This window comes from Hylobates moloch, unplaced genomic scaffold (genome assembly GCF_009828535.3).
Source record: "Hylobates moloch isolate HMO894 unplaced genomic scaffold, HMol_V3 SCAFFOLD_4, whole genome shotgun sequence".
In the NCBI taxonomy this organism is placed as follows: domain Eukaryota; kingdom Metazoa; phylum Chordata; class Mammalia; order Primates; family Hylobatidae; genus Hylobates; species Hylobates moloch.
The window spans coordinates 14,716,185-14,822,315 of NW_026652279.1; the positions used below are offsets into that span (position 1 = coordinate 14,716,185).

The 106,131-nt window shown below is 43.3% G+C and overlaps 1 protein-coding gene and 1 pseudogene across 1 annotated transcript; both read left to right on the forward strand.

Moving 5' to 3' along the window:
- The first annotated feature begins 2,342 nt into the window (after positions 1–2,342).
- On the forward strand, positions 2,343–92,234 carry GXYLT2 (glucoside xylosyltransferase 2). Its single transcript, XM_032149502.2, has 7 exons — positions 2,343–2,811; positions 23,634–23,826; positions 36,880–37,011; positions 70,258–70,509; positions 72,541–72,664; positions 82,734–82,906; positions 90,297–92,234. Exons 1-7 carry the CDS (start codon positions 2,537–2,539, stop codon positions 90,477–90,479), a joined length of 1,332 nt encoding a protein of 443 aa, XP_032005393.1. The 5' UTR covers positions 2,343–2,536; the 3' UTR covers positions 90,480–92,234.
- LOC116466492 (ferritin heavy chain-like) lies at positions 36,924–44,326 on the forward strand (annotated as a pseudogene).
- Positions 92,235–106,131: the final 13,897 nt, after the last annotated feature.

The following is a 106,131-nucleotide window of genomic DNA, read 5'->3' on the forward strand; positions in this document are numbered from 1 at the left end:
GCAAGGGATTTTTATATACTCATATATTCCAAAGTCAGCAACTCTCCTGTTGGTTCATTATTGAATGTGCTGTAAATGAAGTCTTTTGCAATTAAAATGAGATTTGACCACATCCAAAGAAAAAATTAGGGGATGTAGTTTTCCACCAATCAGAGCAATCCAAACAAATCCAAAAGTTGAGTTTGGACTCAGTGGAAGGAGGCAGATCAGGCTTTTTTTTTTTTTTTTTTTTTGTTCCCTTCAGTGAGGTTCAAGAAAACTGAGTCCTCTCTTTGGTCCATTATTCTTTGGTGTTTGAGGCTAAAACCCTGGCTATTAATCAAGTGTTACTTTGACTCACTTTGCCTTTGTTTATCCTTGTTGCATCTGTCCTCCTAGAGGTAGAAGGGAGGGGGCAAGACAGAGTTGGGAATGCCTGCTTCTCTGGGCCACATGTCAACATAGTGGTGGCCATTTCTAAACCTGAAAGATCTAAACATCATGCCTTAGCCTGGCCTAGTGTTTCTCAACAGGGTCCCACATTGGTCCAGGATAGTTTTCGTTGTTGGCATGTCCTGAGCATTGCAGGAGGTTTTGCATATGCTAGTAGAACCTGTCAGCCTTCCCACAATTCCAGATGCTTCCTAGTAGGATAGCACCTTCCCCCTCATCTTTGAGAACTAATGGATTCTTTGTGCTTACTCACCTACAACATGTCCCCCACACTGAACTTGCACCCTGCCATTTCCTAGATATCTGCTTGGCAAGAGCTTCCAAATTACTAAATATTCTCATCCCTAGAACTTTAAATACAATGGATTCTCAAGGAATTAAAATAAAATGCTAACATGAGAATAATTCAGAATATAACTGAATTTTAGATTATTTATAAAGCAACATGGAATCTTGTAGAAACTCAGGGACAGGCTGGGCGTGGTGGCTCACACCTGTAATCGCGGCACTTTGGGAGGACGAGACGGGTGGATCACTTGAGGTCAGGTGTTCAAGACCAGCCTGGCCAACTTGGTGAAACCCCGTCTCTACTAAATACACAAAAATCAGCCGGGTGTGGTGGCGCAGCCTGTAATCCCAGCTACTTGGGAGGCTGAGGCAGGAGAATGGCTTGAACCCGGGAGGCGGAGGCCATGGTGAGTTGAGATTGCATCATTGCACTCCCGCTTGGGCGACAGAGCGATCAAAAAAAAAAAAAAAAACTGAAAAACTCAGGGACGTTGTTATAACTTAACTAGTGTTCTTTGTTCTGTGGTGTGCTGAAAAGAGAGTTAATGGAGTCCTGGCTGTCAGTTCACCGTGAGTCATAAGAGGATGTGTCCTAATGTTTCAGATTTGTAACTGGGGATCCCCTGGAAGAATCGTCTGGAAATTACAATCTTCATCTGGCGATTGTAGCTGTTAAAATCTCCAAAGAAGCCATTCTTACATTGGGTTGTGAAATTATTACTCTATCTCAAATCTGTGCCAGAAAGAAAATAAAATATGTGTTTATGTATATATTATAAGCTATGTTTTATTGAACTAATCATTACAGAATTTTTATTGGGCACCGACTGTGAGCCAGGCACTGTGCTAGTTTCTTTGAAGGCATTATTTAATTTAATGCTCACAAAACGCCTCTGTAGTGAGCAGTATTGTCCTTCCCATTTTGCATGTAAGGAAGTTAAGGCTTAAGAAAGTTGTGCAGCTTCCTCAGGATCACCAAGCCAGTTAAGTGACAGTGTCAGATTTCAAATCCAAACTTTGAAATTCATTCTCTAATTTCTTCAGACTACATGGATCGGTTCGGTCCAGTCTAGCTGTCCCAAGTTCTACTTTGGCGTTTTGAGTCTGAAACCGCAACTACTAATCACGTGTTACTTTTACTAGCTTTGCCTATTATTGCATGTGTCCTTGTTGAATACGTCCTCCTCCAGGAAAAAGGGAGGTGGCAAGACAGAGGCGGCAATAGGGGTTTGTTTATTCACCAGATATTTATTGGGCACCACCACCCGAAGATCCCTGCACTGGGCAAACAGGACAGAGATGTTCCTGCCTGAAAGGATGTGTGGATAAGTGCACAAATGTGTGGATAGATGGATAAAATAAGGAGGAAACACATGGAATACATCAACAAATAAGTGAAACATGGCATGAGAGAATCAGCGGGAAGAGTGGATGGCATGGGTGGGCGAGTGAATGGGGAGGTGAACGAATGAATGAATGAATGAATGAAGTGGTTTTGAGTCTGAGCTACCAGAAGCCCGAGCGCCTGGCTGCGGGCGGGTGGGCGGAGGGGCGGCTACTCCACACAGTACGGTAGGCGCAGGCTGCTCCTCCTGTAGCCCGGCTCTCACCGCCTCCCCCTCCTCTCCTCCCTCTCTTCCTCCTCCGCCGTCGCCGTCGCCGCCGCCGCCGACCGCCCGCCGGCCGCCACGACCCCAGTCCCCGGCGGGCGGGCGGAGGAGGCAACCGCCGCGCGCTGCTGCACTCGTCCTGCCGCCGCCGCGATGCGCAGAGGGGCCGAGCCGCCTGGGGGCCGCCGCCGCCGCCGCGCCGCACCATGAAGCTCCGCAGCAAGGCGGCGGCGCTGCTCCTGCTCGCGCTGGCCGCGCTGCTGCTGGCGCTGCTGTCCCTGCGCGCTGGCCGCGCTGAGCCCCCAGCGCTGCCCGCGCGCCCCGCGTCCGCCCCGCAGCGCCACCCCGCGCCTGTCCCCGCGCGCTGGCCGGAGCCGGGCGCTCTCCCCGGGGCCAGCCCGGGAGTTCGGAGGCGCCGGCCCCCGCGTCCGCGCCCCCGAGCGGGCCGCCGGGGCGCTGCGAGACTGGAGAAGTTGGCGAGGTGAGTCGTGGCAACCCCAGAATCCCATCTGCGGACCCGTGTCTCGCTCCCTACACCCGTGCCAAGTCCAAGGGAGGCTTTGGGCTGGAGAGACAGACTTCCAAGTTTCACCCACGGGCTGCCCACTTCTGTTTCTTAGCCCGATAGAAAAGAAGACCCACCTTGGTGGAGTCCCCTTAACAGCTCAGTACTGATAATCACGTACATTTTTGAAGTGTCAAGGAAAGTGGTTTCGTACATTACATTTTTTAACTGTCAAGGCAAGGCGTATTTTTGCACTCTTGCAAACATGCACCCTTTGTTTAATTTGTCAAAAGCCATCACGATGCAAGAATGTTTTATCTAATTCTCATGTTTCACTGGAGAATTTTACCGAAACCTTAGATATGATTGAGTTGGAAAAGTTAGATGTTTACCAAGGACTCGCAGCCTCTCATTCAACCTCGAGTACCCCCATGCTTAGAACAGAAGAGACACTTGACCTAAGTTTATTAAAAAGAAGTTTTCTCCTTGAAAGGACTGATGCGTGGCACAGAAAAGACAGAGTGGGGGTTTCCAGATCCTCATTCTGTTTCAGGCTCAAGTGTGGTCAAAGGGTCCTCCTACAAGAAAAACATCTTAACCTTCGACCTTCTGTTTGATACTCTCTTTCCCTACACAAAACCTAACACGCGGAGGCTTTTCATCAGAGAGTTTTATCTTTGGCCTCAGGGTTGCTGGAACGCCCCGCAGGTTAGGGATTTGAGTTCATTTCCTTTGTTGTGGAGGGCTTTTCAACAATTCCCTTGTCTTGTAACGAGTCTGTTTCATCTGCCCTTTCAAAACTGTTGTTTCTAACTGCCATTGCAACGTCCTTGTTTGCTGGGCTCCTTAATTTCAACCTGAAAGTTGAAAAATTATTTTTGACCATAATGACTAAATCTCTTTGGTGCTTTTACTGTAACTAAAAGACACGAAACCTTAAGAAGTAGCTGTGTCAGCTTTTGTTTCCATTCTGCCTCAGTACAGATGGGTACTGACAAGTTTTAGGGGGAAAACACCCCAACAATCTGTCACTTTAAAGTACTTACAACACTTTACAGCCCTTTCTGGATGTATACAGTCTTTAAGGATATCTCTGTTAGGAAATTAATAGGATTTCCCCTCTTCTATACTGGAGTTTCTTATAATAGATTGATTAGGGTTTACCTGCAAGTTTAATATGATAGCTAAGTTTGATGGGACAACTGGTAAGATAATAATAACTGTCACCCTTAACGTCGCTAACCTATTGCCAGGGACAGTGCTAACCGCAGTAAATACAAATAGTCACAGTTAACACTTACATATACAACTACATAATCCACACCATAACCTCCCCCCACCCCCACCGCTTTTTTTTTTTTTTTTTTTTTTCTTGAGACAAAGTCTCGCTCTGTCGCCCAGGCTGGAGTGCAGTGCTGCGATCTCTGCTCACTGCAACCGCCGCCTCCCGGGTTCAAGCCTCCCAGATGCAAGTGATTCCTGTGCCTCAGCCTGCCAGGTAGCTGGCAAACAGGCGTGTGCCACCATGCCCAGCTAATTTTTGTATTTTTAGTAGAGAGGTGGAGTTTCACCATATTGGCCAGGAATTCCTGAGCCCAGTGATCCACCTGCCTCAGCCTCCCGGAGTGCTAGGATTACAGGCGTGAGCCACCACGCCCGGCCCACACCATAACCCTTTGATAGCAGTTCTCAAAGTATGAACTTCAGACCAGTGGCACCGGCATCATCTGGGAACTTGTTAGAAATGCAGATTCCTGGAACCCACCCCAGCCCTACAGAATCAGAAGCTTTGGGGGGTCAGCAACTGTGTTTTAACAAGTCCCTCCCATTGTTTCTCATGCACAACAAAGTTTGAGAACCTGCTCTGCAAAGTAAGCACGAATGGTATCCCCACTTTTCAGATGAGGAAAGTATTGCACAAGGGTTAGCAGTTTGTCCGAGGTTCACAGGTAACCTGGTAGAGAAGGATAAAGATCCAGGCAGTGTGGGCTCAGGTTGAGCACTTACCTGCTCTGCTGATGTCAGGCCGTAGACTTGCCTGAAATTCGTAATTTTACTGAGATGTGTTTTAAAGAAACACTATGGATTTTTGGATCTGTCTCATTCTTCAAGGTGTTGAGAACAGTGGCGCAGCATCTTTTTGTGTCTATCTGAACAAAGTGGCTCTGACTAGGAGGAGATCGTGAACAGAATCCAAATGGATGTTTTAGGGAAGGACTATTTCTATTTCCAGGAGCAACAGTACCCTTGAAGCCATTTTTCTTTTGAACTTATCTCTTAGATTATCATGGAAATCATGGCCAACACCATAGGAATAAAGAACATTTTAAAACTGGGGAAGGAGTAAAAAACAAAAGCCACAGGAAGTCTCAGGCTCAAATGCATAAACAGTTGACATTTTCTGGGACTTATTTATTGTTTCTCTTGCTACCTCGACAGAAATGGCAACAGAAGATTCTGAAGTTGTGAGGGAGCAGGAGGAAAGATCCCTGCTTGGTCTCCTTTATTGCTTTCCTAATTCTGCTTGGGTTAAATTTTTGTGGTTTAGGAGGAATTTCATTTAGGGAGGGAAGAGAAAGCCTCGTGTTTTCAGAAAACGAGTGCTTTAATCTCTTTACATGGCTAAAATCCAGAAGAGATGAAGGCTACGTGATCTTATTACTCTGGCCTGGGGAGGGTCAGGCTTGTGGTTGTAGTTAGCTGAGAGCCTGGAGTTGGATGTGACACAGTCCACCACCTGCTTACCATCCACAGCCTGTGCTGCCTCGCCTCCCACAGGGGGCTGCTGTAAGTGAAGTTCTGCCACGTCAACGCAGGAAACATAGCACTCTCCTTCCACATCTTGTTTTCATTTCACAGAAGTTTCCAAGGACTTGCCTCGTTAGTAGGCAGACCCTTCAATTTTATAACTAGTCATTTGTATGCAGTTTGCCCTGTGGTGGCCTCCTTCTCTGTAAATATAAAGCCAAGAGGTAAGTAAGGTCTGAGCTTTCCTGTCAAGGGAGGATTTGAAAACGGACACCATTCTGGAAGCAGCAGTCTCAGTGCACAAAAGAAATGAAATCTTCCTTCTATTTTGGCTTATTGGTGATTTATAGCTGGCTGAATTCCAAAAAGAGTCTGAGACGACGTATAGTAAAAGACACATATACAATAAGTCCATTGAAATGGTATAAAAAATGAAAAGTCATAAAGAGGAGGGGTAAATAAATACTGTTTGTCAAAAATTAACAGTACCTTTGTTAGTAGGATTAAGTGTTCAATTTAAGCCTGGCAGCCATTTCAAAAAGGGAACTATGATGGGCTGCCTCATTTTCACTGAATAAGAGGAAAGGTTTATCAAGAGAGATCTTTTTTTTTTTTTTTCATGGAACTGAATGATAAAATGAGAATTGTACTTGGGAATAGATTTTAGACATTAGAAGACTCTCTCTAGGTTGCTTCTGAAAACTCCTCCTTGAGCCTACATATGGAAAAGGAAGGTTAACTGCTAATCAGTGCAATAGAGAAGAGAATTTGGCATGTGGAGTCCAGCAAATTGGGTTCTAGTCCAAAGCCATTTCACCTTATTTTCTTCATCTGTGAAATGAACAAATTAATCCAAAAGTTGTCTAAGATATCTTCCAGCTCAGACATTTGATGATCCTGTGATGAGATCATCAAGTTTAGCAGCAAAATCCCAACACTGGCTATTGCATGGCCCTTTGTGCTCACTCTTGCAAAATCACTGTTTCTCATTTATCGGCTCCATCCTAGGGCTCTTACTGATTACTCAACCGCAACCCTGTCCTGAACTTTATTCTTTTTCTTCTGTGTTGGCCTGGATATTGCTGTTTCTCTTAAAATATGGCTTCTAAGGGATACTTAAGCTACCTCTAAGCCCTGTAGTTTTCCTCTGCCATTTTATTCCATAGTCATTCAGCAAATGTGATTGCACATTTACTCTGCCAGGCACTCCTGGTACAATGGTGAATGGAGTTGCTACCCTCCCAGAATTTGGGGATGAAGGAAAGGAGGCAATACAGAAACACAATTACACTTGGCAGCCTCCCCAGCTGCTCCAATGAAAGGAAGCATGTGTCTCATCAAGAGGCACCATTTCCTGCAGTTCCCTTTAGTGTCTGAGATAAGTCTTCTCAGAGTGTTCAAACCTGAAAAAAGGTCTCACTAAAAAGGGATGGTGTTCTGTAGCAAAATGCTTCATCTATGGCCATCCTATAATTAGCTAATAGCCCCAGAGCATATTAAAGGTGTCTGGATCTTGAGTACCGTCTATGATATTATGTAGTGTGAGTCTTGATTCTATCCACAATTCATTTTTGTTGATTGGTCCATGAATCTCCTGGATCACCCTCCACACCTACTCAGTCAGTAAGCCCTATTGGTTCTGTCTCAAAAATATATCCCCAGTTCCACCATTCCCACTCCATAGTTACTTACTGAGCTCCTAACCACCATCATTCCCTAGCTGGACACCTACAGGTGCCTACTCTCTGGTTTGTGTGGTTCCACTCTAGCGCCCTCTACATTCCATTTTCCTTACGGCCGCTTAAATAATCTGTAATAGGTAGGCTAGATGGGGTCCACCTATGTGCTGGTTAAAGCCCTCCAGTGAATGACTTCCTATTACACTAAGAATAACTTTAAGTTTGCCAGTGTGGCCTTTCAGCCCTTGCCTGATCTCAACCGCATTTAGTTTTCTGGCCTCCTCTCCTACCACTCCCCATTCACTTGCTCTGCTTCAGCCACACTGGGCTTCAAATACACCAAGCCCATTCCTGCTTCAGCAGCATGCATCTCTGTGTGCCGGAATGTTTGTGCACATCCTAGCACGGCTAGCTCCTCCATTTCTTTCAGGATTATGCTGAAATGTTTTCTCCTGAGAGGCGTCCTGCTAGCCGCTAAAGAACTCCTCTCCATCACTCTCTCCTTCCTTACCCTGTTTAGTCTTTTGTTTTTCACAGCACTCATTGTTTGAATATTGTATGTTATTTGCTCCTGCCCCCTCATGTACACTTAACAGTGATCTCCTTAAATCCCTGTTTCACTGACTCCTAAAACAGAGATGATCTCATAGCAGATATTCAATAAATACTTGTTGAATGAACTAATGAATGGGTGCAGGACCTGCCTGTGCCAGCCGTGTTCCAAGATTTACTTATAGTATTAAGTTCCTTATTATCTAATAATATTCAAAACAGTCCCATACCCTTTCGAAGAATAGGGAAGGTCTTTAATAGTAACACCATTAAAAGAGAGGGATGTTTTTCCTTTTAAATAGGTTTTATTTTATTATTTGGGTTTTTTTTTTTGAGATAGTGTCTAACTGTGTCACCCCAAGGGAGTGTCTAAGCCCACCATGATGATCCATGCCTTTCATAGTGTGAGCTTCTTGTATCCAGTACAAAGCCTGTCAATACATTCATTTCTCTGCCAACAGCTATTGGTCCACAGGTATGTCATATGACCCAAACTGGCCCAATCAGCCAGAAGGAAAGAACTTATTTTACATTATTAAACAAAAGACTCCATCTTCTAGATACAACCAAGAAAACAGCCCCAGCTGCCACCATGATCATAAGGGAATCACCTTTAGGATGAAGCCATCTGTTTGGGCAGTAGTAAAAGAAAATACAGGTCCTTGAGGACACCACTGAGTCCTAGAATCAAGGCATCCTGAGGTCTAACGTTTCTTGGGCCCTGTGTTGGAGTTGAGGGTTCTGTAATTGCATCCAAAATCATCTTAGCTGAACCAGATGGTTCTTTTAAATCAACATCTTGGGACTATTGATGGAGAGAAAGGGGAATAGTTGGGTGGGGGCACCCAGGAAGTGAGCATCCACCACACCCTAGAGCAGCCATGTGCACTTGACCTTATCAAAACCTACGGGTGACTTACCAGAGGTAGGTTCCTGAGCAAAATCAGACTTTTCTTAAGGATTTTTAAAAATTGGGATCAGAGACTATATGGTAAATGTACCTGATAGCAGTAGCTTGAGCATACCCTTAGAATGACCCTGCATGCCAGCCACACCTGAATGTGTGTTCCAACCTAGGGAATCCTGGAGTGGCCAACCCAGAGAGTCATTCTTATGTTCTATGAGGAACATCTGAGCCCTCGTCCTGCCCCGTGGAACACGGGCTATACAGGGGATTAAAGCCTGGAGTTTTGGGGTGCATGAAGATTGGCAGGTGGAGGTTGTTGAGGTGAGGGTGGCAAGTGAAAATGCTATAATATGTAAACTGCACACCTTTTGCAAACAGTTGTGGTTCTTCTGCCCAGCCCTTCCCCACTGGGCTGTGCAGTCATCTTGTCCAACCCACCGCCACTGGACTGTATGTAAGGTGGTCCTCCTGCCCAGCCCATTGCCACTGGACTCTCTCCCCTGTATGGAAGCCCCCAGTAAAACCCCAGGTCTCATTTGCTGGCTCTGGGTCTCTTCTTTAGCCTCTTCAACCTGGTGCTTTCCCCATTGAGGTTAATAGGGGTTTGGCACAACAGAGACCTAAGGGAACAGCGTAAGGGCAAACTGTTTCTAGTGGCTGAAGCTGTAAGTTATGCAACTCAGGGATTGCAACTGTATTTCTGCCAGTGGAGAAGGCTGTTCTGCAATAGGAGCTCATGGAAACCAAGATGATATGGAGAGATGAGAAGTGACGCAGAGCAACCCAGATGGGGTGGGGCGGGTTGGGGTTAGGTGGGCTGGTGGCGGAGCTGGGGCAGGGGGTAGCTCCCAACACTGTTCCCAAGGCCAGCTTCTTGCCTTTCACTGGCTGTGCTGTCTCAACCTTTTCTAGATTCTATGATGTAATGAGTTCCCCTTTTTTTCTTTTCTTTTTTTTTTTTTTTTTTTTTGAGATGGAGTCTCGCTCTGTCACCCAGGCTGGAGTGCAGTGGCGCAATCTCGGCTCACTGCAAGCTCCGCCTCCTGGGTTCACGCCATTCTCCTGCCTCAGCCTCTCCGAGGAGCTGGGACTACAGGCGCCCGCCACCACGCCTGGCTAATTTTTTGTATTTTTGGTAGAGACGGGGTTTCACCGTGGTCTCGATCTCCTGACCTCGTGATCCGCCCGCCTCGGCCTCCCAAAGTGCTGGGATTACAAGCGTGAGCCACCGCGCCCGGCGGAGTTCCCCCTTTTTTTCTTAATCTAGTTTGACTTGCATTTGTTACTTGCCACCAGAAGAGTCCTGACTATTTGAATATGTAGCACCTGCTTTTAACACATTTACTAAATTCAGTAAATACTGGCCATATTGACACGGTTCCTTTTAAAACTCACAGGTGAGAGTCTTTGGAAGATAATTTGAGAACAGATTTGTTTTCCTTAGGAATACTTCATTTATAATTCACTGTAAAAAAAAAAAAGACAAAATTTTATGTTATACATATTTTAGCACAATTTTACAAATAATAAAAAGAAAAGAGACTTCTGTTGAAGATAGAATCCATTTATTCATTTTATGTTTCCCTTAAATATTCCCCAGCATTTATTTCAGATTATGAAGTTCTGAAAAATCCTCTTGGAAAAAGAAGTTTTTTGACATGATAACTTTATTGGGAGTTGCTGATTTTGTGCAAGAAAAGAGTGACCTTGATATATTTCAAGTGACTTTTAGATGATCCCCTATCTCCTTTAGCAACATGAGAGACTAATCTCATATGGTACAATTTATAATCCAAGCTTTACATAAGACAATAGAGAATACATAATCCAAAATATGACTCTCTTTTATGAGTGAGAAAACTGAGACCCAAGAGGTGAAATAATAATGTTCATAAAGCACCTAGCACAGTAGTTCAGCTCATGGGATTCACCAAATGATTTGCTGTTCTGAGTACTATTATTATCCATCGTTGCATTGTTAGTTAGGAATTGAGCCATAACTAGACCCAGCTAAGTACCCGTGTGACTTTGAACAAGTCAGTCCTCAGCAAATTGTGGCTTTGTCAGAAATAAGCTCAGTGACAAAATGAGACAATGCAGGTAAAATGCTGACACCGAACATGCCACACCAGAAACTCCTGGCAAGTGTTAGCAAGGGCCAAGCTGCAGATTCAAGTCGGGGTCTGGTAGCTCATGCCTGTAATTCCAGCACTTTGGGAGGCTGAGGTAGGAGGATCGCTTGAGCCCAGGAGTTAGAGACCAATCTAAGCAACATAGTGAGACACCCATCTCTATTTAAGTTTTATATTTTTTAAAGAAGATGCAGATTCAAGCAGGCTTTTCTTGTGGGGGTAGGGATGACTTGAGGAAATTGAGACTCAGCTTCTTTATACAATAAAGGATACACCAATCTCCGTCTCCTGGTACTCATTAAAAGCTGAAGGAGTGTGGCCAGGCGCGGTGGCTCATGCCCGTAATCCCAGCACTTTGGGAGGCTGAGGCGGGTGGATTGCTTGAGGTCAGGAGTTCGAGACCAGCCTGGCCAACATGGTGAAACCTGGTCTCTACCAAAAATACAAAAATTAGCCGAGCATGGTGGCAGGCACCTGTAATCCCAGCTACTCTGGAGGCCAAGGCAAGAGAATTGCTTGAATCCGGGAGGCGGAGGTTGCAGTGAGCCAAGATTGCACCACTGCACTGCAGCCTGAGTGACAGAGTGAGAACTTGTCTCAAATTATTTAAAAAAAAAAAAAAAAAAAGGTTTACTAGCAGTTCAAATCCGGTTTGTAGTAAGGTAGAGTGTTGATACATAAAATAATATGCTTTTTGCTGCCCTGCCTAGCCTGGTTTTGGCATGGATATAACATATTTAGAGAAAAATGAAGGCTTCTGATGAATGTCATGTTAATACTTAATGATGATGATAGCTAATATTGAATGATGACTTAAAATTTGCCACATACCTTATTAAGCACTTCACTGCATTATTTCATTTAATCTTCATAATAACCTAGGAGGTAGGAACTCATATGGGATAGGGCAGAACTCTTTCAGTTGCACGTGATAGAATACCAGCTCATCCGTTTGTGTCGCTTAGTCATAAAAGGGGTTTTAACTGGTTTATAAAACTGGAAAGTGCAAAGAGCTAAAGCTTCAGTCACGGTGAAGCCAGGATTTCTAACCATCTTTCCTCCGTTTAGCTCTGCTTCCTTCTGTGTGGGCGATACTCTCAGGTAAGTTTTCTTTCTAACGATTCCCAATAGGTCTGGGGTGCAACCTCCTCTTGTAGTAGCCCCTAAGGGAAAAATTCCATCCAGCAAAAGTCCCAAGGCTGCCTCTGTTGACCTCACTTGAATAACATGTGTTTCCAATCACTGATGGTTACACGTGAAATGTGCTTACAGCTGGTGGGGTGAGGGGCAGCTCATTCATCCCCTCCAAGCCTCATGGACTGAGAACAGAAAAAGAGTGGTGTCCCCAAAATAAAATTAAGATGCTTTTACCAGAAAGTCCTAAAAACGGATGCCAGTAAGAAACCCCAAAACCCAAAGCAGATGTCCATTATCATCGGTATGCCCATTTTACAGATGAGGAAACTGAGGGCTAAAGGTGGTTAAAGCACTTGCCCAAGATAGGACAGTCAAGTGGCAGGCCTAGAATTTGAAGCCAGGTCCATGTGCTTTTAGAGCAAAATTGCTAACCAATATGCTGTAGCTGAGAACAAATCTCACAATTTGAACCTTTTGATAGCTTTCTAGAACCTCTGTAGTTTTTTGTAATTGTTCAGATTTGTAAGGAAAAAAACAAGGTATGAAAATGATCCTACTTCAAGTTTGAAAGTTTTTATATATTTACATATTTATATACACACACCCACATATATTGGGTATAACTCTGGAAGACAGTATACCAAAATTTTAACAGTAGTTATGAAATTGGAATTGAGTGCCCCTCAATTTTGCTAGTGGTATTTAAATTTTTTTCTATGATATATGCACTACTTGTATATGCATTAAGCAACTTAAAGTATATAAATTACCATAAAAATTAAAAATCCCTTGATGGCCTGAGGCTTAGGAAGCTGGAAATTAGTTGGGGAGACCATTTTTCTTTTTCCCCCTTCTAAGCTTTAAAGTCCTTCATGCTCTTTTTCAGGAAATGAGATAGAAATGCCCCTTTGCGGAATATATAATCCTCATCTAATTCTTCTCCCTCGTATGTCAAGAGCCATTTTTTCAAACTAGCGCTGCCGATTCATATTTTAAAATCTCAATAACATGTTAATTTGGAAAGAAGAAGGAGATGGAGAAATAGAGTCTCCTGTATATCAGGAACAATCATAAAGGAAAAAATGAAATGAGAATAGTCAGGTGCCTTCATAGAATTCTGGAGGGGGAATAAATCAACACAAATGTGAATAACCTCTGTGAATGGCAGATGGGTGGGTTAGGAAGGTAGAGTTGGCAAAGGTCTGTTGTGGATATCATTCCCTGCACACGAGCACCCGGGGAGGCATGGGAGACTGAAATCCAGTCCATGCCAGGAGCCCTGTGTAGGGGCTTCATCTGCTCAGAGAGGGCTCTTTTTCTTTTCTTTCTTTTTTTTTTTTCAGATGGAGTTTCACTCTTGTTGCCCAGGCTGGAGTGCAATGGTGCGATCTCAGCTCACTGCAACCTCCCCCTTCCAGGTTCAAGTGATTCTCCTGCCTAAGCCTCCTGAGTAGCTAGGACTACAGGCATGCGCCACCACGCCCGGCTAATTTCGTATTTTTAGTGGAGACAGGGTTACACCATGTTGGTCAGGCTGGTCTTGAACTCCCGACCTCAGGTGATCTGCCTGCCTTGGCCTCCCAAAGTGCTGGGATTACAGACATGAGCCGCCGTGACCGGCCAGAGAGGGCTCTTTTTCTAACTTACTTGTATGTGGTTCCAAATTCAACATAAAGATTAAAAGCATGGCCTCTTAAGTCCACCTCTCTGGGTTTGAATCCTTGCTGTGACACTTACTAGTTTTAAAGCTTATGTATGTGCACAGTGATATCTAAAAGCAAACACACACGTATACACATAGCTGTAATTACCAACTTTAGGCTCTGAACACCTCCCATGCGTTAGACCTAGACTTTGTTTAAGAATACAGCCTCATTTCAGATTTCGTGAGCCAAGCTAAATGTGTACTATTAATAATTAAATGCATTTATCAAATAATGTCATGAAGTCCCCCATGGAGTTTTTTGGCACTCTCTTGGCATTATTCATATAACACCATGACTTCAAGGCAAATGCCAACTCTTCTGTCTATCTTGAAAGATTTATGATATTTGATTTAACTTGAAACCATGGGTCATTAAAAGTGATTTAACTGTTAGCAAAGTCCTTAGTGTCATGTGTGGGTTCTGAGCGAAGAATCTAATCATGACGTCAAGGGAGAAAATTTTTGTCAGGGGATTCATGCTTTCCAAAGCCTGTGGTTTGCGGGGAACTTTAGTAGTGACTCTCAACTGCCAACACTTGACACGGCTATAATTATCCATCGCCGGATTCTTCTTCTAGGGGCCATATCAAGGTGTTGTTTCCGCTTCCTGAACTGCCACTCTCTCCTCATTTGCAGACTTTCTCCATGTTAAAATAGCAAAAACGCTTTCATCTTGCAAAATACTGCACTAGGGAGGGGGATATCACTAATCTATTCTTCCCATAAGGTAAGCATATTCAGCTTCTTAAAATTCATCTTCTACCATTTTCCCCCCACGTATTTCTGTTTCCTTCTGTAAGTAAAACTAGTTGCCAACAGCACGGGTTAGGGCTATATTTGAAAGAAGTGCGATTTTCCATCCAACTTACCCTGCCAGTCTGTATGGCAGCCTCAGGTTCACCTGAGTTGATTTAGCTTGACAGTTTAGGAGAAGCACTGATAAGAGAAATAGCAGGAGGTGGCAGAAAAGAGGGTCTGAGTAGAACCAATTACTCGCTTTAATAATTCAGTGTGTTTTGCAGTAATAGGCTACAAAGTAAATAGCACTACACATAAATGCCATATTTCATTATTTATACACTCCAGAAATTGAAGTTTAATTAAGTCGCCCGCTTGAGACTTTTAAGCGATTAAGGAGACGCTTGTCTCAGGCACCCTGGAGAGGAAGCATGGAAGTTGCTTCTCCCTCCGAGCCTTCTGCGTTATTCTGAATATCATTTTTCATTTGAGCGTGGGGAACACTTGAGCCAGGACAACTAGGGCAACGTTTTACAAACTTCACTCGTTCCCACATGGCATCACAATTCTTTTTTTTTTGAGACAGAGTTTCACTCTTGTTGCCCAGGCTGGAATGCAAATGGCGCAATCTCGGCTCACTGCAACCTCCACCTGCCCAGTTCAAGTGATTCTCCTCTCTCAGCCTTCCAAGTAGCTGGGATTACAAGCACCCGCAACCACACCCAGCTACTTTTTTTTGTATTTTTATTAGAGACCAGGTTTCACTGTGTTGGCCAGTCTGGTCTCAAAATCCTGACCTCAGGTGATCCACCCACCTCGGCCTCCCAAAGTGCTGGGAATACAGGCGTGAGCCACCACACCAGGCCCACAATTCTTATAATATTACTATACTACCATTACCTGCTTTAAAAATTTTTACAACGTCTATCCATGTTATAAATGTTAAGTGCATTGATGTATTTATTTAATAACAACTTTATTGCAGCTTAACTCAAGTACCTTTTAAAAGTATACGGTTTGGGCCAGGCATGGTGGCTCACGCCTGTAATCCCAGCGCTTTGGGAGGCCAAGGTGGGCGGATCACGAGGTCAGGAGTTCAAGACCAGCCTGGCCAACATGGTGAAACCCCGTCTCTACTAAAAATACAAAAAATTGGCTGGGTACGGTGGCTCACACCTGTCATCCAAGCACTTTGGGAGACTGAGGTGGGCAGATCACCTGAGTTCAGGAGTTCGAGACCAGCCTGATCAATATGGTGAAACCCCTTCTCTACTAAAAATACAAAAATTAGCCAGGCGTGGTGGCAGGTGCCTGTAGTCCCAACTCTTCAGGAGGCTGAGACAGGAGAATTGCTTGAACCTGGAAGGCGGAGGTTGCAGTGCCACTGTACTCCAGCCTGGGCAACAGTTCTAGACTCTGTCTCAAAAAAACAGAAAAAAAAATTAGCTGGGCGTGATGGCACATGCCTGTAATCTCAGATAGTCAGGAGGCTGAGGCAGGAGAATTGCTTGAACTGGGACCCGGGAGGCAGAGGTTGCAGTAAGCCAAGATCGCACCACTGCACTCCAGCCTGGGCTACAGAGCAAGACTCCGCATCAAAAAAAAAAAAAAAAGTATACTATTCGGTCATTTTTAGTTTATTCAAGTAATTGTGCCTCCATCATCACCACAGAATTTCAGAACATTTTCACATTTTCTTTTCTTTTCTTTTTTTTTGAGACAGAGTCTCGCTCTGTCGCCCATTCTGGAGTGCAGTGGCATGATCTCAGCTCACTGCAAGCTCCACCTCTCGGGTTCACGCCATTCTCCTGCCTCAGCCTCCCGAGTAGCTGGGAATACAGGTGCCCACCACCATGCCTAGCTAATTTTTTGTATTTTTAGTTCAGATGGGATTTCACCGTGTTAGCCAGGATGGTCTCGATCTCCTGACCTCGTGATCCGCCTGCCTCAGCCTCCCAAAGTGCTAGGATTACAGGCATGAGCCACCTCGCCTAGCCATTTTCACATTTTCATTACCCTAAAAAGAAACCCTGTACCCATTAAGCCATTAATCACTTCCCATTTGCCCCTCCCCCTAGTTCCTGACAACCATTAATCTACTTTTTTACTTTTTTTTCTTTTGAGACGGAGTCTTGCTGTGTCGCCCAGGCTGGAGTGCAGTGGTGCGATCTTGGGTCACTGCAACCTCCACCTCCTGGGTTCAAGCCATTCTTCTGCCTCAGCCGCATGAGTAGCAGGGATTACAGGCATGCACCACCACACCTAGCTAATTTGTATATTTTTAGTAGAGATGGGGTTTCTCCATGTTGGCCAGGCTGGTCTCAAACTACTGACCTCAAGTGATCCACCCGCCTCAGCCTCCCGAAGTGCTGGGATTACAGGGTTGAGCCACCGCACCTGGCATCATTAATCTACTTCCTGTCTCTGTGGCTTTGCCTATTTTGGACTTTTCATATATGTGGAATCATAAAATATGTGGCTTTTTACATTGTCATTACATTCACAGGTTTACTGTTTTCAAGATTCATTTATGTTGCAGCACGTGTCATATCATACTTGATTCCTTTTTATTGCCAAATACTGTTCCATTGTATGGATATACCACATTTGATGTATCAGTTTACCAGTTGATGGACATTTAAGTTGGACTTTTTGGCTATTGGGAATAATGCTGCTATTTGAACATTTGTGTACAACCTTTTATGTGGACACATGTTTTCAATTCCTGTAGGTATATAACTAGGAAAGGAACTTCTGGGTCATATGGTACCTTCTATATTTAACATTCTCAGGAACTACCAAACTGTTTTCCAAAGTGGCTGTACCAGTTTCTAATCCCCACAGCAATGTTTGAGGGTCCTAGTTTCTCCACATCCTAAGTACATTTATTTTTAAAAGAAACTTTGTATCAGAAAGCCAGAAATTGTCAGTAATAACATAAATAGAAGATAATTGTCAAATCAAACACTAAGAACACTAAATGTTGTCATTTTTAGCTTGGTATTCTTTCCTGCTGAAGGTTCCAGTGTCTTTTCAATTCAAAGGGAGGATTAGATAATATCAGAAAAGTGTTCAAGACATGTAAGCAGCAAGCTGAGCCGAGTGCAGTGGCTCATGCCTGTAATCCCACTACTTTGATAGGCCGAGGTGGGAGGATCATTTGAGCCCAGGAGTTCAGTCTGGGCAATATAGTGAGATTCCCATCTCTACAAAAAATAAAATAAAATAAAAAATACATAAATAAATAAGAAAGGCCAGGCGTGGTGGCTCATGCCTGTAATTCCAGGCATGGTGGCTCATGCCTGTAATCCCAGCAGTTTGGGAGGCCAAGGCAGGAGGATCATGAGGTCAGGAGTTCGAGACCAGCCTGGCCAAGATGGTGAAACCCCATCTCTACTAAAAATACAAAAATTAGCCAGGCGTGGTGGCTCACTCTTGTAATCCCAGCACTTTGGGAGGCCGAGGCGGGCGGATCACGAGGTCAGGAGATCGAGACCATGGTGAAACCCCGTCTCTACTAAAAAAAATACAAAAAATTCAGCCGGGCGTGGTGGCGGGCGCCTGTAGTCCCAGCTACTCGGAGAGGCTGAGGCAGGCGAATGGCGTGAACCCGGGAGGCGGAGCTTGCAGTGAGCCAAGATTGCGCCACTGCACCCCAGCCTGGGCGACAGAGCGAGACTCCGTTTCAAAAAAAAAAAAAATACAAAAATTAGCTGGGTTTGGTGGTGGGCACCTGTAATCCCAGCTACTTGGGAGGTTGAGGCAGGAGAATCGTTTGAACCTGGGAGGTAGAGTTGCAGTGAGCTGGGATCATGGCATTGCGCTCCAGCCTTTGCCACAGGGCGAGACTCCGTCTCAAAAAAACAAAACAAAAAAGAATAGGAAAATATTAAAATTCTTAAAAAGCATCAAGCTGAGACTTTATTGTTGTTGGTGTTGAAAAAGCACTGAAAATGGAATAGCTTTCTCACTGTGTGACTCAGTGTTATTTGCTGCATTGGAGTCTGAATGTTTACTAGCACCATCACCCCATTGGAATACATGGAATTAGGAGGCAGTAGGTCTTCCTCAAGACCATTTCCGCTTACATAGTACAAGTAATCCAGAGATGGCTAGGGTAGTGTTTGTTACGCTTTTTGTTTTCTTCTCATAGTCTGATGCTTTCCTTTAGAACTTGGGTAAATTTGAGCAACTATCAAAATTGCTACTTTCTTGAAAGAATAGTAGATACTAACCCAGTAATTCCATTTCTGGGAATGTAAGTCTTAAGGAAAGGAGGAGAGGTGAGATTTGAGCTCGGATCCCTGGTTCCTGACCATAGCTGAACTATGGGTGGTGTGTAGTACAAGTGTGTTAATATGCAGACTCCAGGGCCTCACCCAAGACCCATGGAATCGGAGTCTCTGTGGGTTGGGAGTCTGCAGAATAACAAACACTGCAGATGATTATGATGCATGGCCAGGCAGGGAATCCCCTGCCTTACATGGTGTTTGGCGTCTCTTCCAGCCACAAAACTGGAAGAATGGTCAGGATTTGGGTAAGGGTCATAGCAGTGAGCAACAAGGAGGGAATGGGTTCAGTGGGCATTTCAAAGGATGAATCAGGTGAGTGTGAGCAAGGCAGGAAGAGTCAAAGTTGATTAGAAACGTCTTTTTAGGACCTATGTTACAACTCTTATTTTGATTGCTAAGTTGTAACTTTGTTTCAAATTGGTTTAAGCAACAGGGAGTTTATTGGCTTAATAACTAAACGACCCAAGATTAGGGTCAGGTGCACCTAGATCCAAGTGGTATCACCAGAGATCTGCCCTGCCATCATCTGACTCTGCTTTTCCACTGTGATAAGTTGACTCCTGTTCAGGCTGTACCAGCATGGTTACCAGGCTCGTTGCCATCAGCCCCTGCCTTAGCAACAGGTCCTTAAAATTCCTGGACAGCAAATGTTCACTCCAGTCCCCTTTTATAAAGTAAAAATAAGAACGTTATTAACCATCAGTCACAGCAGTGCTAGAATTCCCTATCAGCCATTCCCTGCCCAATCCTAGTCATTCAAGGGGTTAAGAAGTCCTAGGTCCCTAGACTGCACTTCTCCCCTGGATCCTCACAATCTTGAGTGACATTTGAGAGTGCCATCAGTAGGAGCTGGTGAAAGGGACACCACGCCAGTGCCCTTAAACTTTATTATGCATTGTGACTGCACAATACTAACACTGATTACCTAAAGCCTGAGATTTTTCATGTAATGTGAGAAGTAATAGGGTGAGGCCAGCAAAGGTCTCCTTAAATCCCAACCACTGATAATTGAACTGGCACCAGGAGAGGTTTTATTTTTCTTTAGTACCTGTCACCAGACACTGTGAATGATTGTCGTCCCTAGCCCCTGCTTTTTGTACTGTGCAGACCCAAATCACTGAAGCCTGCAAAGAAGAGAAGAGGTGGCCTGCTGTCTTGCAGGACAGTGCGTGCTTTTTTTTAAATTAAATAAAAAAAAAAGTCAAATAGTTTGGGGCCACAAAAAATATAGATAATAACAAAATGAAGTGCCCACCACTTGGCTTAAGGAATAAGATTTTAATCAGAAATAACCACCATCCGGCCGGGCATGGTGGCTCACGCCTATAATCCCAGCACTTTGGGAGGCCGAGGTGGGCGGATCACTTGAGGCGAGGCGTTCGAGACCAGCCTGGCAAAACCCCATCTCTACTAAAGATGAAAAAAAAAGAAAAAAATTAACCAGGTGTGATGGCTTCCCACTTGTAGTCCCAGCTACTTGGGAGGCTGAGGCATGAGAATTGCTTGAGCCTGGGAGGTGGAGGTTGCAGTGAGCTGAAATTGGCACTACTGCACTCCAGCCTGGGCAACAGAGTGAGATTCTGTCTCAAAAAAAAAAAAAGAAGAAGGAAAGAAAAGAAAAAGAAAATAACCACTATCCTGCATTTGTTTTATTTGAGACAGAGTCTCACTCTCACTCAGGCTGGAGTGCAGTGGCACAATCTCAGCTCGTTGCAACCTCAGTCTCCCAGGTTCAAGCAATTCTCCTGCCTCAGCCTCCCAAGTAGCTGGGATTGCAGGCACACGCTACCACACCCAGCTAATTTTTGTATTTTTAGTAGAGACAAGGTTTCATCATGATGGCCAGGCTGGTCTCGAACTCCTGACCTCGAGTGATCTGCCCGCCTCGACCTCCCGCTGGAATTATAGGCATGAGCCACCCGCACTGGCCTGTTGTTTTTCATTCTCCTTGGCCTTATGTTGGTATATGCCAGTCTGGTTTATTTTTTTTCACTGCTATATGGTATTCACTTTAAAAACATAGCAAATATATTCACTTTTCTCCTTTGCATAGTCACTGAAGTTTATTTCCTATTTTTCATTTTCAATAAACAGGGCTGCTGTGAACATTCTTGCATAGGTCTTGTGCAAATGTGCAAGAGTTTCTTCAGGTTATATATGCAGGAGTTGGACTGTGGGGGTGGAGGGTATACATCCATTTTCACCTGTGCTATATGTTGCCAAATGTCTTTCCAAAGTGTTCAGTCCAACTTACACTGCCCTCACCAGCGCCTGAGCTGTTCCCTGCCCCATATCCCCATGAAAGCTCAATATGGTCCAGCTTCTATTTTACTTTGTAATTTTTGCCAATCTGAAAATAAAAATAAATCTCTTTATTATTTGGATTTGTACTTCCCTGATTACTAAGATTAAAACTTGTTACCCTTGCAGAAGCCCAATATGTAGAGCTAAGCTAGATGGAGTCGTTCTGTCTGGGGGCAAGTGAGGGTGTTCGTGTTTAAGTTACCTAAGTGATTGCCTTTATGGTGTTAGTCCATTTGAATCATATGCATATCCCTAAATATTGGGCATAATTTTAAGCAAATGAGTTTGCATTAAATCTCTTTCGTAGCGTATTTCAGCTAGTGTCTTGACTGATTTTTAGAAATTGACTGTCATTTTAGCATTGTCTTTAACATCTCCTTCACATCCCTTTACATGTGAATTGGGAGTTGGCTTAAATAGCAAACATGAAAACCCACCCATGAAGCCAAGGAAGAGACCAGGCCTGTGAGTCTTGCAGGCGGGGCTCCTCACATTCTTCAGGCAGATCCCTGATTTAGTGCCTTTGTTCTGCTGTCCCCTCTGCGTGGCATGCTCCTCCCTCTAGATGTACACATGGCTCGCTACCTTCCCTTGTGCAGGTCATTTGCAGAGTTCACCTTAGTTAGACCTTTTCCAACTTGGCACTCTCGGGAGTATACTGCCCCAGCCCGCCAGCCACTCCTGGTACCCCGATCCTGCTCCACTATGTATTCCCTTTGTAGTACTTATTACTGTCTAGCTTTCTGTATAAATTATTTAGTTACCATCCACTTTGGCTCTTACTTATTTTTCTGTTTCCCTTATTCCCTGCAGAATGTAACTTCTTCCAGTGCAGTCGTCTTTGTTTTGTTCACTGTCTTCCTAAAATAATGCCTACACGTAATAGTACTTAGTAAAGATTTGTTGATTAATAAATGGTCTGGAGTTAGCAAGCAAAAGAGGGCAGAGAAGAGCATTTCTGAAATAAAGAGAGACAGACAAAGTATGTGCCAAGACCTGGAGCCAACACAGCATGGTCACCTGCACTGGAAGTGAAACAGAATATGACTATGATTATGAATGGCCGTCTCTCCAGGTTGGGGTGCAGTTGTGAGAGATGTAAGTGGGAGCCATAGTCAGCAGCTTGGACTTGATCTTGGGGGCAGCAGGGAGCCCTTGCATGATTTTAATCAAGAGAATAACACAATCTTATTTGCATTTTAGAGAAACATCACCCTGGCACCAACCAGGAGAAAGCATAGGCTGGGGGTTAAAGATAAGATTGGAGACAGGTGGACCACCCAGAGGGCTGTCTCAGTGATCCAAGGGAAGGGAGATGGTGGCCTCAACAGATAATGGCAGGGAGAACGGAGAGAAGTGGACAATTTCCAGAGATACTTGGGATGTCTCTACTGTCTTTTCCTGTGATCCCCGAAGTAAGTGGAATCCAAGTAATTCTCTGCATCTGGTCTTAGCTGAGCCATGAGGCTGTGTTTCTACTAAGCATGCTCATAAGTAATCAAATTGGGAACCTTTCCAAAATCCTCCACCCACATCTTGGACTTTCCTCCTGGTGAAAGAAATCTGGAGCAAGACTGCCATTATTCAACCATGCAGTGAATAATGGAGCAGCAAGCTGATTGAACTCGAAGTTTTTGGAAGGAAGGTAGCATTTGACATCCAAGTTCCCCTGGTCTCCAAATCTTTTGTGCAAGTAAATTAGTTTCATTTGTCTCAGGGCACCTTTTCCAGGCCAACTTCTTCCAACTTGACTGCAAATGTTTCTCAGTGGTGTGTTTGAGGCTTGGCTGCATCCCTTCGTCTGGAACAAATCTTTTATTACTAGGAAATAGCTGGATGATGATTCTGGACCCTTGGACCCTATGCCTCTGTCAGCTGTTGACTCAGTATTTGATACCTTGATCATTTTCAGTTTAACCTACCCCCTCTCCTGCCTGTTTCTCATTAATGTGAATCTCATACTGGAAGATGAATTTCATACCCACCACCTCACCAGTATTGGTGAGACAGTCAGGATTAACACCTGTTTCTTCAAGACTCTCCTGAGATGTAGTCAGGGCGCATATGTTGTTTTCTTTGCTCACCTCCCAGACTTGCATGACTTGCTTTGGTCCAGTGGTCATGCATTCCACCCCAACCTAAAAACATCCAGATGATGGGAATATCATGTTGCTCGTTTCACATGGGAAAGCCACAACCCACACTCCTCTTGTTCAAGTTGCATTCAAATCTAATTTCCACGGCCTGTGCGAGTGGGAGCTCCACAGCCCTTGTGTCAGCTGTCGAAGTTTAGCAATACTATTTCCAAACATGGGCCAGTAGGCAGCCAGCAGGCACTAGACAGCTGAGTGCTGGCAGAAAAAGCCTCAGACACCTATAGCAGTCCAAACAGTGACTCATCCTGCTATTGCCAGGATAAATATGGGAATAAATGGTATTTTTCTCTAAGCAGGAAGAATTGTCAAAATGCTTATCACTTTATAAAATATAACAGATTGTGCCTGATCATGTTTTGAAATGTTCTAACCATTCACTCTCCGGTTTTTTGTTGTTTTTACTTTTTTGAGTTTAGTAATAGCTTTCACTTGTTTTCCTTCTTTCTAGGAGGCCTGGAGAACCCAGGAGTTTCCAAGCTGTGCCGCCACCCGAGCCCTGGATCCACCTGGCCGTGGTGGCCTGTGGCAATCGGCTGGAGGAGACGCTGGTCATGCTCAAATCAGCTGTGCTTTTTAGCCACAGGAAGATCCAATTCCACATCTTCACTGAAGACTCTCTGAAGCCTGAGTTTGATAAGCAGGTGAATTTGCAGAAATCATGGCACAGTGTTTACTGAGTACAAACAGACTACATTTTAGGAACTGCATATTCTGTTGACTAATGTATTTTGCCGCATGTTCAATTGTGTGACCTTGAACACTTGACTCTGAGCCTCACTTTTTGGTAATACAGGGATAATTATACCTACTTCATAGAGACATGGTGAGGATTGAATGAGGCCAGAGTCTCACTCTATTGCCCAGGCTAGAGTACAGTGGTGCAATCTCGGCTCACTGCAGCCTCAACCTTCCAGGCTCAAGTGATCCTCCCATCTTAGCCTCCCAAGTAGCTGGGACTACAGGCATGCACCACCATGCCTGGCTAATTTTTGTATATTTTTTAATAGAGACGGAATTTTGCCATGTTGCCCAGGTTGGGTTAAGCAGTCTACCCACCTTGGCCTCCCAAAGTGCTGAGGTTATAGGCGTATGCCACCGTGCCCAGCCCCTGTTTTTTCCTTTCCTTTTCTTTTCTTTTCTTTTTTTTTTTTTTTTTTTGAGATAGAGGCTCTCTCTTGCCCAGGCTGGAGTCCAGTGATGCGATCTTAGCTCATTGCACCCTCTGTCTCCTGGGTTCAAGCAATTCTTCTGCCTCAGCCTCCCAAGTAGCTGAGATTACAGGCCTAAGCCCCCATGCCTGGCTAATTTTTGTATTTTTAGTAGAGGCGGGGTCTCACCATGTTGCCTTGAGAGTTTTCTCTTGCTGTAAGTTCTCAAATGGTGGCAGAACGAGAAGCTGGTTTGCTTTGTGTCTACCAATTTGAGTCAACAGTGCTGTATCCTGTCACCAGGCTAGCGGCACTAATGGGAAATGCCCAAAAAAAGCATGTTGGGCAGAGAAAGGCTAATAATAGAAAGACGGAAAATGTGTTATGTTTGAGTAGGAAAAAAAAATCACCTTGACATCTTTACCACGAGAAACCATGGAGGAAATAGTCTTGGGGCTTTGGAATTGATTGGAAAATGCCTTGTAAAGGATCTGAATCAGGGGAAGGGTGAAGGAAAAAGGCTGAAACTCTATATAGTTAGCTCAGAGGCTGAAGTATAAGGGAAATGATAATGAGAATATATAGCATTTATTAAGGGCTTATGATTTATGAGTTCATCTCATTTAATCCTCATAATCTTCAAAGGTAACCTTTGAAGAAGGTAATTATTATGTCCCAATTTTACAGACTGAGATCATTGAGCTTAGAGAATTTTAGCGATTTGCTCGTCAGGGTTCAGGTCAAGTTTACTGTCTCACCCTTCCATGGAATTAATCGATATACCATACCACCTCCTGAACTAGTAGACAGAAGACTCAAATTCAAAACTCACCTCCACTTTGTACTTGCTATATGACCTTGGGTTAGTCTTTTGGCCTTTTCGAGCCTCAGTTTCCCCATCTGCAACTTGAGGCTAGCAGGTTTGCTAAAAGAGATGGTAGATCTGTAATATGGATAGGTCAGGTCAGGCTTCAGTAACAACTCCCCCAAAACTCAGACACTTTTCGTGTGCCTGCAGCTTGTCTCCCAGGGGACAGAGCCTCCATTCTGTATAGCCTCTTAGGTTTGGGATGGAAGTAGACTGAGGCTATTCATATGTTAGCTACACTTGCCAGAGCATTTGACATCTGTAGTTCGTGGGATGCCATGGCAGGAAAGAGACTAGAGAATCATACCCCGCCTTTCATTCCCTCAGTGTGGCAGCGACACAGGTCTTTCCATGCACGTTTAACTGGCCAGTGGTCACAAGCCCATCCAACTGCAGGGGGCTGAGAAGTGCTCTATGTGGTGGAACGAAGGGAAGCTGGCTCTGTGCAAACACTACTCATGTCTTGTACGGTATCTATCTACCCAGTACTTAGTGAGCACCTGCTGCATGCTAAAAAGCAAGGATGTGGGGATGGAGCAGAACAAAATACAGACTTGGACTTTAAAAGGGGAAGGGAAGGGCCAGGCATGGTGGCTCACACCTGCAATCCCAGCACTTTGCGAAGCCAAGGCGGGCGGATCACCTGAGGTCAGGAGTTCGAGACCAGCCTGGTCAACATAGTAAAACCCTGTCCCTACTAAAAATACAAAAATTAGCTGGATGTGGTGGAGTGCGCCATAGTCTCAGCTGCTGGAGAGGTTGAGGCAGGAGAATTGCTCAAACCTGGGAGGTGGAGTTGCAGTGAGCTGAGATTGTGCCATTGCACTCTAGCCTGGGTGACAGAGAAAGACTCTGTCTCAAAAAAAATAACAAAAGGGGGAAGGGAAGGAAGATGTATCCGTGTAACCATGTCTGTTTAGCAGGTTGTACTTTCCAAGGAGGCCCCCAGTGGTCCCACCTTCTGTTATTCACATGCTGGTATAATTCCCTCCTACACTGTCCCAGGGTCCTCTGTGTGACTAATAGGACAGGGCAGAAGGGATGGTATGTCACTTCTGAGATTAGGTGACAAAAGGCACTTCACCTTCCATCTCGGATCAGTGGGTCTGGGGGAAGCTAGCTACCACGTGAGAGTAGCCCTGTGGGGAGGCCTGCATGGTGAGGAACGGAGGACCCTTGCCAACACTTGTGTGTGAGCTGGGAGGAAGATCCTCCAACCCCTTCAAGCCTTCAGATGACCATAGTCCTGTAATCTCCTGAGAGGCCCTGAGACAGAACAACCCAGCTTGCACATTCTCAACCCGAAGAAACTGTGTAAAATCATAGATGTTTGTGGTTTTATTTACTTTTATTTTTATTTTTTTTGAGACAGGGTCTCACTCTGTTGCCCATTGCAGTGACACAGTCATAGCTTACTGCATCCTTGAACGCCTGGGCTCAAGCAATCCTCCTGCCTCAGTATCCCCTCCATGCCTGGCTAATAAAATTGTATATTATATATACTTAAATATATATAATATATGTTATGTGTGTGTGTATATATATATATATATATTTTTTTTTTTTTTTGAGTCAGCGTCTTGCTCTGTTGCCCAGGCTGGAGTGCAGTGGCATGATCTTAGCTCACAGCATTCTCTGTCTCCTAGATTCAAGAAGTTCTCATGCCTCAGCCTCCCAAGTAGCTGGGACTACAGGCCGTGTCACCACGCCTGGCTAATTTTTGTATTTTTAGTAGAGACAGGGTTTCGTCACGTTGGCCAGGCTTGTCTCGAACACCTCAAGTGATCTACCTGCCTTAGTCTCTCAAAGTGCTGGGATTACAGGCATGAGTCACTGTGCCCAGCACTGGCTAATATTTTATTTTTTGTAGAGATGGGGTCTCCCTATGTTGCCCAGGCTGGTTTTGAACTCCAGGCTCAAGTGATCCTCTTGCCTTGGCCTCCCAAAGTACTGGGATTATAGGCACATGCCACCATGCCTTGCCTGTCTGTGATTGTATGCTACTAAGTTTTGGGGTAATTTGCTATAAGGCAACAGTTAATATATTACATATATATGTACATACACATGTACATACATACACAAACATGTATGTATGTATGAAATACGTTATGCCAAATGTAATGCTATGTGACATAAAAAGAATACAGCTTCTGCCTGGCTCTTTGTGAGGATGGCTGCCCCTGAAAAGAACTGAGGCCTCCAGCCAACAGCCAGCCCCAACGTCTAGACATGTGAGTGAATAAGCTGTCAGAAGATTCCAGCCGCCAGCCTTCAAGGCTTCCAGCTAAGGCCCCAGACACTGTGGAGCAGAGTCAACCTGTCCCCTCCTCTGCCTTGTCTGAATTCCTGATCCATGAAATCCGTAAGCATAATAAATGATTGTTTTATACCACTAAGTTTTGGGGTAATTTTTTATGAGCTGTAGGAACTGGAACATTATAAATTAAGAGCTAAATTATATGGGAAAATTACTGCAGATACTTGTGAAGTTGTGCTAGGTGTTGAATTTTCCTGATGACTTTATCCCTTTGATGGTTCATTTCCTCAGGTTTTTATTAAACCAGTGAAGCTCATCTAATGAAGGAAATTATGACAGGGCGTTAAAAACTAGGCAGGGGATGGACATGATGGCTCACGCCTGTAATCCCAGGACTTTGGGAGGCCAAGGCCAGTGGATCACCTGAGGTCTGGAGTTCGAGACCAGCCTGGCCAACATGGCAAAACCCCGTCTCTACTAAAAATACAAAAATTAGCCAGGCGTGGTGGCATGTGCCTGTAGTCCCAGCTACCTGGGAGTCTGAGGCATGAGAATCACTTGAACCTGGGAGGTGGAGGTTGCAGTGAGCCAAGATTACACCACTGTACTCCAGCCTGGGTGACAGAGCAAGACTCTGTGTCAAAAAATAAATAAATAAAAATAATTTTTAGAAAAACTAGGCAGGGCGTATACTACCATCGCTTTCTTGTCCACGCAGGGATTATGTTGCCAGTTTAGATGCATACCGCCTTTGCCCTTATGTAAGCCACAGAATTTCTGTCAGCCTCAGTTTGTCATCTGTGTCATGGGGCAAATGATACCCTGCTTGTGGTGGTGAGGCCAAATCAGATAAAGAATTTTTTTTTTTTTTAATTCCACAAAGATTCTCTGGAACATCTCCTATATTTTGGGCACTTTGTTAGGTCTAAAGAAACAGAAGAGCCGTTTTGGTTCCTGCCAAGCCACTGGCACATGCTGAAGGGGTGGGCTCTGTCACTCTTCTCCAGGGCATTGTGGGCAACCCAGGGTTTTTTTTGGGATAACTTCTGGGAAGCTCAGGGCCACATATTTTTTACCTCAGAGTGAAAACAAAACAAAATGCCAGTACCATCATTCTCCGAAGGCTGCAGTATGGGCGAGTTCTGTATTTAATTAGACTTTTTAAAGTTGCATATGTGCAAGATGTCTGGTGGTATTTGCCGTCTACATGGTAGATACTTCATATTTTAAAGTTTCATTTATTTTCGTCATCTCCCAACAGAGAAGTGGGAGATGCCAGCCAGTTGGTTTCCTAGCCTTTTCTGGCAGCTCGGGATCAGGCATGTGGTTGAGATTCGGCTAAACTGTGCTACTGCCCAACTCAGAATCAGGAAGTAGTGGGCACACAAATAAGGAGGCTACCAATCCATTCTGGTGGTAGGGGCGGCCGGTATATATATGTTTGTGTATATATGTGTGTGTGTGTGTGTGTGTGTGTGCGTGCGTGCGCGTGCATGTATATGCGCATATGCGTGCACGTGTGTGTGTGTGTGTGTGTAAGGGGGTTGCGAGAAGAGAGCTGCTATGGGAAGAATTGTCATCAGGAGCTTTCGGTGCCTGGAGTCAGTGGGGCAAACTGTGGCACTCGTGGTGACAGTAGCTGGGGTTTCCTTACCAGACTGGCTTGTGGCAGGCTCTAACAGATTGAAAAGACACCGACGCCACAGAGCCTGGGTCTGGCTCAAGCTGGATCAGGGCATGACCCCTGAGTCTGGTTCTCCAGCCCTCCCGCTGGTCTTCTGAGCTACCTAATATCCTTTCATTAAATTCTTTTTGGCTTAAAGAGCCTGAATTGGGCCAGACGCAGTGGCTCACAGCTGTAATCCCAACACTTTGGGAGGCCAAGGCGGGCTAAGGTCAGGAGTTTGAGCCCGTTTCTACTAAAAATACAAAAGTTAGCTGGGCATGGTGGCAAACACCTGTAATCCCAGCTACTTAGGAGGCTGAGGCATGAGAATCGCTTGAACCCGGGAGTGGAGGTTGCATGAGCCAAGATGGCACCACTGCACTCTAGCCTGGGCAACAGAGTGAGACTCCATCTCAGAAAGAGCCTGAATTGGTTTTATTGTGTGCAACCTAGCATCCTGAGAGTAACACAAAGTAACTGAAACATGGTGAGGAGTTGTTGTTTTTCTTTCCTTTAAAGAAAGAAAAAAGAAAAGCACCAAAGGGCTGCTTTTAAATAGTACCACATGCTTTTAGAGGACAGGGACCATGCCTCTTTGTTACTCATTTCCTTTTTTTTTTTTGAGGATTTAGGAAAAATAGCCCAGAGAAAGAGATGATAAGGTATTCTTCAGTAATTTGAAGACATATACAATCGGAATTAGATTTCTTCCGTGTTGCTCTGCAGGACAAAACGAGGGGTGATGTGGGGGAGGTCTCAGGCAACTGGTTCTAATTCCATGCAAGGAGCCCTTTTTAAAGGTACTGGGGGAGCTGGGCGCGGGTGGCTCACGCCTGTAATCCCAACACTTTGGGAGGCCGAGGCGGGTGGATCACCTAAGGTCGGGAGTTCGAGACCAGCCTGGCCAGCATGGTGAAACCCCGTCTCTACTAAAAATACAAAAATTAGCCCATGTGGTGGCATGTGCCTGTAATCCCAGCTATTCAGGAGGCTGAGGCAGGAGAATTGCTTGAACCTGGGAGGCAGAGGTTGCAGTGAGCCAAGATTGCGCCACTGCACTCCAGCCTGGGTGACAGAGGGGGACACTGTCTCAAAAAAAAAAAAAGAGGTATTGGGTTTCTCATTACTGGAGGAGCAAGCTGAGGCTGGCCCAGCACTTTCAAGGACGTCCATGGAGGACCTGGGAAAGGTAAGGGCTGCCCTTCACTGTCACTGTGTGGTCCTTGTTGTGTTACCTTCGTGGTCATTATTAGAGGTTTCCTCCTTTTAGATGCATGGTCATTTGGCACCTCCCTGACTCCTCTGAAGTTGGGTGTGATTGTGTGACTTGCTTTGGCCAGTGAAATGTGGGTGACAGTGATGAGTGTCACTTTTAACATAAAATATGTCACTTCCTGGTGGAAACTTAAGATCTGGTGTGTGTTTTGCCACACTTCCTTCTCTTGCATCTGCATTCACTGATGTGAGTTGAGATGGAGCGTCCGTGAGTTTGGCCCCTGAGTGAGAATACTGAGCACAGCCCCTTGCCAGTCTGAAGATGTACAGGAGCAAGAAATAAACTTTAGGAAAAAAAAAAGAAAAGAAAAACCCCTTAAAATTAACTTTTTTGGGGGTAGGGTAGAGATGGGGTCTTGCTATATTGCCCAGGCTGGTCCCGAACTCCTGGTCTCAAGTGATCCTCCAACCTTGACCTCTCCAAGTGTTGAGTTTATAGGTATGAGCCACCACACCTGGCCATAAATTCTTGATAACTCTAGTTTATCCTGACTCATGCAACTGAGTTTGTTTGTTTTTGTTTTTGTTTTTGAGATAGAGTCTTGCTCTGTTGCCCAGGCTGGAGTGCAGTGGCACGAGCTCCACTCACTGCAACCTCCGCCTCCTGGGTTCGAGTGCTTCTCGTGCCTCAGCCCCCCTAGTAGCTGGGATTACAGGCATGCACTACCACACCCAGCTAATTTTGTATTTTTTAGTAGAGACGGGGGTTTCACCATGTTGGCCAGGCTGGTTTCGAACTCCTGACCTCGGCCTACCAAATTTTGGGATTACAGATGTGAGCCACCTCACCCAGCCACAATTGAGTTTTAACGGCTTCATTGTATCTAGTGTGTTATTGTAAGCCAGCCAAACCCTTGTGAAAGCAATGTAATGGATTTGAGATCCTAAAAGTCTTCTATTCTATAGCATTTGTAGATGCTCAAAAATATTTTTTATAACTGGAACGAATGAACATGCAAGAAAGGAGGAGTTACCTACTAAGGTAAAGGATGAGGTGGGTGGTTAGATTGACAAAGGTAGTTAAACCTTTCGGAAGATAGGATGCTAACGATCACAGTGGCAAGGATGTTTTTGTTTTTTTGAGACAGGGTCTCATGTTGTCATCCAGGTTGGAGTGCAGTGGTGCCATCACAGCTCACTGCAGCCCCAACCTCTCAGACTGTTAGAGGATGCCGAGAGCTAAGGGAGCCCGCAGACCATGTGAATTTCTCATTCTTTTTTGAGGGCTGATTTTGGGCTGTTGTGTAGCGGTACAGTTGTACTGGTATTTGTGCCCAGTATTTGTGCCAGTGTTCATTCTGACTGGTCAGTACTGTCATACTGAGAGTTTAGGCCTAGTGTCAGTTCTAATGGGTCTGTACAATTATACTGGGTAAATACTAGGTAATGCCTGGTGTGGGTTCTAATTGGTCAGTACCCTTCATATATCAAATGTCAAATACTTTGTCTGTCACTCTTTTCCTCATTCAGAATTTTAAAGTGTTTCCAATCATGTATTTCAAAAAATGTTTATATCCCAGCCTGGGCAACATGGCAAAACCTTGTCTCAGTAAAAAATAGAAAAATTAGCCAGGCATGATGGCATGCACCTGTGGTCCCAGCTACTTGGGAGGCTGAGGTGGGAGGATCACCTGGGCCCAGCGAGGTCAAGGCTGCAGTGAGCCATGATTGTGCCACTGTACTCCAGCCTGGGTGACAGAGTGAGGCCCCATCTCAAAAAAAAAAAAAGTTTATATGGTCATATAAACAATATATGTACATTGTAAAAACCAGCAAATTCATAAATAATAAATGGAAAAAAAACCCCATTACACTAATGCTCAGGGAGAACAGTTTTGGTGTATGTATATAATACTTATTTCCATTCCTTTTCTTTTCATATCACCATCAGAAATGGGATCTCTTTTACATCACTGACGCTTATATTACTGAGTTTCCTCTAAAGTGAGTTGACCAATGTTTCCTGGAAAACACCAGAGAGTAACTATTTTAGGCTTTGCAGGGTGTATGGTCTCTATCCCAACTACTCAATGTGCTATTTAGAGTAGAAGCAGCCACAAACAATATATAAACAAATGGGTGTGGCTGTGTTCTGGTAACATTTTACTTATGGGCACTGAGATTTGAATTTCATATAATTGTCACAAAATATTATTCTTGTTTTGATTTTTTAAAACTATTTTAGAATGCCAAGCCATTCTTGGCTTGTGTAGTCTTTGTGGCAGGCTAGATTTGGCTCTGGTACTACCATAATTTGCTGACCCCAGTTCTATGACATTATCACTAATGACTACATTGCATTCTGTTATATAGATAGACTCTGGAGCTTACTAAACCAAACCCTTCTTTAGATTGTTTCTAATTTTTTATTGTCACAAACAACACTAAAAGAAACAACCTTGTAATAAGTGTCCATTTTTGATATTTTTCGTTAGGAATAATTCTTAGAATTGTTGTAGCAATGGGAAGACATTAACTCAAAAAAATTGAGAAGTGTCAGGCGCGGTGGCTCATGCATGTAATCAGAGCACTTTGGGAGGACGAGGCGGGCAGATTGCCTGAGCTCAAGAGTTCAAGACCAGCCTGGGAAACATGGCGAAACCACATCTCTACTGAAAATACAAAAAAATTAGCTGGGCATAGTAGTGCATGCCTCTAATCCCAGCTACTTGGGAGGCTGAGGCACGAGAACTGCTTGAACCCGGGAGGCAGAGAGGGCAGTGAGCTGAGATCATGCCACTGCACTCCAGCTTGGGCGACAGAGCAAGGCTCTGTCTCAAAAAGAAAAAAAAAAATAAAGATACACAGATGGCAAACAAGCATATGAAAAGATGTTCAGTGTCATATGTGATTAGAGCATTGTAACTTAAGATAACAATGAAACACCACTACCCACCTATTTGAATGGCTAAAATCTAGAACCCTGACAACACCAAATGCTGGTGAGGATGTGGAGCAACAGGAACTCTCATTCATTGCTGATAAGAATGCAAAATCCTGCAACCACTTTGGAAGATGGTTTGGCAGTTTCTTAGGAAGCTGAATATAGGCTTACCATACAATGCAGGAATTGAACTCCTAAGTATTTCCCCAAATGAGTTGAAAACTTATGTCCACACAAAAACCTGTACACAGATGTTTGTAGCAGCTGTATTCACAATTTCCCAAAACTGGAAGCAACCAAGATAACCTTCAGCAGGTGAATGGATGAACAAATTGTGATACATTCATACCATAGCATACAGTATTATTAAATGATTTTTAAAAATGAGCTATCAAGCCACAAAAAGACATGTAGGAGACCTAAATGCATATTGCTAAATGAAAGAAGCCAGTCTGAAAAGGCAAGGTACTAAATGATTCTATCTATATCACATTCTGGAAAAGGTAACATGAAGAGACTATAAAAAGACCAGTAATGGGCTGGGCATGGTGGCTTACGCCTGTAATCCCAGCACTTGGAAGGCCAAAGCTTGTGGATCACCTGAGGTCGGGAGTTTGAGACCAGCCTGACGAACATGGTGAAACCCCGTCTCTACTAAAAATACAAAAAGTAGCTGGGTGTGGTGGCAGTCACCTATAATCCCAGCTACTCAGAAGGCTGAAGCAGGAGAATTGCTGGAACATGGGAGGCGGCGGTCGCAGTGAGCTAAGATTGTGCCATTGCACTCCAGTCTGGATGACAGCGCAAGACTCTGTCTCAAAAAAAAAAAAAAAAAAAAAGAAGAAGTTCAGGTGAGAGAGGGCAGGCAGGAATGTTGAAAAGTTGGAGCAGAGAGAATTTTTACGGTAGTGACGCTGTTCTGTATACTGTAATGATAGATACATGATGTGCATTTGCCAAAATGCATAGAAAGCATGTACAACAGAAAGAATTAACACTAATATAAACTGTGGACTTTAGTTAGTAATAGCATATTGATATTGACTTATCAGTTGTAACAAATATACCACATGAGTGCAAGATATAAATAACAGGGGAAACTGTAGGGCAGGGGAAAGAGAGAGGCTATCTGGAAACTCTGATTTCTGCTCAATTTTTCTTTTTTGTTGTTTGTTTTCATTGTTCTTGTTTTTACTTTTTTTATTTTTTATTTTATTTTTTTTATTTTTTGAGACAGAGTCTCACTCTGTCACCCAGGCTGGAGTGCAGTGGTCCAATCTTGGCTCACTGCAGCCTCTGCCTTCCGAGTTGATGTGATTCTCCTGCCTCAGCCTCCTGAGTAGCTGGGACTACAGGCGTGCCTCACCACTCCTGGCTAATTTTTGTATTTTTAGTAGAGATGGAGTTTCACCATGTTGGCCAGGCTGGTCTCGAACTCCTGACCTCAAGTGATACACCCGCCTTGGCCTCCCAAAGTCACGAGATTACAGGTGTCAGCCACCGCTCCTGGCCTCGTTTTTAATTTTTTTAAGAGGCAGGTCTTGTTATACTGCCCTGGCTGGTCTCAAATTCCTGGGCTTAAGCAATCTTCCTGCCTTGGCCTCCCAAAGTGTTAGGATTACAGGCGTGAGCCACCAACACCTGGCTAACTTTGTGTGAACATTAAACTGCTCTAAAATCTAAAAGTGTATTTTAAAAATTTTGTTATAAAATTCATATATACAAAGAAAGTAATATATACTCATTGTAAAAATTCTAAAGAATATGGAAATGTAGCCCGAGGAAATGAAACCACCATCACCAGCTATAGAGTGCCCACTTTTAATAATTTGGTGCATATCCATCTAGATTTTTCTTTACATATAAAATGTACGTGCATATATATGTGTATATATATATATATATATATATTTTTTTTTTAGTCAGAGTCTCGCTCTGTCCCTCAGTCTGGAATGCAGTGGCATGATCTCAGCTCACTGCAACCTCCACCTCTGCCTCCCGGATTCAAGTGATTCTCCTGCCTCAGCCTCCTGAAGTAGCTGGGATTACAGGCGCCCATCACCATGCCAGCTAGTTGTTGTATTTTTAGTAGAGACGGGGTTTTGCCATGTTGGCCAGGCTGATCTCAAACTCCTGACCTCAAGTGATCCACCCGCCTGGGCCTCCCAAAGTGCTGAGATTACAGGTGTGAGCCACCACGCCTGGCCTCATGCATATATTTTTTCCTGTAAGACAGAACCATTCATTCAGACAGTAGTGAAGAAATTTAAAAAAAAAAAGAACCATATTATAATTTTCTTGCACTTTGCTTTTTCCAAAACCCAACAATATGTTATAACCATTTTCCATGTCAGTACATATCTACATAACAGAATACAATGCAGTCATTAGTGACAATGATATAGAACTGAGGTCAGCAAACTATGGGAGTACAAGAGCCAAATCCAGCCTGCCACAAATAACACAAAAGACATGTACTTTATTCTAACTGTACATTGTTCTATTTTTCTTTTTTAATTTAATTTTATTTTTTGAGAGACAGTCTCGCTCTGTCACTTAGGCTGGAGTACTGTGGCACGATCTCACTGCAACCTCCGCCTCCCTGGTTCAAAGCAATTCTCATGTCTCAGCCTGTCGAGTAGCTGGGACTACAGGCATGTGCCACCATGCCCAGCTAATTTTTGTGTTTTTTAGTAGAGATGGGGTTTTGCTGTGTTGGCCAGGCTGGTCTCAAACTTCTGGCCTGAAGAGATCCACCCACTTCAGCCTCCCAGAGTGCTGGGATTACAGGCATGAGCCACTATCCCTGGTCTCTCTAACTGTACATTATTTTATTATATAGTTCTATCATACTTAATTGTCCCAATTCCTTATTATTGGACATTTTGATTGTTCCCAGGTTTGTTGGGTTTTTTTCCTCCTTCCAAGCTGCTAAGTTCTCAAGTTTTGTTATTACAAACTAGGTTGTGGTGTAGGCCGGGCGCGGTGGCTCACGCTTGTAATCCCAGCACTGTGGGAGGCCGAGGCGGGCGGATCACGAGGTCAGGAGATCGAGACCACAGTGAAACCCCGTCTCTACTAAAAAAATACAAAAAAATTAGCCGGGCGTAGTGGCGGGCGCCTGTAGTCCCAGCTGCTCGGAGAGGCTGAGGCAGGAGAATGGCGTGAACCCAGGAGGTGGAGCTTGCAGCGAGCCGAGATCACGCCACTGCACTCCAGCCTGGGCGACAGAGCGAGACTCCATCTCAGAAAAAAAAAAAAAGCTAGGTTGTGGTGAACGTCCTTGTACCTCTGTCTTTTGGGGTGTTGTTACCAGTTTCCAAGTTGCCCTTGTGGAAGTTTCTTCAAATCTATACTCTCCTCTGCAGTTTCTCAACACTGTTGCCAACTGTGAATGTTATTTTTAAAAATCTTAGCAACTTTAGTAGGAGCAAATACTCTTTTCATTTAATGAACGTTCATAGTGGTGATGAAGTTAGACTTTCTGTATAAGTTGCCTGAATAATTTCCATTTGACCATCCAGAAGCTTCGCAGGCATTTTCCATATTTCCTAGGGCGTAATCACCGTTCCCTTGCTTTCCATGTTTTTCAGTTACGCCAGTGGCCTGACTCATATACAAAGAAGTTTGAGCACAGAATCTACCCCATCACATTTTCTGTTGGAAACCCTCAGGAGTGGAAGAAATTGTTCAAACCCTGTGCTGCCCAGAGACTCTTTCTTCCGGTAGGAACACCTGTTTTTAATAAGTTGTAGCTTGCTCTGGGAAATAAGGTAAAATTAGCTGAGATGTGTGTAGAAACATTTAACTTAAAAGCTGAAAACCTGTGTCTCTTGGATTCTGGAGCTGATGCTCTAAGTCTGCAGCCTGTAGAGAGGATCCCTGTGTTCTGGAGGTTGTCGTACCGAAAGACTGAGGGGCTGTGAGCATTCAAATCCTGTCTTGGATCATTGGTCTTTGTGACTATGGTTCCATCATTTACTGGCCCCTGTGAACCTCATTAAATCCCCCAACTTTACTAACTTCAGTTTTATCCATAGGCTTGGCACATAGCTGGCCCTCAATAAATATTAGCTTTGATTATTGTTATTTCTCTTATAACAGTAACAGCTACTAGTTATGGCCATGCCAGGCTATCATTCCAAAAGGGTCCAGAATTTTGGTTTAGCCTTTCAGTTTAATGAATTTTTAAATTGCATGTTTTTGGTTGCTTTTTTAAAATCTTGAGGCCAACACAGTGGCTCACACCTATAATCCCAGTACTTTGGGAGGCCAAGGCAGGCGGATCACTTGAGCACAAGAGTTTGAGACGAGCCTGGGCGACATGGCAAAATCCCATCTCTACAAAAAATACAAAAATTAGGCGGGGTGTGGTGGCTTACGCCTATAATCCCAGCACTTTGGTAGGCTGAGGCAAGTGAATCACCTGAGGTCAGGAGTTCAAGACCAGCCTGGCCAACATGGTGAAAACCTGTCTCTACTAAAAATACAAAAATTAGCCAGGCTTGGTGGTATATGCCTGTAATCCCAGCTACTCAGGAGGCTGAGGCAAGAGAATCGCTTGAATCCAGGAGGCAGAGGTTGCAGTGAGCCAAGATGACACCACTGCACTCCAGCCTGGGCAACAAGAGCGAAATTCCATCTCAAAAAAAAGAAATTACCTGGGCATGGTGGCGCATGCCTGTAGTCCCAGCTACTTGGGAGGCTGAGGTGGGAGGATCATCTGAGCTCAACAGGTTGAGGCTGCAGTGAGCCATGATCGCACCATCACACTCCAGCCTACGTGACAGAGTGGGACTGTGTCTCAAAAAAGTAAATAAAGAAATAAAATTTTAAAAATCAAATAATAATAAAATAAAATATTCAATAGAAAAAAGATATATCAAAAGTAAGAATAATATTGCGCAGGGATAGCAACTTTGAATTGTCAGTTGCTGCCTTAATTTTTGTGAGGGATTCATGCCTTCAGTAGACATCTGTTGAGTGCCCACTAGGGTGCTGGGCCCTGGCTCAGTGATGGTGACATGGTAATAAGACAGCCATGGTCCTGTTTCCTTGAAGCTTGAGTCTAGCAGGGCCTTGAACAAATAATTAGAAGTATGACCAGTACTAAGAGGAGATAGTCTCATGGATATATGTAACATGGGGTTCCATCCTAGTCTGAGAGAGATCATAGAAGGTTCTCCCGAGGCAGTGGCATATTTTTTGTGGAGATGGGGTCTCACTATATTGCTCAGGCTGATCTTGAACTCCTGTGCTTAAGTGATCCTCTCGCCTTGGCCTCCCAAAGTAGTAGGATTACAGGTATGAGCCACTATGCCTGCCCAGCAGTGGCATTTATGCAGACACGAGTAAAGGAGAAGTAAGGGTTACTAGGTGACAAGGGCCTTGGGGGTTGTGAGAGAAAAGACGGTTCCAGGCAGATGGAACAGTATATACAAAGGCTCTAAGGTGGGAAGGGCCGTGTGTAAGAAAATAAAAGAAGGTCATAGTAACCAAAAAACAGAAAGTGAGATGAGAGTGAAGCAATCAGCAGAGACTGCAGCTTGCAGGCTCAGCAAGCCATCTAGAAGTGTCTGGTATTTGTCTTTTTTTTTTTTTTTAAGAGATAAGGTCACTCTCTGTTGCCCCTGCTGGAGTGCAGTGGTGCAGTCATGGCTCACTGCAGCCTCCAACTCCTGGGCTCAAGTGATCCTCCCACCTGAGCCTCACAAGTAGCTGGGACTACAGGTGTGAGCCACCATGCCTAGCTAATTTTTTAATTTTTTGTAGAGATGATGTCTTGCTATGTTGCCAGCCTGGTCTCATACCCCTCACATCCTCCTGGGCTCAAGCGGTCCTCTCACTTTGACCTCCCACAGTGCTGGAATTACAGACGTGAGCCACAGCACTCAGCCCAGTCTTTTTCTTAAGAGCAGTGGGAAGCCATTGGATGATTTTTTTGCAGCAAGTGGCATGTTCTAACTTGCGTTTTAAAGAAGACACTCTGGTTTATGGCAACGCAGACAGGGTTGGTGAAGCCAGTTCACTAACTTGGCTTGGGCTTTGATGGTTGCCTTAGAGATGGATAATGAACCTGTCTGAAACAGAATTTACCAAGCTTCATGATTGGCTGGTTGTAAGAGTTGAAGGGGGAGTGACATGAAAAGGATTTTACCAGGTTTTTTTTTTTAACCTGAACAACTGTTAAGGTTGATCCGTTTGAAATTGCCAATATTCAACCATTAATGACGTACAAAAAAGGCAATTTCTTATGGCTCAACCTAAGAAATAAATGGCAGGATCATTTAGGGTTAGAAAAGACAGGGAAAAGCAGTTTTGATAAAGGGGTCAAATGAGTTTAATTTGGGTCATATTTTGATTTTGAGGTGCCTTAGGATACTCAAGCAGAAGGAATCTTCACGTCGGTCTGGAAACACTAACTGGGGAGTAGCCCTTTTAGCATTTCCTACGCAGAGACCTGTGAGCAGAATAAACCCTGGATGAATTGTTGGCAGTGATCAGCTGCCCAAGCTCACTTGCTCAATACATCATCTATTTTTATTTTCCTTTTTTTTTTTTTTTTTTTTTTGGGACAGAGTCTCACTCTGTCACCCAGGCTGGAGTACAGTGGCACAATCTCGGCTCACTGCAACCTCCACCTCCTGGGTTCAAGCAATTCTCCTGCCTCAACCCCCCAGATAGCTGGGATTTCGGCGCATACCACCATGCCCCACTAATTTTTGTATTTTTAGTAGAGACAGGGTTTCACCATGTTGGTCAGGCTGATCTTGAACTCCTGACCTCAGGTGATCCGCCTGCCTCGGCCTCCCAAAGTGCTGGGATTACAGGCATGAGCCACTGTGCCTGGCTGCGTCTTCTATTCTTCACATGTCACAGACCTTTATACATATAGTGAGATAGGATTAATCGCATAAAAACTGGGATAAGAAAAGACTCCCTCCAATTGACATGAAAATCTCTAGGTTGGTGATATAAAAACTGAGTACTCTTTGAGGTGAGAGAAAATGTTAGGTTTCTGTTTCTTGTCTCCATTTTTGCAAAAAGTAAGTGTTAGAAAACCAAAGGTCATGTTGGGAAATGGTCTTCCCATTCTATCCAAAATATTAGCTATCCAGTGGAACTACATTTGAATTTTTGTTGACCTTGAATTGTGACTTTATTACCATTATTTAAAAAAAAAACAAATTCATCACCTAATGGCCTTAATTCTTTCCCAGCTAAGTAAGTGCTTGGTTTTGAATGACAAGTGGGTGCTGGCATTCCTTATCTGCTTCTGATGATGGAAACGAGCCCTCTTTAAAAATAGTAAAGAGAGATTGTGGTTGACAGGACATTTACCTTTTCCTAGTTGTATATCACAACAGCAGATTATGAACATGGCATTTTTGGGCATCAGTGAGATGTACTGATCTTGAGGGTAATTTGAAATAAAGTCTAGGTTGTGTTTTCCTTGGAATTCATCTCTATAAAACCATATCAGGTGTGCTGCCTCAGGAGCACAGAGAAAATGGAGATCCTAAAGTGCAGACATTCTATCAGGTAGTCAGTTGACGGAGGACCATGGTCCCACCCGTTTTCCAAGAGGCTGTCATCTACCCCGAACTGCGGAGGAGACCCTTTCTCAACTAAGATTTTACTATCTGAATAATATCAGAGCATAAGTCTTTGCAACTGAAGCCAATTAGATTCTCTAGTACTATTAGTGTGATTCAGATCCCACCAATTCAAAATTATGAACTCCGACAAATCAGTGGACATTTACTCCTCTACTTCTGTGAATAATGGTCCTATGACATGGGACCACTATGAATGCAAACTACACTGCAGATGGCTTGGTTAAGCGTTCTAAAATGCATATTTCTTTCAGGTAATTCAGAAGCTTAAAATATTTAAAACAATATGCCAATTACAAATAAATCAAATGTGTTCATTAAAATTGATTCTGGAATACTTTTCTCTTATTTTCTTAGTAAAGGCCAGAAATCCTTTACATCTGTAAGAGTAATTGAGTTGTATGAATTCACATCACCTTTCCCCCAACTAATTGGAAATAGTGAGATTTTATAATAGATCTGTACATTTTGCTACACGCTGTGCCTGTTTAATTATGAAGACTTCTCTCCTCAATAACTGTGATCCTCTGGGAATCCTAGAGATCCGTAAAACATGACAGACATCACTGGATTGCGGAATCTTTAGAGGCATTATTAGTAAGTGGTACCCAATATGGTAATTTGAGGTAGGGTAAGGTTCTATCCAGGGAGAAATGTTTTTGTTTTTGTTTTTACCAAGTTTTAATAAGCTCCAAGGTTATAATAAGGTCTGATGTCTTTTTTGCTCCCAACATTCACCATAGATAGCCATATTTAAGGAAGGAGTTAGAGAGGGTCTCACTCTGTTGCCCAGGCTAGAGTGCAGTGGTGCCATCATGGATCTCTACAGCGTCAACCTCCCGGGCTCAAGTGATCCTCCCACCTAGGCCTCCTGAGTAGCTGGGACCACAGGTACACACCACCCTGCCCAGCTAATTTTTAAAATTTTTGTAGAGACAAGAGTCTCACCATGTTGCCCAGGCTGGTCTCAAACTCCTGGGCTCAAGTGATCCTCCTTCCTCGGCCTCCTAAAGTCCTGGGATTACACATGTGAGCCACTGCACCTGGCCAAATTAGTTATAGCTTTAACCTTTAAATGTATTCTGAAAGTTTTCTGACTCCATATTTCCAAGAAACTTGTCCCACTCCTTAATATTTCAAAGGACTACCATGCCAAATAAAGATAAATCTTAGATTACCTAGCTTTTAGACATTGTAGTGAAAGCAACAACGTATAATCTTCTCTTTTCCACTTACGGCTTGTTAAAGAGACCTGTAACTGGTTCTAATGTTTTGAAATCTGCATGCTTACCAAATGATGTCTTCATGAGTTAGCTGTAGGCTAATGGAAAAGGGAAGCTTATCATACTTTTTAGAACTTTTTATAATTAAGGTCAGACCTCTATATTATTATTAATGTTACACCTCAGTATTTGCAATTAACATTGAGACATCCTTGCAACAAACCCTTTGGATATTAACAAATATTGACACACATATAGGAATATATTAAAAATCCTTATTAAGGGGAAAATCAATTAGAATCACCATAAATGATGTTTATACATTTTATCAAGCACCAAGAGGCCATAAATTATTTGGATGAGATTAGCTACCTAAATGATTACATGAAATGACCCTAGATACTAATTTTGTTGAACAAGCTTTCCACAGTACTTATCATTTACTCATACACTATTAAAAGTTTGACATTCAGGATATTAGCTACAACTCTTGGTTATATGTGAGAGAAACTCAACTCCAACTAGCAAAGAAGGAAATTAATTTATTGGCTTATCTAACTGCAAAGTCCACACTGTAGGGCTGATTCCAAGCACAGCTAGATCCAGAGGCTAACATAATGTCATCAGGACTCTGTCTCTCTCCTTCAGTCCCTTGCATGGCTACTCCATAAGCATAATGATTGTTCGAAGCAGCCTGAAATCCAAATTCTAGCAGCTTAGCAACTACGGCAGAAAAAGAGTATGGCAAGGTAGCAACTTCCAAAATGGTGACATTAGGAGCCCTGTGGAATTGCTCCCCAGTGAAACAAGCATAACTTGTGAAAATAATTTTTAAAATAACTATCTAAATACTTGGGAAATTGTCCTAAGGACCTAGGCAAATGAAGGAACATTTATTCAAGAAAATCTACTAAAACTTGGTAAGAAGAGTGAGAATCTGTGACATTTGAACCACAGCCTCCCTCATTCCCCCTTCCAGTTCAGTGCGATAAAAATTCACCTTTGGGTAGTTCATTCAAGAACAGGGATTCCTGTCTCTCCAGCTCCCAGTTGAGGAACATGGTATGTCCTTGGGAGGCACAGGCCATCGGCATTTCTCACTGCTGCTAGCTAGCTGTGTGTTGCAGAGCCTAAATTCCATGGAGGTGTGGCCTAGAAGCCAGGATATTTCTTAATTAAGAGGAGGCTTGCAGCTTCATGAGAACAGCAAGCTAAACCATAGGCCAGTTAGTTTACAAGGGAAAGCCAGAGGACAATGCAGGTAAAAAGTGCCCTCCTGGTGTCATAACAGACATCACAGACTGGCCTCAAAAATTCAAATGGTCCTTAATTTAATTGGATCAGACTGTGGGGGCAATTTGTGCTCCACTGAGGAAATAACTCCAAAAAAAAAAAAAAAAACCATGAAAAAAATAAATTAAAATGCTCTGTGAGGAAATACTCACTTTGCCAGACATTCTTTGCAGAGAGTCGTCGGGGTTTCCTGCTTCAACAGTGCTTGGACAGAACCCGGCGTTCGTCCCCCATTCCAGCCGGCCGCCCATAGCCAGTCGTCCGTCACCTCTTCACTGCGCCCTTGGTACCGCCCCAAGGCCCAGTGGCTCCAGTGCCACTCAGCCACCACCGCCTCTCCTTAGCCGCTGCCATGACGACCATGTCCACCTCGCAGTTGCGCCAGAACTACCACCAGGACTCAGAGGCTGCCATCAACTGCCAGATCAACCTGGAGCTCTATGCCTCCTATGTTTACCTGTCCATGTCTTACTACTTTGACCACGATGATGTGGCTTTGAAGAACTTTGCCAAATACTTTCTTTACCAATCTCATGAGGAGAGGGAACATGCCGAGAAACTGAGGAAGCTGCAGAACCAACGAGGTGGCCAAATCTTCCTTCAGGATATCAAGAAACCAGACTGTGACGACTGGGAGAGCGGGCTGAATGCGATGGAGTGTGCATTACATTTGGGAAAAAAAAAATATGAGTCAGTCACTACTGGAACTGCACAAACTGGCCACTGACAAAAATAACCCCCATTTGTGTGACTTCATTGAGACACATTACCTGAATGAGCAGGTGAAAGCCATCAAAGAATTGGGTGCCTGTGTGACCAACTTGTGCAAGATAGGAGCACCCAAATCTGGCTCAACAGAATATCTCTTTGACAAGCACACCCTGGGAGACAGTGATAACGAAAGCTAAACCTCAGGCTGATTTCCCCATAGCCATGGGGTGACTTCCCTGGTCACCAAGGCAGTGCATGCATGTTGGGGTTTCCTTTACTTTTTCTATAAGTTGTACCAAAACATCCACTTAAGTTCTTTGATTTGTACCATTCCTTCAAATAAAGAAATTTGGTACACCCCCCCCAAAAAAAAGAAAAAAGAAAATATTCACTTAATGCAAAATAAAGTAGAAAAGAAAGAATAGAGGAACAACAAAAATATGAGACATACAGAAAACAAAAAGCAAAATGGCAGACATAAATTCTGCTATATAAATAATAGCATTGAATGTGAATGGATTCAACAATCAAATAAAAATGCAGAGTTGCAGGCCAGGTGCAGTGGCTCATGCCTGTAATCCCAGCACTTTGGGAGGCCGGGGCAGGCGGATCACCTGAGGTCAGAAGTTCAAGACCAGCCTGGCCAACGTGATGAAATGCCATCTTTACTAAAAATAAAAATAAGCTGGGCGTGGTGGCGTGCACCTGTAATCCCAGCTGCTAGAGAGGCTGAGCCGGGAGAATCACTGGAACCCGGGAAGCAGAGGGTGCAGTGAGTTGAGATTGCGTCATTGCACTCTAGCTTGGGCAGAAAGGGTGAAACTCCATCTCAAAAAAACAAAACAAAACAAAAAACAGAGTTGCAGTTATAGTTGATAAAGAATGCAGTCGAACTGTGTGCTCTCTATAGGAGGTGGTTCATGCCTGTAATTCTAGCTGAGGCGGGCAGATCACTTGAGCTCAGGAGTTCAAGACCACCCTGGCCAACATGGTGAAACCTCATCTCTCCTAAAAATACAAAAATTAGCTGGGCGTGGTGGCATGTGCCTATAGTCCCAGCTACTCAGGAGACTGAGGCAGGAGAATTGCTTGAGCCTGGGAGGCGGAGATTGCAGTGAGCCAAGATCATGCCACTGCACTCCAGCCTGGGTAACAGGAGTGAAACCCTGTCTCAGAAAAAAAAAGATATAAATAAGCAATTAATCAACAGTAGTAGGAGATATAAGTGCCCCTCTTTTCTTTTTCTTTTTTTTTCTTTTTTTTTTTTTTTGTCACAGGGTTTCACTGTGTCACCCAGGCTAGAGTACCGTGGTATGATCATGGCTCACTGCAGCCTTGACCTCCCAGGCTCAGGTGATCCTCCCACCTCAGCCTGTCAAGTAGCTGGGACTACAGGTGTGTGCACCAACAAGCCCAACTAATTTTCATACTTCTTGTAGAGATGGGGTTTCACCCTGTTGCCCAGGCTGGTCTCGAACCCCTGGGCTCAAGTGATCCACCTGCCTCAGCCTCCCAAAGTGCTAGGATTACAGGCATGAGCCACTGCACCCAGCTGCCTTACTTTCAATAATGGATTGAAAAACTAGGCCGAATGTCAACACGGAAATAGAAGAACACTATAAACCAGCTGAACCAACAGACTTCTTTAGGACACTCCACCCAATACCAGTAGAATATGTCCTTGTGAGTGCACATGAAACTTTCTCCAGAATGGACCATATGTTGTACCATAAAAGAAGCTGTAAAAAACTTAAAAGGATTGAAGTTATACAGAGTATGTTCTCTGACCACAGTGGAATGGAATTAGAAGTCAATAACAGAAAGAAATTTGGGAAGTTAACAAAAATGTAGAAATTAAGTAACATACTTCTTTATTTTTTATTTTTTTATTCTTTTTTATTTTTGAGACGGAGTCTTGCACTGTCCCCAGGCTGGAGTGCAGTGGCTCGATCTTGGCTCACTGCAAGCTCCGCCTCCCAGGTTCACCCCCTATTCTCCTGCCTCAGCTTCCCGAGTAGCTGGGACTACAGGTGCCCATCACCACGCATGGCTAATTTTTTGTATTTTTAGTAGAGACAGGGTTTCACCATGTTAGCCAGGATGGTCTCGATCTCCTGACCGTGTGATCCACCCCCCTCGGCCTCCCAAAATGCTAGGATTACAGGCATGAGCCACCATGCCCGGCCTAAGTAACATACTTCTAAATAGCCAATGGCTTTAAGAGGAAACTACAAGGGAAACTACAATGAAAATGAAGATACAACACACCAGTTCTTATGGCAGACACCTAACACAGGGTTTAGAGGGAAATTTATAAACTTCAGCAGTACAAATGAGGGAAGGCCTCAAGTCAGTTGCCTAACCTTCCACTTTACAGCACGTCAGAAGAGCAAACTGAATCCAAGCAAGCAGAAGGATGGAAATAATAAAGATTCGACTGAAAATTAATGATACAGAGAAGAGAATAAACAGTAGAGGAGTGACACCAAAACTAAAAATTGGTACTTTGAAAAGATCAACAAAATTGACAAACCTTTAGGTAGACTGAGCTAGAAAACAAGGGAAGACTCAAACTACTAAAATCAGGAAGGAAAGAGGGAACATAACTACCAACATTACCAAAATAAAAGGATTATAATGCAATACTATGAATAATTGTATGTCAATAAATTAGGTAATTTAGATGAAATGGACAAATTTGAATTCTGTGGATTGTCTTTTGACTCTTTTTTTTTTTTTTTTTTTTTGGAGATGGAGTTTTCTGGAGTGCAATGGCACAATCTTGGCTCACAGCAACCTCTGCCTTCTGAGTTCAAGCAATTCTCCTGCCTCAGCCTCCCCAGTAGCTGTGATTACGGGTGCCCACCACCACGCCCAGCTAATTTTTTGTGTGTATTTTTGGTAGAGATGCGGTTTCACCATGTTGGCCAGGCTGGTCTCAAACTCCTAACCTCAGTTGATCCACCTGCCTCAGCCTCCCAAAGTGCTGGGATTACAGGCGTGAGCCACCACCGTACATGGCCCACTTTAATAGTGTCATTGGCAACACAAAAGTATTTAATTTTGTTTAATTCAAAGTTATCTATTTCCATTTTTGTTGTGCTTTTGGTGTCATATCTAAGAAACTATTGTCTAATCCAAAGTCGTGCTTATTTCTGAACCAATCATTATGTCCAGGAAGACAGGATACTCAGATTGGCTTGACTTGAATCACATTCTCCTCCATGGGCCACAGGGGCCAACAATATTTAAGCCACATGGATTGGGTTTTACCACAGGAGAGCGGCTCTTGTCAGGAGATGGAGGAAGATATGAAGGGGAGGGCAAACAATAAACATCTGTTTGACTTAACAATGAATAGTTATATAACATTTCTTCTCAGGCTTTCAGAGAGGTCCAGTTACTTTGTTAAGGTAAGGAATATGAGATAATATACAAAATGTGGCCTTTAGAAAATGTAATAGCCACAGTATTAGGAAGCATTTAATGGAGACAAATTAATTTGAGATATTATTATATAGAGACAATATGGTATAGTCGTTAAGACCCCAGGCTCTGGAAGCAGCCCAAATACGTTTAAATCTTGTTTCTACCACTTACCACTTTGTAACCAGAAGAAATAATTTCAACTTTCCTTGCCTCCATTTACTCATCTGTAAAAAGAGAGTAATAATATTGCCTATCTCATAGTGTTGTGAAAATTCAAATTAATTAATACATTTAACACCCTTTGAAACAATGCCTGGCACATAGGAAGTGTTAGATGCTATTTTTATTATTATACCTATTTTTTTAGGACTGATATGTAGCATGAAACTACTGAGATAGTTAATTCTCTTTCCAAAAAGGACTTTATCTTGATTAATAGCAACATCATTTTTTTTGGCCCAGTTGACCAAGCCATAACTAACCAAGAACAATCGTAAACATGTCCCAGCAGGGGACACTTCTATTATAACATCAGTCACATTGTAGGGAATTGTCTTTTTGACTGCAGCATAATTAGCATCATAGTATTAGATGCTAATAGTTGCAGTAGTTGCTAGTAAATGCTAATAGATGCAATAGTTCTACAACTGAAGAGTCATTATATTTCTTAAGAAGCCTAGTATAAGAATCATAACAATATATGTTGATTACTTACTGTAACATAATTCTTTGGTTGAAAGTGATCATGTATGATGTTGGCTATAGTAAGTACAAATATTAAGAAAAGAGAAAAATAAATGAACGTGATCACAATGGATTCAGGCTGAGTTAATCAGAAGAGAATTTGATTGAAAGGATGTTGGGGCTGGGCACAGTGGCTCGTACCTGTAATCCCAACACTTTAGAAGGCCAAGATGGGAAGATGACTTGAGCCCAGGAGTTCGAGACCAGCCCAAGCAACAAATGACACCCTGTCTCTACAAAGAATTAACCGGGTGTGGTGGCACAGGTCTGTAGTCCCAGCAGCTCGGGGGACTGAGCTTGGAGGATCACCTGAGCCCCAGGAGATCAAGGCTGCAGTTGAGCTGTGATGGCCCCACTGCACTCCAACTCGGGCAACAGAGTGAGATCCTGTCTCAAAAATTAAGAAGAATAATAATAAAGAAAGGAAAGGATGTTGGGAGTTCTCAGAATGAAAGAGGAGCTTAGCCAGCTGGGCTTGTGTTTGATTAAAGATGGCAAGGAAATTATTTGTATTTGTGTTCATTCTTTTCTAAAACTATACAAAAATTGATAGTTAATTTTAATTTAATTTTATTCGGTTTTTTTTTTTTTTTTTTTTTTGAGACAGGGTCTTGCTCTGTCACCCAGGCTAGAGTGTAGTGGTGTGATCACGGCTTACTGAAGCCTCAACCTGCTCCTGGGTTCAGGTGATCCTTCCATCTCAGCCTCTTTAGTAGCTGGGACTACAGGTGTGCACCACCATGCCAGGCTAATTTTTATATTTTTTTGTAGAGATAGGATCTTGCTATATTGCCCTGGCTGGTCTTAAACTCCTGGGCTCAAGCAGTCTGCCCGCGTCAGTCTCCCAAAGTGCTGGAATTATAGGCATGAGCCACCGTGCCTAGCTGATAATCAATTTTTTAAAATAGCATAAGTATATTCTAGGACAACCAGAATAGTATTTACCAACCTTAACTTGAGCCAGCTAAGTCTTTAACCAGCAGTGGGGAAAACGCAGAAGCAAATGATATATACGGCAAAAAGACCCCCAATGCCAATGAATTAGTGGCATCAACTGTCTGGAGATGGCAATGAAGATGAACCTAAAATCAGGAGATGTAGTTACATTTATGTTTGAAAAGTAGTTACGCCTCAGATTGCCTGTTTCATACTGTTTAACTTGGAATTTGATTCTCCCTTGGGTAAAATATTGGAAGTTTAGTTTCTAAAGAAAGTAAAACAGGGGGTCTCTGGACTAGGAGAATCCAGGCACAGTTAAGGATATTATGTTGAAAACATGAGATTCAGTAAAAAACTTAAACATGAATGTTAAGACCCCAGGCCTATTTCTACCATGTAGAGCCCAGAACCTTGCAAAGAAAATTACAGAGATTTGGAATCATGTCTATGGAGATTTAAGAACATTAACATGGGAAGATTCCCCATTAGAATGGCCCACCGGATCTTCCTCCAATGATGTGCATAGGTGACAGGCTTACTCCACCTACTTCCAAACAGCTGGAATATGAATAGAGATCCAGTGATTGCTAGACATTTGAAGAAACCCTCTAATAGGAAAGACAGGGTTCAAAACAAACAAAGGGAGCTTATCAACCTACAGAAAATCATATATGGAAGATGAATAAAAATTCTAAAGAAATTATTATTAGGATCCTAGAGGAATAAAATAAGACACAATATGTATTAAAGAAGCATGGGATTCTATGTCAAAAATGAAATATTTAGAGGATTAAAAAAACCTCTTGTACATTAAAAGTACAGCAGAAAGAAATAGAACTCAATAGAAGATTTGGGAAAATTGAGGAACTCTTTCTGAAAGTACAGCAAAAAACCAAAAACTAAATAGAAGGAGAATAGCAATAAAATGATCAGAAACTTGTAGGACTGGTCCAACATCTGAACAATAGAAGCTCTAGAAAGAAAAATCAGAGAACGCACAGGATAGGGAATCAACAGTGAAATTAATTCAAGAAAATTTCCCCGAACAAGCAGACATAGATTCCCAGATTGAAAGAATCCATCAGAAGGCATCACATATGATGGAAAAAACCATACCGTGTCAGGCATATTGACTGAACTTTCAGAACAACAAGTGAAATAGAAGATAATATTAGCTATCAGAAAGGGAAGAAAAGGTCACATTCCCCAAACCAGAAATCAGAAGGGCTTCAAACTCTTCAACAGTAGTGGGCAAAGTGCCAAAATATTGGAGCAATACCTTTAAAATTCATAGGGAACATTATTTTCAATCTAGAATTCTATACCCAACCAAACTACAAATTAAGTGTCTAGGTTGCAAGACATTTTCAGATGTGCACCGCTTCAAAATATTTACCTCCTGTGAGTCTTCTGTAATTCCTCCTGTGAGTCTAATGTACTCCACTGAAATGGAGTACGTTAAGAAAGATGAAGATATGAGATCCTAGAAGCAGGGAATACTACTCAAAGGGGGCGTGAAAGGAGTATCAGGGGAAAGGAGATGATAGCTGCACAGCATACTGGTTGGAGAAAATCAGGAAGCCGGCCGGGCGCGGTGGCTCACGCCTGTAATCCTAGCACTTTGGGAGGCCAAAATGGGTGGATCACGAGGTCAGGAGGTCAAGACCATCCTGGCTAACACAGTGAAACTCCATCTCTACTAAAAATACAAAAAATTAGCCAGGTGTGGTGGCACGCACCTGTAGTCCCAGCTATTCCGGAGGCTGAGGCAGGAGAATTGCTTGAACCCCGGAGACGGAGGTTGCAGTGAGCCAAGATCACGCCATTGCACTCCAGCCTGGGTGACAGGGCAAGACTCTGTCTCAAAAAAAAAAAAAAAAAAAAGAAAAAGAAGGGAAAATCAGGAAGTCGTGGAAGAAACTTTAATAAACACATAAAAAACTGGCCAGCACAGTGGCTCATGCCTGTAATCCCAGCACTTTGGGAGACTGAGGCAGATGAATCACTTCAGACCAGCCAGGCCAGCATGATGAAACTCTGTCTCTACTAAAAATACAAAAATTAGCCAAGTGTGGTGGACTATGCCTGTAGTCCCAGCTACTCGGGAGGCTGAGGCAAGAGAATCACCTGAACCCAGGAGGCAGAAGATGTAGTGAGCTGAGATCGCACCATTGCACTCCAGTCTGGGTGACAAAGTGAGACTCCATGTCAAAAAAAAAACAACAACAACAACAACAAAACGAAACGAATTAATAACAGCAAAAAGAGTCATTAATTCCAGGAAAAACACTTGTACAAAGAGGGAAAGTATTGCTACTCATTTTGTGGCTTCACTGGAAATAATGTTTTCATGCCCATCATAATACTGTATATTGATCTAAATGATATTTTGATATAATTGTATTGGTGAATGGGAAGGTATATGTGTGGGGTTGGGAATTTGTGTGAAAGAGAGCTAAAACCTATTCTTCCAGGGTAGGAAGTTAATAGATAAGGTATATTATTTAGACACACAGAGGTATATACCTACAGAATCAATTTAAATAGTTGTAATTGGTGGTTTTCTCTGGGAAGAAAATAGTAGAGAATATGGTGGAGGACATAGAGGAAGGACCATTTTTACTTCTTTGTCCATATGTCTGCCTACCTACCTATGTATATTATTTACTAAGTTTTGGTTAACTATTTGACTATTCTGAGTTTCCCCTAATTGTGAGGAATAACCACCAGTGACTCTCGAAACCAGTTTAGTGGATTATTATCAGCTTTTTTTTTTTTTAAGTGAAATATAATAGAATAAATATGCATTGCATTTAGTAAAAACAAGTATTCTTTTTGACATTTCTGTCATATTTATGTATGCATAAACTAGAATTGTGATGAAAATGCATTTTTTACTATGAGGTACAGTTGAAAATAGTGTAAGAAATGCTGCTTTAAAATATGTCTTCAGGACATAACACTGAAAAAAGAGGAATGTATGGTAGGTGGCCAGTGACCACCCAATGCCTACTGCACTTAACCCAGGCTGCGATCTTTAGGTTTGTGATTTCATTAACTCTTCCCCAACTCTTTGAGGAATATGCTCATTTGCATCCTCTTTACAAATGAGGAAACTGAAATTGAGGAAAACTAAATCCTTTTCCTGGGGTAAATCTTGGAGTCTGGATCGAAGCCCAAGATTCTCCTAAAGAATAGTCATTCTGCCTTACTTCTTAGAATATTAGTGACAGTGTTTTCTCCTCTACTTGTAGAAGACATTCCTAAAGTGTTCCCAAAATACCTCCTTAGGAAAATTCCCCTGAACCTTCCATTCTTTAACTGTTAAATGGGTAAAGAAAAAAGAAATAGAACATATGTCTTTGCTCAGACTCGCCAGTTTAGTGAGGTGCTTGTATTTATAATTGCTCCCCATCCCTGCTTTAGTTTTCCATATCCTACCATCTTCAAAGTTGGAATACTACACACTTTACTCGTTTATTTTTTGGCTTTTCTCAGGAGCACGTAAGCCCTCTCAGGGCAAGGATCTTTAATCTTGGCCAGGCACGGTGGCTCGTGCCTACTGTCCCAGCATTTTGGGAGGCAGAGGTGGGAGGATGCTTGAGGCCAGGAGTTCAAGACTGGCCTGGGCAACACAGTGAGATCCTCTCTACAAAAACTTAATTTAAAAAAAAGAAAAAAATGTAAAAGGTCTTTGATCTTCTGCACCTACAGAAATATCTGGTACATACTAACAGAAGGCACTCTGTAAAACTGTTTTGATGGATGAATGGGTGGAAGGAAAGATGGATGTATAGATGGATAGGGGGATGGACAATGGATGGAAAGACGGACAAATGGATGGATGGTCTTATAAAAAGGGCTTGAACCACTGCTTCAAAAAGTGACAGAGAGGATTTAAACGTATAACTTATAAAAGTGCCGAGCCCTGAACCCAGTGTCTACTCAGTAAATGTTGGCTATATTAGAGTCTCAAATGTAAGAAAAGGGAAAAGCTTCTTTGAAAATCAGTCTAATTTGAGTGAAGAGGTACAGTTCCTTGTGATCCAATGATCCTGTTTTCAGCAACACATTCTCTGGGGAGGCACCATCTGACTAAGAAACTAGACTCTGCTTTAAATGACAGTTGCCATGGCTAACGGAATGTCTACAGCCAACAAGGAAAGATACTGTGTGCTTGCTGGCTGGGATTGCAACACCTGATAAGAGGAGGAAGCAAGCCAAAAGCAAGCATGGAAGCAGATGGAAGATCTTAGAGAGCCATTATCTCAGAACATGCCGGAGAAACCAGATACTTTAAGTTACGCAAGGCCTATGGAAAACATCCTGCATGCAGTTCTAACAGTTGGCCACACAGCTGAAATGATGAAATCAAAGACCAAACACAAATTTAATGAGCCAGAATTTTAGAAGAACCATCTTGAACAAAGCCATCATTGCTTTGCTCAACTCAGAAGCAATCAGAATCTTGTTTGCAAAGACTAAACTGATCAGAAGAGGCTACTTCATTGATTGGCGCATGCCTGAATGCAGCCATGACATTGGTACACCCTGCTCTTTGTTAGAACGTTACAAAAATGAATATGTAACTTATATGTAATTCCACAAGGGGGCACAGTAGAAACAAAAATAAAAATTGATAGGCTTTAATTTTCTCCTGTGCCACCCCATTTTAAGGTAATAATTTAACAAAATGAACAATCTTAAAATCTCAGATTAAAACAGTGTGGAACACTACTTAAGAATGCATATTTATTTTATTACAATCTCCCAATTATGTATATATTTTAAAACAGAAAAGATCATGACCAGCCTGGCCAACACGGCGAAACCCTGTCACTACTAAAAATACAAAAACTAGCCAGGCGTGGTGGCGCCCAGCTACCTGGGAGGCTGAGGCAGGAGAATTATTTGAACCCAGGAGGCAGAGGTTGCAGTGAGCCGAGATCACACCACTGCACTCCAGCCTGGGTGACACAGCAAGACTCTCAACAACAACAACAACAACAAAACAGAGAAGAAAGCATTATACAGCAACATTATTTTCCAAGTATTCATTATTCTCTCCACTATCTTAAACTATTTCAAGAATATCAAAGAGGATACTTGAGAATATGCAGCATCAAACAGAATGTTCTTTGTTGTCTGCGCACGTAAAATTAAAGGGAAGTATCCCAAAGTAGACAGTTAGAAAGTATGGCGTGTATAGTATGATTCTATAGGTAGTCTTTTCTTTTTTTCTTTTTTTTTTTTTTTTAACATGGGTCTCAGTCTGTCGCACAGGCTGGAGTGCAGTGGTGCTATCACGGCTCACTGCAGTCTCAACTTCCCCAGGCTCAGATGGTTCTCTCACCTCAGCCTCCTGAGTAGCTGAGACTACAGGCATGCACCACCACACCCGGCTAATTTTTGTATTTTTTGTAGAGACGAGGTTTTGCCATGTTGCCCAGGCTACTCTTGAACTCCTAGGCTCAAGCAATCCACTCCGCCTGCCTTGGCCTCCCAGAGTGCTAGGGTTACAGACTTGAGCCACTGCACTCAGCCAGTATTTTTTAAATGCAAAAAAACGGCCAGGCGCTGTGGCTCACACCTTTATTCCCAGCTACTTGGGAGGCTGAGGCAGGAGGACTGCCTAAGCCCAGGAGGTGGAGGGTGCAATGAGCCATGATTGTGTCATTGTACTCCAGCCTGGGTGACAGAACAAGACTTTATCTCAAAAAAAGTAAATAAAATGAAAATGCAAAAATGTATGTGTTTGTGTGTGTTTATAAACATTTACACATAGAACCATTTATTCAGTAATATTTATTGAGCCTCAATTATGTGACTGGCCCTAGAAATATGACTGTGAATAAGATATCCAAATATCCTAATCTCATGGAGCTTATATCCAAGTCAGAAAAGAATGACAAAAAACAAGTAAATTCGTTAATTTCAGGCAGCAATAAGAATTACAGAAAAAAGAGTTTAAAGAGTGATGGATTGATTGAGTTGAGATCTGACTCTCTGGCCATTTGAAGATCCCATGGAACAGTCTGGGATGAGGTTCACTGTTAATGTTGGTTAATTCTGAAGAGAGAGGGGGTTGGTTATGGGGGTTTGGAGTGGTGGCGTGGTGAGGACAGGGACAGGTAAAGAGCAACTTGAACTTACTCTGTTGATTGCTGAATTGTTTGTATGTTTTTACAACACACATGCATGAATTTGTGTATTGTGGAATTCAGACAACTTGTGTTTTTTTGTTTGTTTGTTTGTTTTCTGAGACAGGGTCTCCCGCTGTCACCCAGGCTAGAGCGCAGTGGTGCAATCATGGCTCATTGCAGCCTCCACCTCCTGGGCTCAAGGGACCCTCCTGTCTCAGCCTCCCGAGTAGCTGGAATTACCCACCCAAACTACCACACCTAATTTTTTAATTTTTTGTAGAGATTGGATCTGTATGTTGCCCAGGCTGGTCTTGAACTCCTGGCCTCAAGCAATACTCCCACCTCGGTCTCCCAAAGTGCTGGGATTACAGGCATGAGCCACCGCACTGGCCCAATTTTTAAAAATAGTAAACCAGTAAGAAAGAGAAAAAAGACAAAGAGCATCAGAGCTTTAGGTAATGTATGCAAGCTCTCTGTTCACATTTGCAAAGACATTCGCATGCACCAGAAGTACAGAGCCATGAAGGTACAGGCCTTTTTCTGACCATGTGTTCTGGGTCTGCATGTATTTACAATTAAGGCAAAAAATAAAGGTGGCAATGATAATAGAGAAAAGTTATTATATTATCCCGTTTACTCATCTCCCTGCTACATGTGTCCCTTTTCTCCTGTTACCACTCCTGCATTTTTGGTTTTTGAATGCTATTCTCATCGGATGGATTCTGGCCCAGAATCTTCCTAGAGTCCCTGTTGCAGAGTCAAGTTCATGCCTCTGGGCCTGGTGTTCAGGGCACTTTGCATTCTGAGTTTACGTACTAACTTTCAGCATTATTCCAAGCCATGAATTTCCCATTCCAGCCGCTCTAGCGTGTGTCACTCTTTCCTAGATGCTGTGCACATTACCCTCTGCCACACTGTTGCCTGGAGACAATAACCTGGCCATTCTACTCCCCTACCTCCAGCCTCACTTATTAAAATCACACCTAGTTCTTCAAAACTTAGCCCAACACCCTAGTAATGTAAGCTCAGAATTCTCTTTGCCTTTAACAAATTATTTCTCACAGGCAGACACACACACGCATGCACACACGCACGCACAGTCCTGAGATCAGTGTCAATGTGGACTCATATTTTTTTAAATAAATATATAGGTACAGATAAGTAAAGAAGTAATTATGGATACTCAACACCTGTGAAAAAAGGAAAAGATAAAGATAAGAAAAAGAAGTAATTATGGATATGTATGTATACATGGGTTTGTATACATACATGTATTTCCTAGCTCTGTCCACTGTTAGGAGGCTAGAAGCAGTGACACCTGAGTAGTGGTGAACACACCTAGCACCTAGATATTGATTGCTGAATTCCATCCTCCAGAGGAACCCAGGGCTCCTGGGAGAACTGTTCATTCCTGGCTGAAGGCAGGGAAAATCCCTGGAGTTAACCTTATGGTGCCAGAAAGTAAGGATGTGCTAAAAAATATTTTTTAATAATAAAAATAATTTTTAAAAGGAGGGGGCTCATATTGGAAGGGGTAGGAGCCAACCTGAAAGAGCTCGAAATGACTTGAGCTGGAACAACTTGAGCAACAAAATAGATAATGATAGTATTTAATTATAACACTTAAAATAATTTTTCGTAAGTCCATACTAATCTAAATAAATAACTGAATTTAAAAAATAGATACATAACTGAATAAATAAATAAATAAATAAATGGAGAAAAATCACACCTCTTCCTTATAGAAAATTCCAGTTAATACATGTGGAAACAATGAGGGAAATAGAAAATCCTTGTTAGAGCAACATAGTAATAATTACTGCAGGTAAGATCTACCTGTGAATGCCAAAATTAAGGAGTGAAAGTTTAACCAGAAACATGATATTTGTGTGATTTTTAAAGTATCTCCTCCAAAACATTTAGTAAAGAAAAAGGGGAAATCCTTAGTTTACTGCAGAGAATATTGTCAGACTCCACCTTTGCCAAGCAATCAAGACTGATATCACTTGGCCCGGCCAGCATCGTATATGCCCAGGCGTGTTTCACCACCGTTATTCCCAAGAAAGCATAACCTCAGTCTAAACATGAGAAAACATCAGACACCCAAATTGAGGGACTTTGTTCTAAATAACCGGCCAGTGCTTTTCAAAGCTGTCCAGGTTATGAAAAAACAAGGAAAGGCTGAGAAATTGTTACAGATTGGAGGAGACTAAGGAGATGTGACAAATAAATTCAATGTTTGAATCTTGGAACTGAAAAAGGAGATTTGTGGAAAAACTGGTGACATCTGAATAAGTTCTTTAGTTTAGTTAATAGTGTTTATACCAGGCTTAATTTCTTAGATTTGATTACTGTTCTCTTGTTACCTAAGATGTTAACACAAGAGAAAGCTGAGTGAAGAATATATGGGAACTCTCTGAACTTTTTATACCTCTTCTGTAAATTTAAAATGATCTCACAATAAAAAATTTAAAAACACAGCCGGACGCAGTGGGTGAAAATCAGCACAGTCAAGCAGCTTTGACAACACATTTTACCCAAAGATATGTGTGTTTGTGTGTGTTTCAGAAATGATGGATGCTTCAGAAAGGAAAAGGGGGAAAAAGGAGGACAGGGACCTGATATAATTACAGAAATTAGGTATTATCTTGGAATAACTTCTCAAAATGTATTTGGCTTAGGGAAGTGAAAATTTACAAAGATAAAAATGGGTGAATAAATACAATAGAGTACACATAAAGCAATCTTTAACTGAAAAAATGCAGTAATGATATCTGTATTTCTCTTTTTCCTTTTTTTTTTTTTTTTGTTTTTTTTGTATTTTTTTTGAGATAAGGTCTCCCCCTGTTGCACAGGCTGGTGTGCAGTGGCATGAACGTGGCTCACTCTAGACTTGATCTCCTGGGCTCAAGTGATCCTCCCTCCTCAGCCTCCCGAGTAGCTGGGACCACAGGCACGCCCCACCACGCCTGGCTAACTTTTTGTTTTTTTGTAGAGATGGGGTTTCACCATGTTGCCCAGGCTGGTCTGGAACTCCTGGCCTCAAGTGATCCTCCTGCCTTGGCCTCCCAAAGTGCTGGGATTACAGGCGTGATTATAGCAGCCAGCCTCTTTTTCCTTTTCTTTATTGTGATAAATAGAAATCACATAAAATGTACCATTTTAACCATATCTAAGTGTCCAGTTCTGTGGCATTAAGGACAGACACACTGTTAGGCTAAAATGTTTGCATCTTTCCGAACTGAAAGTAGTGTCTGTGTTGCTTGCACCTTTCCATTGAGAGCATCATTTTTTTTTTTTAAAGGTGGAGTCTTGCTTTGTTGCCCAGACTGGTCTCAAACTCCTGGGCTCAAGCTGTCCTCCCATTTTGGCCTTCCAAAGTGCTGGGATTACAGGTGTGAGCCACCATGCATAGCGGGGAGCATCATTTCTTTAGTTATAAATTGATTTTTTATACATCAAGACTGTGACTTTCTGATTCTGTATAGATTAATAGTTGATATTTTCATTATATTGAAGTCTTTTTGTTTGTTTGTTTAAAGACAGGGTCTCTTTCTGTCACCCAGGCTGGAGTGCAGTAGTGTGATCATAGTTCACTGCAGCCTCAACCTCCTGGGTTCAGGCAATCCTCCTGCCTCAGCCTCCCAAGTAGCTAGGACCACAGGCACATGTCACCACACCTGGATCTTTTTTTTTTTCTTTCTTTTTTGAGACTCTCTGGCTCTGTTGCACAGGCTGGAGTGCAGTGACACAATCTCAGTTCACTGCAACCTCCAACTCCCAGGTTCAAGCGATTCTCCTGCTTCAGCCTCCCGAGTAGCTGGGATTACAGGCATGTGCCACCATGCCCAGCTAATTTTTGTATTTTTAGTGGAGATGGGGTTTCACCATCTTGGCCAGGCTGGTCTTGAACTCTTAACCTCGAGTGATCCGCCCGCCTCAGTCTCCAAAAGTGCTGGGAGTACACCGCACCCGGCCCCAGCTGTTTGTTTTTTATGTATGTAGGTGATCTCTTGGCACAAAAAGAGTGTTTCTCTTTTTCTTCTGAAACTGTTCTTTGCTCTTCTCTGTTTCCACCTCCTGATTTAATCCTCTTTAATATTTCTTCTCTCTCCTGATTATCAGCAGGCTCATTTTCTAAAGATTCCCTCTCTGAAATTCACTTCTGCTTGAATCTGAATGACAACTTTGTCTTTGCTTCTATTCTTTTCCTCCCCTAGCTCCCTTTCTAGCCCTTTAGTTTGTAGGGCATTTTTGAAATGCATGAGAGGTAAGGAAGTGGAATGATGTGCATAGCAGCCTAGCTGTCTTGTCAACAGAAGCCTAGAGGGTGACGTCCCAGACATGCAAGCAAAAGCAGGATATTCCTGTGATTGGCAGTGCAGTGGTTTCCCTTCATGAACTTGAGTCTTCTGCATTTCATGTGTTCACAGATCTTCTCATCACTTAGAACCTAAGCCTGTCCTTCTCTTCTACAATCAGCCTCGAAGCATATTTAAAATTACAGTGGTTATCCATCCTGGCTAACATGGTGAAACCCTGTCTCTACTAAAACTACAAAAAAAAAAAAAAAAAAATTAGCCTGGCATGGTGGCAGGCGCCTATAGTCCCTGCTACTTGGGAGGCTGAGGCAGGAGAATGGCGTGAACCCGGGAGGCGGAGCTAGCAGTGAGCTGAGATCACGCCACTGCACTCCAGCCTGGGCGACTGAGCAAGACTCCATCTCAAAAAATAAAAAAAATAAAATAAAATAAAATATAATATAATTACAGTGGTTCTGAGCGAGCTCAACAGTTGAATTCCTTAGCTTGTGTAAATATTTATTGGATGCCTAGCATATATTATGCCAGGCATGGGCCAGGCACACAGACTTTAAGATGGATGTTACCTAGATACGGAAGGTCCCAGCCCTCAAGGGGTTTCTGTTCTAGTTAGAGGAGGCAAGCAACAAATGAGAAAATAATTTAACCAAAGGCCATTGACTGTGAGACATGACACAAGGAAGGAAGTCGGGTGGTATGATGAAGAGAAAATGCAAGGAAGGAAGGGGGAGCCCTCTGGGAAAACCTGTCTAAGAAGGGATGAGTCAGACCTGAGTGTTCAAGAATAACGAGTGAAATGCTCTGCCTGGCATTTGGGAAGCATTTGGTGACACTTCACCAGCAGGTCTGGGAAGTTGCTTATCATAAACAGGAGGAGCTCCATGGGGCTTTACCTTCAGACTCAGGGAAAGAGGGCAGAATGTGCAGTGACTGCTAATTCACCTACATCAGCAGATATGATTGGGAAGCATTAATTTTCACACTAATCACAGTTTTAATACTGTGATTAGTATTAAATCAATGTAGGCAATGATCAAAAACAAGAGTTCACAAACCTGGAAACTGACTAAAGCATCAGGGGCAGCACATGTATTTCATAATCAATAAAGATGCCATTTCTTTTGGCTGGGCATGGTGGCTCACACCTGTAATACCAGCACTTTTGGAGGCCAGGATGGGATGGTTGCTTGAGCTCAGGAGTTTGAGATCAATCCGGGCAACACAGCAAGACCTTGTCTCTACAAAAAAATTTTGAAATTAGCTAGGCATGGTGATACATGCCTGCGGTCCCAGCTACTCGAGAGGCTGAGATGGGAGGGTCACTTGAACCCAGGAAGTTGAGGCTGCAGTGAGCCATGATTGTGACACTGCACTCCAGCCTAGGTGACAGAGCAAGACCCTGTCTGAAAAAAAAAAAAAAAAAAAGGATGTCATTTTTAAGTGCATTTGAGGGCTTTATCATCTTCATGAACTTAGGAAATGAAGTGAGAGAGAAGACATCCCAGTCGTAGAGAAGACTAAGCCATTCCAGAAGGCATGTCTTATTCAGGCTGCAAGAACACAAGACCATAAGTTAGGTAGCTTATAAACAACAGAAATTTACTTCTCAGTTCCAGAGGCTGGGAAGTCTAAGATAAAGGCACCAAAAGATTGATTCAGCATCTGTCTGGTGAGGACCTGCTTCCTGATTCATAGATGGTGCCTTCTCACCGTGTCCTCCTGTGGTGGAAGGGGTGAGAGAGCGCTCCGAGGCCTCCTTTATAAGGGTGCTAATCCTATTCGTGAGGGCTCCACCCTTATAACCTTATCACCTTTTAGGACTCTACCTCTTAATCCCATCACCTTGTGGGTTAGGGTTTTAACATATGAACTTGGGGGAAACATAAACATTTAGTCCATGATAAGATGATTCCTTTGTTAAATTAGAAATGTATAGCTTTAATTTTGTTTTTATTTGTTTAAGAGACAGGTCTCCATCTGTTGCCTAGGCCTCTGTGCAGTGGTGTGATCATAACTCACTGAAGCTTCAAACTCCAGGGCTCAACCGATATCCCACTTCAGCCTCCCAAGTAGCTAGGACTACAGGTGCACACTACCACGCCCAGCTACTTTATTATTGCTATTACTATTGTTACTATTATTGCAGAGATGAGGCCTTGCTACATGGCCCAGGCTGTTTTCAAACTCCTGGCCTCAAGCGATCCTCCCACCTCCTGCTCCCAAAGTGCCCGGTGAGCTACCACACCTGGCCTATTATTTCAATTTTGTGTTTTCTTTCTGACAGAGGGGACTTAAATATTTGTTTCTATCTAAGCAAAGACAAAGATAGAAACAAATATTTAAGAGCATCTCAGATAGAGAAGACCCTGGCTGTAGACGGGGAGAGAATTAGGAGCTCCTTGGCTTTCTATTAGGTTTATTTAGCTCCCTATCCACTGCTGACTTTGACAGTAATAGAGCAATAATGAAAGGTTTAAGGCCCTGGAGCCAAAAAAAAAAACCAAAAAATGGATTGTGCTACGCGGTGGAGGAACATTGGTGACAGCCGACTAAGTTGGAGAGGTAGACGGCGTGTGTATATCCTATGGAGCCTTTCATAGACTATGGTACAGGTGTGACTATTTGAAATGCAGTGAAGGCTGGGCACGGTGGCTCACGCCTGTAATCCCAGCACTTTGGGAGGTGGAGATGAGTGGATCACTTGAGGTCGGGAGTTCTAGACCAGCCTAGCCAACATGGTGAAACCTCACCTCTACTAAAAATGCAAACAAGTAGCCAAGCGTGGTGGTGGGCGCCTGTGTTCCCAGGTACTCGGGAAGCTGAGGCAGGAGAATCGCTTGAACCCAGGAGGCGGAGGTTGCAGTGAGCCAAGGTCACACCATTGCACTTCCAGCCTGGGCGACAGGAGCAAAACTCCGTCTCTAAAAAAAAGAAAGAAATGCAGTGAAAGGCCTTGGAGGGGTTTGAGGATGAAAGTAGGATCATCTATTGTAGGTTTTTGTTTTTGTTTCAAAGCCCTCTGGATGTTGCATAACGATATAAGGATCAACCCATCAGGAAGGCGTAACCATCTCAAATGAGTGTACACCTAATAACAAAGCTTCCAGTTCCACGAAGCAAAAACATTCCTAGACAAATAGAGAAAAAGATAAATTCACAGAGTTGGAGATTCCAACATTCCTCTTTTAATAACTAACTATCATTAGTGGGAAAATGAATAATGATTCCCTAATTATACCTGTTGATATAAATGAATTTGCAGTAACTCCACATTTCTCCATCCCTTTTTCTTTGTGTCTGGATGTAAAGCTCCATGGAGCTCGTGAAAACCAGTGAGGATATAGAAGACCTTGACAACACTATCAACCAAGTGACCTCATCAACAGCTATAGCATTTATGGACTACTCCACCCAGCAACTGCAGCATAAACTTTTTTTATCAAATGTACAGGGAACATTCACCAAGATAGGCCACATCCTGGGCCATAAAATAAGTCTCAGTCAATTCGAAAAGATGGCAATCCTGCAGTGTGCTCCCTGACTACAAAGGAGTTAACTTAGAAGTGGATAACAAAAAGATATCTGGAAAATTCCAAATATTTGGAAATTAAACAAGACACTTGTACAGAACTGATGGGTTGAAGAACAAGTCACAATGGAAATTAAAAATCCCAGGCCGGGCGCAGTGGCTCATGCCTGTAATCCCAGCACTTTGGGAGGCCGAGGCGGGTGGATCACAAGGTCAGGAGATCAAGACCATCCTGGCCAACATGGTGAAACCCCGTCTCTACTGAAAATACAAAAATTAGCTGGGCGTGGTGGTGGGCGCCTGTAATCCCAGCTACTTGGGAGGCTGAGGCAGGAGAATGGCTTGAATCCGGGAGGCGGAGGTTGTAGTGAGCCAAGATCACGCCACTGCACTCCAGCCTGGCGACAGCAAGATTCTGTCTAAAAAAAAAAAAAAAAAAAAAAATCCCTTTCACTGCTCTGTGAGGAGTAGATTGGAGGGGGCAGGTGCAGACACAGGGAGCCCAGGGAACAGAACTTTATAGAATTCTAGGAGAACTGTCATGGTGCCTTGGACTTCGGGTGAGGAAGCAGAGAAGGAGAGAAATGGACAGACTCAGACATTTTGGAGGTAGAGCTTATGTGACTTGCTGAGGATTGGATGTGGGCAGCATGGGTAGGCGAGGAAGCAAGGATGACCTAGAGGTGTCTGGGTCAAGTCATTGAACATATCTCCCTGTTGCTCTGAGGATTAAGTCCAAATTTGTCAACACAGTTCCTGATCGGGCACCTGCTCACTTGGACAGTCTGATCTCTCGCCCCTCCTCCCACTGTAAACTCCAGCCCCGGAGCAACTGGCACTTCTCCCTTTGCCATGCCCTCTCTTTTCACATGCTTTTCCATGTTTGCCCTGCTCTCCACTTATTCATGTCTTAGCTTAGATGTCCCTTCTGCTGGGAAGCTTTCCTTACTTTTCCTCCAGCCCGGCTTAGGGACTCTGCTTTCTGCTTCTGTGCGAACCTTCTCATCATCACTTTGCTTTGCACCTTTTCTGTCTCCCCCATTAAAGCTCCTGTGAACAGGGAATATGTATCATTCTTTCTTTTTCTTTTTTTTTTTTTGAGATGGAGTCTTGCTCCGTCACCAGGCTGGAGTGCTGTGGGGCGATCTCGGCTGACTGCAACCTCCACCTCCCGGGTTCAGGCGATTCTCCTGCCTCAGCCTCCAGAGTAGCTGAGACCACAGGCACGCAACACCACGCCCAGCCAACTTTTTTTGTATTTTTAGTACAGACGGGGCCTCACCACGTTGGCCAGGATGGTCTTGATGTCTTGACCTCGTGATCCTCCCGCCTTAGCCTCCCGAAGTGCTGGGACTACAGGCGTGAGCCACAGTGCCCGGCCTCATTCTTTCATTACTACTACTACCATAGCCAGTTGCTGGTTACCTGGGCTGTGAGTTAGGAAACCTAGCCCTCATGAGAGTGGGATGAGAATAAGATCACATAGCATTTATTGAGTCCTTGCTGTGTGTGTGCCAGGGGCTTCACACACATCTCATTTAATCATCCTGGCAGCATTATGAAATGGGTTATCCCATTTACAGGAAGAGGAAACTGAGACTTAGAAGGCTTAAGCAGGCCAGGCATGGTGGCTTATGCCTGTAATCCCAGCACTTTGGGAGGCCAAGGCAGGAGGATAATTTGAGCCCAGGAGTTCAAGACCAAACTGGCAACAAACCAAGAGCCTGTCTCTACAAAAAAAACCAAAAAAATAAGCGGCTGGGCACAGTGGCTTACACCTGTAATCCCAGGACTTTGGGAGGCTGAGGTGGGCGGATCACTTGAAGTCAGGAGTTCGAGACCAGCCTGGCCAACATGGTGAAACCTCATCTCTAGTAAAAATACAAAAATTAGCAGGCCAGGTGCGGTGACTCACGCCTGTAATCCCAGCTACTCCAGAGGTTGAGGCAGGAGAATCGCTTGAATCCAGGAGGCAGAGGTTGCAGTGAGCCGAGATCACGCCATTGCACTCCAGCCCAGGCGACACTGTGAGACTTCATCTCAAAAAAAGAAAAGAAAAGAAAAAATTAGCTGGCCATGGTAACTCATGCCTGTGGTCCCAGCTACACAGGAGTCTGATATGAGAGGGTCACTTGAGCCTAGGAGATCAAGGTTCAGTGAGCTATGATTGCACCACTGTACTCCAACCTGGGTGACAGAGTGAAACCCTGTCTAAAAAAAAAAAAATGGGCCAAAAGAGCTTGTTCAAGATCACATAGTTAATGGTGGAAATGGAATTTGAACGTAGGTAGTCAGATTTCAAACCTAAAAGTTTTAACCACCAAGTCATACTGTCAAATTCAGACTAGAATTACAACCAATTGAAAATGAATTTGAAGGTGTACTGGTGAGCCCCTGATCATCTTGCTGCCCATGGCCAGGCTTTGGCTCACACTTGGTGCAGATGGCTGAGCAGGGTACACTGGAGGTGGGTTTCCAGGTTAGGGTAGTGCATGGAGCAGGAACAGGAAGATCCATTGCATTATAGCCAGCAGCATCGGGTACAGAGTGCTATTGTGTGCTGCCTTTTAACCCCACCCCTTACTCTAAAAAAACAAAGGCCTCATTGCTAGTGCTGGCTAATTTCCATAAAGGAATTAGAATGGCTAATTTTATATCCTTTCGGTAAATATCCCACATCCCATTATAACATGGCCAACAATGATCCTCTTCAAATTAATACTAGCAGTAATTGCTGCAGAATTAGCCTCCAGAGATGCAATGTTATCAAAAAGTGATTTTTTTTTTTTTTTGGTCTTTTGTTTTTTCAGATAAAGAGTAAAAAGTCCTTATGTACTTATTTTCAGTCAAGGTACTGAGTGGATCATATTAGGAAGGTTCAAAAACTTCATCGCGCTGCTTGACTCTGACTACATAAAAGGCTTTTTGTGGTTGACACATGTTTTGAAGTGCTGTGAGCATTGATGCGAATGGTAACTAATTATACTTGACATTTAAAAGCGAAAACACAGAGACTTCTTACAAAACCACTATTTATTGAGTACTTACTATGTGCCAGCCACTGTACTGAGTACTTTGTGGGTTTCTTTTCACTGCAACCTTGTAACAACCTGGGTGGGTGGTAGACTGAGGAACTTGTCTGAAGTCACGAGGGTAGTACCTCAGGCTGCCAAGACTTGAACTCAGGAATACCTGACTCACGATGCTTAAGTGCTGTTTTCTCACATTTCTCTGAGATGTACCCTTAGGGCTACTTTTGTGTGTTCCTTTGAAATATGATCTACATACCAAAATGAGCATGCTGAAACTTTACATGCTTAGTTTCAGAAGCAGTCAATATACAGAATTCTTCCTAATTTTGAAGTTAGAATCTTCGAATTCTGTTTTTTTGGTTTTTTTTGTTGTTGTTGTTTTGTTTTGTTTTGTTTTGTTTTGTTTTGTTTTGTTTTGTTTGTTTTTGAGACAGAGTCTTACTCTGTCTCCCAGGCTGCAGTGCAGTGGCACGATCTCAGCTCACTGTAACCTCTGCCTCCCGGGTTCAAGGGATTTTCCTGCCTCAGCCTCCTGAAATTACAGGCACGTGACACCATGCCCAGCTTTTTTTTTTTTTTTTTTTTTTTGAGACAGAGTCTCACTCTGTCACCCAGGCTGGAGTGCAGTGCCATCATTTCGGCTCACTGCAACCCTCACTTCCCAGGCTCAAGCAATTCTTGTACCTCAGCCTCTCGAGTATCTGGAATTACCGGCACACACCACAACCCCCGGCTGATTTTTGTATTTTTAGTAGAGACGGGGTTTCAGCATATTGGCCAGGCTGGTCTCAAACTCCTGACCTAAAGTGATCTGCCTGCCTCAGCCTCCCAGGCACCGTGCCTGGCTTAGAATCTTCAAATTCTTAAAATGGATGTTAAGATAATCTTCATTTATGAAATGGTAGATGATCAGTATTTTTAATTTCATTTTACTGGTTTGTAACATCCATTCCTCTAGTAGATGAAGAACAAAAGATAAATCCTGTGGCTAATTCTGTGGCCTTCAGAATTACTCAAGTCTGAAATTCCTTTGATACTTGTATCATGTAGCACCCATGTTCATCAATTTTAAATATTGGGGATCCCAGTGGCATGTTATACTAGTCTGCTTTGGCTGCCGTAACAAAATACAAGACTGGGTGGCTGAAACAACAGAAATTTGTTTTCTCACGGCTCTGGAGGCTGGAAGTCTGAGATCAGGGTGTCAGTATGGTCAGGTTGTGGTGATGGAGCCTCTTCCTGGCTTGCAAATGGCCACCTTCTCCCTCTGTCCTCACATGGCAGAGAGAGAGAGAGCGCACTCTCTGGTGTCTCTTCTTATAAGGGCACTGATCCCATCTCGAGGGCCCTATCCTTCTGACCTCAGCTAAACCCAATTATCTCCCAAAGGCCCCTTTCCAAAAGCCATCACATTGTGGGTTAGGACTTCAACATATGAATGTTGGGGACACAGACATTCAGTCCATAAGTGTTATGGTGTTGGGATGATGTTAGGCCAACGATCCAGGAAGATTCAAATCCTTCCTTGGTTAAGCTACCCCAAAGTTTGGGGAACAATGGCAAAACAAAGCAAATAATGCTACTACTAACTAAGGCTTTGAAGTCTCAAATCACTCAGCAAAGCTCTGTAAAGCTAAGCAGTTCGCACAGGAGAACTAATTTACCTAAGGTGGCTTGAATCATCCAAGCAGAGGTTAGCAAACCACAGCCTGTGAGCCAGAAGTGGCTTTTACATTTCAAATGGTTGAAAAATCAAAAGAAGGATATTTTGTGATATCTGAAAATTATATGAAATTCAAACTTCTGTGTCCTGAAATAAACTTTTATTAGGACACACAGCCACTCTCTTATTATTATTATTATCGTTATTATTATTATCATTATTATTATTATTTTGAGACAGAGTCTCTCTCTGTCGCACAGGCTGGAGTGCAGTGGTGTGATCTTGGCTCACTGCAACCTCTGCCTCCCAGGTTCAAGCAATCCTCCCACCTTAGCTCCCTGAGTAGCTGGGACTATAGACGCATGCCACCATGCCTGGCTAATTTTTCTATTTTTGATAAAGGTGGGGTTCACCATTTGCCCAGGCTGGTCTTGAACTCCTGGGCTTAAGCTATCTGCCCGCCTCGACCTCCCAAAATGCTAGGATTGAAATTAGAATCTTCAAATTCTGTTGTTTTGAAGAAACTGCGCCCGGCCCACTCTCATTGTTTATCTGTTATCAATGGCTGCTTTCATGTTAGAACAGCAGATTTGAGGAGTTGCAACAGAGCCTGAAATATTTACTATCTGGCCCTTTAGAGGAAAAAGGTTGCCGCATGCTGATATACAAACAAAGCTAGCCGGTGACTTGCATTGCCTAATCCCAAGACCAAATCTTAGCTAAAAATACATTTTAGGCGGGTCACAGTGACTCACACGTGTGATCCCAGCACTTTGGGAGGCCAAGGTGGGAGGATCACTTGAGTCTAGGAGTTTTAAGACCAGCCCAGACAACATAACAACACCTCGTCTCCACAAATAATTTAAAAAGCCAAGCGTGGTGGTGCGTAGCTGTGGTCCTAGCTACTCGGGAGGCTGAGGTGGGAGGACCACTTGAGTCCAGGAGATTGAGAGTGCAGTGAGCCAAGAGCATGCCACCGCACTGCAACCTGGACAACAGAGCAAGACCCTCATCTGCAAACTATATATTTTTTTAAATTTTTTATTTTGAAATGGAGTCTCGCTCTGTTGCCAGGCTGGAGTGTAGTGGTGATATCTTGGTTCACTGCAACCTCCGCCCCCCCGGGTTCAAGCGGTTCTTCTGCCTCAGCCTCCTGAGTAGGTGGGATTACAGGCACGCACCACCACGCCCAGCTAATTTTTGTATTTTTAGTAGAGACGGGGTTTCACCATGTTGGCCAGGATGGTCTCGATCTCTTGACCTCGTGATCCGCCTGCCTTGGCCTCCCAAAGTGCTGGAATTATAGGCATGAGCCACTGCTCCCGGCCTGTGTCTCTGTGTGTGTGTGTGTGTGTGTGTGTGTGTGTGTGTGTGTATGCATGTGTGTGTGTGTGTATTTATATTTATATGTGTTTTAAAAGATGCAGGGCCCCCCATTAACACTAGAAGAAATGGATCCAGAGACAGAGAGTGTTTACCCCCAAGGCTTGGTATGAGCTGCTTTAGAGATTGTTCACTTCAGGTTGCAGTCAGCCGAGATCAGGCCACTTCTCTCCAGCCTGGGCGACAGAGTGAGACTCCATCTCAAAAATAAATAAATAAATAAATAAATAGAGATTGTCCACTTCAAGTTTTCTAATGCCACACTGGATGTTCCAAGGAAAACCTAAGAGAGAAAAACAAGTGGCCTTATTGGAAGATGGAAGAAGTGAGAGCCACAGTAATTTGCTGATGTTTTTATTTTTTTTTTTTTGAGACGGAGTCTCGCTCTGTCGCCCAGGCTGGAGTGCAGTGGCGCAATCTCGGCTCACTGCAAGCTCCGCCTCCTGGGTTCACGCCATTCTCCTGCCTCAGCCTCTCCGAGTAGCTGGGACTACAGGCGCCCGCCACCACGCCCGGCTAATTTTTTTGTATTTTTAGTAGAGACGGGGTTTCACCGTGGTCTCGATCTCCTGACCTCGTGATCCGCCCGCCTCGGCCTCCCAAAGTGCTGGGATTACAAGCGTGAGCCACCGCGCCCGGCCTGATGTTTTTATTTTTTTGTAAGTTCAACCCTTATCAAATGTAGTCCAGGGTCCCAGAATTGGGCTAATCCAGACGAAGATTTATCTTCTTTTAAGTCTCTACCTCTTGATCGACACTCATTCCTCAAGTCAAAGGAGAAGGAAGGAATGGAAGCTAAGAGTGGTACCTTTCCAGAATTTGGTATGAATCAACAAAAGTTGGTAGCATTATTTACCTACCAGGCTACTTCCTTTGTTTCTGACCTGTTTTTGTTTTGTTTTCTTCCCTCCTCTCCCCTTTACGCCCACTCCTTACACACAAAGGTGATTTTAAAGGATGTGGACTCACTTCTCTACGTGGACACGGATGTTCTCTTCCTGAGACCTGTCGATGACATCTGGAAGCTTCTGAGGCTGTTTAATTCCACCCAGCTTGCAGCCATGGCCCCTGAGCACGAAATCCCCAAGATTGGCTGGTACAGCCGCTTTGCTAGGCATCCTTTCTATGGCTCTGCAGGAGTTAATTCAGGAGTCATGTTAATGAATTTAACTCGGATAAGAAGTACCCAGTTCAAGGTAAACGAGTGCTTTAAAATTCCTTGTGACTGGGAGTTGGTCTTATCAACAGTGGCATTCCCAGAGTGTCAATATGCTGATTTTGGAAATTGGGTGGCCTATAGGTGAGGATAAAAGGAACCAGAGAAAAGTATTTAGAAAATTACAGAATATGTGTTTATTCAGGAAAAGCTCAGATGGCAATGGAATTTAAAGCTTCAGCGAAGTTACCATTCAGGAATACAATGTTGCATTTCTGAATTCCATAACGTTTGAACTCTTCATACCCAATGCTTCAAAGACTATGTAAAATTTCTTCAAATTACCCTAGGGATATATTTATATAAGTCCATGACAATATTTGTATAAGGATGTTCATGATCTCATCTTTTATCCTAGCAAAGAACTGGAAAGAACCTAAAAGAACATCAGTACAGAACTAGTCAAAAAAAAAATTATCCTCCTGGCCAGGGGTGGTAGCTCACACTTGTAATCCAAGCACTTTGGAAGACCAAGGCAGGTGGATCACTTGAGGCCAGGAGTTTGAGACCAGCATGACCAACATGGCAAAACCCTGTCTCTACTAAAAACACAAAAATTAGCCAGGAATAATGGTGCACAGCTGTAGTCCCAGCTATTCAGGAGGCTAAGGCAGGAGAATCGTGTGAACCCGGACAGCAGAGGTTGCAGTGAGCCAAGATCATGCCGCTGTACTCCAGCCTGGTGACAGAGACTGTGATTATTTGTATGCCTTAGAAATTTCCAGAAGAGTTAATGGGGCATGGTGGCACGTGGCTGTAGTCTCAGCTACTTGGGAGGCTGAGATGGGAGGATCACTTGAGCCCAGGAGGTCGAGGCTACATTAAAGCCACTGCACTTCACCCTAAACAACAGAGTGAGACCCTGTCTCTAAAAAAAGAAAGAAAGAAAGAAAAAGAAATGTCCAGTAGAATACCTAAGAGACCATTAATTGTTAATTGTGGATGCTTCTGGGGCAAGTGGGAATGGGATATGGAAGAAGAATATTTTTACTTTTTTATTTATATTTTTGTATGCTGTTTGAATAATTCAGTCTGTGAATATATTACTTTTATTTTAAAAGTAAATCATTGTTTAAGATGAGGAAAGGTGTTTTTCTTTAAGATACCTGAACTCTGTTATCTGTATTTTGTTCCTTCACCTCACAGTGAGGAAATAAGCCTAAGAAAGATGTTCACCTAAGAAAGGTGAAGTAGAGTAGAGCATCCTGAAGTAGAGACTGCCATTCAGAAAGACTTTGCCTCTTTCTTAGGTGTGGTGACTCACGCCTGTAATCCCAGCACTTTGGGAGGGAGGTGGGTCACTTGAGGTCAGGAGTTTGACAACAGCCTGGCCAACAGGGGGAAACCGCATCTCTACTGAAAATACAAAAAGTTAGCCCGGCGTCATGGCGTGCACCCATAGTCTCAGCTACTTGGGAGGCTGAGGCACGAGAATCGCTTGAACCCAGGAGGTGGAGGTTGCAGTAAGCCAAGATCGTGCCACTGCACTCCAGCCTGGGCGACAGAGCGAGACTCCGTCTCAAAACAAAAACAAAAACAAAAACAGGAAGGAAGGAAGGAAGGAAGGAAGGGAGGGAGGGAGGGAGGGAGAGAGGGAGAAGGAGGGAGGGAGAGAGGGAGAAGGAGGGAGGGAGAGAGGGAGAGGGAGGGAGGAAGGGAGGGAAGAGAAGAAAGTAAGGAGTTCAATTCCAGGAAGGAAGGGAGGGAGGGGAAAGGAGGGAGGGAAAAGAAGAAAGGAAGGGGTTCAATTCCAGGCATGGTTTTCTGAGTAGAAACCATAGGTTCAACTATCAGTCCCTGGTCCATCTAGTATCCGTGTGTACAGCTGACAAAAGCGATGCAATCAACAGCCCAAATTTTCCCTTTGTTCTGTGACCTGAGAATAGCAGGACCCCTCCTGTATTTGTTTCCCTCCTCTGAAGAGAAGAAAACCAGTCCCTTTACATTGTTTCTCAGTGGACAAAATGTATTTGCTTTGCTTCAGCTGTTCTGATGGTTTTCTTTTTTCCAGAACAGCATGATTCCAACAGGCCTGGCTTGGGAGGACATGTTGTACCCTCTGTACCAGAAGTACAAGAATGCCATCACGTGGGGAGACCAAGATTTATTAAATATTATTTTTTATTTCAATCCAGGTAGGTTATCTTTGGAGAATGCCTTTTGTGTAGGAGTACACTCAGCACGCCCCACGGAGCACATTCCATGCCCGAGTTGCTATTGACTAGGCTTGAATTGTGCACAGAGGAGCCTGTGTTCCCCAGTGAAGTTTGCCCTTTCATCCGCCCCCCTGGGTATCTGATGGAGGCGGGGCCTTGCACTACTGACACAAAAGGCCAAATGTTGAAACTTCCAACACTGGACTCATTTTTAGAGGGTATCTTTTAGATTTTGCTATACCATTCTTCTAAGAAGTGCAGTTAAAATTGATGTGAGGCGCGAAACTAAATGGAAATATATAATCTAGGCAGGAGACCCTGTAGCCTGAACAATTGCTAGATTGAAGGGAATTGATTCTCAGGGTCCTTGGAGTTCAGGAACATATTCAGGGTCAAAACATCCTAGAAAAAGAACTCAGATCCCTAAATCCCTTTTGCTTTTCATCTGGGGCAAAAGAAATTCTTTTTATATTGTTAGGTGGATGATTTGGTGGGGTAGAGGGAAAAAGGGAGATGAAAATTTCTGGTCTGTGTGTTTATATTTATACGCAAAGCTAATAAAATTCTTTTTTCCTCTTCCTTGTTAAAACTTTATTCTTATTAAAAATTGAAACTCCTGGTCACAGTGGCTCACACCTGTAATCCCAGCACTTTGGGAGGCCGAGTTGGGCAGATCACTTGAGGTCCAGAGTTTGAGACCAGCCTACCCAACATGGTGAAACCCCGTCTCTACTAAAAATACAAAAAAATTAGCCAGATGTGGTGGTAGGCGCCTGTAATCCCAGCTACTGGGAGGCTGAGGCAGGAGAATCACTTGAACCCGGGAGGTGAAGGTTGCAGTGAGCCAAGATTGCTCCACTGCACTCCAGCCTGGGCAACAGAGCGAGACTCTGTCTCAAAAAAAAAAAAAAAAAATTAAAACTATGTTTTCTTCTTGAGAGAGATCTTTGGGCAAAAAAAGCAAACCTTACCCTACCCTTTTCAGGCCTTTCCTTTTGATTTAAAAATCCTGAAGTAGAGACTGCTGTTCAGAAAGACTTTGCCTATGTTTGTTTGTATGTCACCCTTGGAACACATACTGTGTACCTTTTTAAAAAAAATTCTGGAATAAAAATCAATTTCATATGTCTTTGGATCAAAAAGGATCAAATCCTCGAAAAGAAAAAAAAGCAGGTTGATACAGAGTTTCTTGGAAAGATTCCCAATACTAATTTAGTAGAGGAAAGGGGAATGTCTTAGCTGTTCACTTGTGGCTTTTTTTTTTTTTTTGAGACAGAGTCTGGCTCTGTCGCCCAGGCTGGAGTGCAGTGGCACGATCTCAGCTCACTGCAATCTCTGCCTCCTGGGTTCCAGCAATTCTTCTGCCTCAGCCTCCCAGGTAGCGGAGATTACAGGAGCGTGCCCCTATGCCTGGCTGATTTTTGTATTTTTAGTAGAGACGGGGTTTCCCCATGTTGGCCAGGCTGGTCTCGAAATCCTGACCTCAGGTGATCTGCCCACCTCCTCCTCCCAAAGTGCTGGGATTGAAGGCATCAACCACGGTGCTCAGGCTTTTTTTTCTTTTTTTCCTTTTTTCTTAATGAGATGAAGTCTCACTCTGTCTCGCAGGCTGGTGTGCAGTGGTGCAATTATGGCTCACTGTAGCCTTGACCTCCTGGGCTCAAGTGATCCTCCCACCTCAGCCTCCCAAGTAGCTGGGACTACAGGTGTGCATCACCACACCCAGCTTTTTTTTTTTTTTTTTTTGAGAAGGAGTCTTGCTCTGTCACCTAGGCTGGAGTGCAGTGGCATGATCTCGGCTCACTGCAACTTCTGCCTCCCAGGTTTAAGCAATTCTCCTGCCTCAGCCTCCCAAGTAGCTGGGATTACAGGCACCCAACACCATACCCAACTAATTTTTGTATATTTAGTAGAGACAGTATTTCACCATGTTGGCCAGGCCGGTCTCAAACTCCTGACCTCATGTGATCCACCTGCCTCGGCCTCCGAAAGTGTTGGGATTACAGGCATCAGCCACTGCGCCTGGCCAAATTTTTTAAATTTTTTATAGAGATTGTGAGACAGTCTCATTATGTTGCCCAAGGTCATCTGGAACTCCTGCGCTCAAGCAATCTTCCTGCTTCGGCCTCCCAAAGTGCTGGGATTTCAGGCGTGAGTAACCAGGCCCAGCCTCTTAGGGCATGCTTTAATCCATTTCACTGTGACAGTAGGTCTGCATCTCTTCCTTTTTCTTCTTAGGTAGGTTTCATCTTTTTTTTTTTTTTTCTTGAGATGGAATCTGGCTCTGTCACCCAGGCTGGAGTGCAATGGCACCATCTTGTCTCACTGCAATGTCTGCCCCCCAGGTTCAAGCAATTCTTCTATCTCAGCCTCCCAAGTAGCTGGGACTACAGGCATGCGCCATCACCCCTGGCTAATTTTTGTGCTTTTAGTAGAGACAGGGTTTCGCCATGTTGGCCAGGCTGGTCTTGAACTCCTGTCCTCAGGTGATCCACCCTCCTCGGCCTCCTAAAATGCTGGGATTATAGGCATGAGCCACCTGGTTTTGTGTTTGTTTGTTTGTTTGTTTGTTTTGAGACGGAGTCTCGCTCTGTCACCCAGGCTGGAGTGTGGTAGCACGATCTCGGCTCACTGCAACCTGTGCCTCCTGGGTTCAAGCGATTCTTCTGCCTCAGTCTCCCGAGCAGCTGGGATTACAGGCACCTGCCACCACACCCAGCTAATTTTTGTAATTTTTGTATTACAGGCATCTGCCACCATGCCCGGGTAATTTTTTGAACCCCCTGGTGGATCACTTGAGGGATTACAGGCGTGAGCCACCACACCCGGCCCTTTTCTTTAAATACTGCATTTTCCTCTCTGTCATGTGGCCGAAACGATCTAATTTAAGTCTCCCTGTCCATATTCCCAAACTGAGGAATCCAAAAGATTCACACAGTTGCCTCCCCAGTTCCTCTTAGCCTGTTGCTGATTATTTGAGGATGTGATTAGTGAGTAAATAAATAATACCCGAAGGCAGTCGTAAGCAGCTTTGCAATTAAACAGGAGTCCCTTGTCTTTAATTGGGGCTGAAACCAGAGGAGTTTAATTGCTTCTTCACTCTCCATCTGAGATCCATTGAGTAAAACAGGATATTGGAAAATAATCGTGACGTTGTTCTAAATCCTGGTTCTGCACAGTATCAAGTAAATAACCAAGTTTCCTGGTTTTAGATGAGTGATTGTTAGGTTAACTCCCTGATGGTTCCTGGTACAGCCTGCATTTGATCTTCCTATTTCATACTTTACCCAGGTACTTGATTAAACATGGGATCTTTGAACTGAGATCCAGCAGCATCCGTCACCTTGTAAGGTTTCTCTGCATGTATATTGATTGCATAGGACTTTCCACAAACCAGAACAAACTGTATTTGAAAAAAAGATTGGTCACCTTTATCCATGGAAAGGAGAGAGGGAGATAGTATTGGCCATGGCATAGCAGACAAACATGTTTATTGTTATGGCTCTTCAGGTTGCCATGGGTGAACCAATGCACATAGAACATGTAGCACACATCAGGAATGTTGTCATTATTATAGTGTCTTGTATCTGATAACACTGCTTTGTAAAATGTGTTTAAAAGTCATTAGCTAGAAAGTGTTTTTAAAACTCTTGCTATAATTAGATAGTAAATGCCTGTGGGTACTTAACTGCAGTGCTGGGTAATAGACTGACTTGAGATAGCGGAAACCCGTGGGGGCATGCAGGACAGTTCACAGGACATTTCCTGGCAGGTGAGCCAAGGCAGCTTCATCGAGGGGTGGAAAACTCAGTTCACACCCTTAAAGGTGAGTCTGAGTCAAGAGCAGAGTTCTATGGAAGGGGTAAATCTGACAGGAACCAAAAGAGAATTCTATATAGGAAGATGTGTTTAGATGAATGCACTTAGGTTTCAGGGAACACAGCTCCACTCTGGCCAGCTAAGTGAGGGCAGATATTGTAAGAGGCCAGGGGCAGTCTCATGACCACATGAGTCAGGTCAAGCCAGGCTTCATGAGAACTGGCCTTGGGAAGTTGCCAAGGACCAAAGTAGTGTCTTCATCTCTCCGAGGCCTCATGGTTTCTGTGATCTTTGCTTCTCTCCATGCCAGTCTGATTCTATTCTGTCTCTCAGACAACATTCTCTGTTTGCCCATGGCCCAACCTGATTGTCAACCCCAAGTGAATACATCTTCACAAGTCCAAATCAATGATGATGGATCTCCTCTGTTTCCTAATTCGAATTCTTAGCAAAAAAAATAAATAAATAAAAGAGAGAGAGAGAGAGAGAGAGAGAGAGAGACTAGTCCAGCCCAGCTGCGACTGAATTCTCTTTAATTTGGGAGACCACCCTTGATCAGGCTCTAGAAGGGCAAAGTCATGTGGCATTTTCCTCTCTCAAACGTGACCACATAGGTCTGCTCCTTCTCCAAGGGCAATTTCTAGAAAACTGAGATGTGTGAGACGTGGGTAGAGAAGAAAATGAAACCAGCCAAGTATAAATGATCAGACAGGGCATCGGGCTAGAGTAGAGGCAGAATTCTGCCTGAGGGGAGAGAGAAGAGCTGAAATGCCCGTGGAGTACACGTAGATTGTGAGTTGAGTGTGTGATACTAGGGAGGCAGGAGGAGTTCATGGGAACCCGAAGGAGCAGGACTCACTCACATGGGACAAGTCTCTTCAATGGCTCCAGGAGGGCCTTATTCTCATCCTGCCTGGGGTCACTGGAGCCCTGTCCTTGAGCGTGCAACCACATTGTATATTCACCACACCAAAGCACCTAGCAACAGGCAGTTATGAGTGCTGCATTGTGGGGTTGACAAGCCCAGTTATTTCATATTGGGACTGTTCTAGGAAACTGGTAACAAATCACTGTTTCAGCAGTCTGGGAAGTTCATGAGCCCTGATGTAAAACACAAGAGAAAAGGGTAAAAATTGTATGGTCTGTGTGAGAAGGGGTTGTGTCAACTTTGTGTCTTTCACAGTGCAAGGCTCAGTGCTTTAAATGGAGTTGGTGTTCAGAAGTGTTGTTTGGTTGAATGAATGGAATTAAGAGAAGGGAGTGAAGGGGCAAAGTATTAATAAATGGAAGAGAAAGAGCCACAGCAAGGAAAATGAGAGAAAAGAGAAGTTCGGGAGGGAAAGGAGATAGAAAGCTGCAGAAAGGGAAAAGATGCATTTGGTGCAAGGAGGTATAAGTTTCATTTCATTCATTCATTCAGCCACTAGTTTTTGAGCACTATGTGCCAGCCACAGGGCTAGGTCCCAGGAATATGGCAACAGACAAGTTAAACAAAGTTACTGGTTTCATGAAACCTACCTTTTGTTAGAGGAGGTAGAAGGTAGACTCCTAAAGAATAACTAGTTGTTCAAAATCACAAATTGTGATAAATGAGATGGAGGAAACAAATGAGGGGTTGAGAGAGAGACCCTCAAGGCTGGCGAGAGAAGAGCTTCCTCAGATTGTGTGATCAGAAAAGTCTTCTCAAAAAACTTAATTGCCTTTTTTGGAACAAGGAGCATTCTGAAATAAGGAAAAAGAGAATGCTGGGAAAGCTCAGTTCCAGTATGGGACGTTAAAAAAAAAAAAAAACTATTAACAGTGCAGTTAAACAGCCTCCGTTCTATTCATACAGAGTATTAAGCGAAGCCAGGTGCGGGAGCTCATGCCTGTAATCCCAACACTTTAGGAGGCTGAGCAGGGAGTATTGCTTGAGGCCAGGAGTCCAAGACCAGCCTGGGCAATGTGGCAAGACCCCATCTCTACTAAAAAATAAAAATATATAAAAAATAAAAATAAAAGTGTAGCAAGCCTATATTACCATGAAGTTAAAAAGATCAGGCATAAACTAGTTCATAATCTTAGAGATCCCAAGAGTGTGAAATAATCAGAAATACAAGGAGAGGAGTAGGCTGGGCACAGTGGCTGACACCTGTAATCCCAGCACTGGGAGGCCGAGGCGGGCAGATCACCTGAGGTCGGGAGTTTTTTGTTTTTTTTTTTTTTTTGAGACAGTCTCACCCTGTTGCCCAGGCTGGAGTGCAGTGGCACAATCTTGGCTCAATGCAGCCTCCACATCCTGGGCTCAAGTGATTCTCCTGCCTCAGCCTCCTGAGTAGCTGGGATTACAGGTGCGTACCACCATGCCCGGCTAATTTTTTTTTTTTTTTTGAGACAGAGTTTCACTGTTGTTGCCCAGGCTGAAGTGCAATGGCACGATCTTGGCTCACCGCAACCTCTGCCTCGCAGATCCAAGCAATTTTCCTGCCTCATCCTCCCAAGTAGCTGCGATTACAGTCATGTGCCACCACGCCCCGCTAATTTATTTGTATTTTTAGTAGAGACGGGGTTTCTCCATGTTGGTCAGGCTGGTCTCGAACTCCCGACCTCAGGAGATCTACCTGCCTTGGCCTCCCAAAGTGCTGGGATTACAGGCGTGAGCCACCACACCCGGACAAATTTTTTAATTTTGTAGAGACAGAGTCTCGCTGTGTTGCCCAGGCTGGTTTCAAACTCCTGAGCTCAAGCAATCCTCCCACCTTGGCCTCCCAAAGTGCTGGGATTATAGGCGTGAGCCACCATGCCCAGCCTTGGCTTCTCTTTACTGCTGTTAAATCGAGGTGAAATGTTTTTCTAACTTACCACAATTATAGAGCTAGATGGGGGTAGAAGCCAGATTTGTACCTCTGTACTTCTGATTCCAGAGTCTTTGCCCTTTCTATTTGTTTTCTGCCTTCTATTCCCTCTCACTGGGCTCAGTCCTCTAAGGAGGTTGCAAAGACAGAAAAGGTTTCTCTCTTTTTTTTTTTTTTTTGAGACAGAGTCTTGCTTGGTCGTTCAGGCTGGAGTGCAGTGGTGCTATCTCAGCTCACCACAACCTCCATCTCCCGGGTTCAAGCAATTCTCCTGCCTCAGCCTCCCAAGTAGCTGGGACTACAGGCACACGCCATCATGCCTGGCTAATTTTTGTATTTTTAGTAGAGGTGGGCGTTTCCCCATGTTGGCCAGGCTGGTCTCGAACTCCTGACCTCGTGATCCGTCCGCCTTGGCCTCCCAAAGTGCTGGGATTACAGGTGTGAGCCATCGCACCCAGCCGAGAAAAGATTTCTTTTTGTAGTAAGAGCCCTAAACTACTTGGAAAGAGGCAAAAACTCTCATCACTAATCTAAACTCCATGAACGCAGGGACTGGATTTTTCTATTATTTGTCCACAGTGCACACAGCAGACACTCAACAAATATTCATTGATTCAATCAATCAGTGTATTTACAAAAACAGTCAAGCACAGTTTTTTTCAACTGGAAACTTTAGAAGGTGCTTAAACAGGACAATGTAAATGCTTGGATGAGCATCATTAATGAGTGATGTGACCCATTGGGTGACAAAAGGAAGCAGTTGGGTGTGGCCAGGCACAGTTCAAAAGCACTTTTAGATATTTTCCTTTATTTAATCCTCATATCCAACCTCTGCATTAAATTGCAGAAAGGTCAGGCAGCTAATAGAGGAGTTGTGATTCAAATCTATATAGGGTGACTTGAGGATGGTCACTACTCCGTCCCACTTAGGTACTATGTATGTGCAAATGTTCAGGTAAATGCAAGTAAGGGAATGTCATGGTGGAATGGAGTTCTCCTGAGAAAAGAGAAATGTCACAGTGTGTTATGAGCAATTAGGAATTTGATAAAGGATGCCTGAATGTCACTGTCCTATAAAAGACTGAGCCATGGAAACATACACAGCCTGCCAGACGGGATGTGTGACAATCACTTCATTATTTGCTTTCCATCTTGAAGCTTTCTGTAAGTAATCACTAAGCAATGATTTTTTCCATGAGACAGGAATGCCATCAACCCAATGAACAAGCACATCTTGAAGTTGCTTTTCCAATGGTGGTGGTGTTACTGATTTGCTGTAATCCTCTCTTGTGCTCTCTCACAGGGCCTTTCTCATGATCAGCAACACACATTTGCAGAGAGCTTTGATCCATACTCCTCTGCCCCCAACCCTGAGAAGCATCAAGCTGAGAAGCCAGGAAGCTAGGGGGTCGTGAATTTATTGCTAATTGTATAATTCTGGTCACCAAGAGGAAACTTGCTGAATCCAATAGGATTAGGGCAGAGTTTCTCAACGTCATCACTATTGCTATTGTTGGGGACCGTCCCGTTGATTATAGGATGTTCAGAGCACCCACTAGATGCCAGTAGCAGCCTCCCCCATGTATAACAGTCAACAGTGTCTCCCTCCAAATATTGCCAAATGGCCCTGGGGTAGAGGAGTGGGGAGGGGGCAAAGTTGCCCCTGGTTGAGAACCAACCAGGGTTTAGAGATACAAACACCCCTGTGTACATATGTGCACATATGGCCGTGGTGCATATAGTTACCTTGGCACAGAGCTTTTTTTTCTTTGCTTTTTGCTTTGGGGTTTTTCTCTTTCCTGTTGTAGGTGGGGTTTTTTTTGTTGTTGTTGGTTTTTGTTTTTGAGATGGAGTCTCACTCCGTCACCCAGGCTGGAGTGCAGTGGTGTGATCTCAGCTCACTGCAACCTCTGCCTTCCGGGTTCTAGATTCTCGTGCCTCAGCCTCCTGAGTATCTGGGATTACAGGCTCCTGCCTCCATGCCTGGCTAATGTTTGTATTTGTAGTAGAGACAGGGTTTTATCATGTTGGTCAGGCTGGTCTCGAACTCCTGACCTCAAGTTATCCACCAATCTCAGCCTTCCAAAGTGCTGGGATTACAGGTGTGAGCTACTGTACCCAGCCGAAAGTGGGGGTTTTTGCTGGTTTTTTTTTTTCTTTTGTTTTTTGTTTGTTCTTAATCTGAAGCAGAATCTTTACTTTAATCTTGACTCCTCTTTTTTAGCTCTGTCCATTTTATAAAACCTTTCCAAAGAGTTGATTACAACTGCTAACACTATTTTTGACATGTTTTTGTGTGTATCTTTTTTTTTTTGATGCAGGATCTCACTCCGTCACAGGCTAGAGTGCAGTGGCATGATCATAGCTCACTGTAACCTCTAACTCCTGGGCTCAAGGAATCCTCCCATCTCAGCCTCCCAGTAACTTCAAGTATGCCACCATGCCTGGCTAATTTATTTTTGTAATTTTTTTGGTTTGTTTGTTTTTTTTGTTTTGAGACAGAGTCTCATTTTGTTGCTCAGGGTGGAGTGTAGTGGTGTGATCTTGGATCACTGCAACCTCTGCCACCTCCTGGCTATTCTCCCGCCTCAGCCTCCCAAGTAGGTAGGATTACAGGTGTGTGCCACCATGGCTGGCTAATTTTTGTATTTTTAGTAGAGACAGGTTTCGCCATGTTGGCCAGGCTGATCTCAAACTCCTGACCTCAGGTGATTTGCATGCCTTGGCCTCCCAAAGTGCTGGGATTACAGGCGTGAGCCACCATGCCTGGCCCAGCTGCTAATTTTTAAAATTTGTGTAGAGACAGGGGTCTCGCTATGTTGCCCAAGCTGGTCTCAAACTCCTGACCTCGAGTGATCCTTCCACCTTGGCCTCCCAAACGCTGGGATTACAGGTGTGAGCTGCCACACCCAGCCAGTGCAACTGCTAACATTATTGAACCACTACTGTCTGTTTGATACCCTGCTAAGCATTTTACATGTATGTTTAAAGTTTAATCATCAAAATAAGATAGAGGTTGTATTATTCCCATTTACAGATGAGAAAACAGAAGTACAGGAAGTTAAGTGACTAGACATGGATTTCAGTGGTTTTGAGTGAGAGAGTTGATATTTGGACCCAGGCTGCCTGATGCCTGTGTTTGCTTTCTTATTTAAGATGCAATACTCTCTTCTTTTTTTAGATGAAATCTACATCATCACTGTGTGCTGCTTCAATTCTTGATCTCAGAATTTTGACAAATGCGGCAAAATTTGATCTATGAGTAAAAAATCACACTCCTGTACTTTGAAATTACATGCTTGTGTACAGTTAGTGGAAACAGTTTAATCGCGGGACATGTGCATGAGAGCTGGCACTCACTGTGGACATATATGTCTTTCTCTTTTTACCACCAGAGTGTCTCTATGTATTCCCCTGCCAGTGGAACTACCGTCCTGATCACTGCATGTACGGAAGCAACTGCAGAGAGGCTGAGCATGAAGGTGTGTCTGTTCTGCATGGAAACCGAGGCGTCTACCATGACGATAAGCAACCAACGTTTAGAGCGCTCTATGAAGCAGTACGGGATGTAAGTGTGCCCTTGCTTCTGTTAGCAGATGTGCTTATCCGCATGAAGCAATATCGGCGCTTTAGTCACCTGTCCCTTCGAAGGCCAAATATTCCCAAAGCATAGAGTTATACCAGTTATTCCCAACCTCAGTCACGCTGTGTCACTATATCCTCTTGCCACCTTGTACTATGTCATATCTACTTGACTTATTTCCACGTACACCATTCATTATCTTTTACTTAACTAAATTTACTTTAGGAGGAAATTTCTGTTTTTTGTTTTTGTTTTTTGAGATGGAGTCTTGCTGTGTTACCCAGGCTGGAGTGCAGTGGTGGGATCTTGGCTTACTGCAACCTCCACCTCCTGGGTTCAAGTGATTTTCCTGCCTCAGCCTCCCAAGTAGCTGGGACTACAGGCACGTGCCACCATGCCTGGCAAATTTTTGTATTTTTAGTAGAGATGGGGTTTCACCATGTTGGCCGGGCTGGTCTCGAACTCCTGACCTCAAGTGATCCACTCGCCTCAGCCTCCCAAAATGTTGGGATTACGGGTGTGAGCCACCTACATTAGGAGGAAATTTCATGTCACAAAGACAACTTCTTTGCCTTTTGCCATAGTGGAAGGTAACACATAGGATCAAGATTAGACAATAAAAAGAATATGATATTATTCAGTTCTAGCTAAATACGTTGCCTAGTTGCCAGGTCCAATCTGTTACTCAATCGGGGTCAAGGTGTTGAGTTAGGACAAGGAGCCAAACTAAAAGTAACAATCAAGCCTTTATTTGCTTAACTGCAGAAGTGCATGCAAGCAGCAGAAAGAGGCCCTGACTCCCCAGTCTTCCATTTTTCCCCACCAAAGGGTACAAGATAAGAGTCAAGTACATACAGCACAGATGGCAGGAACCTTCTCACTGCCAAGGGGCACTGAAGAAAAGGTTCTTGGCTGGGTGTAGTGGCTCACGCCTGTAATCCCAGCACTTTGGGAGGCCAAGGCGGGTGGATCACGAGGTCAGGAGTTCGAGACCAACCTGGCCAATATGGTGAAACCCTGTCTCTACTAAAAATACAAAAATTAGGCTTGGCGCAGTGGCTCATGCCTGTAATCCCAGCACTTTGGGAGGCCAAGGTGGACAGATCATGAGGTCAGGAGATCGAGACTTTCCTAACATGGTGAAATCCTGTCTCTACTAAAAAATACAAAAAAAAAATTTTTTGTGGTGGCGGGCGCCTGTAGTCCCAGCTACTCGGGAGGCTGAGGCAGGAGAATGGCGTGAACCCAGGAGGCGGAGCTTGCAGGGAACTGAGATGGCACCATTGCACTCCAGTCTGGGCTGGAGAGCAAGACTCCATCTCAAAAAAAAAAAAAAAAAAAAAAGAGGGTTCTTGCCTCTTTATGGACTCGAGGGCTAGGGATGGGAAAAGAGAGGAGAAAATACGGTAGGAATGCAGGTATGTGTATGAACATGGCTGTCTGGAGCCCTTTATGCAACTTTCTCAAGAAAACTGCAACATAGTAAGACCCCATCTGTACAAAAAATTCAAAAAATAAGGGAAGCCTCATGCCTGTAATCTCGGTGACTTGGGAGGCTGAGGCAGGAGGATCACTTGACCCAGGAGTTCAAGGCTGCAGTGAGCTATGATTGCACCACTTCACTCCAGCTTGGGCAACAGAGCCAGACCCTGTCTCAAAAAAAAAAAAATTTCGTGACACAAGAAAACTATATGAAATTCAAATGTCAGCACTGGTAAATAAAGTCATATTGGGAACCATTGATACCTGTTCATTTATGTATTGTCATTTTTCTTTTGATGGAGATGGGATCTTGCTTTGTTGCCCAGGCTGATTTCAAACTCCTGGCCTCAAGTGATCTTCCCATCCCAGCCTCACAAAGTGCTAGGACTACAGGTCTGAGCCATCATGCCTGGCCGTTTATGTATTATCTATGGCTATGTTGGCACAGGATGATTAGTTGTGACAAAGGACATATGGTCTACAAAGTCTAAAATATTTACCATCTACTACTTTACAGAAAAAGTTTGCCAACCCCTGACATAAAACATGTAGAATTTATTAGACTTTGTTGTTAAAGATCAGATTCTCTCAGTTTCATGAACAGGCTTTGGTAGAAGTGAGGTAGGGGGTAAATCCTGTAACATAGTAACATTTTTTTGTGTATGAAAATGTGCATTTGCAAAAAAAAATAATAAAACATTTAAGGCCCAGCACAGTGGCTCATGCCTGTAATCCCAGCACTTTAAGAGGCTAAGAAGTGAGAGGATTGCTCCTAAGAGGAGTTTGAGGTCAGCACAGCCAACATAGTGAGACCCCATCTCTATAAAAAATAAAATCGGCCTGTTGTGGTGGTTTATGCCTGTAATCCTAGCACATTGGGAGGCTGAGATAGGCAGATCACTTGAGGTTAGGAATTCAAGACCAGCCTGGCCAACATGGTAAAACCCCATCTCTACTAAAAATACAAAAATTAGCCGAGTATGGTGGTGCACGCCTTTAATCCCAGCTATTCAGGTAGGCAGATCACTTGAGGTTAGGAATTCAAGACCAGCCTGGCCAACATGGTAAAACCCCATCTCTACTAAAAATACAAAAATACAAAAGTTAGCTGGGTATGGTGGTGCACGCCTATAATCCTCAGCTAGGCTGAGACAGGAGAATTGCTTGAACCTGGGAGGTGGAGGTTGCAGTGAGTCTTGATTGCACTACTGCACTCCAGCCTGGGTGACAGAGTGACACTCCATCTCAAAAAAACCAATTAATTAATTAATTAAATAGGCCCAGTACAGTACCTCATGCCTATAATCCCAGCACTTTGGAGGCTGAGGCGAGGAGTTCAAGACCAGCCTGGGCAACATAGTAAGACCCTGTCTCAGAAAAGACAAATTAAAAAAAAGAAAATAAATGAAAAAAAGAAAGTATGCATTTGCTAGGGGGAGTCCTGGAGAATTCCAACTCTGAAATTCCCAGAGTTGGCTGAGCGTGGTGGCTCACGTCTGTAATCCCAGCACTTTGGGAGGCCGAGGTGGGTGGATCACCTGAGGTCAGGAGTTCGAGACCAGCCTGACCAACATGGAGAAACCCTCTCTCTACTAAAAATATAAAATTAGCCGGGCGTCGTGGTGCATGCCTGTAATCCCAGCTACTCGGGTGGCTGAGGCAGGAGAATCACTTGAACCGAGGAAGCAGAGGTTGCAGTGAGCCGAGATCATGCCATGGCACTCCAGCCTGGGCAACAAGAGTGAAATTCCATCTCAAAAAAAGAAAAAGGAAATTCCTAGAGTTGACTTCTGTACAGGGAAAGTGTTTAGCGTGCATCCAAGCTTTTTCTTCTGCATTTCCTGCTGTTTGGTTTTCAAAGGCTGCGTGATTTAATTACGCAGAAAATTTGTTCTGTGCTTAATGATATCCTCACATTTAAATATTCAAACGCTGACTCCAGGGGCAAACTCATTCAGGAGTACAAGCAGAAGTTAAATAAGTACACAGCAGCCATGTGTCTATCAGAGCCACTCTTGGGTTTCTTTTGTGATCTGTCACCCCTGGTTTGGAGTTGAGCAGTTGTGGTTCTTGAGTTACAACTCATCTTGTTTGTTTTCTGGGGGATCAGAAAGAGGGCTGAACAACTTTGTTTCATAAATGATTCTGCTTAGTACACTCCATGATTTTCCTCAGTTGGGCCTAAAAATACAGTTTTCATTCAGGCATTTCAATCAGAAAAATCACTAACCCTGACCCAAAATGTGAGTAAATATAAAGAGACTCCATCATAAAAGCTGTATTTCCCCATTCTCTACAATGCTGTGAACCATTGTGTAGTGGGTCAGAGCTTGGCTTTGGGCCTGGACAGACGGGTTCAAACCCCAATTTTGCCACTTTCTGGTGATTTGCCATTAACTGTGCCCTTACCTCACTGGGCCTCAGATTTTCATCTGTCAAGCGTAGATAATAAGATTATCTACCTTAAACAAGTGTTATGAAAATTCAACGAAATGATAGTCTTTACACTTTTAGTACAGAGCTTGACTTACAGTTTGTGCAATAATTAGAAGTTGTTTTGGCCAGGTGCGGTGGCTCACGCCTGTACAGCACTTTGGGAGGCTGAGGCAGGTGGATCACTTGAGGTCAGGAGTTCGAGACCAGCCTGGCCAAAGTGGCGAAACCCTGTCTCTACTAAAAACATGAAAATTAGCCGGGCCTGGTGGCTCATGCCTGTAATCCCAGCTACTTGGGAGGCTGAGGTTGGAGAATGGCTTGAAACCGGGAGGCAGAGGTTACAGCAAGCCAGGATCGTGCCACTGCACTCCAGCGTGGGCGACAGAGTGACACTCCATCTGAAAAAAAAAAAAGATATAAAGAAGTTGTTTTGATGATAACGATTTCACACTTTCTCTAGCTTTTTCACATTTCTCTCTCTCTTCTTGCTTATAAACATTTTCTCTATATATATTTTTTTCTTTTTCTCCCTTCATCTGTCTCTGAAAATATTATCTCTCTTTCTCTCTATTTCTCTCTCTGTTTCAGGTGCTCATAGACATCCTAACCTGTGTCGTACGTGTTTGTGTGAAAGGGCAGTGCAGCCTCCCCACAAGAAGGCATCTATCAGATAGACATTTTTGCAGTAATTCTCTTGACAATCATTTATGAAGCATCTATTTTATGCAGGAACAATTCTAGTTTCTAGGAATTTGGAAGGTAATAAGATAAAGCCCTAGTCTTTAAGAAGCATATATTCTGAGCTGGGTGCAGTGGGTCACGCCTGTAATCCCAGCACTTTGGGAGACTGAGGCAGGTGGATCACCTGAGGTCATGAGTTCAAGACCAGCGTGGCCAATATGGTGAAACCCCGTCTCTACTAAAAATACAAAAATAAGCCAGGCGCGGTGGCAGGCACCTGTAATCCCAGCTACTCAGGAGGCTGAGGCAGGAGAATTGCTTGAACCCAGGAGGCGGAAGTTGCAGTGAGCCGAGATTGCACCACTGCACTCCAGCCTGGGTGACAGAGCAAGACTGTCTTGGAAAAAAAATAAATAAATAAAAAATTTTTAAAAAGCATATATTCTGGTGGGGGAAGCCAGACAATACTCATTGAGAAAAAGAAAGAAGGAAAAATTGAGCCTGGGCAACATAGTGAGATGTGTCTCTACAAAAATTAAAAAAAAAAAAAAAAAAAAATTAGCCTGGTGGCACATGCCCATAGTCCCAGCTACTGGGCAGGGAGGGGCTGGGGCTGGGGTGGGAAGATCCCTTGAGCTTAGGAGGCCAAGGCTACAGTGAGCCAGGATGGCACCACTGTACTCCAGCCAGAGCAAGACTTTGCCTCTTTAGGAAAAAAAATAATAACAACTGGGCATCGTGGCAAGTGCCTGTGGTCCCAGCTAATTGTGAGGCTGAGATGGAGGATCACTTGAGCTCAGGAGTTCAAGGCTGCAGTGAGCCGTGATTGCCCCTCTGCACTCCAGCCTGGGTGACACAGCAAGACTCTATCTCAAAAAAAAAAAAAAAGAAAAAAAAGAAAAAAAAAATCCTCTGAGATAGTGAAAGGACTTCAAAAGGTGTCAAAAGAGTGGGCTGATGGGTCCAAAGTCCCGGGCTGGAGAGGAGTGTTCTACTAGCTGGGGGGAGGGGCACCAGGAAGGCTGCTTGTAAGTCCTAGACTTATCAGATGGAGGCAGCCCAGGGGAAATCTGGGGAAAATCCCGTGAAACAGAAGGAATAACCAAGGGAAAGTCCCGGAGGCGGGAATGAATTTGGTGTGCTGGAAAGACAGGAATGGCCAGATAAGAGGAGAGAGGAGGAACTGAGAGGGGAGAGTTTCCAGGTCACCTTGAACCTTTAGAACAAGGGAGGAGTTGGAATCTCATTCTAATGGCAGTGGAAAGCCCCTTCAGGAAAGTGATAGGCTCTGATTTATGATTTAAAAATATCACCTTGGTAACGTGGTGGAAGGGATGCAAGAGTGAAAACACAAAGGCTATTTATTTGTGAGACTAATCGCAGCCACCTGGATGAGCAATGGGGCCAGCGTGGGCTTGCGTGGTGGCAGGAAAATGGGAAGAAGTGGCCATATTTGGGATATGTTGTTGAGACAGAGTTTACAGGACTTGCTGATGAACTGGATGAGGGTTGTCGGGTGAAAGAGAGGAATTGAGGGTGATTCCAAGGTTTTGACCTATCCTGTTCCCATTACTGGGGCTACAGTGGTGAAAAGGACAGATTCAGGACTGGCCTCAAGGGGTTTATCAATGGTTTAAATTTCATGATTAAAGAAAAAGTATCCCAAACCTGGTCTGGAAGAGAACCTTCTTGCATTACATAATACATAATCTCCTTCCGAGAAGAAATTGGCATCTCTGATAAACCTGTGTAAGCAGTATTTCTGATTAATTTTAAAGGATTAATTAACATTTGTTCTAGGAAACCAGACACCCACCTCTCCTGTTAGGCAAGAGTGTACTGATCTTTAACCATTCTTCTTTTCATTTCTCGCTAGTCTTTCCATATAAAATGTCCTGAACAAGAGTGGATCTTTGGCTTGATCTACTACCAGCCTTTTCCCTTTCAACAAGATTGTAATAAAACTTTGACACATGTGCATAACTAAGTGGTCTGAAAGATTTATTTTGGGATATACTGCTCATAGATGTATTCCATGGAAAAAACAAAAGAATTTTTAAAAATGACAGTGATGATCTCAAAGGCCCAATATTAAGAGGGAAGTAAACAACCACTAATATTTGGTACCTGAATTATCAAAATATGGTCTATTGCCAATAAATTTTACTAGTAATTGTTAAACCCTGAACTTCACGAGATTGCCATAGACATACCCTAAAGTTTCTTCATTAAGATTAAGGGCAAAAAAGATGAAGAATTCATTGTTTTGTTGTAGTAGATTTCAAGTGAGTATCTTGAGCCTTGCTTCTACTCAGCATAAACATGCTATGATATATGGACTTTCCTGTCCTTAGACAGGCATCATTTTTAGATTGTAAGACCCTTAAGGACCCCAATTTTTTTTTTTAATTTTATTACTATTCTTTTTTAATGAGATGGGGTCTTGCCATGTTGCTCAGGCTGGTCTCAAACTCCTGGGCTCAAGTGGTCCTCCCACCTCGGCCTCTCAAAGTGCTGGGGTTACAGGTGTAAGCCACCATGCCTGGCCTTTTTCTTTTTAAAGAGGTAAAGAAACTGAGGTTCAGAGAGTTTAAATGATTACCTGGGGTTGCACAGCTGAGACAAGATTTTAAGTTAGATCCTCAAAGGTCTTTTCACTTGTCCAAACCTGTGCCTGTGGGCTTATCGTAATTCCTGTGTCATTTCTTAGTAAAAATGATCTGCATTTAAAATGGCATTTCCGTTACTAAATAAACTTTTTTTTGTCATCTTTCAGTTTCCCTTTCAAGACAATCTCTTTCAATCCATGTATTATCCCCTTCAGCTGAAGTTTTTGGAGACTGTGCACACTTTATGTGGACGAATCCCGCAAGTTTTTCTGAAGCAAATTGAGAAAACAATGAAAAGGGCTTATGAGAAACACGTCATCATCCATGTTGGCCCCAACCAGATGCACTGAATATTTTGTCTTGTTGCAAGTCAATTAGGCGTCTTGTGACCAAGGAAATATTAATCTCTAAGCTGCCTGGGTCTTTTTGTGTGAATATTTAATGGTGCTCCATGACTGTTGAGTTTTAAAAACCTCGTTAAATTTTGCCAAATCAGTTGCCCCCAAAAGGGAGTATGCTTTTCCTTATTTTTTTTCTAAAATGCTATTTATCTCTAAGAAAAAAAAAAAAGACTATTATGCATTTAACATTGTTTAAGCAGGTTGAGCTAGCTGTGAAAACAGCTTTTGTGCGCCTTCCAATTCCTAAACGTCTGAGACCATTTCAGTGGCACCTGAGGTGTTATATTGATCTAGCATTCCTGAGACTCTTTCTGTGCAACTGACTCCCCCACACCTGTGTTATAAAAGTAATACACACTTGTGAAACAGACAGACACACTTGTAGAGCATATGGGTCAAGGGCTCAACATCAAGATTAGATTAGCCATAATCCTATTGACCAGTGGAAAAGATTGTTTCCATTTTAAAGCAGTTCCTTACAACCTTTTTTCTCTACTTTTGCATTTTCCACTCTAACATACATCTAAAACAGGTAATCTCAGTAAAAGCTGGATTTTTTGCTGAGATTTTTATGTGGGAGACTAAAATATTAGATGAGATGATTATGTGTACAGAATTTTATTTAAAATACATCCAAGAGAAGCATTCAGATACTTGGGCAGTGTTAAAGGATGAAGCATATATCTGGGGGTATTTCTTCTTCTTTTTCTTTCTTTTTTTTTTTTTTTTTTTTTTTTTTTTGAGACGGAATCTCACTCTATAGCCCAGGCTGGAGTGCAGTGGCACGATCTCGGCTGACTGCAACTTCCACCTCCCGGGTTCAAGTGATTCTTATGCCTCAGCCTTCCCAGTAGCTGGGATTACAAGTGTACACCACCACACCTGGCTAATTTTTGTATTTTTAGTAGAGACACGGTTTTACCATGTTGGCCAGGCTGGTCTTGATCTCCTGACCTCAAGTGATTTGCCTGCCTCAGCCTTCCAAAGTGCTGGCATTACAAGTGTGAGCCACTGCACCCAGCCAATCTGGGAGTATTTCTAAAGAAAAAAATGGTTTCGATTTGTGGAGGACTAAATAATAATACATTTCTATGCAACAATAGCTTCTGAGAGGAAATTCAGGAATTTTTGTGTTTACCACAGACAAAAACATTTGATATGTTAATCATCAGTAGCTGTGGTCATCTCTCTTTCTTAAACTCTTGGGCAATGGGTGGAAATCAGAGACCAACTTCAAATTTAATGTGTAAAAAACAAATAGTTCAGCTGCTTCTATTGGTAAGAAAATTCAACTTCCTACCAGCCTTAGAAAGTTCTCTTTAAACAATTTCTTTCCCCCTAGGGTTACCCAGCTGGTCCATACAGGTTTTATCACCTCACTGCAAGGAGGAAGTTGAATATTCTGTTCCCTACGGGGATCTGGCTTAATCCCTAGCTGCTCATATAGTTGGTATCAGCATAGCAATATTTTGCATCATGCTTTATTTTTCTCAAATGACTATTGCATAAATGATCTTGATATTTGCAACAGCCTAGTGGATTCAGTAGGGTCCTGAATCATCTCTATAAGGTAAACAAGGAAATTGTAACACAAAGAAATAAACATATTGAATATAATTGCTATTCTGTAAGACATACAGTCTGTGTAAGATGCATCTTATTTACAGAGACATTTTTGAAAATTAAAATATTAAATATCTTTTTTATATAGAGACAATGATCTGAAAGTATAAAATGAAAAATGTTGTCTTGTTGATGTAAATATGCTATCCTTATATATATTAGAATCCAATGAGATGTCATGGGTACAATATTAGCAAAAAAAGTCAGTCTTACCCTGAAAAAAAAAATAGATATGAAAATCTCAGCACTACACAGAAATGTTTAGATGTCAATCAGTTTTGGTATGCAGCATTATTATAGCAGTAACAAATTTAAATCTAAAATTTTAGGGTAATACTTTCCTTCTGATCAGTTGCCCTGTGGTTATTTTTGTTAAGGAAACTACCGATATGATGGGAAACTCTTATTTTTGCTGTTATATTTTGTTTCCTTATTTCACTACTAGAGGTGACATCATTATTTTGTAACTTTAATACTAGGCTTTCCATTTGTGGTATGGACACATATGATATGGAGCAATTTTTGAATTGTCTTTCGCATAAGGGAAATTGCATCTTATATACTCATAAATTGGGTTTTAGTGAAAGAGCCAGGATGGAACATAATTTCCTAACTTCCATCCCAGTTTCCTTTCTACTTGTTCAGAATGGCCAGTGAAACACACAAATGGCACTCAGATTTGTTGATGGCTCACAAACTCAAAGAGGTTCCTTCCCTCCTTTGGTAAGTCCCACAAAAACATCTACTGTAAAGACTTGAAATACAATGCCTTTCTTTTTTATGAGAGCCAAGTTTACCCACAACTCTCAACTACCGGTACTGGTCTGACTGTGCAGAAAAGGGTTGCCCACAAAGGTCAATGATATCACCCTAGAACATTCTAGAATGATGAATTTTGAGAATGTGAAACCTTAGAACCTCGTGTGGTTGTGTGCATTGGAATTCCTGTGCTGTATCCTGAAATTTTAGCTGAATTTGGCAGAGAATTTAGAGAAAATTTGCTTTTGTAATCCTTGCTGCCTGAAAGTGCTAATTATTGTCCATAGCTAGGATATTACCATGCAGCAATATTTTCTCTGCCTTTGATAATTCCCAGCAAATTACTACGTTAACCACCTTTGAAATCCAGGAGCCACAAATTTTAATTCAGTGGCCTGCTAAAACATTCACTCTCTGTTCTAAAGTTTGCCAAAGGTGGTGCTGCCCCATATGCCACATTGAATACTGGGAAGGGCCAGGCGCAGTGGCTCACGCCTGTAATCCCAGCAATTTGGGAGGCCGAGGTGGGCGGATCACGAGGTTAGGAGATCAAGACCATCCTGCGAAACACGGTGAAACCCAGTATCTACTAAAAATACAAAAAATTAGCCGGGCGTGGTGGCGCTTGTGGTCCCAGCTACTCGGGAGGCTGAGGCAGGAGAATGGCGTGAACCCGGGAGGCGGAGCTTGCAGGGATCCGAGATTGCGCCCCTGCACTCCGGCCTGGGCGACAGAGCGAGACTCCGTCTCAAAAAAAAAAAAAAAAAAAAAAAATACTGGGAAGAAGGTGGGCCAGTTCTCTCCTCTCCTCCTGCCCTGCCTTTTCTCTCTTCCCTGTCTTTTCTTCTTTACTCATTTCTTTTTAATTTCTGTTTAATGCATATAACTATGGAGTTCCATTAGAGAAGGAAAGAGCACATTCTGATAGCAAAAGGTGACAGTATTTTTATATGCATCGAGATTGACGTTTTTCAACAGCAGTGTCACTGGAAATGCTGACAATATTTTTCTTGCTGAGTGTTTCTCCAATATAAATCTCAGTAATCATGGCTTACATTGAAAATTCTAATAGTTAAACAATTAACTGGCTAGAAAAGCAATTTAAGTTTTTCTTCAACTTCCAAAATGGCAATTTAGCACTTTGGATACAAAGCTCCAAGCTTTACTATTTATGGGATATGTCTAGTTCATATTCAGTGCTTCCATTGCAAATTATTGCAACTTTTACCAAATTTGGTATTGAAATGGGTATTTATGTGGACTCAGACGTTTAAGAGTATTTCTTTTACATGCAGTTACGGTGTTCATGAGCAAAAACAATCAAATAAACCAAATCATACAAAACATTATTATTTACAGTGATTGAAAACAAAAGATTGATCCAATAACAATCACTCCAGCCCAGCCTGAAAGCAGGACATTCGTACAAATTTAGATTTATGTATAAATATTATCTGATATTTATACTTTATTATCTGATATTTATACATATAAAAGATAAATTACATGTGTTTGATAAACCAACATGAACATGATTTCATCACTGAAATCAGAAATATGTTCAGTTCTATGATAGCACAAATCATATTCCCTCTCTTTCTTTCTTTCTTTTTTTTTTTATTTTTTTTGAGATGGAGTCTCGCTCTGTCGCCCAGGCTGGAGTGCAGTGGCACGATCTTGGCTCACTGCAAGCTCCACCTCCCGGGTTCACGCCATTCTCCTGCCTCAGCCTCCCGAGTAGCTGGGACCACAGGCGCCACCACACTCAGATAATTTTTTGTATTTTTAGTAGAGAAGGGGTTTCACTGTGTTAGCCAGGATGGTCTTGATCTCCTGACCTCGTCATCCGCCCGCCTCGGCCTCCCAAAGTGCTGGGATTACAGGCGTGAGCCACCGCGCCCGGCCTCTTTTCTTTCTTTCTTTTTCTTTTTCTTTCTTTTTTATTCTTGCTCTCTTGCTCTCTCTTTCTCTTTCTCTCTCTCTTTCCCTCCCTCCCTCCCTCCCTCGCTCTCTCTCTGTCTCTTTCTTTCTTTCCTAATCAAGCTAACACAGGACATATTCTCTCTTTTTTTTTCTTTTTTTGAGACGGAGTCTCCATCTGTCACCTAGGCTGGAGTGCAGTGGCACAATCACAGCTCACTGCAGCCTCCGCCTCCCAGGTTCAAACGATTCTCATGCCTCAGTCTTCCGAGTAGCTGGGACTCCAGGTGTGCACCACCATGCCCAGCTAATTTTTGAATGTTTAGTAGAGATGGGGTTTCACCATGTTGGCCAGGCTGGTCTCGAACTCCTGAGCTCAAGTGATCCACCTGCCTTGGCCTCCTAAAGTGCTGGGATTACAGGCATGAGCCACTGTGCCCAGCTGACATATTCTCACTTAATAGAATTATAGAGAAATTTTTCATGTTTTTCTTTTTCTCTCCCACTTTTTCATATTCCTCTTTTTCATTTTTGCCTTTCCGTTTCTGTCTATGATGTAAGCTTCTGAGTAGAACCGAGAAGCTTGGCTTTAGTGGTAGAATGACAGAACTTAGGGATCCCTTGCAGGCTAGAACGAAGTTCTAACCCTTAGGCCAAATCTTTATGTTAAGAGTTTTCCAGAATTTTTTTAAAAATATAAATCAACAGAACACACACACACACACATACACACACACAGACACACTGCCTTTAAAAGGAGGAGCCAATATTTGTTGTACCTGTGAACTGAGGAATTATAGATAAACCTTAGGTCAAATCATTTCACAATTGCATTGGTGGTATTGAAAACTGATGAGATTTCTCTGACAAAGAAAGAGCTTTGTCCTAGTTTTTGTTCTTCATAGGTCAAAACTGGAAATATTCTCTTGTCTGCAAGATAAAGTGTTTGTGCTTGTATCACCATATGCACGAACATGTAAGAATCAGACACAATTTCTGCTTCATCAGTTTCACATGTTCATTTTGTCACTGAAAAAATGCATCCACTGTTTATAGCTCCCAAGGAGACCCCAAATTCATTTTTTTTTCTTTTGAGATGGAGTCTTGCTCTTGTTGCCCAGGCTGGAGAGCAGTAGCGCGATCTCAGCTCACTGCAACCCCCGCCTCCTGAGTTCAAGTGATTCTCCTGCCTCAGCCTCCCCAGTAGCTGGGATTTACAGGTGCCCGCTACCATGCCTGGCTAATTTTTGTGTTTTTAGTAGAGACAGGATTTCACCATGTTGACCAGGCAGGTCTCAAACTCCTGACCTCAGGTGATCCACCCACCTTGGCCTCCCAAAGTGCTGGGATTACAGGAGTAAGCCACCGCGCCTGGCCCTGTATTCATTTTTTATGTTGGAAAACATTTTTTTGTAATTTTTCTTTGCAAAGAAATGAGCATAAAAAAGAAGACTCCAAGGAAAAGAAATTATTACGGCAAATTAAAAGGGACACGGTACTATGATTTAATTACTGTCTTGTCTTTTTAAAATGTCATCTCTTGTTTTACCCTTTTTTTTAAATAAAAGCTTTAAAAACACGTCTTTGGGTAATATTTTGGAGGTATGTTTCTTTTATATAAGATTTCAAGTTTAAACATTTACAATAAGTAATAATATTTAAATTCTTATAACAAGTAATGAAATACTTGGTTTAGTAATTAGCTTAGTCTATTTTTAAAAATCATTAAAATTTGCTTTGTTTTTAAAAATGCCATACTACAAATAATGTTACTTGGTTTTAATGGTGTTTTGTGTTTAAGATAGAATAAACAGAGTTTGAAGAATGTAAAAATTAGTTATCTATGTTCCTACATTTTATTTAACAAAATTGAGCCTAACTTGCTAGCTACTACACACATCAAAAGTAACTGACTAAGCCAGATGCCGTGGCTCATGCCTGTAATCCCAAACTTTGGGAGACTGAGGCTGGAGAATTGCTTGAGGCCAGGAGTTCAAGACCAACCTGAGCAACAAAGCAAGCCCCCATCTCTCAAGAAAAAAATCTTTTTTTTTAATTAGGTGGGTGTGGTGGTGCACACCTGTAGTCCAGCTGCTCAGAAAACTGAGGTGGGAGGATCATGAGCCAGGGGAGTCAAGGCTGCAGTGAGCCATGATCATACCACTACATTCCAGCCTGTGCAACAGAGTGAGACCCTGTCTAAAAAAAAAAAAAAGGTCAGGCACGGTGGCCCATGCCTGTAATCCCAGCACTTTGGGAGGCTGATGCAAGCAGATCGCAAGGTCAGGAGTTCGAGACCAGCATGCCCAACATGGTGAAACCATGTTTAGTCTATACTAAAAATACAAAAATTAGCCAGGCGTGGTAGTAGGCGCTTGTAATCCTAGCTACTCGGGAGGCTGAAGCAGGAGAATTGCTTGAACCCAGAAGGTGGAGGTTGCAGTGAGCCAAGACTGCACCACTGCACTCCAGCCTGGGCGACAGAGCAAGACTCCATCTCAAAAAACAAACAAACAAAAAACGTTCTATATTCAGACAAACTTGGACTCAAATCCTAGCTTATAAATTATTAGTGGTGTAACCTTGTAGAAGTAGCTTAACCTCTCTGTGTCTTAAACAACAGACATTAACATATCTACCTTATAAGGGTTATCGTGACGAGATATAAAAATAAGACTTTTAGCATAATGCTAATTCAAATCACTTGGTAATTTTAAAAGCATGCTTTATGATCACGTCTACATTGTTATTGTAGAAAAGTAAAGTCTGGGTGCATTTGAGTAAAACATGAGGCCGGGCACACTGGCTCATGCTTGTAATCCTAGCACCTTGGGAGATCGAGGCAGGTGGATCACTTCAGCTCAGGAGTTCAAGACCAGCCTGGGCAACGTGGCAAAACCCCGTCTCTACCGAAAATACAAAAAATTAGCTGGACATGGTGGCACGCGCCTACAGTCCCAGCTACTTCGGGGGACTGATCATTTGAGCCCAGGAGGTTGAGGCTGCAGTGAGCCCTTTCTCAAAAACAATAAATAAATCAAAACATGAAATTTCAGAATATTAAAAATATCTTATTTGTGCTCCCTGCCTCCACTAAATAAATGGCTAATAGATTTTTTTAAATATCAGATTTAAGGAATGACAATTTACCAGTCTACCATGGTGTCCTATGTTTACTTACTCGGGGGGTCATATGCAGAAGTTCTGCCTTCCTTATCTTTTTAGAGGAACTTAGCTAGAAAAGCGTGACTGTCTGGCTGCACTTTACGATTCTCACTGCAATCCTGTTTCTGTTTGCTTCCTAATCAAGTCCTTTAGTTGGAACACAGCTCAAAAGCAGCCTCACCCTCTTTCATCACAATCTCCTAATATTTCTCTTCCTTCTCCTTCTTCATTGTTCCATTAAGTCATAAATGTCACTAACACCTCCTCCCTGCCTTATCCCGGAAACCTGGGCATGATCCTTGTCTCTTTCCTCCCCCTGGTTTTACATTATTGTCATCACTAAATCATTACTTCGCCACTAAACCACCTCCCAGTACCAATTACTGTGGTAAGTTAAAGCCCTTTGAATTTCCAGTGACAGCAAACACAGCTCAAACTAGCACAGGAAAGAAGAGAATGGACTATGTCTACCTCCTGAATATTAACGGAGTCAGCTTCCTCTTTTTATCTTTACTGCTATCTCTGCTCAGAACCCTTTGAGTCCCTGTCATCTCCAGCCTGCATTGTGCCCTATGTCTCTCTTCTCTCTCTACGTTCACTCTGGTTTCCTCTAAATCATAACCCACCCCTACCCCATATTCCCGTTTGCTCTTAGGATAATGGCTAAGCTCCTTTCCAAATGTCTCAGAGGCCAGGCATAGTGGCTCACGCCTGTAATCCCAGCACTTTGGGAAACCAAGGCAGGTGGATCATCTGAGGTCAGGAGTTCGAGACCAGCCTGGCCAACACGGTGAAACCCCATCTCTACTAAAAATACAAAAATTAGCCAGGCATGGTGGTGCACACCTGTAGTCCCAGCTACTCAGGAGGCTGAGACAGGAGAATCACTTGAACCCGGGAGATGGAGGCTGCAGTGAGCCAAGATTGTGCCACTGCACTCCAGCCTGGGCGACAGGGTGAGACTGTCTCAAAAACAAAAGAAAAACAAAACAAATGTCTCAGAAAGTTCCTGTACAATCCATCTCCTATCTCCCTATTCTCATCTTGAGTTACTCTCCCCCACTACACTAATTTCCGTTTATGCTGGTTTGTTTTCTCTTTAAGTATACAAGCTTTTTTCCTCCCACAGGGGTTTTGTATGTACCTGGAATCCTACACCTTGCCTCGCAACTTCCTTTCACCTGGCAAATTTCCACTATCCTTCAGGTCTGAATTTAAATGCCGTTTCCTCATGGAAGCCTCCTCTTATTATGCCATATAAGGGCAGGTCCTTGTTTTATATTGACTCATATCACCCTGCCCTTTTTATTTGCATTATCTATTATAACACTAACAATACTGATTTGTATTAAAATACTAGTTTATTGAATACCTGCCCCGGTAGACACATAGTTCCTTGAGGGTATGGGCCTTGCTGATCCTGTTCTCTGCTCTGTGCCCATCATCAACTCAATGGCTAACAGATTTCTCGTGCTCAAAAAATATTTGAGGGCCGGGTGTGGTGGCTCACGCCTGTTATCCCAGCACTTTGGGAGGCCAAGGCAGGCAATCACCTGAGGTCAGGAGTTTGAGACTAGTCTGGCTAACATGGCAAAACCCCGCCTCTACTAAAAATACAACAATTAGGCCAGGCGCAGTGGCTAATGTCTACAATCCCAGCACTTTGGGAGGCCGAGGCGGGCGGATCATGAGGTCAGGAGATCGAGATCATCCTGGCTAACACAGTGAAACCCCGTCTCTACTAAAAATATAAAAAAAATTAGCCAGGCATGGTGGCACGTGCCTGTAATCCCAGCTACTCAGGAGGCCGAGGCGGGAGTATCGCTTGAACCAGGGAGGCAGAGGTTGCAGTGAGCCGAGATTGTGCTATTGCACTCCAGCCTGAGTGACAAGAACGACAAGGGACAAAAAGTTTTTTTTTTTTTTTTGAGACGGAGTCTCGCTCTGTCACCCAGGCTGGAGTGCAGTGGCGCGATCTCAGCTCACTGCAAGCTCCGCCTCCCGGGTTCACGTCATTCTCCTGCCTCAGCCTCTCCGAGTAGCTGCGACTACAGGCGCCCGCCACCACGCCCAGCTAATTCTTTTGCATTTTTAGTAGAGACAGGGTTTCACTGTGGTCTCGATCTTCTGATCTCGTGATCCGCCCGCCTCGGCCTCCCAAAGTGCTGGGATTACAAGCGTGAGCCACCGCGCCCGGCCAAAAAAAAACTTTAAGGAGTAAATAAATGAAGTTATTCATCTGCATCATGAATTGGGACCAATTCCTATTGGCAAAGCTTCACAATACCCTGTATTGATTTTGAGTGTTCTCAGAAACTACTTTTCCTGTAAATGTTGGTGCTGGACTATAATAACCCATCCTGTAAAGTCGAAGCCAGGCATGGTGGCTCACACCTGTAATCCCAGCACTGTGGGAGTGAAACTCCATCTCTACTAAAAATACAAAAATTAGCCGGGCATGGTGGTGCACACCTGTAGTCCTAGCTACTTGGGAAGCTGATGTGGGAGAATTGCTTGAACCAGGAAGTGGAGGCTGCAGTGAGCTGAGATCGCACCGTTGCACTCCAGCTTGGGCAACAGAGCGAGACTCTGTCTTACATAAATAAATAAATAAATAAAGTTTCATTCAGTGGAAGTATGTTGAGGCCAGGTGCACTACAGCCTGGGCAACCGAGTGAGACTCTGTCTCAAATAAATAAATAAATAAAGTCTCAGTCAGTGAAAGTATATTGAGGCCAGGTGTAGTGCCTGATGCCTGTAATCCCAGCCCTTTGGGAGGCTAGGCAGGAGGATCATGAGGCCAGGAGTTCAAGACCAGCCTGCGCAACACGGCAAGACCCCATCTCAAAAAAAAAAAAAAAAAAAAAAAAACTTCAATTTGCTGGGAGTGATGGCGCATGCTTGTAGTCCTAGGTACTTGGGAGGCTGAGTCAGGAGGATCACTTGAACCCAGGAGGTCAAGGCTGTAATGAGCTATAATTGTACCACTATACTCCAGCCTTGGTGAGAGAACAAGACCTTGTCCCTGAAAAAAAAAGAATGTATTGATTGAGTCAGTTTATTTACTTATTTATAAAATGACATGGTTAGGTCAGATGAGGTTAAAGTTCCTTTTTGTGTAAATGCTCTCTATTTCCATAATCTGTTTTTTATAGCTCTATAATAGATATTTGTGGGATTTTGGCTGCCTGGAAACCACCCCACTCCTGGTACCAATTTCTTTAGTCATTAAAACTCTTTAAATTGTAAGTGACAGCAAACATAACTCAAACTAGTACAGAGAGAAAAAAAGGTCTTGTGTAAGTGATAAATCCAGAAATTTATATTAAAAGGCTCTATATTAAAAGGCTCCAAAGATGCCAAGGGAAATGTATCATTTTAACAATGCTTTTTTCATTAATATTTTATTGAAAACCACACATCCTTCTAGGATTCCAGCCATAAAATTTTCATGTCATTTTAATAGAATCATTCCATCTTTGGAAAAATACCTTGTCTCCATGTTCAGATGAAAAATGGTATTGCCAACCTGGGTCAAAATATCAAGAAAATTGTTCTCCTGGGGTTTAACTTAAGAAAACTATATTATACCTTTTTCCCCTTATTGAAAACTATCATTAACCATATAAACCCCTCGTACCAGAAACAATTCAATAATCTAAAATGAATGAGTGATTTGGGAGGGGGTGCTTCCTTATCATAAATTTGATCTGTTAGACAAGAGTACTTCAACAATTCCTCAGTTCCACAGTCCCCATAGACTCCCAGAGGTGACAGTCAAAATCATAAATGTTGATGTATCCCCCATACTTATATAGGCTCTGTGTCATGTATATGCATATAGGCTGTAACCATAAAGAGACACCTGGGAACACCTATGCCTGTCTCATTACGGAGCACTTAGAGTTTATCAAAACAATAGCATTTCTTTTTTCAGGATTGCTATTCTGGGTCAAGTGACAATGCAAGTCTAAATATCATATTAGGAAATTGAATTCTTCTAAATTATTGTTATTAGAAAAGATTGCAAGCAGCAAGGCGCAGAGGCTGATGCCTGTATCCATCCCAGCACTCCGGGAGGCCAAAGTGGGTGAATCACCTGAGGTCAGAAGTTTAAGAACAGCCTGGCCAACATGGCAGAATGCCAGTCTCTACTAAAATTACAAAAAAAAAAAAAATAGCCAGAAGTGATGGCGGGCACCTGTAATCTCAGCTACTCAGGAGGCTGAGGCAGGAGAATTGCTTGAACCCAGGAGGTGGAGGTTGCAGTGAGCCGAGATCACGCCACTGCACACCAGCCTGGCCTGGGTGACAGAGCGAAACTCCATCTCAAAAAAAAAAAAAGAAAAGAAAAAGAAAAGAGAAGATTGCAAGCACACAGTTGAAAAAAAGGTAAAAGGACTGATACTAGCTTTTTTTTTTTTTGAGATGGAGTCTCGCTCTGTCGCCCAGGCTGGAGTGCAGTGGTGCGATCTCGGCTCACTGCAAGCTCCGCCTCCTGGGTTCACGCCATTCTCCTGCCTCAGCCTCTCCGAGTAGCTGGGACTACAGGCGCCTGCCACTGCGCCCAGCTAATTTTTTTGTATTTTTAGTAGAGACATGGTTTCACCGTGTTAGCCAGGATGGTCTCAATCTCCTGACCTCGTGATCCGCCTGCCTCGGCCTCCCAAAGGGCTGGGATTACAGGCTTGAGCCACCGTGCCCGGCCGATACTAGCTTTTAAAAAAAAATTAAATGTTTAAAACTTGATCACTGTTTATAACAGCTTCTCTGATATTCTATTGTTTGTATGTGTATGGAGGTTTTAAAACATAAAATCAATATGTGCTCAAATGAGAGGAAATTCAAATAAAGTCAATAACTCATTAAGAAAATAGTTGGTGTATTGTGTGTCAGAATTTAAGCTTCCTAAGGTTGCCATCTGCCTATTTAGAACCCACAATTTCTGGCACATAATAGATGACCAGCTTAGCATGCCCTGTCTTATTCCCTTAACATACATTATTTCCATGCATGCCAGCTCAAAATTCTGATTCCCAACCTGTGACTCTGCCTGAAGGCTCCCTTCTGCCACTGCAGCCAGCTCTGCTTGCCTACAGGGAGGCTCAAAGTATTGGGAAATTAACACCTCTGGGAGTAGTAACAATCACTGACTGACAGGAGTTGGTAGATAAATACCTCAGCTCCTCATCTTCTCTGGAAGAGTAACTGTGGTCTATTCCAGAATTGCATCCCAGAATTTCCCAGTGTGAAGAAGCTCAAATTGCCCACAGTAGTAACTTCTTTAATAATATATATTCTTTATTGGCCTTCTTGCCATCCCCATCTCACTTCCCCACTCCTACCAGTGTTTTCTTGGATTTGGCCCCCAAATAGACCACTTGAACTCAAGTCTTTGTCTTGTCATTTGCAATTGGTAATTTTTTTTCATGTGAATAAAAAATGGAATTTTGGCCGGGTGCAGATGGCTCACGCCTGTAATCCCAGCACTTTGGGATGCCAAGGCAGGGGGATCACCTGAGGTCAGGAGTTTGAGACCAGCCCGGCCAACATGGTATAACCCCCATCTCTACTAAAAACACAAAAATTAGCCGAGCGTGGTGGCACGTGCCTGTAATCCCTGCTACTTGGGAGGCTGAGGCAGGAGAATTGCTTGAACCCAGGAGGTGGAGGTTGCAGTGAGCCGAGATCCCGACACTGTACTCCAGCCTGGGCAACAAAGTGAAACTCAGCCTCAAAAAAAAAAAAAAAGAATTTAAATAATAATACCTATATTGTATCTAAGTTTACTAACCGTAAGAATAATTATCCTCCTCCCCAGTCTACCCCTTCTTCACGTCTGTTTCTGTTTTTTTGTTGTTGTTGTTGTTTTGTTTTTGAGATCAAGTCTCACTCTGTTGCCCAGGCCGGAGTGCAGTGGTGTGATCTTGGCTCACTGCAACCTCTACCTCCCAGGTTCAAGCGAGTATCCTGCCTCAGCCTCCCAAGTAGCTGGGACTACAGGCGTGAGCCACTATGCCCGGCTAATTTTTGTATTTTTAGTAGAGATGGGGTTTCACCATGTTGGCCTGGCTGGTCTTGAACTCCCGACCTCAGGTGATCTGCCCACCTCAGCCTCCCAAAGTGCTGAGACTACAGGTATGAGCTACTGCGCCTGGCCCTTCATCTCTGTTTCTATTTTTATTTTTATTTGTTTATTTTTTTGAGGTGGAGCTTTTGCTGTGCCACCCAGGCTGGAGTGCAATGGCACAATCTCAGCTCACTGCAACCTCCGTCTCCTGGGTTCAAGTGATTCTCCTGCCTCAGCCTCCCGAGTAGCTGGGATTACATGTGCTTGCCACTATGCCTGGCTAGTTTTTGTATTTTTAGAAGAGACAGGGTTTCATCATGTTGGCCAGGCTGGTCTCGAACTCCTGACCTCAAGTGATCCATCCGCCTCAGCTTTCCAAAGTGCTGGGATTACAGGCATGAACCACTGTGCCCAGCCAATCTCTGTTTCTATTTTGGAAAGTTTGAATTAACATTGCACAAATTATTTAGAATTTAGCATTCTTATATATTCTCTTGTCTCTCATCATTGGATTTTACTAGCTATTATGATGTTACATATTCAAGGTTTATAACATTTCTCCTCCAGTTTGTAACATGGCTATTACTTTAATTTTATTATGAATGATAACATAGTTGGGTGATTTATTTTTAACTCCAAAAATGCCCCAATGCTTTTTTTTTTTTTTTTTTTTTTTGAGGAGTCTCGCTCTTTCACCCAGGCTGGACTGCAGTGGCGCAATCTCGGCTCACAGCAGGCTCCACCCCCCGGGGTTCACGCCATTCTCCTGCCTCAGCCTCCCGCGTAGCTGGGACTACAGGCGCCCACCGCCTCGCCTGGCTAATTTTTTGTATTTTTAGTAGAGACGGGGTTTCACCGTGTTAGCCAGGATGGTCTCGATCTCCTGACCTCGTGATCTACCCGCCTCTGCCTCCCAAAGTGCTGGGATTACAGGCGTGAGCCACCGCGCCCGGCCCCCCCAGTGCTTTTGTTATTCCTATTTCCCCTTTTAAAGTATGTACTTTAAATGCATTGTATTCTAAACTAGTTTTTTTTTTTTAATTTCTGACTTGTGTTTAGGGAGTCAGTATTTTTGTACAACTCTTTTAAGATATAACTGAAATAGAATAAACTACATATATTGCTTTTTTTTTTTTTTTTGAGATGGAGTCTTGCTCTGTTGCCCAGGCTGGAGTGCAGTGGTGTGATCTCGACTCACTGCAAGCTCCACCTCCTGGGTTCACGCCATTCTCCTGCCTCAGCCTCCCAAGTAGCTGGGACCACAGGCACCTGCCACCACGCTTGGCTAATTTTTTGTATTTTTAGTAAAGACAGGGTTTCACCATGTTAGCCAGGATGGTCTCGATCTCCTGACCTCGTGATCCACCCGCCTCGACCCCCAAAGTGCTGGGATTACAGGCGTGAGCCACGGTGCCCAGCCTCAACTGTCGTATAATAATAATTGTTGCACAATTATGTTTAGCAATTATATACTAAAGTTTTTGGGGGGTTGGGGGTATCTCTTCAGCAACTTACTCTCAAATAGTTCAGGAAAAGAAATGTTCGTACTGTACTTGCAGCTTGTTTGTTGGTTGGTTTTTGAGATGGAGTCTTGCTCCATCACCCAGGCTGGGGTGTAATGGCAAGATCTTGGCTCACTGCAACCTCTGGCACCTGGGTTCAAGCGATTCTCCTGCCTCAGCCTCCCGAGTAGCTGGGACTACAGGCGTGTGCCACTATGCCTGGTGAATTTTTTGTATTTTTAGTAGAGACAGGGTTTCACCATGTTGGCCAGGCTGGTCTTGAATTCCTGACCTTAAGTGATCTGCCCACCTCAGCCTCCCGAAGTGCTGGGATTACAGGCTTGAGTCACCACACCTGGCCTGTACTTGCAACTTTTATGTGAGTTTGAAATCATTTCAAAAGGGAAAGAAAAACCATAAATTATTTTTGTAATTCTTAATCTATGTAAGTATGAACAATACCTAACATTGATTGAGTCAGATCACTGGCTTAATTCTCTCAGCAAACCAATGAGTAAGTCACCACTATTAACTTCAATTTATACATAAGGAAACTGAGGCA

Coding starts and splice junctions, on each gene's coding strand:
- GXYLT2 (XM_032149502.2), top strand. CDS start 2,537: ATGAAGCTCCGCAGCAAGGCGGCGGCGCTGCTCCTGCTCGCGCTGGCC. Junction 72,665..82,733: donor TATTTTTTATTTCAATCCAG/GTAGGTTATCTT, acceptor TTTTACCACCAG/AGTGTCTCTATGTATTCCCC. Junction 82,907..90,296: donor TCTATGAAGCAGTACGGGAT/GTAAGTGTGCCC, acceptor GTCATCTTTCAG/TTTCCCTTTCAAGACAATCT.